At 34.5% G+C, this 144,179-nt stretch overlaps 2 protein-coding genes across 2 annotated transcripts; both read left to right on the forward strand.

The window, feature by feature from the left end:
- Positions 1-11,260: 11,260 nt before the first annotated feature.
- On the forward strand, positions 11,261-79,796 carry LOC124366879. Its single transcript, XM_046823478.1, has 13 exons — positions 11,261-12,597; positions 20,484-20,574; positions 20,971-22,095; positions 38,439-38,466; positions 38,919-39,807; positions 49,073-50,752; positions 60,167-60,314; positions 62,066-62,118; positions 65,016-65,123; positions 69,034-69,085; positions 73,167-73,286; positions 76,612-76,776; positions 79,675-79,796. The coding sequence occupies exons 1-13, from the start codon at positions 11,392-11,394 to the stop codon at positions 79,794-79,796; spliced, it is 5,787 nt and encodes a 1,928-aa protein (XP_046679434.1). The 5' UTR covers positions 11,261-11,391.
- A 25,867-nt stretch (positions 79,797-105,663) lies between these two features.
- Positions 105,664-125,922, forward strand: LOC124366269 (dynein axonemal assembly factor 3). Its single transcript, XM_046822675.1, has 5 exons — positions 105,664-106,781; positions 124,294-124,515; positions 124,715-124,877; positions 124,958-125,140; positions 125,299-125,922. Exons 1-5 carry the CDS (start codon positions 106,168-106,170, stop codon positions 125,494-125,496), a joined length of 1,380 nt encoding a protein of 459 aa, XP_046678631.1. The 5' UTR covers positions 105,664-106,167; the 3' UTR covers positions 125,497-125,922.
- Positions 125,923-144,179: the final 18,257 nt, after the last annotated feature.

Raw genomic sequence — 144,179 nt, forward strand, 5'->3', positions numbered from 1 at the left:
TACAAACAAACCCTTAAGAAATTCGAAATTATTTACAAAACAAACTTGTAGTGCAGGATTTGAGAACGCCGATAAACCTACAGTAGACGAGCCGCCAGAAAATGAAGAGAAGTACATAACTATTGATAGAGGACTACCTTCAGAAAACGAACACAGTACAAGAAAAGAAGTAGGAAGTGTAGGTGAAGATAATAACAGGAAATTTAGGGTGAGTATGAGCAAACAGTATCCTCACGTCTGTGCGATTCCAAATGGCCTATTTATGAATCCAGATTTTTATTTGTACGAGGAAAATGAATTAGAAACAGATACGTATGTAGTAGCCTTTTTTAAAAATTTAGTGCCTACAAAAAAACTGTATCTGTTCGGAGACGCATATTTCACATTGAATGGATCGAGAGAATTACACCAGAATGTGATCGACTGCGCTATTGTTGCTCTAATTAAAAAACTGTGCAAAACAGACAACGTTAAATTCGTCAATACAGAAACTTGCGGAACACTTTTTAAACATAATTCCGTTACTGCAGCATCGCCTGTTTGGTATTATTTCCGAAACTTAAATGAGTATGACAAAATTCTAATGCCGTATATTGTATCAAACAAAAATCACTATTGCGTGCTGGTTGGAGACATACAGAACCACACATGCTTTTTCTACAACCCACTGCCAAGATATCCGGACAACTGTGAAGTTGGATTTAAAAAATTTAGGACATTCTCAGTGGTCTTCAAAAAACTCAGTACAAGAATGATGGCATGAAAGTAGACAGATGGACATATGTAAAAGGCGAGGGGGCAGTCCAAAGTGATAGCTTTAATTGTGGAATATATGTTATAAATTATATAGAATGTTTTCTGAAAGACCAAAAAATGCCGACGAAAATAAATCCTACTGATTATAGAGAATACTTAAAAAGAGAAATTCTGCAATGGTCAGATAATATGGCAGACATATGCTTACAATGTGGAAAGGGAGAGACTCGATGCAAAATATGGATAATGTGCGACAGCTGCAAACGATGGGCTCACTTCAAACCATGTCTTAAGTATTCAAGTAAAACCCAACATGAGGTTGAGGTAAATGATTTCATATTTATTTGCAAACTTTGCCAACAATTTAAATCGAAATACAACAGGAACCCATGGGAATGAAACAATTAACAACAACACCTGTTTTTAAGGAAAAATATTAGGTCCCGCCCAACGCAAAGAAAATTGCTTAACGGTTTGGTGGTGGATTGAGTAGCTGCCAATATCGTTATGCACAGTATATTGATAGACAGAAGCCAAGGAAAGAAAGCAATTTTATTAACCTGTATATAGAATTAGCATCAACCACGGTATAGCAAAAATATTAGGTCCCGCCCAACGCAAAGAAAAGTGCTTAACGGTTTGGTGGTGGATTGAGTAGCTGCCAATATCGTTATGCACAGTATATTGATAGACAGAAGCCAAGGAAAGAAAGCAATTTTATTAACCTGCATGTAGAATTAGCATCAACCACGGTATAGCAAAAATATTAGGTCCCGCCCAACGCAAAGAAAAGTGCTTAACGGTTTGGTGGTGGATTGAGTAGCTGCCAATATCGTTATGCACAGTATATTGATAGACAGAAGCCAAGGAAAGAAAGCAATTTTATTAACCTGCATGTAGAATTAGCATCAACCACGGTATAGCAAAAATATTAGGTCCCGCCCAACGCAAAGAAAAGTGCTTAACGGTTTGGTGGTGGATTGAGTAGCTGCCAATATCGTTATGCACAGTATATTGATAGACAGAAGCCAAGGAAAGAAAGCAATTTTATTAACCTGCATGTAGAATTAGCATCTACCACGGTATAGCAAAAATATTAGGTCCCGCCCAACGCAAAGAAAAGTGCTTAACGGTTTGGTGGTGGATTGAGTAGCTGCCAATATCGTTATGCACAGTATATTGATAGACAGAAGCCAAGGAAAGAAAGCAATTTTATTAACCTGCATGTAGAATTAGCATCAACCACGGTATAGCAAAAATATTAGGTCCCGCCCAACGCAAAGAAAAGTGCTTAACGGTTTGGTGGTGGATTGAGTAGCTGCCAATATCGTTATGCACAGTATATTGATAGACAGAAGCCAAGGAAAGAAAGCAATTTTATTAACCTGCATGTAGAATTAGCATCAACCACGGTATAGCAAAAATATTAGGTCCCGCCCAACGCCCAGGACGTGTCGCTGTCGTGAGCAACATGTTCTCCTCTTCCTGACAACATGATTTACTGAAGTGGTAAAGGGATACAATTGTCCCTCAGATTGATATTTAGATTAAACGTATATTTAGATTGTTTATAAGAATACTCTTTACAGGTGAAGTAAAACATTAATAACAAAAAGTAATTTTTAGAAATTGTAAATGTTTTACAGTCGTATTTTTCTTCATTATTATTGTATGGGAATTGTGGCATAACTGACAGAGCGCAGTGAATACATACATACGGTCCTTCTTATCCCATACATGTGTTAGCGTAAATATTTCCATCCACGAATAATTTAATTGTTTTGCTTAAATCATGGCCTGTAAATTCATTCCCATAATATATCATACATGTATATAGACATTTCAGTAACAGTTTCTGCTATTGATGTCCGTAAAATAGGTCCATAGTTGCATGGCAGAGTAAATTTTGTTGGTGTTGGGTATTTGCAATATAAATTTATAATACTCGTACATAACATATGCTTTAAGAAATTGTAATAACATATTTGTTGGTATTATCTTTTAAGTTTGTACCCGTTGAGTTCCAGAGTCTAGAGGAGGAAGAAGAAAAAAGAAGAAAGTGGTGTTTTTTTAGTGGGTATGCCATCAAAATACTATCTGGTGGAGAGCCCCACACTTGTTCGCTTGGTTACGGTAAGACCAAGCGTTCGTGCAGCAATGCATTTTTTCACCACTTAAAAAAAAAAAAACATGGTTTGTGTCATATTAATTTTACTTTTTGTTATAGCTCTCATTATTTTAAAATTTCCTGACTACATGGAAAAGAAGAACGAGTATTGTCTAATAAAAAGGTAATGTATTACTTATATAACTAATAAGTACAAAACACAAACAACTTCAATTTCAATGGTATATTAAAGTTCAGCTTACAGAGCATCTGTGTACAAAGTTTCATTGCGGGCACTTGTTTGGTTAAGTCTCAGGAGTGACTTTTATACGAGAACGCCCCGTCTAACGGTGCATTTAATTTAGACGATAGGACCTCTGACGGTCGACACCACCTTTTTGACGTTGGTATATTAAAGTTCAGCTTACAGAGCATCTGTGTACAAAGTTTCATTGCGGGCACTTGTTTGGTTAAGTCTCAGGAGTGACGTTTATACGAGAACGCCCCGTCTAACGGTGCATTTAATTTAGACGATAGGACCTCTGACGGTCGACACCACCTTTTTGACGTTGGTATATTAAAGTTCAGCTTACAGAGCATCTGTGTACAAAGTTTCATTGCGGGCACTTGTTTGGTTAAGTCTCAGGAGTGACTTTTATACGAGAACGCCCGTCTAACCGTGCATTTAATTTAGACGATAGGACCTCTGACGGCCGACACCACCTTTTTGACGTTGGTATATTAAAGTTCAGCTTACAGAGCATCTGTGTACAAAGTTTCATTGCGGGCACTTGTTTGGTTTAGTCTCAGGAGTGACGTTTATACGAGAACGCCCCTCTAACGGTGCATTTAATTTAGACGATAGGACCTCTGACGGTCGACACCACCTTTTTGACGTTGGTATATTAAAGTTCAGCTTACAGAGCATCTGTGTACAAAGTTTCATTGCGGGCACTTGTTTGGTTAAGTCTCAGGAGTGACTTTTATACGAGAACGCCCGTCTAACCGTGCATTTAATTTAGACGATAGGACCTCTGACGGCCGACACCACCTTTTTGACGTTGGTATATTAAAGTTTAGCTTACAGAGCATCTGTGTACAAAGTTTCATTGCGGGCACTTGTTTGGTTTAATCTCAGGAGTGACTTTTATACGAGAACGCCCCGTCTAACGGTGCATTTAATTTAGACGATAGGACCTCTGACGGCCGACACCACCTTTTTGACGTTGGTATATTAAAGTTCAGCTTATAGAGCATCTGTGTACAAAGTTTCATTGCGGGCACTTGTTTGGTTAAGTCTCAGGAGTGACTTTTATACGAGAACGCCCGTCTAACGGTGCATTTAATTTAGACGATAGGACCTCTGACGGCCGACACCACCTTTTTGACGTTGGTATATTAAAGTATAATTAAAGTATATTAACGGGAATTCTTTGTGGTAAGTAATAAATACGAATAACTGTGTAGATTTTGTGAAAGATCGTTTTTTAATAATTAGTTTTATACTATTATTTCAGATTTTGAATGTTTGTTAGCGCCTTCAGATTGTTGACTGCAAAATTGTTGCACGGAATACAGACGGACGATAAAGTGACGCTAACTTCACGGTGGTCTGTGTGTGTTGTGATTTTGTTGTTGACCTCTTTCCTTCGTGCAGTGTGGATCGTTGTTTGTAAACAATCATTTTGTTGTGGTCGGAATTTTTTTTATTGCAATTGTGCAAAGTTTTATAATGTACTGTTGAATATTATACTTCAGAATGAATGATCCTCGTAAGTCAAATAACATTCCTATCATTGTAATTGTATCTGATGTGACTGACTGTAAAGTCTGAAATGGAAGTTTTATGTTAAATTGTTTTGTTTGAGTTTATTTAAAAATAATTTAAAATTAAAAACAGAGTATACAATGTTCTACACCAGTTAACTTTATAAAAAGGTAGGAAAACACAGTAATTTGTACGAGAGTTAATTTCATTAAGCTTATTTCATTGTGTTGCTTAGCAACTGACATTGGGTAATTATTAGCCACATGTGCTCTTCCCTATAAAGGAAAAATTATTACTAGTTTTCTTTCATAACCCAAAAAAACTTATATAGGCCTATTGTGTTTAGAACTAAATTTCATAAATGTGGCAATTTTGGAGTTTTGAAACTTTTATGTCCTATATTTAGGTATTATTAACTTAGGACAGTGGTGAAATACAAGTAGGGTAATGAACCTATTGTAATGGGCTCCCTAAACAAAACAGTATAAGGTTTCAAGGGGTGCACATAACAAATCATAAAGTTATAAAACTAAAAGTGGAACTACTTTTCTCGTGCAGAGTAATAGCCTATTTCATTGTTCTAAGGGCATCATGTAGCCTTGTTATGTTTGTAAGTAAACCTCGTATTGGTTGCTGCTGACGTCAGCTATTACACCATCTTTGGATATGTAAAATAAAAATAATGCTGAAATAAGAGATTTGACCCAAATAAAAGACGTTTTTGTTAATTTGCACCTAAGAATGTTCATATCATTCTGACAGGAGTGCCTCCGACCATCAGCATGGGGCAGCACTAAAGGTGCTCTACAGAGATGGCAACATACAAAAAACATTCCTCGAGGTAGTACCTATCACAGAAAAGTCAAATTCCAAATGGTTTGATCACGATTGTATTCGCCCATTACTGCTAGGCCTATATAGGAAATGCAACTTGAAAAAAAAATAAATATTGTAAATTCAGATGACCATAACTTACTACTATCTTGCAAGAAAAGTATTTCCTCTTTTAATGTGCTAAAATTCATTATTTATCATTTTAATACCCTAAAGGTTATATTGGTTTGTTTAGTAGACAATAACAATAGGTTAATAACGTGAATCTTGTTTACGGTGTGGATAAAATAATTCAACAAATAAATAGTGTAAAAAACACATAAGTTTAATAATAAATAAGCAAAACTAACACAAAAATAACTTAGTAGGTCTATGTATTTGCTATCTACTTACTCATACATACCACGTGGTTACTTGTGATCACAAAACTAGCTTTTTAAAAATAACTCACGATTACACAAAGAACTCACTCTGAAAAACACAATGGCCAATTAAAAAGAAATAAATTAATTTCCTATTATTTGAACTGCTCACATAATCTTCAATCGTACACGAAAATAACTTTCAAAACACCATTTTTATCCAAGAATCAGTGAATTAGTGAAGGGTACTGCACAGTACAGTTGTTGGTTCTTAACTAAGTGGTTTTGACCACTGAACACAAGCTAACGGGAGCAGAAAATGCTGAAAATCATAGATAATAAGTAGCACAGTACACAAATATAACCACAAATTGGAGTTTACATTTAAATTCTTAAAAAAAAAATTATTTGTGATTTGCATCTCCTAAAATGATGTATAATTGTATTGTTCAGGAGGATGAGCAGAATACGTTAATAACTTTGAAATTTTGATTTGTTACTTTGCTGTTAACCTCACTGATACACTACATTTATTTTTTCACTTGTCAAATACTAACAAATACAGTACTGTATATACTGTAAAAACTATAATTTTTTATTTCAAAATGGTAATTCTAAGCAATATATGGGTCAACCTCGATTTTTCTCATATTACAATATAATGTTCCAACAGTCAATTAGAAAAGGAAATGACTAGAATTTCTTGCCGGAAAGCAGTTATAGGGAGCAGGCAACCGCCAGACGGTCATATATTGCTTAGAGTTACCTATTAGTGATCAGGGGCTCTGACGTGATCTGGGCTTCAAATTTGGAACTACTCGAGTTAATTTTTTCTCTAAAAGAGCAAGCAGCGCGAAGCGCTGCGCAGCGGGCAGGCATCGTGCGTGATCCTTTTTTTTATTAAAAATTTCTGATAAATTGTTATTACATATTACAATATAATGTAGGTAATGTATGTAAAACAATTTCAAACACATAATTACATGCTGGAAAGCAAAGTAAACCAATATAATCCGCCCAATACAAAATCTCCGTAAAAATCTGGTAAAGGAATCTGTGTCATTCCTTTGGCCTGAATCAATTCAGTATATACGAAGATCACGCACGATGCTTGCCCGCTGCGCAGCGCTTCGCGCTGCTTGCTCTTTTAGAAAAAAATTAACTCGAATAGTTCCAAATTTTAAGCCCAGATCATGTCAGTGCCCCTGATCACTAATAGGTAATTCTCGCGGTTGCCTGCTCCCTATAACTGCTTTCCAGCAAGAAATTCGTCATTTCCTTTTCTAATTGACTATTGGAACATTATATTGTAATAGGCTATGAGTTGCCTGTTCCCTATAACTGCTTTCCGGCAAGAAGTTCTAGTCATTTCCTTTTCTATTTGACTATTGGAACATTATATTGTAATATGAGAAAAATCGAGGTTGACCCATGTATTGCTTAGAATTACCTTCAAAATAATATAGTTTTATTCTCTGATTCTCAACGAGAAAGCATACATTCTAAAGATTTATGAAGATGTTTCCAGGGTTAATTAAATAAAAACTTTATTTTTTTAAGGACTCATTTTTTTTAACTAAGGACCAGGCAGGTTATTTTGTTTTTTTTAGTATCCATACTCACAGTGCTTGCTGTTATCCAAACATCCATGAAGTAAATTATATTATTTGAGGGAAATCTATTTCCAAACCATTTCCAAGTTTTCCGATACATAAATTTAAAGTCTAGTGAGTTTGAGCTTGCAAAATATGAATAACAAAATGAGCTCAAGAGGTAACATAAAAATATTTTTGCTTGAGTATTTTGTGAGATCATAGTAGGTTATAAATCCAAAGATCAATGGGGCATAGAATCAGGAAGCATACATCTTAGATTTACAAACTACATCTTAATAAAAATCTTAAATTTAGTGGTACAACTATGTCTTTGGTTTGGGGGATGAATCTGATTGAAGAAAATACACAACAGGAAAGGTATAGAATAAATATGAATAAATCTAATTTTAATAAATTAGATATGCCTATTACAAGGTAAAACATTTAACTGCTCTATTTACAACAAGTTGGAATTATGTTTTACTTAAATTTTATTAAAATTTGTAGGACTTTTTTTGGAGGGTGGTGGTATCTACCCACCATTCTCCCCTTTGTTATGCCACCATAACATATGTACAAGACTAGAATGAATTTCAGTTTTGTTATAAACATTAAATTTTTAAATGACTAAACTTAAATGTGTGGTAAAATTGTAATAACATTACGCATGCATTTATAATTCTTAAATATCTTTATTTTAATTGGACTTTTGCATACTAACTTAGATAAATCTTAATCTATTCAAAAGAAGAAGAAGAACTTGTACTCTTGTAGGTGAGAAGAACCAAATATCTAAATAAAAATTGCGCTGTGGATTTACAGAATTTAAAATCTTTTCTGTAAATGTTCTGGTTATGTATTGTACATTAACACGTACTGTAGAATGATTTTAATTTATGTTATGTTAATTTAACATACATTTCATCTTGAAATAAGTCCCTGCCTCATTTGGATCGGAGGTTTGTTTTTAGTGGTTGTAGAGTTTCATTCCCATGCAGAAGGGTTTTTGTTCAGACAGCCTCATGCGATGTGCTGAACAGCTACTATCTATGTTTGTATTTGTAAATTGGCTGCTGCCGTTGGAAAATAAAATAAAATAAATAAATAAAATAACAGTTGAAGGGTAATCTATAATTTGTGTTGTTGCAGTGTACATCCCCATTCCTCTGCGAATTTTCTCTATAAGCGTTCATTATCATGTCATGAATATAAAGTGAAACAACAGTAAGGATCTTCAAGGATTTGAATAAAATTCTTCAGCGTTCCTTTAGAGACCTTTTATTACTCAAAATTTGAACACACTTTTTTGTATAATGAGGATTTGTTGAAGAGTCGTAACAGTTGTTCGAACCCATACAACAAGGCTATATCGTAACCGAGAATCAATTTCAATTATTATTTCTGTAGTAAAGCAGTGGTTGTGAGAATTGGAAAATGTTGAACAGAATACAATTAGGTAAATGGACCTACACTATTATTTTTCTGATTCCTCCGATTGTACAGATTAAAGGAGTATGTGAGATTATAGTCACTTTATTTGTAGTGAGTATTGCAACAGGAGTTGGTGCATTATCTCTGATTCGTCACCTAGTGTAATGTTGTTAGGTAAATGTTATACACTTTGGTATAAATGGTATAGTCAAGAACCTTGTAGTTTTAAAGAGAGTTGTCTTTGCTATCTATGTTATAGAAGCGACAATCTAAAAATTGAATAAAATAATCTCAAGCTTCTATAAGCAAAAAGTCAGAAAAGTTAAATGTGATTATTCTAATCTAGTAAAAATCCAGAAAAATCATTTTTATGTGTCTCTGCAGATAAAAAAAAATACAAATCTCAAGCAATGGCATTTTCTTTATTGGTTAATACAACTGGACATTTTAACATCAACTGACAATGCAATGCAATACTGTCTTCAAAACGATCTCGCAATAAATCCGTCTAAAACCACTCAGATCAACTTCAGCAGAAGACATGAGCAAATCCCAGAGTTGACAATACAACAAAGCTACTGGGTGTAACTATAGATAGTGCTCTTTCATGGAATGACCACATACACAACCTCACCAAAAAACTTTCATCAGGCATCTACGTGGTAAGAAGAATAAAGTGGATTGCAAGCACAGATGCAGCCAAAGCGGCTTATTATGCTCTTGTTGAATCCCATATCAGATATGGAATACTATCTTGGGGAGGAACATCTGAGTGCAACATGAATAAAGTTTTAGTCCTTCAGAAAAAAGCAGTCAGAGCACTTGCAAACCTGAATCATACAGACAGCTGCAGAGATGCCTTCAAGTCACTGAAGCTCCTAACCGTAACAGCACTTTATCTTCTTGCAGCAGTCATTTACACCGACCAGATGGACTTTCCCAGGAATGAAGACATTCATTCATACAATACACGAGGAGCATTAAACTACCCTCTTCCTACCCATCGGACAACACATTTTAGTAAAAAACCATCCTACCTGGTCCGTAAAGTTCTAAATTCACTTCCACAAAACCTCAAAAACCTCAGAGGAAATGAACTGAAGAGACGTCTCCAGGACTGGCTAGTGGAACGACCAGTCTACACTATCAACGAATTCTACAATATTGTAAAGCAAGAGACATAAAATATCATTTCATTTCTGTTGACGCCATTGTATTTCTTGAAGAAACTACAAATAAAGGTTCTTGTCTATTGTCTATTGAACTCTGGTAAACAACCAAACCCAAAACAGAAACTAATCAAGCACATGACGTGTCATTTGTTCATTGGTGGTCTTCAGAATGCTAGACGATAGTAACAAGCCAATATAGGCATTGATTTCAATGTCATCTGTGTAGCGATAGTTTCTCTTTTCCATTTTGGAGCCTAGATTTTCTCTTACTGACAACAACTTAACATTTGTATGTTCCACTATGATACCTATCATATTTGTGTCAAACAATAGATTCCCAATGGCTACCCTATCAGGTTGAAATCCCAAAGCCCTTGACACAGCAGTTAGACCAGGTAAACCTCTAATCACACTGTGTGCTGGTGTCTTAACAGGTCTAGGCGGTTGTTCAGTAGTCCAGGGGTAAGGTGGACCTAATCTTTTTCTGTAACCTGCTAAATACATACTTTGGCAACAAATATTCAGCAACCTCGATTTCTGGTTCAGGTTCATTTCCTTCAGTATCAGGCAAATTCTGGGGAATATCGTCTACTTTTTGGGGTCCAATCACTACAGCATTAGGTAAATTAGGTCCTATCACCTTCACTGTCACTATCAGATTTAGGCATTTTTCTTATACAGTCCATAAATTCAGGCTGTCTCACTAATCCGAACTGTTATTGCTGATGTTTTATGTCCTGGAGCCCCTGACGTACATATGGAGGTTGATGGTTGATCCATTGTTAAAAAAAGTTAATTAAACCACTTATAAATATTTAAAAAAATATAAAACAAGTTTTAACACATTATGAGCCCAAATAGCTTAAAGTGCAATTCTCAGTCTGTCAAGCACCAATTCAATAACGATAACCGAAAGCCTCGGTCAGTGAGACCGTGTGATCTTTGATGACTGATGTGTTGCAAACCCTTGCACACGGCAAAGTGCGCGGCAAATAGATTTTAGTGAGAGAAACAGGAAGGGAGGCAGGTACTGAAAAATCACTGGCGGCCTGGTGACTCAGGCTTGCCAACTCAAAAAAACCATTGGCAAATCACGGTGTGTTTGAGACCGGGTTTTTGGTTTAAATATTAACCTTAGTCTGTTTTTGCATAGATACCACACGCTTACTGTACACCCATACATATTTTCATTCAAAGAGACTATTTATTTAATTGTTAAAATTTTTTAATGTTTGTGTGTTATGGTTATAATTTTCAGAGCATATAATAATCTAGCAACTGTTCATATTTATCTCTGTGAATGGATTTAAATTGTAATTTATATTTGATTATACTTTGTTACAATTAGTTAACTTTATTTACAGATATGTCAATCAATAATTCATCACTTACTATTGAAACTGTGAAAAACTGCAACATAGAATGTCTACAGTCTCTATTGGACAACGGAAAAGAAAACATAGATGTGGTCGATAACTATATGCGCACCCCTCTACACTGGGCTGTGTGCAGAAATTTTGAACAAGGTGTGGCTCTGCTGTTGGAAAGAGGTGCCAAAGTTAATGTGCGTGATTGGAGACAGCACACACCCTTGCACTTGAGTTGCTGTGTTAGAAGTAAAAATATGATCAGTGCTCTTCTAGAAAAAGGAGCGGAGATAAATTGTGTGGATGAGTGTAGGAGATCTCCTCTTATTGTGGCAGCAATCATAACATTCAAGGAAGGTATTGCATTAATGCTTACTAGAGGAGCTGATGTGAATACCCAAGACATGGCAGGATGTTCACCTCTACACTATGCTACTATAAGTAGGCACCTGCATACAGTAAAGATGCTGTTAAATAATGGAGCCAAATTGAACCTTAAGAACAACAATGGTTACACCGCTTTGCACATAGCTGCCAAGTTGTCTCAGAGGTGTATTGTAAGACTGTTGTTACTGTACGGTGCTGAGGTGAATGCTCAGGATCACAGTGGCAGCACACCTTTACATCTGATTGTCCATGGACTGGACGACAGTCAGAACGATGTTGTGGAAGATTTACTTGACTGGGGGGCATCGCTGATTATTACAGATGAGGATGGAAATACACCTTTGTCCATAGTGGCTAAGAAGTGGGTTCCTGGGGATGGTTTGATTAAACACCTTATTAAATTGCAATGTGTTAATTTACAACTCGCTTACAAGGCAAGTTATACATGCTCTAACTATTCTCTAGAGGGATACAAAACATTGTGCTCCAAAGAATTGACAAAGTTGAAAATAACCAGATTTTGCAATCAATCCGTACTTGATGTGTTTTCCAAATATGAAGACCCTACATTTTTATCAAATGTTGAAATGCGTGAAGCTATATACTCGTCAGAGTTTGAAACAGAGTTCCCGTTATACACTGTGCTTTTGAGAGCAATGTTCAGACATGCTGAGAAACGTGTTTCTTTGATGAATGCTGCTCAGGGTGTTCTTATCCACGTGATCGATGCACACCTCCCCTATGAGATTTCCAGAAAAATTATCTCCTACTTGTCTAATGACGACATTGTGAACATAATAACTGCTGAGAATTGCGTTTAAGATTTAAAAAAGATCTGTAAAGATTTCAGAGGCTATGTATTGAGCTACAAAAGTCAGGTACATTGTCGTCATGTGCAAGATATCTATTTTGTGTCTGGTGTTTTGATTTTTACTATGTGTCTGATTTGCATGTTAATGTATGCAAGTAAACATTGTATATATTTAACCTTGGAAATGTCCACTGATCCATTTGGTGTTGATCATGTAACTTCCAAAGTGGGATCAACAATAAAAATGTCAATTCGTATTTTCCTACCAAAAAGCAGTATTACCGTTCAAAAACCTTTACATCAATCGAAAGTCATTAAGTTGTTTAGTTGCTAGTCTGCATGGTTTTCTAAGATGTGATTTTGTTGTTAACCTCTGTGCAGCGGAGATTGTTTATTGTAAACAAATCGTTTTGTTTCTTGTTATGAAGGTTTTTTATTCAAATTGTGCAAGGTTTTATCGTACAACGTTGGTTATATTACATCAGAATGGATTATCTTTGTACGTCAAGTGATTTTCATAACATTCTAATGGAATTTGATGTGAATGACTTTGTTGAGTTGGAAGTAAACATTTTATGTTTTTTCTTTTGTTTTAGGTTAATTTTGAAGAAAAAGTGACTTTGTCCTACATCAGCTCACTTTTTTAAAGGTAGAAAAACCACATTAATTTAAATAGGAATCAGTTTTATTATATTTATTTCATTGTGTTGTTTAGTAACTGGAATTGGGTAAAAATTTCTCTTTCCCCTTTTCTCCGTAAACAGGAAAGTGATTACCATTTTTCTTTACAAACACCATAAAACTATATATTTTTCTGTTCGTAAATACATTTCATACAAATATGACTATTTTGGACTTTTGAAACATCGTATATTTTATGCAGATAGTTTTATGTAATATATTTTTTTCAAATGGCAACCTAGTTGTAATTACACTATTTTTTGTATCCATGTGCATGAAATGTATATAAAGATATTTTGACTTTAAAATTAAAAACCATGATATGCCCTGAGTTTTCAGTAGTTTCTATAAATATTCGAGCTTCTAAGGATAATGGAGCGCAGAGGTCCTGAAGTTATCACAACCGTTTCTAAGCGAACACTATTGTTGCAAAATGTTGTAGTAGTCAATTAATTTATAGTTTCTTTACAGAGATTTCTTTTCGCCACTACAAACTTGGGGTTGGAGAACAAAACCATTTATTATAGGTATCTGGGAATCATAAATGCATGATTCAATGGCATTAATTTAAAATTCTGAGACTTTAGTAACTATTACTATTAAAATATCTAAAGACCAGCCTTTAAGTCAAAGATCATAGCCATTTGAAATGAAATGAAATATGCCTTTATTTAAGAGGCGGAGTTAGGGCTATTTAGCCCTCTCTACCACTCAACCTCACAACCATTACCTACCATTTCATAGTGAGCCTAAGAGGTAACATAAAAATATATATAAAATATATTTGCTTGAGTATTTTCTGAGAATTTAGTAGGCTATATATTCATAGATCACTGAGGCTTTGAAATCAGGAAGCATACCTATTAGATTTACAAAATGTATTCAATAAAAATCTTATTTAGCACATCAGCGGCGTAACTAAAGTGGGGGGAGGGGGGTGTGAATCTGATTGAAGAGAATACCTCTCAAAGTTGGTAAGGTGTAAATACGAATAAACTTAAGAATTACAAATTAACTTTAATGTTAGTTGGATCTAATTCTAAGTATAACATTTAAAACAGGCTGTTTACTTAAATATTTTAAAATTCTCTAGGATTTTGGGGGGGAGGGGAGTTCTATCACCATCATCCCCCCCCAGTTACTCTACTGTCAAAAATGTACAGGACTGAATTTAAATTTAGATAAATATTCCATTTAAACCTTGATTAAATAGCCAAATGTATGGTGCAATTTTTTAATAACACTTGGTGTAGTTCTAATTCTTAAATACTTTTATTCCAATTTTATTTTTATGGATTTTATATTAAATTTAAAAAGTTATGATTTATACCACTGAAATAAAAGGTTCTGTTGTAGATCAAATAAGTCTTAATCAATAAAAAAAATATATAGTATTTGTTTATTCTGGTGAGAAGAATAAAGTTTATTTCAAATCTTCAAATAAAAACTATAATGCGGATTTACAGAAATGAACATAGATTAATCAGTGATTAGATTAACATTTTCTGGGACTTTTGAAGGGAGAATCCTATCACCACCATGTACAAGACTGAATTTCAGTTTAGATTGTGACAAATGTATGGTACAATTTTAATTACAACTGGCATGTAGTACTAATTCTTAAATATTTTAATTCAAATTTGATTTTTTATAGATTTTATTTAAAAAAATTTATTTTATAATGATTTATACCAATGAAATAAAAGGTTCTATTTTAGAATCTATCCAAAATAATATAAAATATCTGTTCCCTGGTGAGAAAGAACGTTTATTTTAAAGCTTCAAATAAAAACTATATTGTGGATGTACGGAAATTTATGTAAATTAATCAGGAAAACATTTCAAAAACAAGAGATTTGTAAGATTTGGTAACATTTGTACTTAAATTTTGAGTATCTAATTGTAATGGAGAAGGAATTTTTCTGAGACAGATGTGCTAAAAGATCGAAAGGTAGCGTATTCCTTGTGTGGTAGTGGTATACATTCCTGTTCCTCTTCAAATTCTCTCGCATCACGTTCATTATCATGTCATGAATATAAAGTGAGGATATTCAAGGATATTTTGAAAGAATTTTTACAGCTTCCATGATTATTTTGTATAACAAGGATTCGTTGGAGACTAATCTGGAGGCAATATCCATAGTGTTGAAAAGTAGCCTGTGTGATCTTAGGCTTTTTATTTTTGCTGTGTATTTTATAGGTTAAATCTGTGCAGTATCTCTGATACCTCACTTAGTTTTAATTAGGTATGTCTTGTTGTTATTTTTATTAATTGTCAACAGATAAAATATTATTAATGAGCAAGGTTAGGTTAGATAAATGTAGTATATTTCTGTATAAATGGTATAATCAAGAACCTTGTAGTTTTTAAAGAGAGTTCTTTTTGCAGTTGATGTCATTGAAGTGACAATTTAAAAATTGAATACAATGATATCAAGTGTCTACAAGCAAAAACTCAAACTATTATTGCGATCTAGTAAATAAGTTACTTAATGAACCTAAGAAGACTTGAACTACTATTAATAACTTGTGCTAACAACAGGACAATTCCATCCATAATAATAGCAATCTAACATTTTAAGGTTTGATTTCTTCATCAATAAAATAAAATAAAATACTTTATTGCCATTGATCACATTTACATGCTGAAATAGGCATTGTCAATAAAGTAAGATCTTTAAACTTATTACATATCGGTTAGTTTGAAAACAAAATAAGTTAAGAATGTTTTATCTAATATACCGTCTGGTATTAAAACTTTATGTACTTTGTAATAAAGAAATCTCGCACTGAATTTAATTTTGTTCCTATAAGTGTTGAGCAGTTATTATCTATTATAATGAGCCTTAAGAATAGTCGCTGGAGATGTAAATGGTCTCAATGCAGTTATTTTCAAACAAGCAGATTTGTTTATATACGAGTCTCTGGCCTATGTCATAAAACTTTGTATAGGAACTTAATACAATATTTTTTCTTAATATGCACATTCGTTAAGAATTACAATGGTGTTATAAATACATAAAAGTACGTGTTACTGACTAACATGATGTGTTTTCAAAAAATTCCTTTAATGAGTAGACTGGTCTTTTAATCAACCACTTCTTGAGCTCCTGGTGCAGCTTATTGCCAGTCAGGTCTCTCAGGTAGTCCGGTAGGTGGTTCCTTAGTTTATAGTCTGCATAAGAAGGTTTTTTCTTCTAGAGAGTAGTTTGATTTATCGGAAAGACCGGCTTGGAGCCATGACGAGTGTTATAGTGGTGTAGATCATGGTTTCTTTGTAGAGAGGCATCACTGTAAGATTCCTAGTTTGGTTAAAGCTGGTCTGCAAGTCTGTAGAGGGTCAAGATTAGCAAGAATTCTTATGTGTTTTTTCTGTAAAATAAGGATTTGGTTCGTTCATGTTGTGTGCTGAAGTTCCTCCCCACGCTGTCAAGCCATATCTAAGGTGTGATTGCATTAGGGCGAAGTAAGCTGTCTTGGCTGCAGAGAGTCCACCAATGTAGTTAATTCTTTGGACAAGATAAATTCCAGCACTGATTTTCTTGCACAGGTGGTCTATGTGATCTGTCCATGTTAATTTGTTATTAAGTATAACACAGAATTTTTATATAGGTTTCTATTGTTACATCATCTATTTGAGGCATGTCTTTTTTTCTTAATGAAATTTAGAGATGTGGTTTTGGAAGGGTTATTGTTCGTTGAGTAAAGGGATGATTTGCTTAAGACTGATCTTGAGTTAAGGTAAACGCCTTGAGGTGTGTAGTCGTTGAGTAAAACTGTTGTGTCGTCTGCATACATGATTACAGTGGCATTATCACTCACAATTTGCTTGGGGAACTCGTTAGTAAACAAGATGAAAATAATCGGGCCTAATACTGAGCCTTGTGAGACTCCTCTTGTCAGCTCACTTTTTGAAGATCTGCAGTTTGTTGTAGCATCATTTGATAAGTTTTTCAGTCCCACAATTTGGGAGCGTCCTGTTAGGTAGCTTTTGAACGATTCTAGAACTGAGTTTCTTATTCCTAGTCGTTCAAGTTTACTGCATATTAAGTCATGTCCCAGGCAATCGAAAGCCTTGCTTTAGTCTAGGAAAATGTCAGAAGTGTATTGTTCGTTTTCTAACTGGTCTAAGACAAACTCAGTTAGTGCTATTAAAGCTGTAGACGTCGACTTATTCTCCCAACAGCTATGTTGGTCGACTTATTCTCCCAACAGCTATGTTGGTAGTCAGTTAAGAGGTGATGAGTAAGGTGTGCCATTCTAAGCCATTCATAAGAAGCTGCTACGTCTTAGGATATATTCCCAAAAAACTGGAGGATGGCACTGGTGGTGTTCGTGCAGAAAGAAAAAATAGGGATCAGACTCAACCCAACTCGTACAAACATATTAGGGATGAAACCTTACTAGTACTCCCACTCAGTCTATCTGTTACTATGTTATGCGAACGATCTTGTGCTTATGGTCAAAGGAAAAAAGGCATGCTGGAACGCCTAATTCAAGAAGAACTAAATTTCATAAGCAACTGGTGTCATGGTGTAAGGTCATGGGAAAAGAGGATAAGAAACTTTAATTGGAGTAGATCCTCAGGATTAAGACAATCTAAAATGTTGTATCTCTCCTTATGCTAAAGGATTGGCATCTCTCCTAGATTAGAGTAAAGAGGATATAAGAATGACATTAGGGGTGTTGACGGGACATGGCTGCCTAAGGAAACATCTTATGAGGGTGGACCTTAGCCAGATTGACAAATGCAGACTCTGCGGAGAAGAGGAGGAATCAGCACAGCATATTTGGCTCAATTGTCCTGCCATATCAAAAATTCAGAAAAGATTCCTGGGAGCATATCTCCTCAGCCCCAAAGACATAAGAGAACAGGAGCACTCAAATCTGATAGGCTTCTGTAAAAGTCTCAGATTCTGAGGACACAAATATAAGTAAGGGAGACGCAAAGGTCCATTTTAAGACTAAGCACGAGGACAGTTCGTCTTTTTACCTCAGGTAAAAAGAAATAATGAGAAAAAAATATGCCATTAATCTAGCTAGAACAATTTTTTCCAGGATTTTGGAGAAAGTGGAAATGACAGAGATGGGTCTGTAGTTTTTAACATTTTTAGTTGGCCCTTTTGTGTTTTGGGTATACCTTACTAATTTTTATGGCGGACGAGAATTTTCCTTCTTTAAATGATTTATTTATAATACTAACTAAAGGTGATATTACAATTCTAGTAAACAATTCTTTTGATTGACGATTCCATCTGTGGTAGCACTAGGCCTGATCATTAGATTGTTTGGTGGAGGGTAATGAGTATGTGGTGGCGAATGAATTCAATAATTATTTTGGTAGTTTGGTAGCTAAATTAAGAACTGAATCATTTGGAAGTGATTTGTTTTTCGAGGACAATCAAGAATATGAAGTGTTTTTGAATGAAATAAAGATAAATTATTATGAAAATCTTAAAGTGATTTGTAATTTGCAGGACAAGCGTAGTTGCGGAACTGATGGTATCAGTATAATTACAATAAAGAGAAATTTAAACATATTTGCTCCTATAATGAGTAATATCTTTAATAAAGTCGCTTGAGCAAGGAATATTTCCTAATAGATTTAAGATTGCGTGTGTTGTGCCTATTTTGAAGACTGGTGATGGGTATGAAATTTTTCGTATAGACCTGTCTCTCTTATAAATACAATGGGTAAGATTTTTGAAGCGGTTGTTAAAAATAAATTACAGTTGTATTTTCTTGATAGAGACTGGTTTTCAAAAAATCAGTATGGGTTTTTGCCTGGTAAAGGTACAGATCTGGCCATACAAAAACATGTGGAAAGCATAACTGCATCAATGGATGAGCATAAGTACACTGTTGCTGTGTATTTGGATTTTAAGAGGGCTTTTGATTCACTCGATATTGAAATTTTAATTGTCAAGTTCAAAAAATATGGGATCAGGGTATTTTTTTGGGATTGGTTTATAACTTTTTGCAGAGGTAGAAAACAAGTAGTTAAGATTAATGGTGTATTGAGTGATGTGTTGGAATTACAATATGGAACAGCACAAGGTGGTGTTCTTGGCCCCTTGATATTTTTAATTTCTATAAACGACTTGTTATTCCTTTCATTAAAATCTTCTATTTTTGCTTATGCGGATGACACAGCACTGGTATGCTCCGCTTTTAACAGAGACATTCTAAGGAGAAATTTAAGTTAGGATATGGAGACAATATCACAATGGCTAATTAAAAATGAGCTACTGATTAACACGTCTAAGTAAAAATGCATTTTGTTCTTTGATTATGAAAAATCAAAAACTGATCTCCAAAACAGATTTGATTTTAGGTGTCATGAGCATTTGTGTACATATTCATGTGAATGTAGTAGTATTGAAGTTGTAAACTACACTAAATATTTGGGCTTGATCATAGATCAGTACTTGAAGTGGGATTCACACGTAGGCTACTTGAACGGAAAGTTGAGGAAAATTAATTACTCCTTATATCACATGCAAGAGTTTGTTAGACAAGACCAATTAAAACAGGTATATATTGCATGGTTTGAATGCACTTTGAGGTATGGTATCATTCATTATGGTGGTACCTACCTAACCGTGCTACAGTCGGTGATAGTAAGTCAGAGACACGCAGTCCGCAATGTGTATCAAATTAGAAAGATTGATCGGGTGAGTCATTTATTTGCAAAAAAAAATATCTTAACGTTGTGTCAATTGTATTCATATAGTGTTTTATTGTATGTGTTCAAGTATTTAAACCAATTTAAAATCAAGCAGGCAACTAGATCTACATACTACATACAACTTTTCGTGCCAAATTTGAAGAAAGAGAAGTGTAGACATCAGTTTAGTTACTTGGCTCCAAAACTATTTAATAATGAATTGCTGCAAAGTCATGGTGATGAATTGTACTGGGAGAGGAAACCTAGATTTAAAATGAAAACACTCCAATTTGTAACTTATGAAAAGATCAACTTGTAGGCCTGCTTGTAAGATTCAAAATGTGTGTGTGTGTGTGTGTGTGTGTGTGTGTGTGTGTGTGTGTGTGTGTGTATGTATATGGTTGTGTGTGTTGGAGGTTTGTTATGGTTGTCTGCTCAGCGTATCTGTGTCTGGTATGCAGTTTTGTTAATTTTTATTGCTAAGAGCGCATATTGTGCTAGCTGGGCTTCACAGGGACTAAGTGTGTCACCATGTGCTTTGACAGTGCCTGATCAGGCAACCTCTGGGGAACCCGAGGGCCATGAGCCACCTGGTGGCCCAGTGCAATGAGCGGTTTGAAGATTCAAACCATAGATGTCAGAAGTGCATATTGCCTCGGTGCTTAATTTATTTGTGTACAGTATTTAATATATATTTATTTGTTTGTAGTTTTGTGGTGTCTGGTAAATTATACATATTTATTGTTGATTCTTGTTACATTTATATTTAATTGTTATTGCTTGAAATTTCATTTTCATTCTATTGCTTGTTTGTTTATATTGTTTATTGCACGTTACTCTCTTTATATTTTATTGCTTGTTTTGTTTAAATAGTTGTTGTGACCGTCAATGAGTTGGTAGTATTTGTAATCTATGGTTATAATTTTCACTCTACATACAAATTTGAAACTGTATTTGCCTGTATGAATGGATTTAAAAGTGTTTTTAATTTCACTTTGTTATTATAGGCTAATAAGTTAAATTCATTTACAGATATGGCAATCAAGAGTTCATCACTGATTGAAGCTGTGAAAAACTGCAGTATCCAAGAACTGCAGTGTCTGCTGGATAAAGAAAAAGAAGACATTAATGTGGGCGATGAGTTTAAGCGAACCCCCCTACACTTCGCTGTGTTGGGAAGTTTTGAACAAGGTGTGACCTTACTACTAGAAAGAGGTGCCCAAGTGAATGCGTGTGATGCGATACAGCAGACACCCTTCCACTGGAGCTGCTTGGTCAAAAGTCAAAATATGATCAATGCTCTTCTAGATAAAGGAGCAGAGATCAATCGGTCGGATATAGATGGGAACACTCCCATTAATATGGCAGTGAACATAAATTTCAAAGAAGGTGTTGAACTGCTGCTCGCTAAAGGAGCGGATGTGAACACCCAAGACATGGAAGGAGATACACCTCTTCACTGTGCCACTAAACAAGGGAACCTGCCGATGGTAGAGATGCTGTTAAATAATGGAGCCAATTTAAAGCTCAAGAACAACAACGGTGAAACGGCTTTGCACGTAGCTGCCTGGACATGTAAAAGGACTCTTATAAGGTTGTTGTTATTGTACGGTGCTGAGGTGAATGCCCAGGATCACAATGGCAGCACACTTTTACATCTGATCTTCGAGAGACTGCCCTTCAGTGAGAGTGGTGTTGTGGAGGATTTACTCGATTGGGGAGCCTCTCTGATTATCACAGATAAGGCTGGAAAGACACCTTTGACCTTAGCGTCCGATCCGTCGGATCGTTTTAATGGTTGCAGTAAATACGTTCTTTCATTTTTCAGAGCTTTGACCATAGACACCAAAGTATCATTTCATGCACATATTTTAATTAGACATTTTATTAAATTGCAGTGTGTTAATTTACGACTCGCTTATAAGTCAAGTTACATGACTATCTACTCTCTAGAGGGATACAAAACATTATGTGCCAAAGAATTGGCAAGATTGAAAACAACCAGATTTGGCAATCAATCCGTACTTAATGTGTTTTCCACATATGAAGACCCTACATTTTTATCAAATGTTGAAATGCGTGAAGGTATATACTCATCTGAGTTTGAAACAGAGTTCCCATTATACACTTTGCTTTTGAGAGCAATGTTTCAGACATGCTGAGAAACGCGTTCATTTGTTCAATGCTGCTCAGGGTGTTCTAATCCATGTGATGAATGCACCTTATGAAATTTTAAGGAAAATTTTTTGCTACTTGTCTAATGAAGACCTTGTGAACATAGTAACTGCTGGTAATTGCGTTTAAAATTGTAACAAAATGATTATTTGTGTAGATTACAGAGTTGTATTTACACATCATCGTTGAATGTCACATATATTTTCATCATGATCTAGTATTTTGTAGTCTAGTATTTCAATTTATATTATATCTCTGATTTGAATGTTGAATTGTGCAGGTAAACTTTGTTTATATCTAATGGCTTAGTACGTATTAACAGTTACCAAGGACTAGACAGTTTATTTTATCCATACACTTAGTGCTTGTTGTTACACATGATTTCCTATGCAGTATCCCCATTTAATGAAGGTAGCCTTTTTTTAAACTGTATCTCAAACAACCCTGAATTAAATTATAGTATTGGAGGAATCTCTGTCTCCGAGCCACATCATAATTGAATATATAAATTTAAAGGCCAGAGAGTTGGAGCTTGCTAAATACGTATAACACTTCATGAGATTCGAAAACCACGACATGTCCTGAGATGTCAGTAGCTTCTGCAGAACTTTTCATTTCTTAACGTCAATGGACATCAGAGGTCCTGAAGTTGGAAATCACAACTAAGTGAGCATAATTGTTGCAAAGTATCTCAGTAGTTGATTTAGTCATTTCTTTTTGACACTAAATTATTGGGAGTCGGAGAGTAAAACAATTTAAAATATTTAGTTATCTGGGAATCATACATGGATGATTCCATGGTATTGGTTTAAGGTTCCTAGATTAAGAACTATCCATGGTATTGGTTGAAGGTTCTTAGAACTATATAATTATTGCCATTAAAATATATAAATATCTCATAGTGAGCCATAAAAATATGCTAAAAATATATTTCAGGGATGCTACAGGTCAGGGAAATCAGGGAAGTCAGGGAAAAGTCAGGGAAAAAAAAACAGGACTGGAAATCAGGGAAAAGTCAGGGAATCCAGTCTCAAGTCAGGGAAAAGTCAGGGAATTTCGACGTTGGTAAGGGAAAAATATAAAATCCCTTTACACAAATAAACTTACTGCCGCCATTAAGTCAATCTTTTTGTACGTATTAAACTGTGTTCACTTTATTTTTTGCTTTTTTATATTTGCCACCCTGTTAGCCTCAACAGCCTTTTTTCCACCCATTAATTGCCAAAAACCCTGGGGATTGCGTCGAAAAAAGTCAGGGAAAACTGAAAAATTTGGTCTGGAAATCAGGGAAAAGTCAGGGAATTTCATTATTGGACTCCTGTAGCAACCCTGTATTTGCTTGAGTATTTTTTAATAATTTGATAGGCGTTATTGGGTGAACATAATAACGCCTTTTCTCCAACCTTAAAAGTTCAATATTTCGAATGTACTTTTGGTTACTTCTGAGGTAAAATTTTGAACATGCTGTTAAACAAATTGCGTTGTTGGACACACTTTATAACACCATAGATATCCCATTATCAAATAAAATGATTAGCAAGATTCTCTCTTATTTAGATAAGACAAGTTGAATATACAGTCAATTTAATAAAGAGAAATGAGAAATCTTAAGCAATTTAAAACCATTTGAGGTAAAACCAAATGCTTCCTAAAAAAAAATGAGACAGTTAAATAGTTAGTTCAGCTTAATGAATAAATGGTTAGCATCAACAACAAATTTTAATACTGCTTTAGGTACTGTTTGCTTTTTGACTTTTCACTACTATTATTATTATTACTTTGATTATGTCTGTGTGTATTTTCAAGATCTCAACGCGTCATGTCGAGATGGTGTCGATGGAGTCGTTATTAATATTTTATAGTACAATATCAGTCTCTACTTGTAATATCAAGTTGTTATAGATTTAAGTTGTTATTTATGTAATAGTACTGTACAGTTATGTATAGATAATTAAGATGCCAAAGGACTGATAAAGGTACTCCCCACTCACAGATCATAATATAGTCTTTGTGGGGACTTTTCACTGTATATATATATATATATATATGGAACTAGAATGGCCCCATCTTATGCAAGTCTATTTATGGGTTTATTCGAAAAAGAATTTTTAGATACACAACGCTTAATACCTTTGAAATGGCTACGTTATATAGATGATATTTTTTTCATCTGGGATCATGGAGTCGATTTATTAACACAATTTCTTAATGATCTTAAAGATTTCTCTTCTTTAAAATTTTCATGGATATATTCCAAATCTAAAGTCAAGTTTCTAGATTTAGATGTTTTTATTGAATCTGGATTTCTTCAACACATAAAAGAGACTAACACTATGAGTTACCTACATTTCTCCAGCTGTCATCCAATGTACGTCAAAAAATCCATTCCAAAAAGTGTGTCAGTAAGAGCAAAGAAACTATGCAGCAGCCAATCTGATTTCTTAAACTACATTGAAAAATTGGGTAAAACCTTCGAAGATTTGGATTACCCCGAAAAAAATTGTCAAAAATCAAATTAATAAACCAAAATGTCCAAAAACTTCATATGATTACTCAAAAGAACCTAAATTTATTACTCAATTCTTCCCTGGTCTACACAAAATTAATTCTATTATAAAAATTTGATTTAATTTACTTCAAAGTTCCCCTGACACTACAAATTTTATGTCAAAAGCACCTCGAGTAATTTTTAGAAGACCTCCAAATTTGAAAAACAAGCTTGTTAACACACTAGTTCCAAAATCTATCAACTATACAAGAAATGGATGTGATCCATGTAAAAAACCACGATGTGGAACATGTAAAATTATGTGTTCTTCAAGAGAATTCAATAGCAGTAGTACTGGAAGGACCTATCCTATAATTGGCAAAATTGAGTGTAATTCAAAAAATGTAATATACCAAATTAATTGTAAGTATTGCTCCAAACAATATATTGGCCAAACATCGAACCATTTCAGAATCCACATGGCAGGGCATAGGTTTGACATTTTCCATAAAGATGAAGATAAACCATTGGCAAGACATTGTCTAGAATATAAACAAGACAAAATTAAAGAGTGTTTTAAATTAAAAGGAATACACCAACTACCACAATGTCCTGATGAAAACTACAACAGACTAAAATTAAAGCACATGGAGCAAGCACATCAAATTATGTTAAAGACAAAGAATCCATTTGGTCTAAATTTAAGATAACTTTTTAAATAATTTTAATACATATTCAAAATTTGTCATAAATTACAAGTTGTTTTCCATCCTTTGTAAAAATCACTTGTTCCAACAAGATTGAATTAGAAAAATTTCACATCAGCTGGACTTTATCAAATGTTATGCACTGTGTTTACATTTATGTTTTCTTAGTTCTTGTTTACGTGTTATAATTTTATATTAATTTTTATTTAAAACTTCCTGAAGACCTGAAGACGGGGGTATTAAATCCCCCGAAATATAGAAGTGAAAAATAGTTTTCAACACAGTGATAGTGTATGTATATTGTTAACTGATTGTCACTTATACTGTAGATATGTAAATACATTTAATTCATTCATTAATTTAAAACATTTTAATGTACACAATAAATATTTAACTTTTGCAAGATTGTGTTATTTCTTCCTACTTTGGAAATCAATGAATTTATGCTGGGAAAGATCACCCAAACAGGATCATCCATGTGTCATCTTAAGCGTAGCAAAATTTTGGATGGTGTACAGATTATGCCATCCAACCCATGTTATGGTGTACAGATTATACCATCCAAACCATGTTATGGTGTACAGATTATACCATCCAAACCATATTATGGTGTACAGATTATACCATCCAACCCATATTCCATCAATTCCTGCTATGAACCATGTGCTATACCTCGGTAATGGCAGGAACAATAAAAAAAATGTCTCCCCTCTTGTATTTCTAACACCCTCTTACATGTTGCATATACATTCCTTTCTTTATTTGTAATAATTGACAGTATGTTATTTTTAATGTATTAATCTCAAATCTTTGTCGTGTTCAATCAGACCAAACGTTACTTGTTTCGTAATGTACCTGTTACCAATTAAACCTTTAATCACCAAAAGTAAACTATAAATTACTTGCATTATTAATTAGTCAGGTTAACATTGAACTACTGTTATTGTACTAACCTATGACATTGATACTGGTACTGAAATAATTTGCAAGTACAGTAGTATTTTGTAGTCTCTTTTCAGTATTAGCACCAGAATTAGTCAAGGAGCAGAGAGCCAATTTGTATTGTATTAGCATAAAATCTGATTTTTGTTGAAATGGACAGAGAACTTTTCCCTAAGAAAGGAGTCGATCATCCGACTCGTTAATATTGACGGAGGTCAGAATAGGAGGGTATCAAAAGCGTTCAAAATATGAAATGCTTAACACACGTAAAACGAACAGTTAAACAAGTAAAGGTACTTTGGGATTATACCGACCACACCAGTATGAAGAATACAAAAATAGAAATTTATAGAAACAAACATGATAGAACGAAAAAAACAACTGTTCAATTACAAAATTACAAACTTACAAGCATTTCCAGGTATTGTGATCGGTATTGTTGTCGCTGTTATCTTATCATTCTCGAGAATCCTGATTACGGCAGGCCGCGCGGCATCACGTGATTTGCACGGTACATCATTGCCTTTCCATTACAATTCAATTTATATTTCTGATTAGCCCCTCTAGAATTTGATATTTTACTGATAGGTACTATCTCGAGGGATGTTTTTCTTTCGTCGACATCAGCGCGGGGCAGCACCGAAGGTGCTGCCGAAGCCCGCGCTGATGGCCGGAGGCACTCGCATTTTGGGTGGCGGAATGTGATCAAGAATAAAAACAAGTTTTGAGTGTTTTTTTAATAAAAAGTTTAGTTTGGTAAATGTTTGTTTTTGTTGAATTTTTGTGTTTGGAGAAATGTAGAGGTAAAACACGGAAGTACAACAAAGCGATGCACCAGCTGAACGGGCGGCGAGACTCTGCAATCACGTTATCTACTAGACGCTCGACTTTGACCTCTGTCTGAGGATGGGGAGGTGTTTGCGATAAGACAATTCCTGTTTTATATTGACGAAATATTGTTCTACGCTAATCTAGTAATCAGTAGAAACGAAATGTGAAATAACGATTCATGTCTGGGTGTGGTCGGTATAATCCCAAAGTACCCAAGTAAATAAATGTGACATCATTGTTTTTACTTTTACAATGATATAAAAATCTTTTATGCGTCTCAGTTGCTTCTAAGTGTATCAAACCAAGAAAATCTAATATTTTTTACGCTTTTATTAACCTAACATTTCGACCTCCACCAAACTTAACACAGCTGACTTTAAATTTGTTTTATAGAATTCCTCTATCGATTTCAAGAATAGTTGGTGCTTATACACTGCTAATTGACTTTTAGCTATGCATTGTAAGTAACATATGTAAGAATAAATTAGTATATTACTCAACAAATTGGAACAATTAATTTACTTTTTAATCACATAATGTGAACCTCATAATTTAATTCATTGCTTTCCTCTAATTGCAAATACAATGAGAATACCCATGAACTTGAGTTTGTTTTTCCGCATAAAGTGTGATGTGAAAAGTTAGTTAGATTTGTGTTTGTGCAGAAAATATGCCTTTAATATGTTTCTATCAAGTTTTTAAATCCACCACAATGGATACATATAACATAGAGGGGTCACTCTGACAATTTTAAGATACCAGCAGAAAGTGCATACTGCAATAATCTTTTATCTGATTGCCAAGTGTCTGTAGTACCTGATAGCATCTTGGGTTCTGCAGTATCCTAATGTCGTCTGTTCCAAAAGATCAGTTTCGTAAAATTGTCAAGAGAGCATTATCAAGCTGTTTATCTACAATTTTTAACTCGGTTTGAGTCAAAAGGGGTACGGTACTTTGAACATCTCAAAATTGGTTTTGGCTACTGTTTTTAAATGATATTTGGAATATTGTAGACATCGTAATTTGTTTCAAGACAAAATACATTCAGAAAGGCTGCACTACTCTGTCATTCAAGATATTGTTGAACGTGTACATGCTATGATCCAAGAGGTCGGACATCATACTTATTTAATGATTGTGGGAATAATATTGTAGTATATAATTATCTTTCTAAATCAGGAAGGGGGAGAGAGAGATATATATATATCACAACAAGTTGGTACACTGAATAATATTGCTTCCCAGAAGTTCTCCTGAACATAAAGGGTTTACTGCACCACAGAAATGCCTCTTCTCACACTGATACAAATACTTTGGAGCTTTTTGGCTGAAAATTCATCAAAATGATGGTGCACTCTCTTTATTTACCCAACCTCACCAAGTGCGACTTCTGGTTATTCTTCAATACGAAGAAACATTTATATGCTTGACACTTGATGGTAAGATCTACAAATACTTTGACTCCATTCCAAATTGTGTACCTGGTTGCTTTTAACAAGTGGAAAATTTGAGTTCAAAAGTGCATTGACGCTTGAGGGGATTACTTTGAACATGCGTAATGTTTAGTAAGTAGCACAAAAACTGTTCATATATCTCAAAACTTTCTGAATGACCCTTATATTTTCATACATGATTACTGGTGCAAAATTATAAGTCTTAATTGTGAAAAACATACATTATCAAAGTTTTTTTTAATATTTTCAAACCGTTTTTAATAGATATATACCGCAACTTGGTTTTTGAAAAATGTCATCTTTCCAAACCACTAAGTTATCATAGCATTAAGGGAGATGTCTCGTTTTAATGATATAGTTAATACATACCCAAATTCTTTTTAGCTTCTTTATATAGTGGATATTTTTTGAATATTTAAACTATGAAGCTTAAATTTTATTCTAAATAACCCATAAAAATATTGAAAAACTAAAAAGCATTTATTTGTTATTTCTTTTAAATGCAACACGTTTCATAATTCTACGTCTAAAAATAATTGTCAGTAATTTTAAATTGTTAAAACAATAGTGTCCAGGATTCAACAACATTACAGAGTATTGGCAGTCTACCAACACAGATTGTTTAAGGTATGTACTTTGTAAGTAAAACAAAACCTCTTCGTCAAAATAGTATTATTATAAACAAACTTTAAAATACAATGTTTCAACAACATAACAAAAACGTACGTATACGTATTGTAAAAGTACATGTTTTGTACTTTTCAAAGCTTGGTCAAACATACAAGTTAAACTTAAGTTATTGATATGTCTGCACAGTCTATATATTCTTAATCCTAATTTAGGAACAATAGTATAGTTTTAAAAGTTCGTACTGGGGGCATACAGTCTAAATCTGTAATGCCAACTAAATTATCAACAATACTTAATAACAGCTAGCTGGCAAAAACATAGTAGAATAAAGTAGTTTGTTAGAAAAAAGTAAAATCTTTTATATGGTTGTAAGATAAAACAGACTCTATAACTAAATGGATAAGTGTTTTTTTTTCCAACTGTTTCATGGTGCAGTAATTCTATTTCCCATGAGGATAAGAAAATCTCTAATACAATCACAGATCAATTTGAAAGTTCTTTGTTAAGGTCTTATAAAAGTGAGAAATATATTTAAAATCCGCAACCACTTATATTTATGTTATCCAGGGATAACCATTTGGATGCTTATTATACTCAAACTACTACTCTAAAACGCTTCACAGGAGTTAAAATTAGTAATAGTAGGTATAAATTAATGTCACAAGTGGAGCTCCCCAAAAACTTTTAACAACTTTACAGTTTGCATTTATTTAATGGATCAATACTCAATTAATTAAGCTTCATTGAGTACTAATTGGTAACTGAATAAGGACACTACCTACAAAAACCAATTTTTCACTCTAATTTATTATTCTTTAGTTCATTAAAAATGTCCGTTAATGGAATCCGAGGTACAAATTCCTACAACTGGAACACTTATATCACTACTATTTTTATAACAGTATAAAATTGAATCATCTTGTTTCATCAGTACATTGTAAGCGATACACAGTTAAACCTTTGCTGCTTTAAGAATACACCAACCGTGGCATTTATTTGATTTAAGTTTTAAGTACAAAATTTTACTTTTATCACTGGAACCAAACACAACATATATTTTTTTAAACACCATACACTGTATAAGCTGGAGATATTCAACATTATATTACAATGGAATCTTCTTGAATATAATTAAAGAAATTTCTCCATTATGAATTGTCACTTTTCTTTTAGGAGTTTCTCTACAAAAAGAATCCATATGTCGACATCTGACTTTAACATTTGTAACAATATGTTCCTTACCTTAATCTGTTTCAAATAGACCTTACACCATACAAATAGTCAGTCATTTAAAGCGATTCTATTGATTTAACTATTTTAATATTTAACGAGTGGTAGTGTTTATAGTAATGTAGCAACTGTTCAGATTTATCTCGAAAGGAATGGATTTAAGGGGAGACGGAAGGGGGTTACCGTCCCATGTTAAATTTGCCAACTCAAGGAACATTTTTCTCAGAAAGTATCAGAGATAGGTAGTTGAGTTTTTTATGCAATATTATGCATATAATTATGGAGACATGGATGCTCTATCATAATTTTGCCAAAAATATTTCATGTATATTTGAATTTTTTTGTATACGCTTATATATTTCATGTTTTTACGATTATATATATTTTTTTATTGCTTCAATGAACAGTAATGGAACTGAAGTTGCATCCATTTGTAGGTATATATATAAGGTATATGTAAAAAAATATCAGCTCTGTATCTTGAATGGTTTCTGAGAAAAATGTACCTTTATGTAAAAAACTACATTTTCGGAAAATCGTGAGTAAACTTAAAAATACTCATTCTAAGGGGCTAAGTGCTTCAAAACATCCCAGCACCATATTGTGGATCATCAGCTGCCTCTTCCTCATCCTCAAAAGCTAGCTTCCTCCTTTTTTTGGCAATCCTGGCCTCTCGGGTCATTTTTTGGGCTGCCATGTTCGCCTTTCTCAACCGCGTCGCATCCAGGTTGCGAAGCACGCTTACTGCTTTACATTTCAATTTTATACCCAACTCATTGTAAATGGCTAGCTTGCTGCAAAAATCATCATTGAATGCTAAAACAGCATCATATACACCAAGTTGTAGAGTGTTGTATCTCACAAATACATTTTTGGAAATCTTGGACCACACGATGTAACAAAGCTTTTATTTTGATTTTGAGTTTTTGATGAACACACTTTCTCAAGAGATCAGGATCAGCCAAGTCTTGGAATATCTTTTTAACTGCCAGCATAATGTCATAGGGTAGGCTATCTTTATGTTTTTATGTAAGATTATTTACTGCTTTGTTATATCCGCACGAGGATTCAGGTCCAGCAGGGCACAAATTGTGTTGCGGCTCATTATCGGTTGATATCTTATGGAAGAATATTGCCCACACATTCCTTTTCATTTCATTTACATCATCTCCACCTCTTCTGATGGCTAGGCCGTAATATTCTTGTAGCTTATCTATTTGCACGTTAGTCAGCCTCTTTTTGCCACCCATAGTTTTACCATCCTCAAGTTTCGTCTTACCGTACGATTATTTCAATGCCCTCAGCCTCATAACCACGGATTTGTAAAACACTATTCAGCTGCTAATATTTCAACAGCAGACAGTAGAAGACAGCCTATTAGCAAACAGTACTGCCAACATAATACTCAGCACTATTGCCCTGATGTTATGTACGCATATACTGTATAAAAACCACGCATCCCCACTGGGAAAATCGGGTGCAGGGGGTTTATTATTTTTTTCTACATATTTACGAATGTTAATGGTATTATGTTATAATATATTTTCTTAAACAGGAAGCTTAGAGCTATCAAGTAACATAAAAAACTTATTTTAAAAAAAAAAAAAAGAATTCCCCTTCCGGCTCCCCTTAAAGCGCATTTGTTTTTATTTCCCTTTGTTATATTAAGCTTATAAGTTAACTTATTTACAGGTATGTCAATCAATAATTTACCACTTATTATTGAATCTTTGGTAAACTGTAAAATAAAAGACCTTCATTGTCTACTAAACACCGGAAAAGAAAACATTGATGCAGTTGATAACTATATGCGCCGCCCTCTACACTGGGGTGTGTGCGGAAATTTGGTACTTTGGGATTATACCGACCACACCCAGACATGAATCGTTATTTCACATTTCGTTTCTACTGATTACTAGATTAGCGTAGAACAATATTTCGTCAATATAAAACAGGAATTGTCTTATCGCAAACCCCTCCCCATCCTCAGACAGAGGTAAAAGTCGAGCGTCTAGTAGATAACGTGATTGCAGTCTCGCCGCCCGTTCAGCTGGTGCATCGCTTTGTTGTACTTCCGTGTTTTACCTCTACATTTCTCCAAACACAAAAAATTCAACAAAAACAATCATTTACCAAACTAAACTCTTTATTAAAAAAAACACTAAAAACTTGTTTTTATTCTTGATCACATTCCGCCACCCAAAATGCGAGTGCCTCCGGCCATCAGCGCGGGCTTTGGCAGCACCTTCGGTGCTGCCCCGCGCTGATGTCGACGAAAGAAAAACATCCCTCGAGATAGTACCTATCAGTAAAATATCAAATTCTAGAGGGGCTAATCAGAAATATAAATTGAATTGTAATGGAAAGGCAATTATGTACCGTGCAAATCACGTGATGCCGCGCGGCCTGCCGTAATCAGGATTCTCGAGAAAGATAAGATAACAGCGACAACAATACCGATCACAATACCTGGAAATGCTTGTAAGTTTGTAATTTTGTAATTGAAGAGTTGTTTTTTTCGTTCTATCATGTTTGTTTCTATAAATTTCTATTTTTGTGTTCTTCATACTAGTGTGGTCGGTATAATCCCAAAGTACCGGAAATTTTGTGCAAGGTGTGGCTTAGCTATTGGATAGAGGTCTCCAAATTAATGTGCGTGATTGGAGTCAGCACGTGAGCTGCTCTCTATTAAAAGTAAAATTATGATCAGTGCTCTTCTAGAAAAAAAGCGGCTATAAATTGTGTGGATAAGTGTAGGATAAGGTCTCTTCTTAAGAACAAGGGCTACACGGCCCTACTCATAGCTGCCAAGACATCTCAAAGGTCTGTTGTAAGATCGTAGTTATTGTACAGTGCCGAGGTGGATACCCAGGATCACAGTGGCAGCACAACGTTAACATCTGATTCTCCAAGGACTGGACGACAGTCAGAACGATCTTGTGGAGGATTTACTTGACTGGGGGCATCGCTGATTATCAGAAATGAGAATGGAGATACACATTAGACTATAGCGGCCAAGTCGGTTCCTATCGATGGTTTCATGTAACACCTTATTAAATGTCAGTGTGTTGGTGTAAACCTCACCTATGAGACAAGTTACATGTGCTCCACCTACTGTATAGAGGGATACAAAACATTCTGTTCTGTAGGATTGGCAAAGTTGAAAATAACCAGATTTGGCAATCAATCTGTACTTGATATGTTTTCCAAATATGAAGACCTTACAATTTGAAAACAGTAAAATGTGTGATGTTATACTCACTATATTTTTAAAAGCAATGTTTAGACATGCTGAGGGGTAGGATACGATAAGCGGACCCGGTTTTTATATCGGAATTGGCAAAAGATATTACTTAATCATAACCATCATACAATCTATGCAATCAATCGATACTGCATGAATTATTATTTTGAACTATTAACTTAAATAGGTAATCTATTTCAACAGCTTTATACACTCTAAAATAATACACGTAGGATAATATTTCAATTTTACATAAGTATTTCTGATTATTAAAAATGGCAGTCCATTTGAGAAAACTACACGACGTTGCTTTTTCGTGGCTTCAACATGTTGGACCCGTACCTTAAAACCCATTATGTGAAATTTGTGGGATAGAAACAACTGTAACTGTGAGAGGAGTAAATATGGTCGTCTTGGCAAACGATATTACTTAATCATAACCATCTATACAATCAATCGATACTGAATGAATTATTATTTCGAACTATTAACTTAAATAATCTATATCAACAGCTGTAAACACTCTAAAATAATATATGTAAGATAGTAGCCTATTTCAATTTTAAATAAGTAATTCTGATTATTAAAAATGGCAGTCAATTTTAGAAAACTACATGACGTTGCTTTTTCGTGGCTTCAACATTTTAGACTCGTACCTTATAACCCATTATGTGAAATTTGTGGGATAGAAACAACTGTAACTGTGAGAGGAGTAAATATGGTCGTCTTGGCAAACGATATTACTTAATCACTGTAACCATCTATTACAATCAATCGATACTGACATGAATTATTATTTCGAACTATTAACTTAAATAATCCCAGGATTTATATCAACAGCTGTAAACACTCTATAAATAAATATGTAGGATAGTATTTCAATTTTAAATAAGTAATTCTGATTATTAAAAAATGGCAGTCAATTTTAGAAAACTACATGACGTTGCTTTTTCGTGGCTTAAACATTTTAGACTCGTACCTTATAACCCATTATGTGAAATTTGTGGGAAAAAACAACTGTAACTGTGAGAGGAGTAAATAGGGTCGTCTTCAGTTTTCATAATTTTGGGTTATAATAATTTGTTTGATCACTGTAAATATTAAATTCATATTTTAATTTAAAACACATGATTGTTATTGAGTACTATAGGTACTTTTATATCGATTGATATCCCAGGATTTGATATGCGAATATTAGTTATCAATGACTATATTCTTCGATATAAAAAACCGGGTCCGCTTATCGTACCCTACCCATACGGAGAAACGCGTTCATTTGTTGAATACTGCTCTGGGTATTTTAATTCATCTGAGTGATGCTCACTTGCCCCATGAGGTTTCAAGAAAATTATCTCCTACATATTTAATGAAGACATTGTAATAATAATAACTGCTGGTAAAAGAATAATTTTAGATTTTAATTACCAAAGGAGTATTTGTGAATATTTCAGAGGTGTATCTAGCAACAAAAGTTACATAAATTTACGTAATTTGCAAAAAAATTTATTTTAATTTGTTTCGATTCGTATTGTAATGTTAAACTCACCATTACCGGCCAAAAACCTACGTATTATACATCAATCTAAAGTCAGAGTTGTTTTTAATGTTTAGTGGTCTTTGATTTTCCTAGCTCCTGTTTTCAGTTACCAATCTTTCTGTATATCCGGGACCGGGATGTCATATCCCATCCCAGTTGTGAATGTGATGTGATTTTGTTGTTTACCTCTTTCCTTCGTGCAGTGTGGATCGTTGTTTGTAAACAATAATTTTGTTGTGGTTGGAATTTTTTTATTATAAGTGTGCAAAGTTTTATTATGTACTGTTGAATATTATACTTCAGAATGAATGATCCTCGTAAGTAAAATAACATTCCTATCATTGTAATTGTATCTGATGTGACTGACTGTTAAGTCTGAAGTGGAAGTTTTATGTTGAATTCTTTTGTTTGAGTTAATTAAAAAAAAAACAATTACAGTAAAGTAAAAAAACATACAGTAGAGTATATAATGTTCTACACCAGTTAACTTTATAAAAAGGTAGGAAACACATTAATTTGTACGAGAGTCATTTCATTAAGCTTATTTCATTAAGCCCATAGTGTTGCTTAGCAACTGACATTGGGTAATTATTAGCCACATGTGCTGTTCCCTATAAAGTAAAAATTATTACCAGTTTTCTTTTCTAACAAAAAAAAACTTATATAGGCCTTATTGTGTTTAGAACTAAATATCTTAAATGTGGCCATTCTGGAGTTTTGAAACTTTTATGTCCTATATTTAAGTTAGGTAATTAGCCTACTTTGGACAGTGGCGAAATACGAGTTTAAGTTTATGAACCTATTGTAATGTAAAGGGCCCCATAAAGAAAACAATATGAGGTTTAAAGGGTTGCACAATCATAATCATAAAGTTATAAAACTAAAAGTGGAACTACTTTTCTTGTGCAGAGTAATAGCCTATTTCATTGTTCTATGGGCATCGTGTAGCCTTGTTATGATTGTAATAAACCTCGTATTAGTTGCTGCTGACGTTAGCCATTACACCATCTTTGAATATGTAAAATAAAAATAATGCTGAAATAAGAGATTTGACCCAAATTAAAAGACGTTTATTTGTTAATTTGTAAATTTATTAAAATCTAATTTTAATAAATTAGATATGCCTATTACAAGATAAAACATTTAACTGCTCTATTTACAATAAGTTGGAATTATGTTTTACTTAAATTTTATTAAAATTTGTAGGACTTTTTTTGGAGGGTGGTGGTATCTTTACCCACCATTCTCCCCTTTGTTATGCCACCATAACATATGTACAAGACTAGAATGAATTTCAGTTTTGTTATAAACATTAAATTTTTAAATGACTAAACTTAAATGTGTGGTAAAATTGTAATAACATTACACATGCATTTATAATTCTTAAATATCTTTATTTTAATTGGACTTTTGCATACTAACTTAAATAAATCTTAATCTATTCAAAAGAAGAAAAAGAACTTGTACCCTTGTAGGTGAGAAGAACCAAATATCTAAATAAAAATTGCGCTGTGGATTTACAGAATTTAAAATCTTTTCTGTAAATGTTCTGGTTATGTATTGTACATTAACACGTACTGTAGAATGATTTTAATTTATGTTAAATGTTAATTTAACATACATTTCATCTTGAAATGTAATGTTACTGATTTTTTTCCAATACTAAACAATGGAAAATGTCCATACAAGTTTTCTGTTTCCATAACATAGATTAATCAGGAAAACGTAGAAACATGAGATTTTTAAGATTAATATTTTCTACTGATATATCAGTTAAGTACTAACATTTTAAGTATCTATTTGAATTTATCTGCATTTAATGTGTTTTTGCGATTGAAAACTAAATTGGGGGGGGTTGTGTCATTCACTTTGTATGTATTTCTAAAACTATGAGCCTACATCAGGGAATAGGATTCAGTTAAGTGTAGCCTACATCAATATTCGAAATGTTGCACTAAGTGTTTTAAACGCCTTTTGTAAGGACTCTTCTATTGAGTAATCAGGTCGTTCCAGGTGCTGTCAGTTTAAAGTCGTCTTGGATGGAAGTCCCTGCCTCATTTGGATCGGAGGTTTGTTTTTAGTGGTTGTAGAGTTTCATTCCCATGCAGAAGGGTTTTTGTTCAGACAGCCTCATGCGATGTGCTGAACGGTTGAAGGGTAATCTATAATTTGTGTTGTTGCAGTGTACATTCCCTTTCCTCTGCGAATTTTCTCTATAAGCGTTCATTATCATGTCATGAATATAAAGTGAAACAACAGTAAGGATCTTCAAGGATTTGAATAAAATTCTTCAGCGTTCCTTTAGAGACCTTTTATTACTCAAAATTTGAACACACTTTTTTGTATAATGAGGATTTGTTGAAGAGTCGTAACAGTTGTTCGAACCCATACAAAAAGGCTATATCGTAACTGAGAATCAATTTCAATTATTATTTCTATAGTAAAGCAGTGGTTGTGAGAATTGGAAAATGTTTTGTTACTAAGTATTCCGCTGTTGAACAGAATACAATTAGGTAAATGCACCTACACTATTATTTTTCTGATTCCTCAGAATGTACAGATTAAAGGAGTATGTGAGATTTTAGTCACTTTATTTGTAGTGAGTATTGTAACAGGAGTTTGTGCATTATCTCTGATTCGTCACCTAGTGTAATGTCGTTAGGTAAATGTTATACACTTTGGTATAAATGGTATTAGTCAAGAACCTTGTAGTTTTAAAGAGAGTTGTCTTTGCTATCAACGTTATAGAAGTGACAATCTAAAAATTGAATACAATAATCTCAAGCTTCTATAAGAAAAGTCAGAAAATTTAAATGTGATTATTCAAATCTAGTAAAAATCCAAAAAAAAAAAATCATTTTTGTGAGTCTCTGCAGATGAAAAAATACAAACCTCAAGCAATGGCATTTTCTTTATTGGTTAATACAACTCTGGTAAACAACCAAACCCAAAACAGAAACTAATCAGGCACATGACGTGTCATTTGTTCATTGGTGGTCTTCAGAATGCTAGACGATAGTAACAAGCCAATATAGGCATTGATTTCGATGTCATCTGTGTAGCAATAGTTTCTCTTTTCCATTTTGGAGCCTAGATTTTCTCTTACTGACAACAACTTAACATTTGTATGTTCCACTTATCATATTTGTGTCAAACAATAGATTCCAAATGGCTACCCTATCAGGTTGAAATCCCAAAGCCCTTGACACAGCAGTTAGACCAGGTAAACCTCTAATCACACTATGTGCTGGTGTCTTAACAGGTCTAGGCGGTTCTTTAGTAGTCCAGGGGTAAGGTGGACCTAATTTTTTTCCGTAATCTGCCAAATACATACTTTGGCAACAAATATTCAGCAACCTCGATTTCTGGTTCAGGTTCGTTTTCTTCAGTATAAGGCAAATTCTGGGGAATCTCATCTACTTTTTGGGGTCCAATCACTACAGCATTAGGTAAATTAGGTCAACGCTCATCAAATATAGGTGCCAGATTATTCTCAATTTTTGAAAAAGACTTCACTCTCACTATTAGGTCTGTTATTTGGCAAAACAAAGTCAGGATTGGCATCAGAGTCATGTACCACTTCACCTTCACTGTCACTATCAGATTTAGGCATTTTTCTTATACGGTCCATAAATTCAGGCTGTCTCACTAATCCTAACTGTTATTGCTGATTTTTTATGTCATGGAGCCCCTGACGTACATATGGAGGTCAATGGTTGATCCATTGTTAAAAAAAGTGTAGGAGATCTCCTCTTATTGTGGCAGCAATCATAACATTCAAGGAAGGTATTGCATTAATGCTTACTAGAGGAGCTGATGTGAATACCCAAGACATGGCAGGATGTTCACCTCTACACTATGCTACTATAAGTAGGTACCTGCATATAGTAGAGATGCTGTTAAATAATGGAGCTAAATTGAACCTTAAGAACAACAATGGTTACACCGCTTTGCACATAGCTGCCAAGTCGTCTCATAGGTGTATTGTAAGACTGTTGTTACTGTACGGTGCTGAGGTGAATGCTCAGGATCACAGTGGCAGCACACCTTTACATCTGATTGTCCATGGACTGGACGACAGTCAGAACGATGTTGTGGAGGATTTACTCGACTGGGGGGCATCGCTGATTATTACAGATGAGGATGGAAATACACCTTTGTCCATAGCGGCTAAGAAGTGGGTTCCTGGGGATGGTTTGATTAAACACCTTATTAAATTGCAATGTGTTAATTTACAACTCGCTTACAAGGCAAGTTATACATGCTCTAACTATTCTCTAGAGGGATACAAAACATTGTGCTCCGAAGAATTGACAAAGTTGAAAATAACCAGATTTGGCATTCAATCCGTACTTGATGTGTTTTCCAAATATGAAGACCCTACATTTTTATCAAATGTTGAAATGTGTGAAGCTATATACTCGTCTGAGTTTGAAACAGAGTTCCCGTTATACACTGTCCTTTTGAGAGCAATGTTCAGACATGCTGAGAAACGCGTTGCTTTGTTGAATGCTGCTCAGGGTGTTCTTATCCACGTGATTGATGCACACGTACCCTATGAGATTTCCAGAAAAATTATCTCCTACTTGTCTAATGACGACATTGTGAACAAAATAACTGCTGAGAATTGCGTTTAAGATTTAAAGAAGATCTGTAAAGATTTCAGAGGTTACCCTATGTATTGAGCTACAAAAGTCAGGTACATTGTCGTCATGTGCAAGATATCTATTTTGTGTATGGTGTTTTGATTTTTAGTATGTGTCTGATTTGCATGTTAATGTATGCAAGTAAACATTATATATATTTAACCTTGGAAATGTCCACTGATCCATTTGGTGTTGATCATGTAACTTCCAAAGTGGGATCAACAATAAAAAGGTCAATTCGTATTTTCCTACCAAAAAGCAGTATTACCGTTCAAAAACCTTTACATCAATCGAAAGTCATTAAGTTGTTTTTAATGTTTAGTGGTCTTTGATTTTCTTAAATCTTGTGTTTAGTTGCTGGTCTGCATGGTTTTCTAAGATGTGATTTTGTTGTTAACCTCTGTGCAGCGGAGATTGTTTATTGTAAACAAATCGTTTTGTTTCTTGTTATGAAGGTTTTTTATTCAAATTGTGCAAGGTTTTATCGTACAATGTTGGTTATATTACATCAGAATGGATTATTTTTGTACGTCAAGTGATTTTTGTAACATTCTAATGGAATTTGATGTGAATGACTTTGTTGAGTTGGAAGTAAACGTTTTATGTTTTTTCTTTTGTTTTAGGTTAATTTTGAAGAAAAAGTGACTTTGTCCTACATCAGCTCACTTTTTTAAAGGTAGAAAAACCACATTAATTTGAATAGGAATCAGTTTTATTATATTTATTTCATTGTGTTGTTTAGTAACTGGAATTGGGTAAAAATTTCTCTTTCCCCTTTTCTCCGTAAACAGGAAAGTGATTACCATTTTTCTTTCCGAACCCCATAAAACTATATATTTTTCTGTTCGTAAATACATTTCATACAAATATGACTCTTTTGGACTTTTGAAACATTGTATATTTTATGCATATAGTTTTATGTAATATATTTGTTTCAAATGGCAACCTAGTTGTAATTACACTATTTATTGTATCCATGTGCATGAAATGTATATAAAGATATTTTGACTTTAAAATTAAAAACCATGATATGCCAGTAGTTTTCCAGTTTTCAGTAGTTTCTATAGAATATTCAAGCTTCTAAGGCTAATGGAGCTCAGAGGTCCTGAAGTTAACACAACCGTTTCTAAGCAAACACTATTGTTGCAAAACGTTGTAGTAGTCAATTTATAGTTTCTTTCTAGAGATCTCTTTTCGCCACTACAAACTTGGGGTTGGAGAACAAACCATTTATTATATGTATCTGGGTATCATAAATGCATGATTCCATGGCATTAGTTTAAAATTCTGAGATTTTAGTAACTATTATTATTAAAATATCTAAAGACCAGCCTTTAAATCCAAGATCATAGCCATTTGAAATGAAATGAAATATGCCTTTATTTAAGAGCCGGAGTTAGGGCTATTCCAATTTTATTTTTATTGGTTTCATATTAAATTTAAAAGTTATGATTTATACCAATGAAATAAAAGGTTCTGTTGTAGATTAAATAAGTCTTAATCAATCAAAAAAAGATATAGTATTTGTTCCCTGGTGAGAAAGAATAAAGTTTATTTCAAAGCTTCAAATAAAAACTATAATGTGGATTTACAGAAATGAACATAGATTAATCAGTGATTAGATTAACATTTTCTGGGACTATTTAAGGGAGAATCCCATCACCACCATGTACAAGACTGAATTTCAATTTAGATTGTGACAAATGTATGGTACAATTTTAATTACAACTGGCATGTAGTACTAATTCTTAAATATTTTAATTCAAATTTGATTTTTTATAGATTGTATTTAAAAAAAATTATTTTATAATGATTTATACCAATGAAATAAAAGGTTCTATTTTAGAATAAATAAATCTTAATCTAGCCAAAATAATATAAAATATCTGTTCCCTGGTGAGAAAGAATGTTTATTTTAAAGCTTCAAATAAAAACTATATTGTGGATGTACGGAAATTGATGTAAATTAATCAGGAAAACATTTCAAAAGCAAGAGATTTTTAAGATTTGGTGACATTTGTACTTAAATTTTGAGTATCTATTTGTTATCTAGATGTAAAGCTATCTTTAAAGTCCCTGCCTTCTTTGGATTGGAGGTTTGCTGGCAGGTTGTTGTAGAGTTTCATTCCCATGGAGAAGGAATTTTTCTGAGACAGATGTGCTAAAAGATCAAAGGGTAGCGTATTCCTTGTGTGGTAGTGGTATACAACCCACTACGTAAATAAGTTACTTAACGAACCTAAGAAGACTTGAACTACTATTAATAACTTGTGCTAACAACAGGACAATTCCATCCATAATAATGGCAATCTATTTTAAGGTTTGATTTCTTCATCAATAAATTAAAATAAAATACTTTATTGCCATTGATCACATTTACATGCTGAAATAGGCAGTCAATAAAGTAAGATCTTTAAACTTATTACATATCGGTTAGTTTGAAAACAAAATAAGTTAAGAATGTTTTATCTAATATACCGTCTGGTGTTAAAACTTTATGTACTTTGTAATAAAGAAACCTCGCACTGAAGTTAATTTTGTTCCTATAAGTGTTGGACAGTTATTATCTATTATAGTGAGCCTCAAGAATAGTCGCTGGAGACTTAAATGGTCTCAATGCAGTTATTTTCAAACAAGCAGATTTGTTTATATACGAGTCTCTGACCTATGTCATAAAACTTTGTATAGGAGAACTTAATAGAATATTTTTTTTCTTAATATGCACATTTTTTAAGAATTACAATGTTGTCATAAATACATAAAAGTACGTGTTACTGACTAACATGATTGTAACAGGTCAAATTACGACATTTGAATATTCGCGGGGAATTGGCAGACTGTGACGTCAGTGAATCGGCAGACTGTGACGTCAGTGAATCGGCAGACTGTGACGTCAGTGAATCACATGTTGTCGGAATTGAGATTCATTTAATTAATAACGAAGAAATATATTAAACTTTATACAGGAAAAGATTTGATTAATTAAAATGAAGTAAACATAACCAAAATTCGTTTTTTACAAAAGTAGTAAATAGAATTACGCAGAAAAGCCAATTGTGGGATAAATGACTTGTATATTGATGACGTCATAAAGCACATGTTGCTAAAAATTTTAATAAAAAACTTTGAAAAAATAAAAATAAAATAGAAAGACTTAAATTGATTAATTATAGTAAACGTGATAAATTTCGACAATTATAAGAAAAGAATCAAATTATATTTAATCGTAAAGACGCTGATTTGAACGGGAGAGGGGATGAGTATTGTTTTGAATCGGTATCCGTAGTTTTATACGGAGATTCCGTCTTCTCTTACCAGACTTGAAGCAAGGAGGTTGTGTGGATTCTCCTGGGATAGTAGTGATCTGTAATATAGTGTATTGAAATTTTAATGAAGGATGGGATATTATTTTAGACTTTTAAATTATCAAAGCAAGGTGAGTGGAATTATAATATGTATGGACAGTGTAACATGGAATAAATTAACGTCAAGGTCATTTGGTTTGACTTTTCTTTGAATATCCCATTTATAAAAAGTGTGATAGGAACTTTAATAGAGTGATATTAAATTTTTTAATCACTACTCAGCGTATTTAAAAACCTGAGATAGACATAGACTTGTTGTTGGTGACAACACCACAGACATTCAAATTTAATAGTAATTTGGTATTAAGTTGGAATAGTATCAGTTAGCTAACACGAAGTAATTTACATCACCAATGAGAGGGAGCACATTTTAAATAGTGATTGGGAGAGAATTGGGACAGCAATTTGTTTATCTGGAAGGTGGCAGAGTTTTAAGCAGTATCAAGGGGACGCAGCTAGCTTTGGGCAGATTTTGAGCAAGATGGCGACCAACACCATCCGGAGCAAAATGGTACAGCAACGTGGGACTGGTAACAAAAAGGCGCACAATTACATGGGGCGTCAACAACACTAAAAAACCGACACACAGCAAATTGACACAACTACGAGGGGCAGATCTCGTGACAAATTGACGCAGTCCACGTGGAGGGGATCCGCATCATGATGTGTTTAAAAAAAATTCCTTTAATGAGTAGACCGGTCTTTTGATTAACCACTTCTTGAGCTCCTGGTGCAGCTTATTGCCAGTAACGTCTCTCAGGCAGTCCAGTAGGTGGTTCCTCAGTTTATAGCCTGCATAAGAAGGTTTTTTTCTTCTAGAGAGTAGTTTGATTTACCGGAAGGACCGCTTGGAGCCATGACGAGTGTTATAGTGGTGTAGGTCATGGTTTCTTTGTAGAGAGCCATCACTGTAAGATTCCTAGTTTGGTTAAAGCTGGTCTGCAAGTCTGTAGAGAGTCAAGAGTAGCAAAAATTCTTAAGTGTGTTTTCTGTAAAATAAGGATTTGGTTCATATTGTGTGCTGAAGTTCCTCCCCATGCTGTCAAGCCATAACTAAGGTGCGATTGCATTAGGGCGAAGTAAGCTGTCTTGGCTGCAGAGAGTCCACCAATGTAGTTAATTCTTCGGACAAGATAAATTCCAGCACTGATTTTTTTTTGCACAGGTGGTCTATATGATCTGTCCATGTTAATTTGTTATTAGGTATAACACAGAATTTTTATATAGGTTTCTATTGTTACATCATCTATTTGAGGCATGTTTTTTTCTTACTGAAATTTAGAGATGTGGTTTTGGAAGGGTTATTGTTCGTTGAGTAAAGGAATGATTTGCTTAAGACTGATCTTAAGTTAAGGTAAACGCCTTGAGGTGTATAGTCGTTGAGTAAAACTGTTGTGTCGTCTGCATACATGATTGCAGTGGCATTATCACTCGCAATTTGCTTGGGGAACTCGTTAGTAAACAAGATGAAAATAATCGGGCCTAATACTGAGCCTTGTGAGACTCCTCTTGTCAGCTCACTTTTTGAAGATCTGCAGTTTGTTGTAGCATCATTTGATAAGTTTTTCAGTCCCACAATTTGGGAGCGTCCTGTTAGGTAGCTTTTGAACGATTCTAGAGGTGAGTTTCTTATTCCTAGTCGTTCAAGTTTACTGCATATCAAGTCATGTCCCAGGCAGTCGAAAGCCTTGCTTTAGTCTAGCAAATTTTGTCAGAAGTGTATTGTTCATTTTCTAACTGGTCTAAGACAAACTCAGTTAGTGCTATTAAAGCTGTAGACGTCGACTTATTCTCCCAACAGCCAAGTTGGTAGTCAGTTGAGAGGTGATGAGTAAGGTGTGCCTTTCTAAGACATTCATAAGAAGCTGCTACGTCTTAGGATATATTCCAAAAAAATGGAGGACGGCACTGGTGGTGTTCGTGCAGAAAGAAAAAATAGGGATCAGACTCAACCCAACTCGTACAAACATATTAGGGATGAAACCTTACTAGTACTCCCACTCAGTCTATCTGTGACTATGTTATGCGAACGATCTTGTGCTTATGGTCAAGGGAAAAAAGGCATGCTGGAACACCTAATTCAAGAAGAACTAAATTTCATAAGCAACTGGTGTCATAGTGGAAGGTCATGGGAAAAGAGGATAAGAAACTTTAATTGGAGTAGAGCCTCAGGATTAAGAAAATCTAAAATGTTGTATCTCTCCTTATGCTAAAGGATGGGCATCTCTCCTAGATTAGAGTAAAGAGGATATAAGAATGACATGAGGGATGTTGACGGGACATGGCATGTTCCCTAAGGAAACATCTTATGAGGGTGGACCTTAGCCAGACTGACAAATGCAGATTCTGCGGAGAAGAGGAGGAATCAGCAGAGCATATTTGGCTAAATTGTCCTGCCATATCAAAAATTCAGAAAAGATTCCTGGGAGTATATCTCCTCAGCCCCAAAGACATAAGAGAACAGGAGCACTCAAATCTGATTGGATTCTATAAAAGTCTCAGATTCTGAGGACACAAATATAAGTAAGGGAGGCGCAAAGGTCCATTTTAGGTTTAAGCGCGGGGACAATTCTTCTTTTTACCTCAGGTAAAAAGAAATAATGAGAAAAAGGTATGCCATTAATCTAGCTAGAACAATTTTTTCCAGGATTCTGGAGAAAGTGGAAATGAGAGAGATGGGTCTGTAGTTTTTTAACATTTTTAGTTGGCCCTTTTGTGTTTTGGGTATACCTTACTAATTTTTTATGGCGGACGAGAATTTTCCTTCTTGAAATGATTTATTTATAATACTAACTAAAGGTGATATTACAATTCTAGTAAACAATTCTTTTGATTGACGATTCCATCTGTGGTAGCACTAGGCCTGATCATTAGATCAGGTTGTTTGGTGGAGGATAATGAGTATGTGGTGGCGAATGAATTCAATAATTATTTTGGTAGTTTGGTAGCTAAATTAAGAATTGAATCATTTGGAAGTGATTTTTGTTTTTTGAGGACAATCAAGAATATGAAGTGTTTTTTAATAAAATGAAGATAAATTATTATGAAATTCTTAAAGTGATTTGTAATTTGCACGACAAGCGTAGTTGCGGAACTGATGGTATCAGTATAATTACAATAAAGAGAAATTTAAACATATGTGCTCCTATAATGTGTAATATCTTTAATAAGTTGCTTGAGAAAGGAATATTTCCTGATAAATTTAAGATTGCGTGTGCTGTGCCTATTTTTAAGGCTGGTGATGGTTATGAAGTATTTTCGTATAGACCTGTCTCTCTTATAAATACGATGGGTAAGATTTTTGAAGCGGTTGTTAAAAATAAATTACAGTTGTATTTTCTTGATAGAGACTGGTTTTCAAAAAATCAGTATGGGTTTTTGCATGGTAAAGGTACAGATCTGGCCATACAAAAAACATGTGGAAAGCATAACTGCATCAATGGATGAGCATAAGTACACTGCTGCTGTGTATTTGGATTTTAACAGGGCTTTTGATTCACTCTATATTGAAATTTTAATTGTCAAGTTAAAAAAATATGGGATCGAAGGTATTTTGAAATCAAGTAGTTAAGATTAATGGTGTATTGAGTGATGTGTTGGAATTACAATATAGAACAGCACAAGGTGGTGTTCTTGGCCCCTTGATATTTTTAATTTATATAAACGACTTGTTATTCCTTTCATTAGAATCTTCTATTTTTGCTTATGCGGATGACACAGCACTGGTATGCTCCGATTTTAATAGAGACATTCTAAGGAAAAATTTAAGTAAGGATATGGAGACAATATCACAATGGCTAATTAAAAATAAGCTGCTGATTTAACACGTCTAAGTCAAAATGCATTTTGTTTTTTCATTATGAAAAATCAAAAACTGATCTCGAAAACAGATTTGATTTTAGGTGTCATGAGCGTTTGTGTACATATTCATGTGAATGTAGTAGTAGTATTGAAGTTGTAAACTACACTAAATATTTGGGCTTGATCATAGATCACCACTTGAAGTGGGATTCACACGTAGTCTACTTGAATGGAAAGTTGAGGAAAATTAATTACTCCTTATATTACATGCGAGAGTTTGTTAGACGAGATCAATTAAAACAGGTATATATTGCATGGTTTGAAAGCACTTTGAGGTATGGTATCATCCATTATGGTAGTACCTACCCAAGCGTGCTACAGGCGGTGATAGTAAGTCAGAGACACACAGTCCGCAATGTGTATCAAATTAGAAAGATTGATCGGGTGAGTAATTTATTTTCAGAAAAAAATATCTTAACGTTTTGTCAATTGTATTCATAGCGAGGGCCATGAGCCGCTTGGTGGCCCAGTGCAATGCGCGGTTTCAAGATTCAAACCATAGATGTCAGAAGTGCATATTACCTCAATGCTTAATTTATTTGTGTATAGTTTTTAAGATATATTTATTTGTTTGTAGTTTTGTGGTGTCTGGTAAATTATACATTTATTGTTGATTCTTGTTACATTTATAATAAGTGTGATGCGATACAGCAGATACCCTTCCACTGGGCCTGCTTGGTCAATAGTTAAAATATGAACAATGCTCATCTAGAAAAAGGAGCAGAGATCAATCGGTCGGATATAGATGGCAATTCTCACATTAATATGGCAGTGTACATAAATTTCAAAGAAGTTGTTGAGCTGCTGCTCACCAAAGGAGCGGATGTGAACACCCAAGACATGGAAGGAGATACACCTCTTCACTGTGCCACTAAACAAGGGAACCTGTCAATGGTAGAATAATTCACTTCAACTCAAAAAGAGTGCTGAATTATCTCCTACTTTAACAGACAAAATTTACAGAAGTACTGAAACACAGACAGACTTTACTGAATCTTCAGCTCATGGTTCTAACTCCTCTCTGCTCCTCGAAATGACTAAAATTAAAATAAGGCAGGATAGAATTGAAAATGCATTTGAAGCCCTCCAAAACAATACACAGAACACTAAATCAGTCATAGAAAATAAGCAGTTATCCTATGATTTGTTTGATACAAATACTACTACTTCACCTAATTATACACCAACAAAACGTAAAAAAGTTAGCTCAAGAAACAGAAAGAATGTTTTCAGCATTTCCTTACAAGCAGCTAAATATATGAAAAAAATGCAATACTTGAACAAGAAAACTTGAAACACAAGAAATCTAACATAACAAGCTCAGTTGTAAATAGTAGTTCTCTCCCAGATGTTGAAACAAGATTGGGCGTTGTCTCTGAGCTTAAAGCTTTACAATCAGCTTTGAAACTGGGAAATAAACCCCCAATGTTTGCAGTCCCCTTGGATAAAAAAGAGTGTCTTGAAGCCTTTTATGAAAGTAATTTTGAACAATTCTTGAAAAGAAACCAAATAAAAGACAGACCAGCTACGGGGCACTTGTCTGACACCAAGCACGTAGGTGTTTGCTCAGTAACAGGTGACATTGTATTTGAGTCTACTGCGTCAGGTGAATTAGATACACCAGTTCAAGAACCATGCCACCAAGAGACTTCTTTTTTATGGAAGAGCCCATTAAAGAAAAGCAGAGAGAAGTTTACTCAGAGAAGACGTCTTTTCATAAATTCAAGATGGACACGTCAAAAAATCTAACTGTGCTACACCAAAATGTTGATAGGATTGGCAATAAGATTGATAGATTCAATCATCTTCTGCATTCTTTATCACCAGACATTGTTGTGATTACTGAACATGGACAAAGCGACAACCTAATCACTAACACCAGATTACTTGGCTATAGTTTGATTTCTGCCTTCGGGAGAAGAAATCGGCCAAAGGGGGATGTCGCAATATATAAAAAATGTACCCTAGAAAACGAAACTGCTAATTTAAACGTGGAATGTAAAAGTCTACCATTGATATGTGAGGTAGCAGGAGTATCCATCAAGTTGAGTGGCAAAGAAATTCTATACATTCTAGGAGTATATCACCCTCCTATAAAACGCCAAGAAACTATCGTTCGAGCACTTGAGCTCCTGTCAGATATACTGGGCTCATTTCCATCTTCAGACAAGGGCAAGGTACTTCTAATAGGTGACATCAATATCGACAACTTGCAGCCATTGCCTGAAAGAACCCTTTTCAACGACCTTATGGCTTCACACAGCCTGACGAGGCTTCAACTCCCAGCAACTAGGATTACTGCATCTTCACAAACATCTATTGATGCCATATGTACAAACGTCAGTACAAATCTTATTAATGTTGATATAATGCATACGGCGATCTCAGACCACACTTGTCAGCTTTGTCACCTCACTTTCCCAGCAAGACAACGAATAACAGAATCTTCTCTTCGTCGTCACCTCAATGCAGGAAATTTGCACAACCTAAAACAAAATCTTGCAGCTGAGAACTGGATTGGAGTTTTTGGTTCAGACAATGTAGATGGCGCATATGAGTCTCTCATTCACACTCTAACTTTTAATCTAGATATATACTGCCCCCTGAAGAAGTCTAGACAAAACCGCAACTACAAAATATCTGCATGCTACGACGAAGAAGCAAAGCTATTGAAAGAGGAATTTTTGGAGGCTCAAAGGAAGTACATCCTGAATAACTCAGACAATGATAAACAGACTGCTGTTCGACTAAAAAAAGCCTACGACTTAAAACTTAGGTCTCTAAGAAAAGAAAATAGCGCATCTGTCATTAGCCGATCTATGAATAAAAGCAAAGCTGTTTGGAAAATAATCAATGGTGAGAGGAAATCGTCCAAAGAGTCTTCTGTAAATGCCATAAACCTTGAAGTAAATGGAAGAGTGGTAAATAATGCTACAGACATAGCTAATCACTTCAACAGATACTTTACAACAATAGCAGATGAAACAATTAGAGTAAATAATAGCAGCCCTTCTTATAACCAAGCTGAAACTACTCACACAATCCCTGTGGAACAAACTATACATATCCTGAAACCCGTATCAATTGAAGAGCTTGCAATTACAATAGATTCATTGAAGCCTAAATCTTCAACGGGAGTGGATGGAATCTCAGTTAAAATACTGAAAGCAGCCAAACATGAACTTCTACCACCCTTGCTTCATGTCATCCAGCTGTCGTTGGCCCAGGGTGTGTTTCCACAAAAACTAAAAACCGCCAAAGTTTTTCCTCTTCTCAAAGAAGGCAGTAAAGATGAAATAGGGAATTACAGGCCCATCTCATTAATCCCCACTATCTCTAAGATCCTCGAGAGGATTGTTCTATCTAGAATCCTTGAACACCTAAATATCAACAATCTTCTCACTGATAGACAACATGGTTTTGTAAAGGTTAGGTCCACTCTCACAGCCTTGGTGGATTTGTTTGAATTTATTGTGGATGGCATAGAAAATGGAGATAGTGTTGTGGGCATTTTTGTTGACATGAGCAAGGCCTTTGATTGTTTAAGCCATGACATGATTGTGACAAAATTACACCATCTTGGTATCCGAGATACGGCACTGTGTTGGTCTCGATCTTATCTTTCTAACAGAAACCAAGTGGTTGAAATAGCTCAATCCATCAAAGGCATCAGATCCACATCCAGATCAGACTCTCGGCCCATGGTGAGGGGGGGTTCCTCAGGGCTCGGTCTTGGGCCCACTCTTGTTTGTGCTGTCCACCAATGACCTGCCTGCAGTGACGGAGCCTTATTGTAGGGCCATCATGTACGCGGACGACACCGTCCTACACTCACTTCTCAGAAGTCTGTTGAAAGCCTCGAAATAAACGCGTACATTGGCCTGAATTTGGGGTGGACCCCCCCCCACCCCCCCCCCCCCCCACCCCCCCCCCCCCCCACCCCCCCCCCCCCCCACCCCCCCCCCCCCCCACCCCCCCCCCCCCCCACCCCCCCCCCATAAAAACAACTTCAATTGATGGATGAAGAAAACGAAACCCAAACAAACCAACCATTTAACCAATAAGAAAGGAAGTGGACACCTTTGTGGTCGTGATTTATCAAGATGAATATTATCCTGGTATTATTGACAGTTTTAATGAAGAAGGTTGCAGGTAGTGAGTGCTATGTTTAAGACGCCAAAAGGGGATTGGAAATGGCCAGAAAAAAAGGACCTCAATCACTTACTCTTGGGAAGAGATTGTTGGTAGTAATAAATCCTCCAAACAAAATAAACAACAGGGGCATGTTCAGCGTCCCCGAGCTTATATCTGATGTCAACTAACTTTTGAAGTTGATAGACTTAACTAATACCATTTTTTTTTATTTAATAACACGTTTTTATACTCTTTTCATGAGGTTTAATATAGACATCTGTAACCTATAACGATGTTTTTATTTTTCACAAATATTCCTAAAATGTATTTATTAAAACTCTTGTTAGTGTCAGCCACTTCATACTCAAATCAAGGGTGTTTTCTTTGCCCTAGTTTATTTTTTACTATGAGAAACCATTAACTTTTCTAAGTAGGGCTAAGTTACCCGAACCCCTGGGTAACTTTACCCCACTTCTCAAAAAACTAAAAAAAAAAAAAAGAAAAACATGGTAAACTGGTCATTTTAAGTACTCAAACATATAATAAACATATAATAATAACATATAAAACATATAATAACACGTTTTATATATATATATATATACACTGAGTTCAATGATGGTGCATGTCACTCCATTGAATTTGGCTAGCATTGAGGACAAGGGGACAGAAATGACATTTGTCCAGTCTCACGAGTGGTAGGCTTCGCTAAAGCTCAGCCAATAGCCAATTACTTAAACACTAATATAAATTTAATTAATTGAAATACAATCTGAATGTACCATGTGCAAGGTGTCGAGACATATTTAATTAAGTAGACTTTAAATATTGCACGAAACTTGATTTCTACAAGAATGAGTTCCATGATGCATCATTTTCATGTCAACTTCTTTTTTATGTATTTCTGTCTATCTATCGGTCCACAGGAGTTACATAAGCTATAAATTTTGAAACTTTGCATGCAGCTAAGCCTTTTACGACATGTAGTGTAGCGGACTTCTACCTTTTTTAAGATATGATCGATAGTAAAGATTTTAGAAAAAACTTTGCATTATAAAAATAGAGGTAAGGTTTAGTAGTGTCGAAATTAATGAAATATAGTCATGAATAAATGCGATAGCGAGTACCCTTTAGACTAGTTTGACATTTCAATTCATTTTTGGAATATAAAAATTAAAACATATTACTATGTATTAAGATCTACCCAAAATATGTCTCCATCCAAGGTTTACTGGTTGGTGCTATAATGACCATCAAAGCAGGTTTTGATGCTTTGATAAAAACAAAACAATTCTATTTAGTCCTTGAATCCACATTTGGTTTGGATATACTTTTCAGCGTACTAACCTCGGGTTGATCCTGGAGCCCTCCGGGATCTCCTTGAGCCTCATGAAATAGTCCCAATCGAAGACACCCTCCTTGGAGTCGTACCTGGTGCCTAGACTTTGCCGGATCCGACCGTCCCAGAGCTTCACCACGTTTTCGAACCTGTTCTTCGCCCAGAACTGGAAGATCGTCTCCATATTATCTCTCTCTTTGTATTTCATCATACCGATGCTGACCAGAGGAAGGCGGAAAGACAGATAGGCCTCGTCCGTCACCATGTGTACCAACTGGTGAGCCTTCTTCACCAAATACTTGCTGGTGTTCGGGTCGTGTCAGGGTGTTGCCGTAGATTTCCATCCAGAGCCGAGTTTTCTCGAAAAGTCCCAACTTGTCAGGAGGCTCTAGGGCCGTCAGGATAAGCAGCATAGTCCGCGCGATCATGTCCAACATGACTTCCGCCACGTAAAAGTTTACCTTCTTCTTTGGATGAGTATAATACTTGGCTATTGTTTGTAGTATATGCCGCCCGTCTGAAGAGCCGATTATTAAAACATTCAATTCATCTCTGTCCATCAAATACTTGACGTCACTGACCTCATGTATGATGTCCACCGCGGGACCGTAGCCCCACAACATCGCTGAGCACAAGCGGTTGGAACGGCTGAATCAGGGGCAAGCGACTGGTGGACTGAAGTACGACAACGGAACGAGGAAACAATCGGTTGCTAGGATACGGAACTAACCTATCGCTTGGCGACCGCAGCTGTTGTAAAGGCTGTGTTCTTGTTTACAGCTGAATTGATTAGTTGTCTGTCAAATGCCGCGAGAACTTGATGAGTCTTTCAACAGTGGAAAGGTTAAGATAAAACACGCATAAGTATCTTCAAAATTAGAGTGTCTAAAATGACGTTGATTGTTTCACTTAGTTGTAATGTTTTAACTGTTACTACCCCTTGGCAGTTTCTACAATTATTCTCTTGCAATTACTGTACATAAAAAGAAAAATTATTTGAACTGGACGAAATAAATACGAATAAAATATGACATGATTCTTAATATAAGATTAAATAACTCCACAAACTATTAATATAAGGGCATTCCTTTAACAATTAATTCCTTGCACATAAGTAGACAAAACACGATTGTACTTGCCTCTGCAAAATCATGCAAGTAAATAAACACTGTAATATCGTGTGACAAACATCCGATTTTCAGGTGACATTAGGTAATCCCTGTATTAAAGATCGTAGGACTGAATCCACAAACATAAGTATATAAAAATATGTGCGTAGCACTGTTATGCTGTTACGAGCTATGATCCAAATTTCCAAAACATTAGTGCTTGGCAAAGTTAGTTTAAAAATCGAGTTTAAAAATTTAGTTTATTTATTAGCAACATACATTAGATGTAAATCAAAATTCCGTAAAATAACCTTTAATTCGAGTATATTCTTTTCAATTCAATCTGTTTATCTTACATTACATTTTTCAACATAAGTTTCAAACTCGACCCGTCTAGGAATAAAGAAACGTAATAATATAAACTATTAAAGTGAAGTAATTCATCCCTCAAGGAAAATTATATATTGAGGTTAACTTTATAACAACTCTCCACCCCACAGACAATAAGATGAGTACAAATCTCAGCCTCTAAATCACGTTGTAGGTGCTTTTCAATAATATACAAACACGCTCATGCTTGTGTGTACATTTCTAAAAGCTATCCTTAAAATTTGAGAGAAGAATCTCGATAATTCTTAGATTCAGATGGTTTAAGAGTTTTGTCATTGGATTTTGCAACGAATTCGTCTGGCACAATAATATTCATTTACTTTTCGAATGCAGACGATTGTCTGTTGAAAAGAAGCAACCATTGCCATTTATGGCCCATGACTGATAGAGTTTTCCTTATACTATAAAAAATATATGTGGATATCTAAAGTTTATTGGTATGTGTCTGGTACGCTTTATAACTATTAAATCTAATCGGAACACATGAAGCACATCTGCGGTCATATTGTATAATTGACTCAGTGATAATTGATCGAGCATAGCGAGAATTCACTTGGCCTTCAATATCAGTATAGAAAAGGAAAGTTGACAATTTAAAAATCTTACAAATGTATACAACAATTAATTTTACAAAAATTTTTTTCTGTAATTTTATTTAATCAAGTCTTGATTTTAAACGTTAAGTTTGAAAATATTTGATCAAACTATAGTCGATTTTCAGATTAAACTTAATATACTAATTAATTGCATCATCAGATCTTGAAGACCAAAGATTTTTATGTGGGAATTTTATTCATGTACCGGCTGCCTGTCCATAAACGCTTTCGATTGTTTCCAGTATCGACTAATATTAATATTACCAAGTAAGTCGATTTAAATGTATTTTTATGGGTTCTTTGGAAATTTGAGAAATGTGTTTTGTTTCACACTGTTAAATTGGTTTAATTAAGGCAAGTACCATCGCTCAAATACGGGAAGAATGGCTCTTTCTATGTTAGTATTTTTAAAATTCCAATACCAAATACGTTAATCATCAGATAATTCTGTCTGATAATTACATTTAGTAATTATGTCCGTATTTCAATAAAAAATTAGTTTAAGTTTAAAATTATACTTTCAAATCTAAACATGTATAGTCTACGAGTTTTAACCTCATACTAACTGAAAATACTTTAGAGCGTACCGTACAGGCTACTGCAGTACTGTAGGTACTGATGGTCGGAAAACATTAATCAGACTCTCTGAATTTTCGATATTTTACCTGATAGTTTGATTTCGAAGGATACTTCTCGTCTGTTACCGGAGTGTGGTGCAGCTCTGTAAGATGCTGACGCATTCCGAACTGAAGGCCATTTCACACGAACAAAGCGTAAACTAACCAACATCTTCTAAACCAACGTAGCTCGTATCCCGAGTGATAATACGCTAGTCACGGACAGTCCAGATCTAAAATGGCATATTATCGTTTTCCATTGGTTTAATTTTATGTTTCACCAGTTGAGCTTAGGCCCTTTTAATCAGCGCATGCGCCATCGCCAGCATTATAGGGATATTTGTGAGGCCAAACATAATCGAATGGGCAATGCAGTGGTAATCGTAATTTAAAGGGCATAACACCGAAAGAGCTACTCTTCTAGTATGTTGACGATTATTCTTCCCACATTTAAATGGATATACAGCGAAACGTACGTTTCCGCTAAATTTAAAAACGTATGTCTCTAAAACTGTGCATAGAATCCATTAAAACAGGAATGGATGATAGATTCATTCGAATGATTGTCGCAAAGTTCAATATTTACTGTACTTCTTCCGTTTCATTTTAAATTTTTTGATTAATTATAAGGTCTTTGTCAGATAATCGGATATTATTATGACTTCTTGCTCAATTTTCAGTTTTACGCTTTATAAAACAATAGTTGTCTTGTAATAACATTATATTATAATACATTTATGATTAATTTTTTGTATAAACAACGTGAAGAAACAAAGCTTTGATTTGAAATTTGTTTATCAGTTTGTGATGAGAGTTATTTTTTCTTTTATACTCTATGTTCTACATTCCAGGTTTTATACGGATTAGTAAATGTGTCACTACCATTTGGTCGTCTTTGGAAACCCTTTGCAGCAAATGCTTCCTGTTTCTAACAGGGCATCCGTCTGTTGTTACGGTTTAGATGTAGCTGAGGAAAAACATTAACAAATATTTATCTTCATTTTAATTGTAAGTTTTGACTATTGTGTGGTAATTATCAATATTCAATCGTATATAAAACACTTTGAGCTTTAATTTATTGCTTGAAGAATCCTTTCCAAGATATTACAATAAGCTGGTACTGTATGTATATTTTTCTATGCCAAGTATGTAAAGAAATAGCTCAAGATGATAAGTTTTAGATAGGGCCTAGACCTAATTCATTAACCCCCTTACTGGCCAGCCACTAATTTTGAGTTGCCTAGGTTCACTCTGTAATGGCCAGCATTTTGATTTGTTGTGTCATCTTTGCTTGTATTTAACCATCAAACTGGGGTTGGGGCTTTAGCCCCGAAAAATATGATATCTAAGTATTTCCAATGAACTAAGACAATATCCCAAATAGGCATTGAAATTTCTGATTAACTTTATCACTTGATTTTAACAACTTGTAAATTAGTTGTATACTTAGCACCAGCAGCAAAGTTGCAAGAATGGTAAAGATCTACCCAAATGTCTAAGTATCATACCAAAGAAAATTTTTGTTTCATATTAGGTCTATATATGTGTATAAAGCTTAGATTCTATACTATATGAAAACATTATTGAATATGCATAAAATTTTAGCAACAGGAATACTACAAATCATTTACTAAACTTGTTTATATTTTAAATTAAACTTTATTTGCTTTTTTAGGTAAGACATTACATTTATTTAGTAGAACATAGATTTTTTTGGTACATTGCTTGCAGCTTTTTATTTGCTTTTTTAGTTAAGACATTTAAATTTATTTAGTAGAACATAGATTTTTTGGTACATTGCTGACAACTCATTATTCTTTGTTTTGTGCTAAATTTTCTCAGCAACCACTAGTTTTTAATTGAAATTTGTTTGTACAAATGCTATTTGTTTTCCTGTTTGATATTAAAATTCTACATACTTTGGCAAAGATTGTGTTACTTATATAATAAATATACTATTACACAAATCACGTACATTTTATAACAGTTTAGAAAAACCCTTGCAAAATGTCACTGGTATAGAAGTTACTATATCTATAAGTTAATGGGGTTAATACCATTTCAAATATGTGATTTTGAAATATTAAAAACTTCTAACCTTTAAGTCACAGTATCTGATAAGTTATAATTTAAAACTAATATACATACACATTTACAATACATTAATATATATATCTGCTAGCCTATACCTAGAAAGCTTTGATCATATGAGTAGATTATGCATGGAGATTAGTTGTTTAGCAAGAGCAAGTAAAAAATCCTATATATTAATGTTGGTGCAGATTAGATTATCTCTCATGAGTGCAATGATTTCAACTGTCCAGAACATCGCAGTGATAAAGCTTATACTTTTATTTGTTAACGGTAAATGATATGTTAACTAGGTTTAGATTAGTTATATATATATGAGTTATTTTAAGTTTTTGTATTATCAGTGTCTTGTCTCCAATTTCTGATAGTAACATAGGGTAGAGTATGATAAGCAGACCCGGTTTTTATATCGAAACTATCAAACAATATTTAATTATTATTCCCATCAATATAATCAACCAATAGTAATTAATTTGAACAATAACTAAATCATCTCCACCAACTGTACAGACATTTTTATATTCTTAAAAAAATTGTTCTACAAATAACTTCTTTTAAATAAAAACGATAGTTAACTTTAAAAGATATACGAAATAACACTAAAAGATTATTTACTGTGTGTTTCTCAGTTTCAAGATGTTGTTTTGTTGTTACGTTTTCTTTTCTACTATTTAAATGTAATTTTTCCTATCTCCGGACTTAATTTTATCGTTTTATTAATGGTTATGGTTCTCTTAGTATTTACAACATTAAGTAATTGTTTAAACTATTTCTATTAACTTGAAACACAACACATATATAAAGTATCAATGATTAATAAGATATAATACCGGGTCCGCTTATCGTACTCTGCCTGTAACATAAAAGCAGGTAGTGCTTAAAATTCTTATTTCTAAGCCAAACGACTACAAACAACATTTGTAGGTAATTCTAAGCAATATATGGGTCAACCTCGATTTTTCTCATATTACAATATAATGTTCCAATAGTCAATTAGAAAAGGAAATGACTAGAACTTCTTGCCGGAAAGCAGTTATAGGGAGCAGGCAACCGCCAGACGGTCATATATTGCTTAGAGTTACCTATTAGTGATCAGGGGCACTGACGTGATCTGGGCTTCAAATTTGGAACTACTCGAGTTAATTTTTTTTCTAAAAGAGCAAGCAGCGCAAAGCGCTGCGCAGCGGGCAGGCTTCGTGCGTGATCCTTTTTTTTATTAAAAATTTCTGATAAATTGTTATTACATATTACAGTATAATGTAGGTAATGTATGTAAAACAATTTTAAACACATAATTACATGCTGGAAAGCAAAGTAAACCAATATAATCCGCCCAATACAAAATCTCCGTAAAAATCTTGTAAAGGAATCTGTGTCATTCCTTTGGCCTGAATCAATTCAGTATAGACGAAGATCACGCACGATGCTTGCCCGCTGCGCAGCGCTTTCGCGCTGCTTGCTCTTTTAGAAAAAAAAAATTAACTCGAGTAGTTCCAAATTTGAAGCCCAGATCACGTCAGTGCCCCTGATCACTAATAGGTAATTCTCGCGGTTGCCTGCTCCCTATAACTGCTTTCCAGCAAGAAATTCTAGTCATTTCCTTTTCTAATTGACTATTGGAACATTATATTGTAATATGAGTTGCCTGCTCCCTATAACTGCTTTCCGGCAAGAAATTCTAGTCATTTCCTTTTCTAATAGACTATTGGAACATTATATTGTAATATGAGAAAAATCGAGGTTGACCCATATATTACTTAGAATTACCCATTTGTATTTTTATTCTACATTTGTTATTTATGAAGGCAGTAGATACTTAAATTAGGCTTTTTTGTGGTATAATATACAAGAAAAATCTAAAGTATTTTACTTCAGTTATATACTTCCAGGAAAAGTGTATAAATCTGATTGTATCATGAAAAATTAAAATTCTACTGCAATGATCTTTCTCAAAATATGATAACTCCATGACAAATCAAATTTTTGTTCATTGAGTTCGGCCTTATAGCAGTTTTCAAATAATAAACGTTACGGTGAGATAAGGAGGATAAATGGAAGAGTGCGCTGAAATCCAATCTTGTAACAGACTTTTAACATAGACTTACGCATTAATATGTCACATGTTAAAATTTCATATGATTGTACTCAGCTTTTTTCAAATTTATTTATTCTGCTATTTTCTCGCTGCCAATATGCTTACGCATAAGACCAGTGTAAAAATATTCACTGGCGCTCAGCCAAATCCCTTTGAGTAACAAATACCATCATCGAACTCAGTGTTCCTCATATAGAAATGAAGCTTCATACACAATTTCAAGTTTATAGGTCATTTTGTTTCAGAGATATCGTGCGGACAGAAAGCAGAAATTAAATTGTTCAGCTCCACGAGCTTTGCTAAAGCTCAGCCAGTTAACTTGGGAAATTAATATAATGATTGGGGCTTGCAGCTTTTAAACCACCCATTAAGTACTTACATGAATGTTCAATTTTATTAGGATTAATAATGCAGGCTAATTAATAAAATTTTTAATATCTTGCATAGTTTCATACATTTATTATGTAGCCTATTTTAAAGATTACGGTACTTTTGTAACCTTTGTATTGTGTTTAAAATATAATAATTTAGTGAATAATATTTTAAACAAAATATTGTACAAGATAATACTTAAAAGCTATAAATAATTAATTAGACAAATTGTGTAGTGTAACATGCGTCAACATCAAAATCAGTGTTGTTTATGCAGAAACGAAGCTTCATTCGAAATTCCCGGAATATAATTGATAAGCTGAAAATGTTGTTGGTAACTAAAATGGTAGTATAGTGTCTCTGTGTTGTTTACAGAGTGAGATGGAAGCTGCAAGTCTGGTGATAAACATCACATCAAGGGTAGGAGATGAAGCTCTCTTCTTTCTACTGTGGATTTTCTTACCATTCTCAGTCCTGCTGCTGACTGCCATGGTGGTCTACAAGCTCAAGCAACCCCACAACAGTACGTTACACAGTAGTAAAAAACTTTTAACCATCATGGAAAGGTTGTATCTGGTTAGAAACAATTTTGATTCAGACTTAGACAAGGCTTGGATCAAATTGTTTTTCCACCCTTGTAATTGCTACTAGGGTTTAACTGATGACAGTTTTAGATCTCAACTGACAACCTTATCCAATTTTTAATTCAATTCTGACAATTCAGAAATTTTACAGAGTGTTTTTATAGTTCAGTTAAATTTAACCATAAGCATATCTCTTTTGCATAAACTGGACCTTTTCTCTTTTAGGGTCAACGGGCAATCTATCATTCGCACTTATTAATCTAAGAAGGGCTGAGCAGAGATTATTCAGTCACTTTTCTAGTACTTCTTAGGTTTCCACAATTTGGCTGATATACGTTTTGTAATGTACTTAGTATTTTTATAATTATATAAATACAATACTTGTCATTTAGCATATAATTTCCAATGCAGTATAGTTATGTTCACACTGTGCCAAGATATTCAACAGCTGTTTGTCTTCATTGTTGTTTTTGTTCACTTGTCTTCCTAATTGCCAATGGCACAGTGTAGAGGGTACGATACACTCTTGTAGTAACCTAGTCAAGCAATGTCGAGTGTGGCTGCTGGGTGACCCCTGAGTGCTCCTGTTCTTGCAAACCCGGTCATTGGCGGTAGTTTGGAAGTCACCTTTATGCCGTTGGTCCCCAGGTTAAGTGAATGTTAGAGAGGGCATCTCAGCCCTAACTTCATCTGGTAAAATAAGACATTCTTTACGTGTCCAATACTCTTACATGATAGACCATTATCCTTGTAGTACCGTATTTGCTGTTGAGTTTGTTTTATAATGTTATGCTACTTTCCAGGATAATTAGTGTAATTAGTAAGTTTTATTACTTTACAGATTGTGAACTATTACAAATTTTCCCTACACTTTGATAAAAATTCACTCAATTCTTGTGATTGTGTTTTATTTTGTAGCAGAGCACATTGTAATTACAAATATTTGGTCTCTGACGAGTAAATTGATTTTGCCGTATCTCGTTTGGCGAGTAAGAGATACGGGTTCGAGTACCAACGGAGCAAGTACGTTTTGTAATTCAATCTTCGTTGAAAATTAAATCAGTCTATTGCCACTTGTACAAATTTAATGTATGATTTTATATACAAAAAAATAAATTTTGATAGATTACGGTATTGTAATCATACCGTTTATAATCGTTGGTCATTTTATAATCATATATATATATATATATATATATATATATGTATATAAGATTATATGCATATACTTACTTACTCTTACTCCCAGGGCCATGTATATCGGAGGTGATATTTAGCCGCACCAACAAAGCTCCTCCATCTTGAACGGTCCTCTGCATCTTCCTCTGAAGCGCCCATCTTCTCCATATCAGCCTTCACCTGGTTCCACCATCTTATATGCATATAAGATTATATATAATATAATCCATAATAAAATGCAGTAAACATCTTTTATGTATCTTAATATGTACTAGAATAAATTGGTTTTTTTAATACTACAAAATACGTATAATACATAATAACGTAAAAAAAATTGGTGAATGATATTAAAATAAATCAAGCCACCTTTAGATTTCAGGCTTGATATGTGATTCTCAAATATTATATTTATCATTTGCATCAATAACTAGTACAACTATTATTAAACCTTTTAATAGTTATGAACACAAAGAATAATTTTTTTGTCCTTTAAACAGTCGTTTTTTCACAGATTCTGATGTGTCGTTACGAACACATGTGTACGAAGTTCATCGAATTGCTGGGGTAAGTTAACAACTACAAAGAGTCTGTAAAATGTTAAACCTCAAAAACATTTGCACCCTTTTCTTTTGATTCGAGAGTTATGAGAAACGTACAATTTTGAAGCATGCACTTTAAAAGAAAACAGGCATATTAACTATATGTGTAAAATGAGGACATATACTATGATTCTATGATAAAATAAAATAATAAATAAGCTGAAAAGTATTTGAGGTTTGACTTTTTTGCTTTACAGTAATGTATATATTTTTTATTGGTTATAAAGAAAAAATCTTGAGCATTTTTTTACTTGGAACAAAAACAAAATGCTGAATTGTGTAACAGTATAGAATAAATTAGTTCAAAATATTTTTAAAACTGATACCATTTTTGTTTGAATTGATTTGTTTGTAGGTAGTAATTAATAAGTCTGCCTGTCACATTTTATGGTACTGTAAGCTGCTAACGTAAGATGATTTTGAATTGTTTTTAAGTTTAAATAACAATTGTTTTAATTGTGGACTGAAGGAAATTTACTTGCAGGATTTTAAAATTTTTAACTGACTTAATAAACATGCAATCTATAATAGGGTATACAGGTCCATCTTGTTTTATTTGAGTGAGGTTGAAACGAAGAACTTGTAATAGAAGTATTAAAAACACAAGAAATATTTTTGAGACTTCTCAAGATGTAGATTACAATTCAGTTAAATTATTGGGCACACATTTTGGTTTTAAATTAAATTGAAAAGTGCACATCAGTGACATTTCGGAAAGAATTTCTGTGTTTTTTTTCTTATTTGGAAACTGAAAAATATTGTGTCCAATGAATATTTTAGGACGACTTATGTTGGATTTTCCAGCAAACTCAACATTTGCAACTAAATCAATCCTTTCCACCATATCTACGTTATGTGTAGAAAACTCGGATGCTCCACTGTGCTTTTAGATCATGTCTAAAACTTGTAGTGCACACAATTGTGCACCTGATGAGAAAATGTACTACGATGTGATAGACAAGATTTTTAAGTACGGTGGAGCAACAGAGATATCTACACATAACATAGCTTTGGTGGGAAGGGTTGATTCAATGTGAATGTTGAGTTAAGTTCCAGTTCACCTTCCACTAAGTGCAGCATATGGGGTCTGACACTGTTACAGACTTGACTCCTGGAATCTGGAGTCATGTTCATCTGAAGAGATCAATAAAAAGTTGGCAAAGAAGAAGCTCAAAATGAACTCGTTACATCAGAGACAACTAAAACAAATTATAGAGAAATCTAGATGAAGAGGTCATTGTCTCATCAGGTGCACGAGATGGGACAATAAAACCCCAGAAGCTGAACTAAGAGGAAGGTGAACTGGAGCTTAACTCAACGTACACATTGAACCAACCCTTCTCTACCTAGCTATGTTATGTGTAGTAAGTCTATCGTGTGCGAGGCACATTTAAGCTGAACTACTCAAATTTAGTATTGCATTACGTACCTGTGTAGTTACCGGAGAAAGACTGCTGAAGTCTTTCATTGTCACATAAGGATGGTTCGTAGGGAAGAAAATATTTAAAGGTTTTGGTAAAACGAAACATTGACATGAAACAACTTTTTCCAGTACATTGTTAACTTTGCAAGAAACCTTATCGTTATGGTAAGAGACATTTCAGTGCAAGCCTGGGATTTGGCAAATACACTGTTGTTTAATTCATTTAGGCCTAAGATATGTTGTTTAAATTTCACATGAATAGGCTATAGAAGATTAGTTTCTTTTGATAACACTACTATTAAATTGATTAACTAAGGTCTCTACATTAATAAATCCAAATTGCCAGGCTTGCAAAGATAGGTCTTGGATATTGTACAATATACATCTAACTGAGAAGTACTCAAACTGTGGATGCGTAGCATAAACATGACTTAAATTTGATGGTTTTGAAAGTTGAGAAGTCAAAGGACATAAGCACAGTAAACAGGGCCAAATTTTATAAATATTCTGCTTATATTGGTATAACAAACTCAGTGAACCACACCCATTTTAATTTTAACACTGTCATGAATTAAAATGTCAATTATGTAATGGACTAGAATAATGTTGAAATGGAAGGATGATGTAATGTAAATGTAGACACTAAACAAATGGCGACTATTTGACATTTTTAATGGAATCCTGACCTCTCAATCGCTTTTGTACAGTTACAGCAAGCTAGAAATTTGAATTTGTTCAGTATACTTTTACTTGCATTTGCCAGTAGGTATACCAGTATAGGAAAACATGTAATTAATACATGACCTAAATTCTTAGTTAATGGTATGTAGATCTTATAAACTCTACCACACAGTTATGGCACTAAAACATAACATCTAGACAAGACGCTCTGCCTTATTTAGGAAAGATTATCATATTTCTAGTTATGATTTACAAAATCATGTGTGTATGCATTTTTAATTACTCGTATTAACCAAACTAGCACGTTTCCTGCAACTATATCACCCCCTCCCCACCTTGGTTATCCATTGAATACTTACCTACTCCTCACTACTTTCCTTTTGAGTACACTGAACCTGTAGTGTCGTAATTGTTATGTTACAGGAAGTGGCTGCTTCGATGGACAGTGTCAAGCAATGTATCCTGTAGTGCCGTAATTGTTATGTTACAGGAAGTGGCTGCTTCGATGGACAATGTCAAGCAATGTATCCTGTAGTGCCGTAATTGTTATGTTACAGGAAGTGGCTGCTTCGATGGACAGTGTCAAGCAATGTATCCTGTAGTGCCGTAATTGTTATGTTACAGGAAGTGGCTGCTTCGATGGACAGTGTCAAGCAATGTATCCTGTAGTGCCGTAATTGTTATGTTACAGGAAGTGGCTGCTTCGATGGAGAGTGTCAAGCAATTTGTAATGTAGTGCCGTAATTGTTATGTTACAGGAAGTGTCTGCTTCAATGGACAGTGTCAAGCAATGTATCCTGTTGCTAAATCAGTTCCCCTCCTTGGTCAACCATCCCATGCCTCCTTACTGCTTCACTCCTTTCCTGGTGAGTGCATGGATTGGCATAGGAACTGGTATTTTTAATAATATTGGTTTGCTACTAATAAATGTTGAAAACGGAACATATAGATCTCCTGACTGACTGATTCATCAACGCTCAGCAAAAACCACGAAAGATGGCCACATGAAATTTGGTACATTTGTTTATATTGTGCCTAAGAGGCGCACTAAAGAAGGATTTTTTTTCTCCAATATCAGGGCTCCACCTCCTGGCCTCTGAAGTTGCGAAAATTCCCGTGATAAATGCATTGTAGCGAACACATATTATTGGTTGAAAGAGCCTGTTTAATATAACCAACTGTTCGGTGTAAACATTGTAAAATGACACCACAATCATATGATTAAATAATTAAACTACCTTTTTAACTCATTGGCCTTGTATCACGGAACGGTTCCATGACAGCTAGTCTGGGCTCAAAATTTATATCACGGAACCGTTTCGTGACAAGTACAGCACCATCTAAATAATTTTTTTTTCACTCCTTTTTCAACCAAATGTTAATATAAATTAGATTAATATTGTTGTAACACATAAGAAAAACTGCAATACTACAATTAATTGAAATTTAAATGAATAATAAGTTACTATAAGAATATTAGTGTACTACAAGAGAAAAAAAATCAATATTCTTGGAATTTTAAAAAAAAAAACATTATTTGAGTAAACAAATTGTTTTTATTTAAAAAATTCCAAAACTTTTTTAGTTTGTACAGCATTATTATTTTTAAATTATGACCAAATATATCACTATCTATTTATTATTAAAGCCCATTTCATGTTAATCCACAAAGATATAAAATGTAAACAAATAACTTGAAAAATAAATTTTTTATAAACATATAACAAAACTCTTTTTTAGCATTTTTAATAGGATAACTCCAGTTGAGCTGATAGTAAAAATATGTATAAGCCAATGGGTTAAACTGTTTACATTTATATGCTTGAAAGCATAGAATTAACTTACTAGTAAAAGCACTACTTATTTCTACCTATTCTGCTAGCGTTGATGACACAGAGTGTATTTAGTTAAGAAAATTAAAAGTTTATTAAAAAGGTGAATGTATTTTATGACGTATGAATGTATATTTAGTTTCTTGATTATAAACTATGGTACCAATATACACTCTTTGACATATCTTCTTAATTGGGACAACAAAGCAAACTCAACCTTAACGTTGGAAATATAATTCTTTCAAACCAGAAGTGCTCATACATGTGCAAATACTAAAATAAGATACATGAGCAATTCTCTTAACACCTGAAGAGTTAACCATGATATATAGGTACCTAAATTACGCCTGCTTCCATTTCGAAATTCATAGACCCCCAGCATGAGAAATGATGTTAAATGGAAGAGAGGATTTTTATATCCTAACTTCACCTCTATAATTAGAGACATTTTTCATTTCATCATGTATTACTGAAATGCTAAGGACTTTGACACACCTGGAACTTCTCAACTGGAATACCTCTCGGGAACATTGTAACGTGAGTTTGGATGTTCCCCACCGACTTCCAGTGCTTTCCTTCAGCTCTCTCTTCAGTCGTGTGAACAAAAAAGTCACTCAGAGCCAAGTCAGGGCTGTAAGGAGCCTGGGGCACCGCGGAGGTCATGTTTTGGGTCAGGTAGTTGGTGACAAGGGCTGTGTGGCTGGGGGCATTGTCATGGTAGAGCTAGAAGACGACTTTGATTTCAGGCCTGTTTCAGTCTCTTAAGCAACTCCAGGTAAAAAGCTGCATTGACAGATTGTCCTTGCAGTATAAACTCAAAATGAATGATTCCTCAGATGTCAAAGAAGACAACCAGTATTGTTTTGATCCGAGATTTTCTCGTGCACTGTTTTTTGGGTTTGAGAAAAGATGAGTGCCACTCGGAGCTCTGCCTCTTAGATTTAGGATCATACTCAAACGTTCAAGATTTATCTCTGGTTAGAGAATACACTATAAAGCGGGGTGTTGTCATTTATAATCAATTCAAACAATTCTTCGCTGCGCAAAACTAACTTTTTCTGTGCCTCCGTCAACACCTTCAGCATAAGCTTCGCACAGACCTTTTGCATTTGCAAATCCTCCATCACTATCCCATGTACCGCAAATGTTAACAAGTTAAGGGTGGGTGTCAGTGATTGCGTGGATACTTAAACCAACGGTTAGAACTCTAAACATGCTGGACATTTTCATCAATCTGGGCAGTTGTTGAGTGTACAGAACAGGACTCATCAGTGACCTACTCCTGTCCCTCCTTGAAGGCCTTGTGCCACCTTCTGTATTATCTTGAAATTCCTCCTTAAAGGCCTCTTGAAGGATTTGATAACTTTCTATTACATTCTTCCAAAGCCGCACAAAAAACTTGATTGTGCACCGCTTTTCCAGCGAGCGCCCTATCGCGGCATGAGACAATTTTAAAATGACTACGCAAAGAGACATCCTACCAATCTTCCTCCTTGGAGCAAACTGAGATCGGTTGCTTTTGAAAGGGCAGAACACCCACCATATTATCCGACCAGTCCGAGCGTGCTGCGATATATAGTCGCGTCACAATAAAATCATACGCATTACTTTCACAATGCACTCTGTATTTAGTAAATTGTATGACAAAAGGACACATCTCAATTTAGTAAACTTTGCAAGAGGATCAAAAGTAGATAGTGTCTGAAAATACAAATTGTGAAATTCTCGTTAAAGATATTATGACTACATTAATTCCGCCAGTAGCAAACTTCATGAAGTTGAGTAATCCACATCCGGTGGTTATTACAGGTGTTGCAATATGTTTTGGACTTCCAGTCTCAATCAATTATTTCTAGCTACTGTTATCTACCAGTTTAAGGAGAAGAGTGAAAAAATCCTAACTTCCTGCTGTCTTATTATTTGATATACCAATTTTGATGATAAATCTCTCAATTGTACATCAATCCGGGTGGACAAAGCTTTGTAGACATACCTTACTTTCAGTCTAAAAGGTGGAGTGAAAGTCCTAACTTCCGGCTGTGTCACTTAAATCTTGGCAACCCTATGAATGTCTAGGAGCAGCACATCACTAATAATAAATGTCGAGATTTTGGGGTACACAAGGGTGGATCAATAGGTCTAGTCTACTGCGGGAGATGGCTGTTGGAGTTGGAGGGGCTCCCTAAGTGTTAAGGGCTGTTGCTAGCCTAGACAAAACGGCTTGCCACCCCCTGCCTGCTTAAACTGAAGAGGCTCAGAGCTGGTCTCCCCTTTTTCCAAGGAGACATGGCTGAGATTAATACCCAAAAACCCTTCCTCATTGCTCTCGACAGGGGCGGCCTTTATCCCGTATCTTACCCATCCAGAATATCCTGTCACTCCGGAAGCAGCGCAAAGGTCCTTTTAGCACTAAGTGCAGTTTCTAAGCTTCTTGTCCTAAGAGAACAAAACAAAAACTTCTGGTAGTTGTATTACTATTAAAAATAGTGACATTGGTGGGTTGGTATGTCAAACTGGTCTCAAAATAATGTGCGGTGAAACCTACACGAACATACAGACAAGAACTTTTCCAACCGGCCTAATTTAGTGGTTGAGTGAAGCAAACCCAATAATTCTGATATATCTGTAGTACAGAATGAAATCAAATTACACTATATGAGAAGACCAAATACAACAGATCATGATGAGATATAACTGAAAACTTACTTTTTGAGATATGCCTTTATATATTATTCACAAAATTTATAGCAGAAAATGGTGTTTGAATGATTTACAATTCTGTTTTAGTGAACTTAAAGGAAACCTTGTACATTACCATTGAAAATACAAATTATTTCCTTATGTAACCATCATATTATGACAATAAGTTTAGTTTTTAAGTTATGGAGTGTAAATGAAGTAAGTCATGTTCTTATTTTTGTGTTTTTATGTCCTAATATTACAGAGGGCGTGCTGGAGTGGCAACACACCATTAGTTAGATACATGCTGAAAAATGGTGAGTTTTCGTCTTTTAGTTTTTCTGGCTTTTTTAATACAAAAAATTACTGTCAGATTAATTAAAAATTAATTTAAGTAACCAATACCTTGTGATTGGTTGTTATTCACCATATTATTATTATATGGTGGGAGGCCTAGGATAATCCAATATTAGTTCCTATGTCATTACTGGTAACTGATCTTCCTGAGAATAATACTTACGTGCAGAAGTGGTTCTCTTTTATCCTGGCTGTAAATATTATGAGGGGAAGATTTGGTTTTTGAGAGAAAAGGCCAAAAAACCTGTTTTATGAGTGGAAGCACTGCTCAATCAATTTCAATCTGGTTTCTTTATTACATTTCCAAGCACCAATAAACAATACAAATGTTGTTCAATACCCAGCCAATCTAGACATACAGTGTGGCACATATGTCAGTTTCCCCAGAAGATAAATTTAAAGGTGTTATAGGTTAATCATTTCATTCAGAAACACATTTAGGCAAGAAAACAAATTCATTATATGAAATTACTTATATATTACTATACAATGTTATAGCAGTTGTTCAAAATGTCTACCTTGATTTTGTATACACTTAATACAACGATTGAGAACAGAATCACAAATTTTTAGCAATAAAGGTTTATTGTTATTAACAAGTTCAAACGCATTTCTAATTAGGTTTCTGAGTTTGTCAAGATTTTGCGGTTTTTAAGCATACACAGTCTCCTTTATAATACCCCACAATGAAAAATAACATGGGGTCAGGTCTGGCGAGCGTGCAGGCCAATAGATTGTATCACAGCGACCAATGCATTCATTAAATGTGTCATTTAAAAAATCTCAAACTTGGATACCAAAATATGCTGGGGCACCATCTTGTTGCCAGATGAGCGAATGAATATCAATTAGGCATCGTTAATCGGGTCCATTTAGTTTCGAGTTTTAATTCCACATCACATCACAAAATTGATCACAAGAAATTTGGATCCAGCATCTGAGCAGATAATTATTGTTTCACAGAATTCCAATCGCCTATCGGAATCATCCTCGTGAAGTGCTTGGAGTTAAGATGGATGGTATGGGTAAAATTTTAATTGCTTTAACATTCTTAGCACGCTTCTTCTTGATATTTCTTCTTCTAGTTCAGCAGATGCCTTACGAGTCAATTTACTGGGACTAGCTACAAAAGCTTGAGGAACTGTCTTCAGGTGTTCATTGCAAATTGATCATGGACGACCACACTTCTGGGTATTTAAAACGCTTCCTGTGTTTTCAAATTTCTTATTTAACTTCCGCATATACTGTTGAGAGGGTATCGCGACACCTGGATATTTACCACTAAATTCTTCAATTTTATTATTATAGCAGTATTTTTATTATACTTCCACCACAACTGAAAGATGTAAACTCGTTGTTGGGTTGTAAACATTTAAAAAACACACACAAACAAATAGCAGATGCAGATAGCGTCACTCTACACTAGCCACTGGAACAAACAATGAACTTAATCTGTGTTGCTGCCAAGTTAACGTTCTTACCAACCTATCAAAACAAAATATCTCAATTTATGGGGAAACTGACATATGCGCTACCCTGTATTTGAAGAAGAGGAAATTATTAATGATCAGCTGTGCTAAATATTCAAACTCAGGACATAAACAAATTACTAAATATGACAGAGTTTGCAAAGCAGTACTATGCAAGTGTAAAGGATTAATCCAACAAATAGCATTGTTTCTATCCTGGTTAGCAAAGCTAGAACAATTACACCACCTACGTTCTGCCTTGTAGAAGATGTGATTCGATTCCAAATGTCTAATTCTGCGAAACCTTTTTCATGACTTTGGTTTAATGTTGGGGTGGACTTTAATAAGCCGCCTACACTAGTTATTCGGTTGTTTCATCGAATGTTTCGATCTGTTTTATCAAATGAAGAAATTGATATTACAATATTAATTTAACGTATGGTTTTAACTTATTATTAATTATAAGTGATGTTTAATGTAAACAATTAAAAAGAAGTAACTAATTTGTAGAGAAATTGTAAATGACCATGAATATGACCAAATTGTGTGAATAAAACAATTGAAAGTTTTTGGCAAATGGTCAAGAGAAGATTGGGAAGTGGAATATCGACAGACTATCTAGCAGACTACCTTTGTGATTTTTTTGTACTGCGGGGGAGTGCACCTATCTGGAGAGAACTCTTTTCTCCATTTCACAAAAGCGGTCATTATTGTCCGGGCTAGCTACAAATAATGACTTTTAATTATTAAGAGACCGGAGCACATTAAACAAAATGCATGTTAATGAAACGAAATGGATTCATTTTGACCCAATTGTTAAACTACTTACCCTTTCAAATAAAATTACATTCCGCTGACTATAATTTATTTGTATGCAATTGTGTAACAATTCAAAATGTATAAGCATTACATATCTTGGACTAATATTTAATAGCAACCTCAAATGGGAAGAACACATATTATCTCTACACGAAAAAATAAATTCATCCATTCATTCAAACGTTCCATTTTTCAAGAAATTTCTGTGAAACATCATTATGAAGATTTATTTTGGATTTATTCACTCAAGATTGCAGTATGGCATTATCTGCTTTGGGAACACCTTGAAAACATGAAAATTATAAACCTGTAAAAATTATTTTTACGTATTATTGTTTAAAAAAAGGCTAGGGGAAGCTTTTTCCACTGTGAAAAAAAAAACTTTGAAATACTACCTTTCTAACAGATTTCTGTTTTTAAAGTTCTAAGTCTATTTAACAAATGAATTGGTAATGCAGAAAATAATTTTTTATACTATCATAATACAAGGAGCTGTTCTGCAGGCAATGTTAGAGAACTTAAAGTGAAGAAATCCATACTTAGGCACTCCTATAATTATTTTAATAATCATAAATATTTTAATAATATACCTTATAATAGACGGCAAAGTAATAGATTTAGTAAGTTTTAAAATATTGGCTGCTGACTTAACATGATTTAGAATATTTTAATCAAGTAATCAGTTAGTATAATTTAATTATTTGCTACGTTTACAACATTTAGGTCCATAATCAATTGTATTATGTTTATTTGAAACAAACTTAAATGTTCAATGTTTACAAATGGATTATACCCAATTTATTTATATGAAGCTTTTAAAAACAAACATTGCAGAGAGCATCTTTATGTTTTTGTTTGGTTAACTGTGTGTGCTAGACGCAACATGAATGTGTATTTTCAGTTTTATTTTATAAATATTGGCTAAAGTACTGATTTTTTCCCTCTTAGGACAAGAAGCTTATAAATTGTACTTAGTCCTATAAGAACCTTAGCGCTGCTTCTGGAGTGACAGTATATTCAGGATGGGTAAGGTTGGGGGTAGGGGCCGCCTCCTGCCGAGATCCATGAGGAAGAATTAGGGCACTAATCTCAAAGTCATCTCCCCCGGAAGAAGGAGACGCCAGCTCTGAACCATCCTCTCCAGTCAAAACAGGCAGTGAGTGGCACATCCTTGTTGAGGCTAACAAGAACCTCTGATACTTAAGGAACGAACCCCACCAACTCCAACATTCATCTCCCGCAGTAGACTAGACCTATAGAACTACCCTTGCATCCCAGAGTCTTGACATTTGCGTTTAGTGATGTCCTGCTCCTGGACATCCATAAGATTCCCCAGATTTAAGTGACACATCGGTTTTTGCTGTACCCAGTGTGGTAAGTTCAACTGGAAGGTAATAAACCAGCCAGAAGTGATCCCTGCTGGGTAAACAGTACTGGTGACATGGTCATTCAATTTCCAAGTTTGTAAACTGTTATTATATAGTGCTGTTGGAAATAACTTATTCATTATTCATTTATACTGTAATGTTTGTCTGATATGTAGGTCCAAACAAAAGTTGGTTTTGTTATTTTATTGTATTAAAAAATGTAATGTATTATTTATTAGTCTCCCCTGAGATTTTTGTGGCTGTCTGCGAATACTCATTGGACCTCCTACGTGTTGCTCTGCCCAGCAGTATATTAGGCTTTCTCCAGAACCAGCATAATTGTATATAAATTACTTACTTTATCGAAATGTAATATTTTTCTACAGGAGCGGACTTGCATTCGTGTACTATTATTAGTAGAGAAACTCCTATTTTACTGGCAGCGTACCGAGTTATCAAGAACAAAGTATGGGACCCAAGTGTTCTGAATCTCCTCCATGAAGCAGGTAATCGAAATAATCACTACATTCAGCTAATACAGCAGTAGTAGAAAGTCATATTGCACTGACAGAATAGTCATTTATATCCTCCATAGATTGTGCCTAAGTGCATAGAATATATGTTTTACATAATAAATTAAATCTCATATAAAGTTTAACATTCATGCTGTAACAACAATTCATATTTTGCTTAAAGATTCTGTTTTATACTTAAAAGTAAAATAAATTCAGTGTTCTAACTCTAGTTTCCGAACAAAATAACATATTTGTTACATGTAAAAATGTATGTATTCTGAATACTCCATTACTCTCCAGTTATAATAAGCTGAATTACAAAGTGTAGTGAATGAAAATTGTTAGAGACAGCTTCCCTCCCATATGGAATATTTAGCACATGTTTTCTTATTTTTTGAACACATCAATATAAATTTAGTAAATCTCACTGCAACTTATCTTTCTTGTACAAAAACAATCATAGTTCCATTCTATCTATTTTAACAACCTTCAAAATGTCCCTTGTACTAAAAACTTTACTTATCACTTCAAAATGAAGCAATTCACCAGACCCTGGTATCAGATGTTTCCTAAGAGGGCCATGTCCTGTCAACATCCCTAATACCAGTAGTATATCCTCCTTTCTCACCTTGCTTTGTTCAAGTACATCAGACCACCCTTATTCATAAGGAGAGATAAACATTTTAGATTGCCCATGCCTAGAGGCCTTTCTCCAGGTTAAGGATCTAATCTTCTCTTTCCAATCTCTTACTAGAGCTTCACTGTAGGAGAAAGCTAGTCCACAGCCTGTCTCTGGCCCTACCAGAAGGATTTCTGTACATATTTTGGCGAGGGTATCTGCTTTTTCATTCCTCTGAATGCCCTCATGGCTTGGCACCCAACTGTATGTAATGTCGTTCCTCTTTGCTACTTCCGCTTGTACATTCTTACATTCCCCTACTGCTTTTGAGTCAAAGGAGCAGGCGTCAAGTGCCTTTAATGCTGCCTGACTATCTGAAAGTATCAAGTATTCTGCTCCTTTTGGTCTCATTTGTATGAGCCTTCTGGTGCATGATTTTATTACCATGACTTCCCCTTCGAACACTGTGGCGTGTTTTCCCAGAGGCAATACTAAATTTACTCCTGGTCCATATACCAAACCCTATCCTTGAATATAGGTGTGGTCGATCTGTTTAATACTTCAGGATATCTTTGTAAAGTATCCTTATTACTCAATTTATGTCTATCTTCAGTAAAGCCTAGATATGGTTTATCAAAGGAGTATATCTTAACCATACTCTCTAATGCGTAGGTTATTATTTCAGCCTCAAGAAATTCCTGCATTATTACCATGTTTCCTTCTGAGGAAGTAGGCCTAATCAACTGTTTACTCAGAAGCTTTAATGCACTTAATGCGGCTTTCATCTTCACCTCCTGTCCCAGAGGAGTATCCCAGAACCGCTTCAAGTGCCAAAGTTTGACAGGAGTTCATTGCCCCGGTGATGCTAACGCAAACTAACCTTTGAAGACTCTTTAGCCTCTTGGCAGCTGTTTTTTGTTCTACTTTCGGCCACCACACTAGAGCAGCATATGTGGCCATTGGTTTTATTATGGCCTTTGTCACTTTGGATAAAATGTTTTCTATATATGGATTCCATGTTAGCCATATGTTTAGAACCACTCCTAGATACTCGACTACATTGGAATATTTTATTGTAGTACTTTCCAGAAAAGGTTGTGCAACCAATTTCCTTTTTCTGGTGAAGGTTATTATACTTGGTTTTGATGGGTTAATCCTTAGACCTTCCCCATGACACCAGATGTTTATAAAGTTTAAGGCATCTTGAGTGAGACTTCCAACGTGCGTTTATTTCTTCCCCTAACCATAAGCACTAGGTTGTCAGCACAGCATTGTAGATTTATCCCCTTTCTTCTGCTTTTACTAAGAGGTTGTCAACCACCATCACCCACAAGAGGAGAGCATCTTTTCCTGACTGTGATTGTGGCCAATACATCTCCAAACTTTGCACTTACTTGTCGACTTTTTAGTAGAACTACTATCCACAGCATCTGATGGAACATTGAACCTTTCCAGTGATGCCTCCATGGAATCATATGCTACTCAGTCGAAAGCTCCATCGATGTCCATAAAGATACTGACTAGGGATTCCTTATCTTTGAAGGTGTCCTCCACCACCTCCACTAAAATATGACGAGTGGTGGTAGTTAATTTTCCTTCAATATATGCGTGTTTATATAGACTGAATGTGTGTGCCAGTAATCTTTCATCCTGTATGTCTATTTATTATTTTTTCCATAGTTTTCACCATAAAGGAGGTTACGCTAATCTGCATAAAAATATGAGTTAGATTGAGACGAGTCCTCTACCTTTTTTCCACCCAAAACACCAAAAGTGCCATCCTCCAGTTCTTTTGAAGAAATCCAAAGGCACTGCTGCTTCTAAACAGAGTTCTAAGGTTATTTAAGAGAATATCCAAGCCCTCTTGTAGAAGGGCCGGAAAGACTACATCCGCCCCTGGTAGTTTGAAGGATGTTATCGCCCATTTAAACCTTTCTCGTGTGAAGGTTCTTTTTGATTCTTCTGGATTTTGCAACCTCACGACCGGATCTCTCCTCCACCAGAGAAGAGAAATCCTCATTTCGTGCCGAGAGCCCCAACTGGAAAGTTCATCTCCAGCAACAATTCTAATGTCTTCTTCTTGCTCACCGTTAGGATGCCATTAGCCTTTAATAAAGACCCCAGAGGGTTAGAATGGTCAGTTAGGAGGGTGTTTTGAAGTCTGGCACCCTTTGGTAGACTGTTAATGTTTTTACAAAAGTTTCTCAAAGTTCTTCTTTTATTTTACCTAATTTTTTCTTGTATTTATGTAGGGTATTATGATAAAGGAACCATTCATCTGTTCTTTTTGCCGATTTGAAGAGTTTTATAGCTGATTTTAAGTGTTTCTAGCCTCCTTGTCCACCAAGGCACATATTTCTGTAGCCTATTTTTTCTAAGGGGGCAGTTTTTCTCATAGGCCTTTATATGGCCTTTTCTACCAGTTGGGCCTACCTTTCCAGTTCAAACTGGTTATTTTATAGGGTTCTATTTTCACCAACACTTCTGCTATGGTCTCTGTGTATCCCCTCCAGTTAGTAGATTTTGGAACCCTATGTGTCACGTTTATGTCTACTCCCGCCTCTAGGTCGAACCTAATGAAACAATGGTCTGAAAGTGAGGCTTCTGGTGAGAAATACCACATAGCTATGTTGTCACCTTTTAGGCCTTTAAATAAGGTGATGTCCAAAAGGTGATCTGTAATCTCTGACACTGCAGGTTGTGATCTGAGTGAGCCAAACAAGAAAGGTAGCACCGCACTACACCTGGCCGCACGTGAAGGTCACACCTCACTCACCTACTGGCTGCTGGTACGCGGTGCACACCTCACCTTACGCTGTTCCTCCAAGCAGAAGACTCCTTACCAAGTTGCTATGACCCATGGTGAGTAAGCCTCAAACCTTTTTTCTCAACTCTGCGACAAAAAAATTTTTGATTTGAATGCATACTCTGGTTTTTTAATGTATTTAACATCGATATAAACAATATGGGTTTCTCGCACCTGTGCTAAGGCGATGCCTCAGTGAGGTACAGCTCCCACGTCTTACCCACATCACTCAATGGGCACAAGCCCTGTCTGATGTACTTTTACATGTTCGTACCTGATGTAATAAATATATTTAACATATGTTTTCTCAAGACCATTTCCAACTGTTGTCATGCAGAAGATCTCAGGAAGGACATAATGATAACCATAATGTAAAACAGTTTCAAGTAACCTTGATAAATCTTATGTTCAGAAACAAAGTGCAGTCTTCTGAAAAGATTAATTGTTTAAGTTTTCACACCATAATACAAAATGTAATAATGGGTGACTGAAATAGAAGAATGTACTCGTATTGCAACATTATTATTATAGTTTATTACATTTATGTGGTTTTATTGTAAATAAGATAACTCCCACTTTTAATTGTGTAGAAGGCCTAAAAATGTTTATCACTGATGACAGTAACGTACATATATGCATTTTACCAACTATATTTCTAAAATAAAACCAGTTAGGGCCCCATGTGATGTATTAAAAATAGTATAGTAATCAAAAAGTTATCCACAAGCTCAAACAAAAAATTGAGTTTTATCAGTATGTGCAGAATTAGTAGACGACAAAGTTTTCAAAAACAATTTACTAAATATTGAATTTGGAGAGGATACTCACGAGTTAAGATTAGTAAAATTAAAATTTATAGCAAAGTTTACCAAAACGAAAACTTTGTCACTAGGTAAATGTAGACTTGGCAATCATCAAAAGTTAAACAAAATAATTTTGAAATGTTTAGTTTGGATTGTTGAATCAACAAGTGACAACGAATGCAATTGAAAATTTTCATGAGTTTTGGATAATTTTATTTCTTACCTGTGTAGTCAAAATGAAAATCACTGAGCTCATAAAACAAACCTAACCTTAACAGGATACTGATAAAGTGAACCATGAGTACAGCTGGAACTTTTATTGTACTTCAGGAATACAAGTAACAAAGTAATATAAAAAAACTTGACAAATCAAATCAAAATCATTTATTTCTCATTGACATTAACATGTATCGAGAATGGTCAATATGTATAAAATAACTAAATACTAAAAATATTCTTACTGAAGTTATTGTTATATGTGGTAAAACTACAAATTAAAAATATATTGAAAAACAGTACTAATGATATTTTTACTTGTAAGGTTGGATGGGGCACAAAAATTCAGAGAGTGAGTAAAAAACAGTTTTTTACAAGAAAGTCTTTCTGGCAATCTATTATAAATTGTAGGTCCTAAATATTCTATTGATTTGCAGAACATATTATTACTATGGTGGGGTACTGTTTAAACTATTCTTATTTCTGGTGGAATATATATGATTGTGGGTAGGAAAATCGGTAATGTGTTTAAAAGTGTAAATTGAAAAGGAATAAATAAAAATAGAGGGGAGGGTTAGTATACATTCTTGGTGAAACACTTTCCTACAGCTCTCCAGGCCCCTCAACCCAAACACTAAACAAATAGCCCTCTTTTGCAATTTGAATACTCTTTGTAACAGAGAAGATGAAGCAGTTCCCCATGACATTATGCCATATGACATTACAGAGGAAAAGTAACCATTATATACCATTTTCAGTACACTACTTTTCAGAAAATTGGAAAGACATCTTAAGGAAAACAATATAGAGTTGAGCTTAGAGCAAAGGGCCTCTACATGCTGATGCCAAGAAAAACCAGCATCCATATGGACGCCCAAAAAACAATCTGAATCAACCTCAATGATGTCAACCTTGTCTAAAGCAACAAAACCCTTAGAAACTGTCTGAGATCGAAAGTGAAGAATGGATGTTTTGTCAACATTGAGGAATAAATTGTTGCGAATGAACCAAGAGTTCATTTTTTTCGATTGTAGCGTTTTTTAATTGAAGATTTAAATTATTGCTATTGAAGAGTCTGCCCGAACAATGACCGTGGTGTCATCAGCATATTGAGTGACGCGAGTCTCAGGGACACAAGAGCTTAAGTCGTTCACATACAAGGCAAAGAGAAGAGGTCCCAAGATAGAACCTTGAGGAATACACATGAAGACCTCAACGAAATCTGACTGTGCCGTACCAAAGTAGTTGGTAACCTGAACACTCTGGTAACGATTTGAAAGGTAGGACCTGAACCACAGCAGGGGACAACCTCTGATGCCGTAGAGTTCAAGCTTATTAAGGAGTTTCAGATGGTTAACTGTATCGAACGCTCTCGTGAGGTCGCAAAAAACACCAGCTACGTGATTCTGATTGTTAAGATGAGAGTAAATACATATTTGGAAAATTGGGCAATAGCATCGGGGTGGATTTAGAAGGAACAAATCCAAATTGGGTGTCACTCAGAATGGAATTTCTGATTAGAAAGTCTGTTAGTCTAACATGATTGAGACGTTCGAAGACTTTGCTGATGGTTGGTAATATTGATATGGGACGATACTGTTGAGGCGAAGACCTACTGCCTTTCTTGAAAACCGGAATGACCTTAGATAGCTTCATATCCAACGGAGACTTCCCCTGAAGAACTGAGTTGACAATGGGACTCTCCATACCTGCAAAACTAATTTGAACACACCTTGAATATTTACAAATTTAAAATATGTGTATTAAATTTTAACTTCTCAGTACAGTAACCGTAATTTTTGATGTTTTATGAATTGTTACAAGTTAACTCAGATGCCAAATCAGTATGCTCTCCTTCACCCCGTAATCCTATTAAGATGCTTGTATTAGAAAATTGTCAGATATTGATATAATGGAAATTGGTATTATTTGCAGAGGACTTGAAACATAGAAGTGTAGCAGCCATTCTCCACACATTCTCTCCCGAGATGGTTTGCCAGCATCCAGACCCACCCAAACAGCACCACGGTGACCGGGCCGAAAAGAAAAGACAGTGAATGTTCACACAACCAGAATGTATTCAGTTGAGTCGGTTTTTCTTTCAACTACTCACCGGTCTGTGTCGAAGATAAGCAACTAGAGGCTACCTCTTCTCTATCACCAACAGATGTCTTCCAGATGGAGTGTTATCACAAGGAACTTGGCAGCCTGAAGTGCTAGTGCAATTCGTAGAGGTGTGAAAAACATTTTTTTTATAATTCCTAAGTGCCACTATATTAAAAAACAAGTTTATACCATATTTATTTCCAAAGTTGTGTATTTAGGTTATTTACCCTTAAGCCATGTTAGATAAATAATGCCAACATAACAACAAATGGTCGTTATAACCACATATTTAATAAACATAACTGTGATAACTTTCACCAATTATGTAGTACAATGTTGTAAGTGACCAGTTTTCAGCTTTTATTTAATTTTAAGTCAATTATTAGTAAAATACTTAATTTTTTAGTTAATAGTGTTTTGTTGTAGTGGTTATCTAGTTTGTATGTGTACAAAGCTTGTTGTTTTTTTTTATTTTTACACTGAAATACAAAAATAATAATTTTAATTTTGTTACTTAATGGAAGCAAACATTTTGGTGTAGTTTCGCTTTTAAGAAGTTTCCATTGCAATATAATTTTGAATATCTTCAGCTTATACAGTGTATGGTGCTTAAAAAAATATATGTTGTGTTTAATTCCAGTGGTAAAAGTAAAATTTTGTACTTAAAACTTAAATCAAATAAATGCCACGGTTGGTCTATTCTTAAAGGCAGCAAAGGTTTAACTGTGTATCGCTTACAATAATTGTAATGATGAAACAAGATGATTCAATTTTATACTGTTATAAAAATAGTAGTGATATAAGTGTTCCAGTTGTTAGGAATTTGTACCTCGGATTCCATTAACGGACATTTTTAATGAACTAAAGAATAATAAATTAGAGTGAAAAATTGGTTTTTGTAGGTAGTGTCCTTATTCAGTTACCAATTAGTACTCAATGAAGCTTAATTAATTGAGTATTGATCCATTAAATAAATGCAAACTGTAAAGTTGTTAAAAGTTTTTGGGGAGCTCCACTTGTGACATTAATTTATACCTACTATTACTAATTTTAACTCCTGCGAAGCGTTTTAGAGTAATAGTTTGAGTATAATAAGCATCCAAATGGTTATCCCTGGATAACATATAAGTATAAGTGGATGCGGATTTTAAATCTTTTGATTTATTTTATATATTTCTCACTTTTATAAGACCTTAACAAAGAACTTTCAAATTGATCTGTGATTGTATTAGAGATTTTCTTATCATCATGGAAATAAAATTACTGCACCATGAAACAGTTGGAAAAAAAACACATCCATTTAGTTAAAAAGAGTCTGTTTTATCGTACAACCATATAAAAGATTTTACTTTTTTCTAACACACTACTTAATTCTACTATGTTTTTCCCAGCTAGCTGTTTATAAGTATTATTTGTAGTTGATAATTTAGTTGGCATTACAGATTTAGACCATATGCCCAGTAAGAGCTTTTAATATTATACTATTGTTCCTAAATTAGGATTAAGAATGTATAGAACTGTTCAGACATATCAATAACTTAAGTTTAACTTGTATGTTTGACCAAGCTTTGAAAAGTACAAAACATGTACTTTTACATTATATATAAGTACGTTTTTGTTATGTTGTTGAAACATTGTATTTTAAAGTTTGTTTATAATAATACTATTTTGATGAAGAGGTTTTGTTTTACTTACAAAGTACATACCTTAAACAATCTGTGTTGGTAGACTGCCAATACTCTGTAATGTTGTTGAATCCTGGACACTATTGTTTTAACACTATAAAATAACTTTCAGTCTTTCCCCATAAGAACATTATTAAACCTCAGGCACTTTAACACAATTATTTTTAGACATAGAATTATGAAACGTGTTGCATTTAAAAGAAATAACTAATAAATACTTTTTAGTTTTTTCACTATTTTTATGGGTTATTTAGAAAAAATTTAAGCTTCATAGTTTAAATATTCAAAAAATATCCACTGTATAAAAAAGCTAAAAAGCATTTGGGTATGTATTAACTACTAGCCCAAATGCCCGGGTGAACTTTGTCCCGCCTTAAAGGCAATATCATACATGAACACATTTTTTACTTTTTAAATTAGGATTAATTGTAAATAAAAAAAATAGAATTATTCAATGATTCTTTTATTTGCCATTTATTGTAGCACCTTTGTGATACACTACATTTTTTGTTTTTTTATTAGGCGCGAAAACAAATTAACTACGCGGATGGTCTTCCGACCCCGGGGGACATGCCACATTTAATTGTCCATGGGGGGAAAACATGGATGTTTGAGATTAAGACCACAAACTTTCAACGATTGGCCTTGTGACTTATTTACAGTCATGACGGATGGAAATTGAAAACCGTTTAAACTCAAAATGGCATGTCAGGTGGGATCATCGGGATCCTCGGAATGAGAATTTCCTCACCTTTGAGTATTGTAGTGTAAATCAAATTGTTCATCAATTTACTTACCACCAAACTTGTTCCGTTGCACAGTTTTGGTTGGTATAAGTTTCGAAGCATGATTACTACAGAACCAATATTTAGTTATAAATTGTGCCAGGTACATCCAAGGAGTTTAAACATTCAATTGGATAGTTGGTGGCATCATCTTCATTTGTTACACAGTCAACAGATTTGAAAAGAATGCAGTGTACCAGTGATCTCTCATTCTGAATTATGTAGTTTAAGTCATCTACATCTTTATTCTTAGCTGCCAAAATTGCTCGCTCACTCAACCATTCATTATTTTTGAGGTTTGTAATGATGTTTGGGAATACTTTGTTGATGAGTTCGTCTTTCGATGAGACAAAGTTACAGATATTCCGAGGAAATAAAAATCAATCCGCTCGATTCGTCGACAGGTACTCGGACCCATTACCGATAGTCAACAATTTACTCAGAGAAATCTTCAGCAGATGTATCGTTCAGCAATGCAACTCTCATGTTTGTTGTCATCTGAAGTTTCCTAACATAGCGCCATAGATTCGATGATTTGAGGCAAGCGTTTATTCTGTCGGCAGCAGTCGATCTGGGAATTACTGGCAATGTTTGGCGGAAATCGCCAACAGACAGTAAAAAATAGTTGCGCCCTCAAAAACATTTTTGAGTCATTACGTAGATCTTGCAATGTTCGGTTAACTGCTTCCAATGCACATTTATGCGCTATTGTGCATTCGTCCCAGATGATGATCTTTGATTCTGATAAAACTTTCGCCATAGCGGAGCGCTTTGTAATGTTGCACGTTGGTTCTTCAATATATTGAAGATTTAACGGCAATTTTAATGCAGGGAATGTGCCGTACGACATCCTTCTAGCAATGTGGCTGCTATTCCAGAAGAAGCAACTGAAAACTGCAATGTTGGATCTTGCACGAACAGTGGCTAAAACTACTGACATGAGGAATGTCTTTACCAGTTCCACTCCATGTAGAATATAAAAACCACCGTTTCCATCATCAATTGCCTTTTACATTAATGTATCATGAACTTCCTTTTGTTGGGGGTTCATCAGGGGCCACATTTGTTTGAACTTAACTTAAAATCTAATTCCTGGTGATCATATTCACTTCCCCATTCCAATTCTCGATTAAATGCGTCATTCATTTTACGATTTGGCGCTGGCATTCCTAACCTGACTAATAAACTACCACACATGAGATAATCATGTCTTCGTCAAGTCAAGAGCAAGGCCCCGATTTATGTTATCAATCCTCATTCATTTTCAAGATCGTAATTTATTGAACTGACACAAATTTTGATGTAAAATATCTTTCTGCCATATTATCCTTGTAATTTGTGCCACAGGTTAGATTGGGTTCGATGGAAAGCATGTCGAAATGATGATAGCAACTAATGTACGTATCTGATGCAGAGATAACTGCTTTGAATTGTAAAAAATTAAAATTTGATTTGTATTATCTGGATAGTAAAGTCTATGTTAACAGTGATTGCAGAAAAACAGTTGAAAAATAATTTGCTGTTTCTCTTAAGCTTACTCTATGCTTTCAAACTATAAGTGTAAAGATTTTTTTTTTTTTCTTTAAATTTGTTTTTTTTAAATTAGTAAAATTAAATGATATAGAAACATATATTTGCTTTTGTCGCATCTATTACAGGGTGTATCATATAAAGTCCTGCACGGGTATAAAACAATATTTCTTTTTCTAATCGATAACGAAGATAAATAAACAAGATTTGGTACATCAATACTACACCTAAAAATCTACTTTTTGAAGGAACTATCAGTTTTCTGTTAATATCATGGGGACGTCCGCAAGGAGTCAGAAGGAAATCTTAAATAGGAGCATAGGTCAATATGGACCCTTCATTTTAAAGGGCTTATCTAGCAGAGTTTAATGCCGCAAAACCGCACTCAAAAAGATTGATCCAGTAAAAAATGGCGGCTGTTCAAAGATTTTACTTGGTTACATTTTATTAGTAGCCATAACCCCAGTAAAGCAAAACTGCAACCCAAACGAATACTGCAGCTAACTACTACATTATGCTTGTCAGTTGTACAGAAGTGAATTATGACATTAGTTATCCTCAAGGGTTACAAATTTGGTCCAATATAATTGATAACGGGGAAAAAACCTGATAACAGTAAAACAATTAGAAATCTCAGCGACCTCTATGACGACCGGAAACACTTCCTGTTTTCATAAAAGTTGTTGAACAGTTCTCCCTACAGTTTTTCTAGAAAATTGGCTGCCTCTCGTGAAAGTAGTCATTAAATAAATGGCATGCTTCCTCGTGTGATCGTCTATACGTTCACGTTCGTCAAGCGACATAGTGTAGTTGAAGAACTACAAGCAATACGACAAGAACTCTTTTGTACTAAAGCGCACTGATAAAATGGATGGACAGCACTACTCAAAAACAAGAAAAACTAGAATAGCTACTATGAATAGACTGGCTAATAGGAAAGTCCTAACTGCGACCCCAAAGATAAGAGGATTTCTAATTGTTACTGTTATCAGGTTTTCCCCGTTATCCAATATATTAGGACCAAATTTGTAACCCCTTGAGGATAACTAATGTCATAATTCACTTCTGTACAACTGACAAGCATAATGTAGTAGTTAGCTGCAGTATTCGTTTGGTTGCAGTTTTGCTTTTACTGGGGTTATGGCTACTAATAAAATGTAACCAAGTAAATCTTTGAAACAGCCGGCATTTTTTACTGGATCAATCTTTTTGAGTGCGGTTTGCGGCATTACACTCTGCTAGATAAGCCCTGTTTAAATGATGTCCATATTGACCTATGCTCCTATTTAAGATTTCCTTCTGACTCCTTGCGGGACGTTCCCCATGATATTACAGAAAACTGATAGTTCCTTCAAAAAGTAGATTTTTAGGTGTAGTATTGATGTACCAAATCTTGTTTATTTATCTGTTATCGTTCAGAAAATATTTTACCCGTGCAGGACTTTATGTACACCCATATGTTTACAAAGAACAGCTGATTAAATTTTGAAAAAGGCTCTTTTCACTTAATAACATGTTTGCTGCAATGCATTTTCTTACGGGTATTTCTGTAACCTTTAGGAGACCAGTGGGGCGGGAATCCTGAATCGGAAACGGGATAAAAAAGTATCCTATGTCCTTCTCCCAGTTCTTAGCTACCTCCCTACCAATTTTCAGCCAAATCGGATCAGCCGTTCTTGACTTATAAATTGTGTAACTAACACGACTTTCTTTTATATATATAGATATCATTAAAACGAGACATCTCCCTTAATGCTATGATAACTTTGTGGTTTGGAAAGATCACATTTTTCAAAAACCAAGTTGCTGTATACAATCTATTAAAAACGGTTTGAAAATATTTAAAAAACTTTGATAATTAATGTCCTTCACAATTAAGAATAATAATTTTTCACCAGTAATCAAAAATTCAGAAAGTTTTGAGATATATGAATAGTTTTTGTGCTACTTACTAAACATTAGGATGTTCAAAGTAATCCCCCCTAGCGTCAATGCACTTTTGAACTCAAATTTTCCACTTGTTAAAAGCAACCAGGTACACAATTTGAAATGGAGTCAAAGTATTTGTAGATCTTACCATCAAGTGTCAAGCATATAAATGTTTTTCTTCGTATTGAAGAATAACCAGAAGTCGCACTTGGTGAGGTTGGGTAAATAAAGAGAGTGGACCATCATTTTGATTTTTCAGCCAAAAAGCTCCAAAGTATTTGTATCAGAAGAGGCATTTCTGTGGTGCCTTTATGTTCAGGAGAACTTCTGGGAAGCAATATTATTCAGTGTACCAACTCGTGATATATCTCTCCCTCCCTCCCCCTTCCTGATTTAGAAAGGTAATTATATACTACAATATTATTCCCTCTATCATTAAATAAGTACGATGTCTGACCTCTTGGATCATAGCATGCACACGCTCAACAATATCTTGAATGACAGTGTAGTGCAGCCTTACTGAACGTATTGAAGCAAATTACGATGACTACAATATTTCGAATATAATTTAGAAAGATAATCATATACTACAATATTATTCCCGCAATCATTAAATAAGTACGATGTCTGACCTCTTGGATCATAGCATGCACGCACACGTTCAACAATATCTTGAATGACAGTGTAGTGCAGCCTTACTGAACGTATTGAAGCAAATTACGATGACTACAATATTTCGAATATAATTTAGAAAGATAATCATATACTACAATATTATTCCCGCAATCATTAAATAAGTACGATGTCTGACCTCTTGGATCATAGCATGCACACGTTCAACAATATCTTGAATGACAGTGTAGTGCAGCCTTTCAGAACGTATTAAAGCAAATTACGATGACTACAATATTTCGAATATAATTTAGAAAGATAATCATATACTACAATATTATTCCCGCAATCATTAAATAAGTACGATGTCTGACCTCTTGGATCATAGCATGCACACGTTCAACAATATCTTGAATGACAGTGTAGTGCAGCCTTTCAGAACGTATTGAAGCAAATTACGATGACTACAATATTTCGAATATAATTTAGAAAGATAATCATATACTACAATATTATTCCCGCAATCATTAAATAAGTACGATGTCTGACCTCTTGGATCATAGCATGCACACGTTCAACAATATCTTGAATGACAGTGTAGTGCAGCCTTTCAGAACGTATTAAAGCAAATTACGATGACTACAATATTTCAAATATAATTTAGAAAGATAATCATATACTACAATATTATTCCCGCAATCATTAAATAAGTACGATGTCTGACCTCTTGGATCATAGCATGCACACGTTCAACAATATCTTGAATGACAGTGTAGTGCAGCCTTTCAGAACGTATTAAAGCAAATTACGATGACTACAATATTTCGAATATAATTTAGATCTAATTTAGAAAGATAATCATATACTACAATATTATTCCCGCAATCATTAAATAAGTACGATGTCTGACCTCTTGGATCATAGCATGCACACGCTCAACAATATCTTGAATGACAGTGTTAGTGCAGCCTTACTGAACGTATTGAAGCAAATTACGATGACTACAATATTTCGAATATAATTTAGATCTAATTTAGAAAGATAATCATATACTACAATATTATTCCCGCAATCATTAAATAAGTACGATGTCTGACCTCTTGGATCATAGCATGCACACGTTCAACAATATCTTGAATGACAGTGTAGTGCAGCCTTTCAGAACGTATTGAAGCAAAATTACGATGACTACAATATTTCGAATATAATTTAGAAAGATAATCATATACTACAATATTATTCCCGCAATCATTAAATAAGTACGATGTCTGACCTCTTGGATCATAGCATGCACACGTTCAACAATATCTTGAATGACAGTGTAGTGCAGCCTTTCAGAACGTATTAAAGCAAATTACGATGACTACAATATTTCAAATATAATTTAGAAAGATAATCATATACTACAATATTATTCCCGCAATCATTAAATAAGTACGATGTCTGACCTCTTGGATCATAGCATGCACACGTTCAACAATATCTTGAATGACAGTGTAGTGCAGCCTTTCAGAACGTATTAAAGCAAATTACGATGACTACAATATTTCAAATATAATTTAGATCTAATTTAGAAAGATAATCATATACTACAATATTATTCCCGCAATCATTAAATAAGTTACGATGTCTGACCTCTTGGATCATAGCATGCACACGTTCAACAATATCTTGAATGACAGTGTAGTGCAGCCTTTCTGAACGTATTGAAGCAAATTACGATGACTACAATATTTCGAATATAATTTAGATCTAATTTAGAAAGATAATCATATACTACAATATTATTCCCTCTATCATTAAATAAGTACGATGTCTGACCTCTTGGATCATAGCATGCACACGTTCAACAATATCTTGAATGACAGTGTAGTGCAGCCTTTCTGAACGTATTGAAGCAAATTACGATGACTACAATATTTCAAATATAATTTAGAAAGATAATCATATACTACAATATTATTCCCGCAATCATTAAATAAGTACGATGTCTGACCTCTTGGATCATAGCATGCACACGTTCAACAATATCTTGAATGACAGTGTAGTGCAGCCTTACTGAACGTATTGAAGCAAATTACGATGACTACAATATTTCGAATATAATTTAGATCTAATTTAGAAAGATAATCATATACTACAATATTATTCCCGCAATCATTAAATAAGTACGATGTCTGACCTCTTGGATCATAGCATGCACACGTTCAACAATATCTTGAATGACAGTGTAGTGCAGCCTTACTGAACGTATTGAAGCAAATTACGATGACTACAATATTTCAAATATAATTTAGAAAGATAATCATATACTACAATATTATTCCCGCAATCATTAAATAAGTACGATGTCTGACCTCTTGGATCATAGCATGCACACGTTCAACAATATCTTGAATGACAGTGTAGTGCAGCCTTTCTGAACGTATTGAAGCAAATTACGATGACTACAATATTTCAATATAATATAATTTAGAAAGATAATCATATACTACAATATTATTCCCGCAATCATTAAATAAGTACGATGTCTGACCTCTTGGATCATAGCATGCACACGTTCAACAATATCTTGAATGACAGTGTAGTGCAGCCTTTCTGAACGTATTGAAGCAAATTACGATGACTACAATATTTCAAATATAATTTAGAAAGATAATCATATACTACAATATTATTCCCGCAATCATTAAATAAGTACGATGTCTGACCTCTTGGATCATAGCTATCATGCACACGTTCAACAATATCTTGAATGACAGTGTAGTGCAGCCTTTTCTGAACGTATTGAAGCAAATTACGATGACTACAATATTTCAAATATAATTTAGAAAGATAATCATATACTACAATATTATTCCCGCAATCATTAAATAAGTACGATGTCTGACCTCTTGGATCATAGCATGCACAACGTTCAACAATATCTTGAATGACAGTGTAGTGCAGCCTTTCTGAACGTATTGAAGCAAATTACGATGACTACAATATTTCAAATATAATTTAGAAAGATAATCATATACTACAATATTATTCCCGCAATCATTAAATAAGTACGATGTCTGACCTCTTGGATCATAGCATGCACACGTTCAACAATATCTTGAATGACAGTGTAGTGCAGCCTTTCAGAACGTATTGAAGCAAATTACGATGACTACAATATTTCGAATATATAATTTAGAAAGATAATCATATACTACAATATTATTCCCGCAATCATTAAATAAGTACGATGTCTGACCTCTTGGATCATAGCATGCACACGTTCAACAATATCTTGAATGACAGTGTAGTGCAGCCTTTCTGAACGTATTGAAGCAAATTACGATGACTACAATATTTCGAATATAATTTAGATAATTTAGAAAGATAATCATATACTACAATATTATTCCCGCAATCATTAAATAAGTACGATGTCTGACCTCTTGGATCCATAGCATGCACACGTTCAACAATATCTTGAATGACAGTGTAGGCAGCCTTTCTGAAACGTATTGAAGCAAATTACGATGACTACAATATTTCGAATATAATTTAGAAAGATAATCAAATACTACAATATTATTCCCGCAATCATTAAATAAGTACGATGTCTGACCTCTTGGATCATAGCATGCACACGTTCAACAATATCTTGAATGACAGTGTAGTGCAGCCTTTCTGAAACGTATTGAAGCAAATTACGATGACTACAATATTTCAAATATAATTTAGAAAGATAATCATATACTACAATATTATTCCCGCAATCATTAAATAAGTACGATGTCTGACCTCTTGGATCATAGCATGCACACGTTCAACAATATCTTGAATGACAGTGTAGTGCAGCCTTTCAGAAACGTATTAAAGCAAATTACGATGACTACAATATTTCGAATATAATTATAATTTAGAAAGATAATCATATACTACAATATTATTCCCGCAATCATTAAATAAGTACGATGTCTGACCTCTTGGATCATAGCATGCACACGTTTCAACAATATCTTGAATGACAGTGTAGTGCAGCCTTTCAGAACGTATTGAAAGCAAATTACGATGACTACAATATTTCGAAATATAATTTAGAAAGATAATCATATACTACAATATTATTCCCGCAATCATTAAATAAGTACGATGTCTGACCTCTTGGATCATAGCATGCACACGTTCAACAATATCTTGAAATGACAGTGTAGTGCAGCCTTTCAGAACGTATTAAAGCAAATTACGATGACTACAATATTTCGAATATAATTTAGATCTAATTTAGAAAGATAATCATATACTACAAATATTATTCCCGCAATCATTAAATAAGTACGATGTCTGACCTCTTGGATCATAGCATGCACACGTTCAACAATATCTTGAATGACAGTGTAGTGCAGCCTTTCAGAACGTATTAAAAGCAAATTCCCCCCCCCCCCACCCCCCCCCCCCCCCACCCCCCCCCCCCCCCACCCCCCCCCCCCCCCACCCCCCCCCCCCCCCACCCCCCCCCCCCCCCACCCCCCCAAACTTAACTCAACATTCACATTGAATCAACCCTTCCCACCAAAGCTATGTTATGTGTAGATATCTCTGTTGCTCCACCGTACTTAAAAATCTTGTCTATCACATCGTAGTACATTTTCTCATCAGGTGCACAATTGTGTGCACTACAAGTTTTAGACATGATCTAAAAGCACAGTGGAGCATCCGAGTTTTCTACACATAACGTAGATATGGTGGAAAGGATTGATTTAGTTGCAAATGTTGAGTTTGCTGGAAAATCCAACATAAGTCGTCCTAAAATATTCATTGGACACAATATTTTTCAGTTTCCAAATAAGAAAAAAAACACAGAAATTCTTTCCGAAATGTCACTGATGTGCACTTTTCAATTTAATTTAAAACCAAAATGTGTGCCCAATAATTTAACTGAATTGTAATCTACATCTTGAGAAGTCTCAAAAATATTTCTTGTGTTTTTAATACTTCTATTACAAGTTCTTCGTTTCAACCTCACTCAAATAAAACAAGATGGACCTGTATACCCTATTATAGATTGCATGTTTATTAAGTCAGTTAAAAATTTTAAAATCCTGCAAGTAAATTTCCTTCAGTCCACAATTAAAACAGTTGTTATTTAAACTTAAAAACAATTGAAAATCATCTTACGTTAGCAACTTACAGTACCATAAAATGTGACAGACAGACTTATTAATTACTACCTACAAACAAATCAATTCAAACAAAAATGGTATCAGTTTTAAAAATATTTTGAACTAATTTATTCTATACTGTTACACAATTCAGCATTTTGTTTTTGTTCCAAGTAAAAAATGCTCAAGATTTTTTCTTTATAACCAATAAAAAATATATACATTACTGTAAAGCAAAAAAGTCAAACCTCAAATACTTTTCAGCTTATTTATTATTTTATTTTATCATAGAATCATAGTATATGTCCTCATTTTACACATATAGTTAATATGCCTGTTTTCTTTTAAAGTGCATGCTTCAAAATTGTACGTTTCTCATAACTCTCGAATCAAAAGAAAAGGGTGCAAATGTTTTTGAGGTTTAACATTTTACAGACTCTTTGTAGTTGTTAACTTACCCCAGCAATTCGATGAACTTCGTACACATGTGTTCGTAACGACACATCAGAATCTGTGAAAAAACGACTGTTTAAAGGACAAAAAAATTATTCTTTGTGTTCATAACTATTAAAAGGTTTAATAATAGTTGTACTAGTTATTGATGCAAATGATAAATATAATATTTGAGAATCACATATCAAGCCTGAAATCTAAAGGTGGCTTGATTTATTTTAATATCATTCACCAATTTTTTTTACGTTATTATGTATTATACGTATTTTGTAGTATTAAAAAAACCAATTTATTCTAGTACATATTAAGATACATAAAAGATGTTTACTGCATTTTATTATGGATTATGTTATATATAATCTTATATGCATATAATCTTATATATATATATATATATAAAAAATCATACATTAAATTTGTACAAGTGGCAATAGACTGATTTAATTTTCAATGAAGATTGAATTACAAAACGTACTTGCTCCGGCGGTACTCGAACCCGTATCTCTTACTCGCCAAACGAGATACGGCAAAATCAATTTACTCGTCAGAGACCAAATATTTGTAATTACAATGTGCTCTGCTACAAAATAAAACACAATCACAAGAATTGAGTGAATTTTTATCAAAGTGTAGGGAAAATTTGTAATAGTTCACAATCTGTAAAGTAATAAAACTTACTAATTACACTAATTATCCTGGAAAGTAGCATAACATTATAAAACAAACTCAACAGCAAATACGGTACTACAAGGATAATGGTCTATCATGTAAGAGTATTGGACACGTAAAGAATGTCTTATTTTACCAGATGAAGTTAGGGCTGAGATGCCCTCTCTAACATTCACTTAACCTGGGGACCAACGGCATAAAGGTGACTTCCAAACTACCGCCAATGACCGGGTTTGCAAGAACAGGAGCACTCAGGGGTCACCCAGCAGCCACACTCGACATTGCTTGACTAGGTTACTACAAGAGTGTATCGTACCCTCTACACTGTGCCATTGGCAATTAGGAAGACAAGTGAACAAAAACAACAATGAAGACAAACAGCTGTTGAATATCTTGGCACAGTGTGAACATAACTATACTGCATTGGAAATTATATGCTAAATGACAAGTATTGTATTTATATAATTATAAAAATACTAAGTACATTACAAAACGTATATCAGCCAAATTGTGGAAACCTAAGAAGTACTAGAAAAGTGACTGAATAATCTCTGCTCAGCCCTTCTTAGATTAATAAGTGCGAATGATAGATTGCCCGTTGACCCTAAAAGAGAAAAGGTCCAGTTTATGCAAAAGAGATATGCTTATGGTTAAATTTAACTGAACTATAAAAACACTCTGTAAAATTTCTGAATTGTCAGAATTGAATTAAAAATTGGATAAGGTTGTCAGTTGAGATCTAAAACTGTCATCAGTTAAACCATAGTAGCAATTACAAGGGTGGAAAAACAATTTGATCCAAGCCTTGTCTAAGTCTGAATCAAAATTGTTTCTAACCAGATACAACCTTTCCATGATGGTTAAAAGTTTTTTACTACTGTGTAACGTACTGTTGTGGGGTTGCTTGAGCTTGTAGACCACCATGGCAGTCAGCAGCAGGACTGAGAATGGTAAGAAAATCCACAGTAGAAAGAAGAGAGCTTCATCTCCTACCCTTGATGTGATGTTTATCACCAGACTTGCAGCTTCCATCTCACTCTGTAAACAACACAGAGACACTATACTACCATTTTAGTTACCAACAACATTTTCAGCTTATCAATTATATTCCGGGAATTTCGAATGAAGCTTCGTTTCTGCATAAACAACACTGATTTTGATGTTGACGCATGTTACACTACACAATTTGTCTAATTAATTATTTATAGCTTTTAAGTATTATCTTGTACAATATTTTGTTTAAAATATTATTCACTAAATTATTATATTTTAAACACAATACAAAGGTTACAAAAGTACCGTAATCTTTAAAATAGGCTACATAATAAATGTATGAAACTATGCAAGATATTAAAAATTTTATTAATTAGCCTGCATTATTAATCCTAATAAAATTGAACATTCATGTAAGTACTTAATGGGTGGTTTAAAAGCTGCAAGCCCCAATCATTATATTAATTTCCCAAGTTAACTGGCTGAGCTTTAGCAAAGCTCGTGGAGCTGAACAATTTAATTTCTGCTTTCTGTCCGCACGATATCTCTGAAACAAAATGACCTATAAACTTGAAATTGTGTATGAAGCTTCATTTCTATATGAGGAACACTGAGTTCGATGATGGTATTTGTTATTCAAAGGGATTTGGCTGAGCGCCAGTGAATATTTTTACACTGGTCTTATGCGTAAGCATATTGGCAGCGAGAAAATAGCAGAATAAATAAATTTGATAAAAGCTGAGTACAATCATATGAAATTTTAACATGTGACATATTAATGCGTAAGTCTATGTTAAAAGTCTGTTACAAGATTTGATTTCAGCGCACTCTTCCATTTATCCTCCTTATCTCACCGTAACGTTTATTATTTGAAAACTGCTATAAGGCCGAACTCAATGAACAAAAATTTGATTTGTCATGGAGTTATCATATTTTGAGAAAGATCATTGCAGTAGAATTTTAATTTTTCATGATACAATCAAATTTATACACTTTTCCTGGAAGTATATAACTGAAGTAAAATACTTTAGATTTTTCTTGTATATTATACCACAAAAAAGCCTAATTTAAGTATCTACTGCCTTCATAAATAAAAAATGTAGAATAAAAATACAAATGTTGTTTGTAGTCGTTTGGCTTAGAAATAAGAATTTTAAGCACTACCTGCTTTTATGTTACAGGCAGAGTACGATAAGCGGACCCGGTATTATATTGCTTATTACAATCATTGATACTTTATATATGTGTTGTGTTTCAAGTTAATAGAAATAGTTTAAACAATTACTTAATGTTGTAAATACTAAGAGAACCATAACCATTAATAAAACGATAAAATTAAGTCCGGAGATAGGAAAAATTACATTTAAATAGTAGAAAAGAAAACGTAACAACAAAACAACATCTTGAAACTGAGAAACACACAGTAAATAATCTTTTAGTGTTATTTCATATATGTTTTAAAGTTAACTATCGTTTTTATTTAAAAGAAGTTACTTGTAAAACAATTTTTTTAAGAATATAAATATGTGTGTACAGTTGGTGCAGATGATTTAGTTATTGTTCAAATTAATTACTATTGGTTGATTATATTGATGGGAATAATAATTAAATATTGTTTGATAGTTTCGATATAAAAACCGGGTCTGCTTATCATACTCTACCCTATGTTACTATCAGAAATTGGAGACAAGACACTGATAATACAAAAACTTAAAATAACTCATATATCTATATAACTAATCTAAACCTAGTTAACATATCATTTACCGTTAACAAATAAAAGTATAAGCTTTATCACTGCGATGTTCTGGACAGTTGAAATCATTGCACTCATGAGAGATAATCTAATCTGCACCAACATTAATATATAGGATTTTTTACTTGCTCTTGCTAAACAACTAATCTCCATGCATAATCTACTCATATGATCAAAGCTTTCTAGGTATAGGCTAGCAGATATATATATTAATGTATTGTAAATGTGTATGTATATTAGTTTTAAATTATAACTTATCAGATACTGTGACTTAAAGGTTAGAAGTTTTTAATATTTCAAAATCACATATTTGAAATGGTATTAACCCCATTAACTTATAGATATAGTAACTTCTATACCAGTGACATTTTGCAAGGGTTTTTCTAAACTGTTATAAAATGTACGTGATTTGTGTAATAGTATATTTATTATATAAGTAACACAATCTTTGCCAAAGTATGTAGAATTTTAATATCAAACAGGAAAACAAATAGCATTTGTACAAACAAATTTCAATTAAAAACTAGTGGTTGCTGAGAAAATTTAGCACAAAACAAAGAATAATGAGTTGTCAGCAATGTACCAAAAAATCTATGTTCTACTAAATAAATTTAAATGTCTTAACTAAAAAAGCAAATAAAAAGCTGCAAGCAATGTACCAAAAAATCTATGTTCTACTAAATAAATGTAATGTCTTACCTAAAAAAGCAAATAAAGTTTAATTTAAAATATAAACAAGTTTAGTAAATGATTTGTAGTATTCCTGTTGCTAAAATTTTATGCATATTCAATAATGTGGGTACGGTCCAATAAGCGGACCCGGTTTTTTTTTATCGAAGAATATAATCATCGATACCTAATATTCGCATATCGAATCATAGACTATCAATCGATATAAAAGTAATAACAATCATATGTTTAAATTAAAGTGTGAATTTAATGATAACAAATAATAAATGAACATAACCAAAATCAGGGAAACTCATAACTTTAACTTAATGAAACAGAACGAAAACGTTTTTACTAAAGTTGTGTCCACCATTACCTTCTTTTTTTGCATCTGAAGACGACCATGTTAGCTCCTCTGACAGTTACATTTGTTACCTTTCCACAAATATCACATAATGGATTCTTAGGTACTAACCCAACATCCTGAAGCCATAAAAAACATATTTTATCGTCTTTTAAAGCAATTTCGTGAAGCTTCCTAAGATTGACGGCCATTTTAATACACAATGTTACGTGAAATTTAAAATATTACCTTAATTGTATTATTTGAAAGTGTTTACAGCTGTTCATATAGATTATTTAAGTTGTTAAAAATAATTCATCAGTATCGATTGATTATATCGATGGTTATGATTAAGTAATATCGTTTGGCAATTTCGATATAAAAAACCGGGTCCCGCTTATTGGACCGTACCCAATAAATGTTTTCATATAGTATAGAATCTAAGCTTTATACACATATATAGACCTAATATGAAACTAAAATTTTCTTTGGTATGATACTTAGACATTTGGGTAGATCTTTACCATTCTTGCAACTTTGCTGCTGGTGCTAAGTATACAACTAATTTACAAGTTGTTAAAATCAAGTGATAAAGTTAATCAGAAATTTCAATGCCTATTTGGGATATTGTCTTAGTTCATTGGAAATACTTAGATATCATATTTTTCGGGGCTAAAGCCCCAACCCCAGTTTGATGGTTAAATACAAGCAAAGATGACACAACAAATCAAAATGCTGGCCATTACAGAGTGAACCTAGGCAACTCAAAATTAGTGGCTGGCCAGTAAGGGGGTTAATGAATTAGGTCTAGGCCCTATCTAAAACTTATCATCTTGAGCTATTTCTTTACATACTTGGCATAGAAAAATATACATACAGTACCAGCTTATTGTAATATCTTGGAAAGGATTCTTCAAGCAATAAATTAAAGCTCAAAGTGTTTTATATACGATTGAATATTGATAATTACCACACAATAGTCAAAACTTACAATTAAAATGAAGATAAATATTTGTTAATGTTTTTCCTCAGCTACATCTAAACCGTAACAACAGACGGATGCCCTGTTAGAAACAGGAAGCATTTGCTGCAAAGGGTTTCCAAAGACGACCAAATGGTAGTGACACATTTACTAATCCGTATAAAACCTGGAATGTAGAACATAGAGTATAAAAGAAAAAATAACTCTCATCACAAACTGATAAAAAAATTTCAAATCAAAGCTTTGTTTCTTCACGTTGTTTATACAAAAAATTAATCATAAATGTATTATAATATAATGTTATTACAAGACAACTATTGTTTTATAAAGCGTAAAACTGCAAATTGAGCAAAAAGTCATAATAATATCCGATTATCTGACAAAGACCTTATAATTAATCAAACAATTTAAAATGAAACGGAAGAAGTACAGTAAATATTGAACTTTGCGACAATCATTCGAATGAATCTATCATCCATTCCTGTTTTAATGGATTCTATGCACAGTTTTAGAGACATACGTTTTTAAATTTAGCGGAAACGTACGTTTCGCTGTATATCCATTTAAATGTGGGAAGAATAATCGTCAACATACTAGAAGAGTAGCTCTTTCGGTGTTATGCCCTTTAAATTACGATTACCACTGCATTGCCCATTCGATTATGTTTGGCCTCACAAATATCCCTATAATGCTGGCGATGGCGCATGCGCTGATTAAAAGGGCCTAAGCTCAACTGGTGAAACATAAAATTAAACCAATGGAAACGCACATATGCCATTTTAGATCTGGACTGTCCGTGACTAGCGTATTATCACTCGGGATACGAGCTACGTTGGTTTAGAAGATGTTGGTTAGTTTACGCTTTGTTCGTGTGAAATGGCCTTCAGTTCGGAATGCGTCAGCATCTTACAGAGCTGCACCACACTCCGGTAACAGACGAGAAGTATCCTTCGAAATCAAACTATCAGGTAAAATATCGAAAATTCAGAGAGTCTGATTAATGTTTTCCGACCATCAGTACCTACAGTACTGCAGTAGCCTGTACGGTACGCTCTAAAGTATTTTCAGTTAGTATGAGGTTAAAACTCGTAGACTATACATGTTTAGATTTGAAAGTATAATTTTAAACTTAAACTAATTTTTTATTGAAATACGGACATAATTACTAAATGTAATTATCAGACAGAATTATCTGATGATTAACGTATTTGGTATTGGAATTTTAAAAATACTAACATAGAAAGAGCCATTCTTTCCGTATTTGAGCGATGGTACTTGCCTTAATTAAACCAATTTAACAGTGTGAAACAAAACACATCTCTCAAATTTCCAAAGAACCCATAAAAAAGACATTTAAATCGACTTACTTGGTAATATTAATATTAGTCGATACTGGAAACAATCGAAAGCGTTTATGGACAGGCAGCCGGTACATGAATAAAATTCCCACATGAAAATCTTTGGTCTTCAAGATCTGATGATGCAATTAATTAGTATATTAAGTTTAATCTGAAAATCGACTATAGTTTGATCAAATATTTTCAAACTTAACGTTTAAAATCAAGACTTGATTGAATTTCCTGTTCCTGTGAAGTTCTTATCTGGATGCCGGTCAGTGCGGTCGATTCTTATCTCTGCTAATTAACCTGTTCTGCCGTGTCGCCGCTTGTACTTATAAGTGTATCCGCGTGATATTATTAGTTTAGCCATTTCAAATTTGTTATTTATATTTAGTTATTTCAAACATTTGCATACTAATTTCATTTAATTTCTTATAATTTTGTAATCTAAACATGGCAGTCTGTACTAAGTGTGCTGTTCAAGTTGACAGCGCTCATATGCTTGTGTGTGCAGAATGCAAAGGGGTTTTTTCATCCCAGTTGTACACGCTTGGAGTGTATAGATAATTTCAAAAAAACTTTCGACACGAAAACGTGCAGGATGGAAGTGCGATGCATGTGCAACGGAGACTGATTCGGTGGTTAGCCAAGACGGTCGGATGGAGTCGGAGCTTTCTCTGGCTTCACTGATGGAAGCGTTCCAGAGTATGGGAAAGGAACTAGGGGCGAAGATAACCGGTGTCAAGACTAGTGTGGATAGTGTGCAAGAACAGTTGGTAGGCCGTAAACAATACCATTGGAGTCATTCAAACCACCCTGAACAACATGGTTACGGAAAATGAGCACAGGAAGTCTGAATTAGCTGCACTGAAACAAGAAAAACCATGAAATGCGGGAAGAGATGGCAGACCTACATCAGCGAGTGCGTGAAATTGAACAATATTCGCGTAAAGACAATGTGGAGATAGTGGGAGTGCCCCCTTGACACGTGGTGAGGACATCTATAGTGTTTTGGAAAGACTCGCTAAGGTGTTAAACATACAGTTCGACAGCCGACATGTGTCCGTGGTGCATAGGCTTCCACTGAGAAGTAACCAGGAACACCCCAACATCGTAGTTAAATTTGTTCGGCGTGAGGAAAAGTCAGCCTGGATCCGTGCCGCAAGGGAACATCGCAGAAGACTCACTGCTTCAGTACTGTATGAATCTTGGTCCTCAACTCCAGTATTCATCAATGAGCATCTCACACCTCACTACAAGGCCGTCCTTGGCAGGGCTAGGCGGCTGGTCAAGGAGAAGAGGCTCGCATTGCCTGGACCAGGGATTGCCGAGTGTATGTGAAGAAGACGTCTCAGCCCGACAGCCCAGTTACTCTACTCCGCTCCCCTGGGACGACCTGGAAACACTGGTGAAGTGTTGAAACCATTCAAGGTCACTTCATAAAATTCAAATCGTTAAGATTGATATATGTCCTATTTTATGTATAAACCTTCTATTTTTTTAAATTTGTTTATGGTCTAAGACAACCATAAAACGAAAATTATAAATTATTTCCGTTATAAAATCCAATGAATTTGCTTTCCTATCTTTTATTTATTTTGTTTCTCTATATAGGTTTTAGAAATTTATTATATATTATAAAGATTCACTTTAACTAAAAGTACAACAATTGTTTTAAAGTTATTTGCTATTATTAAAACGTAATTGAATTGGTATATATTTTATATTTCAAATTAAACAAATTATTTTATTTCAATATTTTATATTAAATTGCGTGCAATATATTTTACCAGTAGCTTATGTATAAATAACCCAAATATTTGTATATACAGTCTATGTTTGGATATCAATTATAACTTTAATCTTAACTCCCAACATGAATTACTTCATTTTAATACTCGTATATTTCTTATTGTAAGTATTTTTAACTACTGTAATTATGGCTATATTTCCGTAGAATGGTTTTTGTTTGTTAATTCCACTTACTACCATTTTAAGGATTGTGTTATTCTCAAACGTTATTCTATTAAAGATACATTTTTGTACATTACTATTACAAATACATGCTCTATTTCAATGCGCTACGGTCATATATTATCATTCAAGGAATAATGTTTGATCTTTTGTACATTTAAGGTAATTTATTAGTTTGATTTGTCATTTATTTTGTTTGTATACTCTTAAAAATTAAGTATCAACTTTCTATTTACTACTATATGAAGCAAAATGATTTTTGGTTTTTATTCCTTTTGTAGTAAATATTATATTTTGTTGTTAGTAAATATTACTTACAGAAACTGACAGAATTTTGTTTTCTCATGTGCAATACATCTCATTTTATTTATTTACAAACTATTTAATAATGCTGTAGTCTATACTGTTTGTTTTAAGCACATTTCACTTTATTTTATTCTAAAATGGTGGCATTTTTATACCATACCTATGTATTATTAATATGTAAATGCGCGCGCTTGAACATGATATAGTTTTAAATCTATAAAAAATGTTAAATAACAATATATCCAAGCAATGACACGGCCAGACGGTTGTAGCGGCTGATGGACAGCGACGCGCGACTGCTTGACAGATTAGATCACTACAGACAAGTATACTGCGAACAGTTCGACTCACACATACAGGTTACACAACACTTTAACAATTCATACAAAGAATGGCTTAGCATAATTCATTTCAACATTAGAAGTTACCACAAAAAATATTGACAGTTTAATAATTTTAATTTACAGTTTGAACGTTAAATTTGACATTATTGTGCTTACGGAGGCCTGGGTTGACAGAGATAGGACCTTGTAGCACTGGACGGTTATGACGTACACAGCACGGATAACAACTGGAATAGGAATGACGGTGTGATTGTTTATATAAGGAGTGAATTGAGTGGAGTGACTAAACAGATTACTTTGGGAGAGGCGACTGGACTGCAGGTGGACTTTGACTGTGACGGTAGACAATGGAGGGTACTGGGGGTGTACCGCAGTCCGACTATGAACTGTGACTTGTTTTTTGGAGGAACTTCATAACTACAACTCGCTTACTTCTAACGATATGGCTCATATGTTCGTAGGAGATACCAATATTGATATTTTAAACAATAATAATGACAGAAAAGACTTATATTTAAACATACTATACGAAGCTGGCCTTACAGAATGTATTAAACAAACCGACTAGAGTGACTGACCAATCTAGTACTTGCATTGACCATATATTTATCAAACACTCTGACTATAGTGTCGTAAATGCGGGTGTACTGACCACTGACCTGACCGACCCACTACGCCGTGTTGGCCGGGGTGGAGCGTGGGGCCCCCCGTGCCGGCACTCACACTGATACTAAGAGTACATACCTAGACCAACAGGAACTGCACCGTTCTACTGGAGACTCAGTCGTGGGAGCATGTTCTTGTTCAGCAAGATGTTAATAAGTGCTGTGACGCATTTTTTGAGGTTTTCGAGGAGGATTTAAAACAGCATTCTCAAAAATTTAAAAGACAGAGTAACCGCAATCAGAGACTTAAACCATGGATTACAGCAGACCTAATTAGTGCGATTCGAAAGCGAGATAAATTAAGTAAGACATTAAAAAAAGCAACCATTTAATACTACATTAAAAAATTATTATAACTATTTTCAGAAACAATCTTTCAAGGGAAATTAAATTAACGAAAAATAATTACTACAAAGAACAAGTTTTAAAATCATCGAACAATCCAAAAATGTTCTGGAAGATAATTAGGGAGATAAGTGGTGCATTCGCAAGCAAAATCTGGCTTTTCCTGTTCAAAATTTTCGCCACTGTGGCAGACACCGGGGGTGGGAGAAACCGTAGCCGTGGCTAACTCTTTCAATGATTTTTTTTCACAAGTAGGGCAGAGTTTGGCGAGTAAGTTGCCGCGGCCTGTCGGTCCCGCCCCTTTGTAGATGACGCAGTGTATCGAACTGAGCATGTGTTTCAGTTGGAGCCGGTCACCGACAGCCAGGTGGAGAAGTGCGTGGCTGAGATGCGCGGTGGATCTGCTCCTGGATGTGACGATTTTCTTTCTAATACCTTAAAAAATAATATTGCACATTTTCTTCCTCCTCTCAAACATTTAATTAATCTTAGTCTAACTTCTGGCATTTTCCCCGAAAGATTTAAACTGGCTAAAGTTATTCCGTTACACAAGGGAAACAGCAAATCGGACACGAACAACTATAGACTATCTCCTTGCTTAGTGTAATCGGTAAAGTGCTTGAGAAATGTGTAAAAAAACAATTTCAAAATTATTTAGAATCCAACAACTTAATATCGGAATTACAATTTGGTTTTTTAGACAGAGAACAAATACTTCAGACGCCTTTTTCAAGATTAATAAACAAATAATGCATTTACTAAATGAACATTTTAAAATTCTCTTAGTTTTCGTGGACTTAGCTAAAGCCTTCGATTCAATTGACAGAAATTTTGTTGATTAATAAATTAAAATATGTTGGTGTAAGAGGAATTGCATTACAATGGTTCGAAAGTTAATTTAACTGATCGGAAGCAATTTGTAACAATAAATAATCGAAATAGTAGTCCATTGGAAGTAAATTATGGCGTTGTTTCAAGGAAGTACACTTGGCCCATTACTCTTTCTCGTTTATATAAACAACATAGTAAAGCTAAATATTACTGGAATGTTACAACTGTTCGCTGATGACACAGTAATTGTTTTCAAAGGAAGAACCTGGCAAGAAGTTTACCAGGTTGCTTCGAACGAGCTAACGCAAATACAACATTGGTTTCTTTCTAACATTCTAACCGTGAACGTCAGTAAAACAAAATTTTTACCAATCGCATTAAGGAATGTGAGTGAGCCACCCGCGGAGGCTGCAATTAGTACTGCACTCATGCGGCGATTCAGTTAACACCGCCTGTCACTGCCAGCCTATCGAGAGGGTAGACCAGTTCAAGTACCTAGGTATAATTATTGATAAAAAACTTAGATGGGAACCTCACATTAATTATTTAAAAACCTAAACTTAGAAAAATGATATACGTATTTTACCAATTAGGGCAAATTTTAAATTATAATGAATTAAAAAACTGTCTATTTTGCATATGTTCAGTCTATTTTACAGTATGGAATAATAGCGTGGGGAGGGGCGTTCAAAACTATCATTGATCCATTAAATGTTATTCAGAAATCTATACTCAAGGCAGCTCTAAATAAACCTAAACGTTTTTCATCAAATCAGTTGTTCATAGAAATCAGATATTCTCACGATCCGTCAGTTGTATATTAGGAATGTGATGGTCTACACCTATAGGCACAGGGAGGAGGTACTCGGTCGACCTACTCACAGCTACTCTACCAGGGCCGCTGTGGGGGGTGGGGTGGTGTGCGGGCTCCTGTCATCGAGATGACTGTGAATCTGACGAACGCATACTACGTGGCGAGTACATTGTACAGGCGCCTGCCTCCAGTGATAAGGGACCTGCGGGCCGAACCAACTGGTCTGTTCAAACGACTGATTACTACCTGGGCTGCGGATGATCGGCTCTGATAACGCTGAGTCTCTCCTCACTCCCACTTACCGTTATTAACTACATTTACTATAACTACTTTCAGTTGCTGTGCCGTCGTGTCAGCATGTACAACATGTTTCAACCGCTTGCTTAGATATTTTTGTTTTCGTAACTTTTATTTATTTTATTTTGTGGGACTGATTGGTGTGAGCTGAATTTTATTTATTGTATGGATTTAAAAAAAGTCTGTTCTACTAAAATTGTTGTAAATAAGAGCTCGCCGTCACGCACAGGCCTCGGCCCATGTGGACGGTATTTTCATAATAATAATCATGTGATTGTAATCATTGCATATTTGAAAATAAAGAGTAATTTGATTTGATTTGATTTGAATAAAATTACAGAAAAAATATTTGTAAAATTAATTGTTGTATACATTTGTAAGATTTTTAAATTGTCAACTTTCCTTTTCTATACTGATATTGAAGGCCAAGTGAATTCTCGCTATGCTCGATCAATTATCACTGAGTCAATTATACAATATGACCGCAGATGTGCTTCATGTGTTCCGATTAGATTTAATAGTTATAAAGCGTACCAGACACATACCAATAAACTTTAGATATCCACATATATTTTTTATAGTATAAGGAAAACTCTATCAGTCATGGGCCATAAATGGCAATGGTTGCTTCTTTTCAACAGACAATCGTCTGCATTCGAAAAGTAAATGAATATTATTGTGCCAGACGAATTCGTTGCAAAATCCAATGACAAAACTCTTAAACCATCTGAATCTAAGAATTATCGAGATTCTTCTCTCAAATTTTAAGGATAGCTTTTAGAAATGTACACACAAGCATGAGCGTGTTTGTATATTATTGAAAAGCACCTACAACGTGATTTAGAGGCTGAGATTTGTACTCATCTTATTGTCTGTGGGGTGGAGAGTTGTTATAAAGTTAACCTCAATATATAATTTTCCTTGAGGGATGAATTACTTCACTTTAATAGTTTATATTATTACGTTTCTTTATTCCTAGACGGGTCGAGTTTGAAACTTATGTTGAAAAATGTAATGTAAGATAAACAGATTGAATTGAAAAGAATATACTCGAATTAAAGGTTATTTTTTATCGGAATTTGATTTACATCTAATGTATGTTGCTAATAAATAAACTAAATTTTAAACTCGATTTTTAAACTAACTTTGCCAAGCACTAATGTTTTGGAAATTTGGATCATAGCTCGTAACAGCATAACAGTGCTACGCACATATTTTTATATACTTATGTTTGTGGATTCAGTCCTACGATCTTTAATACAGGGATTACCTAATGTCACCTGAAAATCGGATGTTTGTCACACGATATTACAGTGTTTATTTACTTGCATGATTTTGCAGAGGCAAGTACAATCGTGTTTTGTCTACTTATGTGCAAGGAATTAATTGTTAAAGGAATGCCCTTATATTAATAGTTTGTGGAGTTATTTAATCTTATATTAAGAATCATGTCATATTTTATTCGTATTTATTTCGTCCAGTTCAAATAATTTTTCTTTTTATGTACAGTAATTGCAAGAGAATAATTGTAGAAACTGCCAAGGGGTAGTAACAGTTAAAACATTACAACTAAGTGAAACAATCAACGTCATTTTAGACACTCTAATTTTGAAGATACTTATGCGTGTTTTATCTTAACCTTTCCACTGTTGAAAGACTCATCAAGTTCTCGCGGCATTTGACAGACAACTAATCAATTCAGCTGTAAACAAGAACACAGCCTTTACAACAGCTGCGGTCGCCAAGCGATAGGTTAGTTCCGTATCCTAGCAACCGATTGTTTCCTCGTTCCGTTGTCGTACTTCAGTCCACCAGTCGCTTGCCCCTGATTCAGCCGTTCCAACCGCTTGTGCTCAGCGATGTTGTGGGGCTACGGTCCCGCGGTGGACATCATACATGAGGTCAGTGACGTCAAGTATTTGATGGACAGAGATGAATTGAATGTTTTAATAATCGGCTCTTCAGACGGGCGGCATATACTACAAACAATAGCCAAGTATTATACTCATCCAAAGAAGAAGGTAAACTTTTACGTGGCGGAAGTCATGTTGGACATGATCGCGCGGACTATGCTGCTTATCCTGACGGCCCTAGAGCCTCCTGACAAGTTGGGACTTTTCGAGAAAACTCGCCTCTGGATGGAAATCTACGGCAACACCCTGACACGACCGAACACCAGCAAGTATTTGGTGAAGAAGGCTCACCAGTTGGTACACATGGTGACGGACGAGGCCTATCTGTCTTTCCGCCTTCCTCTGGTCAGCATCGGTATGATGAAATACAAAGAGAGAGATAATATGGAGACGATCTTCCAGTTCTGGGCGAAGAACAGGTTCGAAAACGTGGTGAAGCTCTGGGACGGTCGGATCCGGCAAAGTCTAGGCACCAGGTACGACTCCAAGGAGGGTGTCTTCGATTGGGACTATTTCATGAGGCTCAAGGAGATCCCGGAGGGCTCCAGGATCAACCCGAGGTTAGTACGCTGAAAAGTATATCCAAACCAAATGTGGATTCAAGGACTAAATAGAATTGTTTTGTTTTTATCAAAGCATCAAAACCTGCTTTGATGGTCATTATAGCACCAACCAGTAAACCTTGGATGGAGACTTATTTTGGGTAGATCTTAATACATAGTAATATGTTTTAATTTTTATATTCCAAAAATGAATTGAAATGTCAAACTAGTCTCAAGGGTACTCGCTATCGCATTTATTCATGACTATATTTCATTAATTTCGACACTACTAAACCTTACCTCTATTTTTATAATGCAAAGTTTTTTCTAAAATCTTTACTATCGATCATATCTTAAAAAAGGTAGAAGTCCGCTACACTACATGTCGTAAAAGGCTTAGCTGCATGCAAAGTTTCAAATTTATAGCTTATGTAACTCCTGTGGACCGATAGATAGACAGAAATACATAAAAAAGAAGTTGACATGAAAATGATGCATCATGGAACTCATTCTTGTAGAAATCAAGTTTCGTGCAATATTTAAAGTCTACTTAATAAATATGTCTCGACACCTTGCACATGGTACATTCAGATTGTATTTCAATTAATTAAATTTATATTAGTGTTTAAGTAATTGGCTATTGGCTGAGCTTTAGCGAAGCCTACCACTCGTGAGACTGGACAAATGTCATTTCTGTCCCCTTGTCCTCAATGCTAGCCAAATTCAATGGAGTGACATGCACCATCATTGAACTCAGTGTATATATATATATATATATATATATATATATATATATATATATATATATAGGTATAAAAGAAAACAAAACATGTTTCTTCAACTTGAAAAGCTTAATATTTTATAATATATATCATAATATATATAATATATATATATATATATTAATATAATATATATTATAATATATATAATATATATATATATATATATAATATATATATATATATATATATATATATATAAAAATCTTGAGTCACGATGTATGTTGCCAATAAACTCCAAAACGACTGAACCAATTTCAATCAAATTTCACATGTATCCGTAATTTAGTCTAACTTAGAAGATAGGATAGTTATTATCTGAATTATTCGCTTATGTCGTGAATATAAACGAATAAAATGAAGAAAAGTTTTCAAAGCGCCTGCACATTATAACCTGCAATTACGAGATAGATACGTATATTAAACAGTGAAACACTATTTGAAGGCGCTAAGTTATGATGTATAATTGTCTAAACTAAATTTTTGGTTGAACTTAAAGGTTGAGTGGTAGACCACTTTGTAATAAAATACATTATGCATGTACAATACATTTTTGACATATTTTCTTGATCGTGACATCAAGGTAAAATATACATCGGGGTTGGAAATATAATTTACTTCAACCAGAAATGCTCATACGCGGGCAAAACTTACGAAAAGCGTGCGAAGCCGCGGGAAACAGCTAGTATATATATATATATATATATATATATATATATATATATATATATAAAACGTGTTATTATATGTTTTATATGTTATTATATGTTTGAGTACTTAAATGACCAGTTTACCATGCTTTTCTATTTTTTTTTTTTTAGTTTTTTGAGAAGTGGGGTAAAGTTACCCAGGGGTTCGGGTAACTTAGCCCTACTTAGAAAAGTTAATGGTTTCTCATAGTAAAAAATAAACTAGGGCAAAGAAACACCCTTGATTTGAGTATGAAGTGGCTGACACTAACAAGAGTTTTAATAAATACATTTTAGGAATATTTGTGAAAATAAAACATCGTATAGGTACAGATGTCTATATTAAACCTCATGAAAAGAGTATAAAAACGTGTTATTAAATAAAAAAAAATGGTATTAGTTAAGTCTATCAACTTCAAAAGTTAGTTGACATCAGATATAAGCTCGGGGACGCTGAACATGCCCCTGTTGTTTATTTTGTTTGGAGGATTTATACTACCAACAATCTCTTCCCAAGAGTAAGTGATTGAGTCCTTTTTTCTGGCCATTTCCAATCCCCTTTTGGCGTCTTAAACATAGCACTCACTACTGCACCTTCTTCATTAAAACTGTCAATAATACCAGGATAATATTCATCTTGATAAATCACGACCACAAAGGTGTCCACTTCCTTTCTTATTGGTTAAATGGTTGGTTTGTTTGGTTTCGTTTTCTTCATCCATCAATTGAAGTTGTTTTTACGGAATGATTCCCAGTCTTCATCTGAACTGTTACTGAAATTTAATTCCATTTTACTTGAAATATCATCATCCGTATCGGTACCACTGTCCTCATATTGTCTGCGACTTCTCTTTTCAAGTGGCTTCTTAGTTTTGGTTTTGAGTCTTTTATTAGAGGCTTTGCTGTTGCTGCCGGTATCAGGGGAAATCAGAGTGTTATTTAGCATTTCTTCGTTAGAGAGGCTTTTGCGTGTTATTATATATATATATATATATATATATATATATATATATATATATATATATATATATATATATATATATATAAAACATTTCAAGTCTGTAGGTCAATTCGACGTATCGTGCGGACAGACAGTTAAATACAATTTTCCAGCCACCGGAATGGTATGCTTCGCTAAAGTTCAGGCAATTAACTCGGTAACTTCATACAATGAATATTGTGTGCAATTTGTAAAGCACCCATTAATTACTTACATAAATGTTCAATTTTATTTAGATTAATACCGTAGGCCAATTAACAAAGTGTATATTATCTTGCATAGTTTCGTAAATTTACCATGCAGCCTATGTTGAGGATTACTTTCGAACATTGATTTGTGTTTTTAAAATGTATAATTTAATGGACAGTATTTAATCAAAATACCGTATAAGCCAACACAAAAGCTAGAAATGATCTTAAATGCTAGAAACGACTTCTTGCTTATTTTTTTTATCTATTACACTATAAGTTGGTTTTGAAAGTTAAATACTTTTCAGACAGGCAGTTACCCATTTATCGTGAATAAATTAATTCTACGACAAATATGCTTAGAATATTTTTGTACGAAATTGTATTCACTTTCAATTAATACTAAATAGTTTTTGCACTAAACCTTATAGTTTTTTTAGATAACTGCGAAAAACCGTAAATCTAAACTAAAGGTATCCCCCTTACCCCTTAGCTGACCCCCTCCTTCGGGACTTTTTATGTTTATTAGGACCCTTTAAGGTATAAATTTACAAATTTTCAACACCGTTTAATCGCTAATTTGCCTAGGCTTTACACGATAACTTAATCGACTAATATAATTTAAATTTGTAGTTGTAATCTTCGTAAAATCATTTATTTAATACTTTAATCCATAGTGTGGACCAAGAACGAAGTGAGGAAAAAATTTGGGGGAGGGGGTCTAGACAACTGATATTTTCCTGTAGAGGACAGAGTAAGGCTCCATTTTGTTCTTTAATAAGTTCTTGACACGTTTCTTTGTTGAGAACGATCTTTCAGCAGTACATGTCAGTAACAGTAATACTGATTATTTAAATAACAATAATAGTTTACTAAAAAATGTAATTAAAAAAATAGAAAATTTTGGGAGGGTCCTGACCCCTTAGATCCCCTCGCTGGCTACGTCCATGGTGTGTATAACGATCACTGTACATGGAGAGTGGTTGTATTATTGTTAAAATCAACCCCTCTTTGGATTATTTGGACAAAAATATTAAGAGTTGAACATTTTGGCTGAGCGTTAGCGACTCTTATAACTCCAGGGGTTGAAAAATGTAATTTCGGTCTGTCTCTATATCCGCAAGAAATCTCGAGAACAAACTGATTTATAGGCTTGAAATTTTCATGAAGAAATTTGCCCGAAATGAGTTCACTTTTTTTTATTTTTCAACAGATTTTAAATTTGAAAACCGATTTGAAAATTAGGTAATCGTAAAATTGTATGTTTTGAAGCCGAAATGATTTTTGTTAATAATAGCGAAATGATTGTACATACAGTAAGTTCTATTTAAATTTTGAAAAGGACAATTTGCGGATAATCAATTTATGGACACCAAATTTGTAGTTAGATAATCAGTACATTTTCTATTTTTTTATTTTCGGTATATTTAATTAAGAAAATTCTCAAAGTAAAGATGGAGCTCAAAGGGTCAATTTTTGAAAGCTTAAGAATCAAACGTTTCTTACTAATTAGCAGTTTATACTAACCTATAGTTTTCATCTTCAAAATACATTAAATAGTTGAAATTTTGTGCAGTTGGAGTATTACGATTAAAACAGTGCCATTTCTAGTCATATACTGGAAATGGAATGTTTAAAAGTTATATTATCACATTTCGTATGTCATTTTGGGAAGTCACTTATTACATGTTATTAATTACTGTTCTTCAGACGTCAAAATTGCGGGACGGAAGATGATTTTGGACCAAGAATTGTTGAAAAGATAACAGGATTTCGGACATTTGTCATCTTTACAGGTTATAAAAGGTATAACACAACGTTTCGAGGATTGGAATCCATCCTCTTCGTCAGGTGGGGCAGGTAATAATACATACAAAAATAAAGAACAGAGAGAAGTAAAGAGGGAAGTAAAGAAATGTTACTATTTAAAAAGTTTACAAAAAATTATTTATTACAAAATCTCTGCATTAATGAATAAAAATTTTTCTTTTAAAAGATTGACATTTTACCGCATTTAACCTATTGTGCAGCACACTCCTGCCATGTTCGTTTTAATGCGATGTTTGTTTTGTTTAGTTTAGTTAAATAGTTGCCTGAATGTAAAAAGCTACTAAATCTACGGCGATATGTACAGGGTGTGTCTAATCCAAGTGAAATGTCTCGATGTGTGCTTTTTATTTCAGTTTATATAAATCCTGTACAAAACTACAGGGGCTCCAATATTGGCCTAAAATAGTTACTAAAATGAAACCAAATCTCTTCTTTGGTTACTATTTGCTCTACTTGAGCAATAACTGTATTCATTCTTATACTTATTGTTTTACAATCCGAAAATACGATTGTCCCAGCAGCAAGGTACAGTCCAAAACCCCCTAATTCACCCCCTTCCACTTAACCAGGCCATTACTCCACCAAGAGAGAGAGCTTTCAGCTTCAAACTCAATTTCTTCAATAACCGTGTGTTGCAGCAAGAAAACGGTTCAGAGCCACGTGGTTATTTTCCCTCATGTAGTGAATAATACAATATAAAAAGCATATTTTCCATTACAACATAAATCTTCTGATCTCAACGTAAATTATAATCACCAAAAATAATCCAAAAATTCTAGTTCATAAAACTCATAAAGTTTTACTCAGATATCACATTTCGTAACGCCTAAATAATCGGGTGGCGCATAAGTCAGTTTCTCCAGAAGAGAAATTTAAAGGCGTTATAGGTTAATTAAAACAAAAACACTTTCAGGCCAGAAAACACATTCATTACCGGTATATGAAATTTCTTACATGTTATCATACAATGTTATAGCAGTTGTTAGAAATGCCCACATTGATATTGTATACAGTTCATACAACGGCTGAGAACAGAGTCACACATTTTTAGCAATAAAGGTTTATCGCAGTTTAAATGCATTTCTAATTAGGTTTCTGAGTTCGTCAAGAATTTGCGATTTTGAAGCATACACAGTCTTATTTATAATACCCCACAGTGAAAAATCACATGGGGTCAGGTCTGGCGAGCGCGCAGGCCAATCGATTGTACCACGGCGACTAATCCAATCATTAAATGTGTTATTAAAAAAATCTCGAACTCGGAGACCGAAATGTGTTGGGGCACCATCTTGTTGCCAGATGAGCGAATGAATATTGAAAAGAGGGTTGTTTCTGAGCTCGGGAACTACTACTTCTTGCAGCAACCGTAAGTAACTTTCTGAGTTAACATTTCCTTGAAGAAAATAAGGACCAATCAGTGCAGTACTCGAAATACCTCCCCATACCATAACACCAGATACATTAAGTTCTGCTTGGGTTATGAGGATTTACGTCCGACCAGTACACGCAGTTATGCCGATTAACGCGTCCATTTAGTTTGAAACATGCCTCATCACACCACAAAATTGATCGCAAGAAATTTGGATCAGCCTCTGAGCGGATAATTACTGTCTCACATAAATCCAATCGCCTATCAGAATCATCCTCGTGAAGCGCTTGGAGTAATATGGACGGTATGGTTTAAATTTTAATTGCTATAACATTCTTTGCACGCTTCTTCTTGATATTTCCACTTCAGCAGATCCTCTCGAGTCGATTTACCGGGGCTGGCTATAAAAGCTTGATCGACTGTCTGCAGGCCTTTTTTGTTGCAAATTGATCGTGACGACTATACTTCGGGGCATTTAAAACACTTCCTTTGTTTTCAAATTTCTTATATAACTTCCGCATATACTGTCGCGTGGGTATCGTGACACCTGGATATTTTACAATAAATTCTTCAATTACTATTTTTATTATGCTTCCACCACAACTGAAGGATGTAAACTCGTTGTTGGGTTGTAAACATTTTAAAACACATACAAACAAATAACAGATGCAGAGAGCGTCACTCTACACTAGTTACTGGAACAGACAACAATGAACGTAATCCGTGTTGCTGCCAACTTAACATTGTTACCGTCCTATCGAAACAAAATATCCCAATTTATGGGGAAACTGACATATGCGCTACCCTGTAATTTCTTTGGAAATAGTAAAAAAAACTATTTTTAACTTTGTGACTGCAGTTTCGAAAGTAAACATTTGCGGATATTTGTTCGCTGGAAGGAAAAGTCTAATTTTAACCCCCAATAAACATTCCCTTTGGTATAGATTCAAAAACACCCTTTAGAGGAAATTTGATGCCATTGTCACTTATGTAGTCTGTTAGATTAATTAATTCGCTCTAAACAACATACCATGTTTAATCAACATAACTTGAACGGGTATATAACATTGAGTATAACAAAAATAAACAGCTACCTGTTTCCCGCGGCTCGCACGCTTTTCGTAAGCTTTGCTCGTGTGTGTGCAGTTCTGGTTCAAGTGAATTAATTATATTTCCAACGCCGATGTAGAGTTTGCCTTGTTGCCACGATCAATAAAATCTGTGTATGTTTATAGTCATTGCACACGTACATGTAATTCATATTAAGTGGTCTAACACTACGCTTTAAGTTCAACTAGAAATTTATCTTAAAGACAAATACACATAATAACTGAGCGCCTTCAAATAGTGTTTAGCTATTTGTATACGTAACTGTCTCGTAATTGCAGTTTATAGTGTGCAGGCGCTTGTAAAATTTTATCTTTTACAGCGCCGCCTAGTGGCAAGGAGCTACATCAATGGGCATAGCATACCTTTTCACCATTTTTACAAAACATTCTTTTAAGTGTTCAGAAAAAATATGTTTTAATAATAAGCCAATATTGTTTTATTTTTCTAAAACCATCATAACACATTTACTGCCCCATTTCTCATAAAGCGATGATTAATACAGTCATAATATTTATAATACAAGGTAGGGGTACGCCACATCCCGGATAACGTAACAGACTTCGCTAAGGCTGCATGCAAAATTTGAAGCATAAAGCTTATTTCATTCTGTATGCGTTTAACAGAGAGACATAAATCATACAGAAAAGAAATTTTTACATCCTCCTGGCAGACAAAAGACGATTGTGACAAACCACTGAGTGATACGCTTCAATGTCGCTCAGCCAAGTGCCATGGTTGGACATGCGCTATCATAGAACTTATACCTGTGTATGTTGAAATACAGTTTTAGGTGAAAATTAAAATTAGAAGATCTTGCCACATGGTAAATTCACATTTTCGTCCATTACGTTAAGTTTCATTTAAATAATAACAGTTCCTGGTAAGGTATGGGATGTGAGAATGCTTTTTCTGCTTTGTATTCTTGATGGAATTGAGTAGGTTTTAATAGAAAAGAAATTTTTTAAATAAATTAAATGAAAAAATGTGAGAATGCGTTGACATAAAATCTTGTCACCAACTTTTAAAGTTGACTTTCGCTCCAAGACATTTAATTTTTACTGTATGAATAATTTACATGTGGTGATATGTCATATGTTAAAATCTCGCATGCTTGTTTGTAAATTTATTTATTATACTACTCATAAGGCCAATTTAAATTTATTTAATAACGTTTAGTCAAATTCTGTGCACCTACATCGAACTCAGAGTTGCTAACACAAATAATGCTTCATGCAACATTTCAAGCATACATATATATATATATATATATATATATATATATATATATATATATATATATATATATATATATATATATCACTTCGTTTTTTAGATACTACGCTGTCAGACAGACAGACATTATCTTTTTCAACCCCACGAGTGATAGACTTCGCTAACGCTCAGCCAATAAATAAAAATTTAAATTTTACTGAGGACGGTTTAAAGTTTTACACTTTTAACGGATTGATCTAAGAAAAATTTATTCGGTTTTTTTTTGCGCAAATTATTTTTAGTGTATTTATAATAAATCTTTTAGGTACGAGTAAGAATTGTATCGTTGGAGGGTTATAAAAGTTCCGCCAAACGAAACATCGGGATAGCTCAAAAGCGAGTCGGCCAAAGTTGTTGAAACTGTAACTCAAAGTTAAAGTTGAGCAGCAGTATTACCATACACCCTGGCGATACAAACTTTAGTTTAAGGGCAATATTGAGGCGACAAATTTAGATGTTTTTAAATAGACCAAGGTGCTGCTCAAGAACGTAGCCAGGAAACCATTTTGGGGGTCCAGACAACTGATATTAGAATAGAATATACTTTATTCCAGATAATATAATTAACAAAAATTGACATCAGTACTGGTAGGAATTACTAGCCACAGTATCCAGTAAGCGTGGCTAGCTCAACTGAAAGTTGTACTTAATTGTATAATGCCAGTCAAATCTTACAAGTACATCGTGCGGTTAATCTGCAGTCTGCACACCCCACAGTTAACATTTATTTTAAACATAACATCTTTTAGTTATAAATTTACAAATTAAAATCTTTTAATATAAAACTGTACAAATTCCTAAACTAAAATTTGAAAAAAGTTATCAATATTAATAAAATTTAAAAGCCAACTTTTCAATTTATTCTCAAATTTGTTTCTATTTTTATAAATTTTTATTTGAAAAGGCCAAAGATTTAAAAAAATTTGACCCAAAAAAGAAAAACGATTTTTGGAAATTGACTTATTTACCTTCGGTCTCATGAACAGCCGCAGTTGTTACCTCTTGTTTTTTGGTAAACTCTGTAGTTCCTGTTTCCCCTTTTCTCATAGAAAATGTTTAATACTTTGAATAAAAATAAATATTTTAGTGGTAATATTCTTAGATATTTATAAATAGGTAATGCAGATTCATATCTTTTCCTTTTTGTAATTATTCTTACGAAGTGGTTTTGTGTTACATTCAACGGTTGCATGGTTATATTGTCAGCAGCTCCCCAATTTTCTATACCATAATTCAATTTAGAATGAATTAGTGCAAAATAAAATGTTCTCATTAATTTATCATCAATAAATTTTCTTAAAAAATAAAAACTTCTGATATTTCTTCTTAAACCTACTTGAATGCTGTTTATATGCGGTTTCCAGCTCAGTTTTTCATCAATATTTATTCCTAAATATTTAATTTGTTCAACTTGATCGATAATTTCACAATTGCAGTTTGAAATAGCTTGACAATCTAATGTATGAAATTTTAGCACATTATTGAATTGGTATCCTTTTAAGTCAAAATTTATAAACTTAGTCTTAGAGGCTTTCAAGACCATTCTGTTGTTTTCACACCATTTCCTGACTTTTATCAAATCTTCTCTAATATGATTCCAGATGTTTTCCCATTGTTTTTCAGAATATCTAATCGCAATATCATCAGCAAACCCTATGATTTTTCCATTCAATGGTAATCTCAGCAAGTCATTTATGAAAATTAGAAATAACGTTGGACCAAGAACCGAGCCTTGGGGGACTCCTATATGAACAACCTTCGCGTCACTGAATGCATTTGATATTTTAACTATCTGTTCTCGATTTTCAAGGTAGCCTGCAAACCAGCTTAAATTGTTACCTCTTACTCCTAAGAGTTCCAATTTTTTAAATAAAATCTTATGGTTGACCAGGTCAAATGCCTTACAAAAATCAATAAAAACTTCAGCTGCTTTATAGTTGATATTAAAACTAATGTAAATTTGTTCTACAAATGTTAATATAGCTCCTTCTGTGTTTTTCCCTTTGATAAAACCATACTGATTAGGACTAAAGAACTGTTTATTGTTTAAAAAAAATCAATCAACCTGTCTCATGCATTTCTCTATAATCTTGGATATAACAGATAGAAGAGCAATCGGTCTGTAATGTTGAATTAAGTCTTTCGAGCCTTTCTTATGAATGGGCACAACAATTGACTCTTTCAGTTTACTTGGGAAAACACCACTGCTAAAACTCAAATTTATTAATGCTTCTATAACCTCTGCTATAACGAATCCAACACTTTATAAGTTGTACAGAAAGAAAATCGCATCCAGTTGACTTTTTATTTTTTAAATTATTAATTATTTTTAACACCTCTTCGCTAAAAACTGGCTTTAAGAATAAAGAATTGTGGCAATTGTAAAAACCAGAAGTATCAAGACCATTGCCCCCAGGTAGGCCTGACTCGACTTTGCCCGGTGCATATACGAAGTATTCATTGAACATCTGCGCCATTGTTATCGGATCAGATACTGTGTTACCCTGTTCATTTCTTATCTGGGCTATCCTTGTTGATCCTTCTTATCTGTAAAACTATTTATTAACTTCCACTGGCCAACAATATTTCCCTCTTGCAATTCGAATAAGCGCCTATAATAATTATTCTTTATTTCCACAATTTCATTGTCTAGTTTTTTTTTAAAGCGCGTGTAATACTTTTTTTTAATGTGTGTCATACGGCCTACTTTTGTTCTTGATTGCCAGTTTATTTCTTATTTTAATTTTCTTTATTATTCGTTCATTTATCCATGGACTTCTCATTTTTGCCCTCACCACTCCAGGTCTACAAAATTTAATCTGACTTTTAATTTCTAAAACTAACATAGGCTATCAGCTGATTCAATGGTTAACCCCCTCTCTCGAACTAAAATATCTTCTTTAATGTATACAATAAATTACGCCTCCTGCTCTATACTGCTCGTTTGTTTTGTAAAATGATTTAAAACCAGTAATTTTATAATGTGATACTTCCTCTTTATAAATCCATATTTCAGTCATAACAATAATATCTATCGAATTATTTAACGTATGTACATTGGCCATGAAAGTGTCAAAAGTTTTCCTTATATGTGAAATATATTTAAACTGTTGGAGTTGGAAGAGAAAAAAAACTATCATTTATACTATTTAGAATTACACATTTGTCTACCATAATTCAGTGTAAGAAAAAAACAAAACAACAAAAATAAATTAGCGCATGCTTGAATAAAGTAAACTAGCATTCTAGGCTAATAAATAATAATAATAATAAGTAAAACAAACAAACATATTCTAAGTAGTTATCTAACTATTATTTTCGTAATATTTATTCAGTATTATTTGACTCACATATTACTTCACTTGCTTCACTGCTTTCGCTTGGTTTACAGCTTCCCCAAGTCGTCCGAAAAATCGATCCTGATGCACTTCCATTTTCCCTCCTCACGAAAATCTTTCCCTCGCTGCTCCACACATACTTGTAACCCTTGGACCGTGCTGCCTCCTTGACTCTGCCTATTATTTATTTTCAGGTGACAGGTGCTCGTTTATGAAGATCTTGTCCTTCTAGAAGTGCCGATTGATTTTGTCCGCCGTTATTATTGGTCGTACCTCCTTGAAGGCTTGGAGCCAGTCATCCTGGTCCTGCCTCGTCGTGAACTTCACGATGATCGGCGGTGTTCTGTTTCGGCTGAATGTTGGCACCCTGTGAGCTGCGATCACCCTCTCCTTCTTCAGTTCCAGACCGATTGAGCTCGCAACATCCTTTAGCAACTCCTCCATATGCTCTCCGTTTGTTTCTGGGACACCGTTAATCTCAATGTTGGTCTGTCTAGAATACTGCTCCATATTTCTTAATCTTTGTTCCAAAGTGGCAATGGATTTCTTTAGGACTCTGTTTTCTTCTTTTATTTCTTCCATTTCCTTTTTCTGTTTATTACAGGCTAGCTTTAACTCCTCCATCTACTCATTTTCTCAATTTTCAATTTTCTCAGAGAAAAAATCTAGAGAGGTACGAAACTCGGTGAACTCCTTAGCATTACGCCTCAACTCTACAGACATTTCAGATTTAAATGCCTCCAAAGTTTGTAATAGAAATTCTTTGGTGACAGGGGTTGCTGGAGTAGACCTACTACTTGCTATTGATGTAGACTTGACAGGTCTGCAAACAGCGCACTGCCAATCCCTTTTCGCACTTCGAATTTTAATAGAGTCCTGATTTTCTTCAGAAATACAGGTTAGGTGGAAAACACTTTGGCACAATCCAACACATTTAATCGATTCATTTTCACTGCTTCATTCGGAACCGCACACACCGCAGATAACCGGCATTTTAGTGTAAAAAATGAACTTTTTCAATAAATATAGATTGTCTGAACAAGCCGATCACCACACGTGCCGCAGTTGACCTTTGACAGACAGAGATAGCGACCGCACAGCTCGAGCGACTGATAACGACTGTCATATTTTCCCGTAGTGGAAAGAGAGTAAGGCCCCATTTTGTTTCTTTAAAAGGTTCTTGACCCTTTTATTTTTTGAGAACGATCATTCAGCAGTACATGTCAGTAATACTGAATTATTTAAATAATAATAATCGTTTACTAAAAAAGTGATTGAACAAAATTGAAAATTTGGGGGGTCAGGAGCCCTTGGACCCCCTTACTGGCTACGTCCTTGGTGCTGCTTTTACAACTGGTAGGAAGTAAACTTCTGGTAGTAAACTTTCTTGGAGTAAACCACTGCTTGGTAAAGAGCTGCGACCAGCCTGGATCATAATGGATTGGATCGAAGTAGATACAAAAGAAGAATAGAGGCAGAGATGATGAATCGAAGGAAGAATACGAACAGATTCATAAGGAATAGAATACACTTTTCTCTTCGAAAATGTAAGACGGAATAGCCTCATCTGAGGCTGAAGACAAATTTCGAATTGCCGGATTGTCAATACATTATTTTATATCACTAAATTAATATTTATAAATATCACTGTTTCGGTGTCACTTATTAATTCTTCCTCGAAATCAGATAAGGGATAAGAAAATATTAAATTAAAGGACCAGAGCTATTTTACTAATTTAATATCACACAAAGATTTAATCATTAAATAACTTAATATTTATCGTAAAAATATTTGTATTTTGTCCCAACGTTTGAAACACAAACATATGGGGTCTATACTTAATTAAATTACTTGTCGTCTTTGCAAATTTATGATACCAGCTCAAGTGAAGTTACATTGATTTGGGTGTCATTTTTTGATATATCTGAAAAAGTGCCTACACAGTTCATTTATGCTATTATTTTTGCAGTCATTTTTAAAAATAAATCAACAATTTTCTAAAAAAAGGAATTATGTAGGTTACTTTTTCCATCTAACAAAATAAAACGTTTGGAACTTCAGTATGCTAGCGATTGGTTGTGAATTTAGAACAAGTGATTGATTGAGTGTGTCGCTAAGTGTGGTCATTATTAAATCGCATAAATAAAAAGGCACATCATTGTAGTGTAAAACTGTTTAAACTGCCTTCTCATGTCTTTACTTTTGTTTTTGCAGTAAAAGTTAAAAAAATCACTTTTACATTCTACACAAAATTCTATATTATGGATTTGTTCAAATTTCCCGTTCTGTGCAAATTGTCATATATCTGTAATTGCTAAGCACTTAGATCGCATCGTTATAATTTATTGAACTCTGTTATGTTGAGCATTGTTACGTTTATAGCCATTTTACACGTGCATGTACTTTATTATAATGTCGTCTAACACTCAAACTTTAAGTTCAAACAGAAATTTCTCTTTAAGACAAAATTAATATACATCATAACTTAGCGCCTTCAAATAGTGTTTGGTTATTTAATATACGTAATAGATTCGTAATTGCAGTTTATAGTGTGCAGGCGCATTGATAACTTTGATCTTTTGCAGCGCCGCCTGGTAGCGAGTTACATCAATGAGCATAGCATACCTTCTCCGTGGAAAAATACATATACATACTTATACAGACAAACATTACTTTTTATATATAGATGAGCGCTTGTACTGCACTCTGTGGAGTTAAAGTCTAAAGTGCTAGCGAATATTAGAACGATACTGTGGCGCGCTCTGACTGGCATACAGTGAACTACAGTTATCATCCTCTCACGCATTCATTGGTGAGATAGCAACTGGTGCGTTGTCTTTGTTCGAGCTGCATCTCTAGAATCACAACCCTAGTCCACTTCATAGTGCAGAGTTGGTGACAACGTCCTATCATCCCTGTGTCGTTGGTAATTCCTTCATGTCTTCTTAGTAAGCTGAAACGTCATTGTGTATCCCGTCCAACACTGGTGGATACACCCAATAAACAACCAATTGTGATAGCTAGGGTCCTATCATCCCTGTGTCGTTGGTAATTCCTTCATGTCTTCTTAGTAAGCTGAAACGTCATTGTGAATCCCCATCCAACACTGGTGGATACACCCAATAAACAACCAATTGTGATAGCTAGGGTCCTATCATCCCTGTGTCGTTGGTAATTCCTTCATGTCTTCTTAGTAAGCTGAAACGTCATTGTGTACCCCATCCAACACTGTGGATACACCCAATAAACAACCAAATTGTGATAGCTAGGGTCCTATCATCCCTGTGTCGTTGGTAATTCCTTCATGTCTTCTTAGTAAGCTGAAACGTCATTGTGAATCCCATCCAACACTGGTGGATACACCCAATAAACAACCAATTGTGATAGCTAGGGTCCTATCATCCCTGTGTCGTTGGTAATTCCTTCATGTCTTCTTAGTAAAGCTGAAACGTCATTGTGTACCCCATCCAACACTGGTGGATACACCCAATAAACAACCAATTGTGATAGCTAGGGTCCTATCATCCCTGTGTCGTTGGTAATTCCTTCATGTCTTCTTAGTAAGCTGAAACGTCATTGTGAAATCCCATCCAACACTGGTGGATACACCCAATAAACAACCAATTGTGATAGCTAGGGTCCTATCATCCCTGTGTCGTTGGTAATTCCTTCATGTCTTCTTTAGTAAGCTGAAACGTCATTGTGTACCCCATCCAACACTGGTGGATACACCCAATAAACAACCAATTGTGATAGCTAGGATCCTATCATCCCTGTGTCGTTGGTAATTCCTTCATGTCTTCTTAGTAAGCTGAAACGTCATTGTGTACCCCATCCAACACTGGTGGATACACCCAATAAACAACCAATTGTGATAGCTAGGGTCCTATCATCCCTGTGTCGTTGGTAATTCCTTCATGTCTTCTTAGTAAGCTGAAACGTCATTGTGAATTACCCATCCAACACTGGTGGATACACCCCAATAAACAACCAATTGTGATAGCTAGGGTCCTATCATCCCTGTGTCGTTGGTAATTCCTTCATGTCTTCTTAGTAAGCTGAAACGTCATTGTGTACCCCATCCAACACTGGTGGATACACCCAATAAACAACCAATTGTGATAGCTAGGGTCCTATCATCCCTGTGTCGTTGGTAAATTCCTTCATGTCTTCTTAGTAAGCTGAAACGTCATTGTGAATCCCATCCAACACTGGTGGATACACACCCAATAAACAACCAATTGTGATAGCTAGGGTCCTATCATCCCTGTGTCGTTGGTAATTCCTTTCATGTCTTCTTAGTAAGCTGAAACGTCATTGTGAATCCCATCCAACACTGGTGGATACACCCAATAAACAACCAATTGTGATAGCTAGGGTCCTATCATCCCTGTGTCGTTGGTAATTCCTTCATGTCTTCTTAGTAAGCTGAAACGTCATTGTGAATCCCATCCAACACCTGGTGGATACACCCAATAAACAACCAATTGTGATAGCTAGGGTCCTAATCATCCCTGTGTCGTTGGTAATTCCTTCATGTCTTCTTAGTAAGCTGAAACGTCATTGTGAATCCCATCCAACACTGGTGGATACACCCAATAAACAACCAATTGTGATAGCTAGGGTCCTATCATCCCTGTGTCGTTGGTAATTCCTTCATGTCTTCTTAGTAAGCTGAAACGTCATTGTGAATCCCATCCAACACTGGTGGATACACCCAATAAACAACCAATTGTGATAGCTAGGGTCCTATCATCCCTGTGTCGTTTGGTAATTCCTTCATGTCTTCTTAGTAAGCTGAAACGTCATTGTGAATCCCATCCAACACTGGTGGATACACCCAATAAACAACCAATTGTGAGATAGCTAGGGTCCTATCATCCCTGTGTCGTTGGTAATTCCTTCATGTCTTCTTAGTAAGCTGAAACGTCATTGTGAATCCCATCCAACACTGGTGGATACACCCAATAAACAACCAATTGTGATAGCTAGGGTCCTATCATCCCTGTGTCGTTGGTAATTCCTTCATGTCTTCTTAGTAAGCTGAAACGTCATTGTGTACCCCATCCAACACTGGTGGATACACCCAATAAACAACCAATTGTGATAGCTAGGGTCCTATCATCCCTGTGTCGTTGGTAATTCCTTCATGTCTTCTTAGTAAGCTGAAAACGTCATTGTGAATCCCATCCAACACTGGTGGATACACCCAATAAACAACCAATTGTGATAGCTAGGGTCCTATCATCCCTGTGTCGTTGGTAATTCCTTCATGTCTTCTTAGTAAGCTGAAACGACATTGTGTACCCCATCCAACACTGGTGGATACACCCAATAAACAACCAATTGTGATAGCTAGGGTCCTATCATCCCTGTGTCGTTGGTAATTCCTTCATGTCTTCTTAGTAAGCTGAAACGTCATTGTGAATCCCATCCAACACTGGTGGATACACCCAATAAACAACCAATTGTGATAGCTAGGGTCCTATCATCCCTGTGTCGTTGGTAATTCCTTCATGTCTTCTTAGTAAGCTGAAACGTCATTGTGTACCCCATCCAACACTGGTGGATACACCCAATAAACAGCCAATTGTGATAGCTAGGGTCCTAAAATTAACAATGGACTCTTTAGCGAAGGCCTTATCCGATGTTGGCTGAACTGTATTTAGACACTGTTGGGGAAAGCCGTACACTGGATGTGGTCTGCAAAAGAGGCGATGGATTATGGATTATTGACAATCAGGTCGTGAAGGAGTCCTGTCTGATTGATTTTGCACGCCATGGACATGTCTAAGTATCTGGATAATCAATCACAAAAGTTGACAGTGACAGCCAAAGTTTTTCTGACATCCAGATTTTCGACAGTAGGGTAAAGGTATTACAATATGTTGAGTGATGATCTAACGTTAATTTGATATTTGAACGATACTGATGTCGTTGATTGTTTACAGGGAGTACAAACACTGGCGGGCGACAGGGGTGGCTTTCACGTGGCTGGAGACTGAGGTCAGTGAGCCCAACCCGACACTCGCATCTGGCATAGTGAAGTTGGGACATCGTCTGCTGAACCACGGGTACCTGGGGGACATCGTGTCACCGCCCTACTTGGGCTTCGGCACGGACAGTGAGGACAAGGACATGCTGGTGGCAAGAAACGGCGTCAACGTCCACAGGTACTAATATTCTTGACACAATGTGCCAATATTATTGAAATTATGCACACAACCCCAGCGGAGTCTGTTACCCGACAAATGGTGTGGCGTACCCCTGATTTGTAGATTATAGACAATTGACTACAGACAACAATTGTAATGCGTTGTAGAATTCTACGGATATAAGATTGCGAGATTGATGTTCTCCTTTTACCCCTAGATCAACAGATATAGTGGAGGCAAATTTGAGGCGAATGTTCCACGAGCTCGCTACGCAGACGGAGTTCAAGCAGACGACGTCTTCGGACAAGGAGCTAGGGACAGTCATCACTGAGTTGTCCGCGGTACAGGAGATCCCCGAACGTGAGGAGGACGTCGAAGAGGTTAGTAACTCTGATTAGCTCTGTGCAGAAGCTCTACAGCAACGCTGTGCAGAAAAAGTATAACCCAAGTATTCCTCCAGGATGCAGAGAAACAAGAAGACTTCAGGAGGAGAGACGACTACACTTGTCTTCCGGTGGAGGGGACGAAGGTCGTGTTTCTTCCGACCTCAGCGCTGCTGGACCTCCCCCGCAAACCGAACTTGAAGAACTTCTTCGACCTGGTGATGGTCTCCCAGAACTTGACCCAAAGGTTAAGTCCGGAGGTAAGCTCTATCCAGTTTTTTCTGGAAGAAAATCCGATGACACCTAATTTCACAGTCAAAGATCGTCAAATCATCGTATTTCCTCTTCTTCGTGAATGTCATCTTAGTCTGAAACGAGAGTGCATGTGCTAATAACTTCCAGAACTGGGATGTTTCAGGTGATGACGATGGCTAAGGACGGTGCGATTCTCCTGGCAGAAACTCGGAAATTTCTTACCACCTCCACCAACAAGGAGAAACAAGACTTTGCCGATCATCTGAAGCAGCTGGCAGAAGAAAGACAGTGCAAACTTCTCCATCCTGTTGACGGCGTTAAAGATTACTTGGCTAAATTTAAAGTTGTCAGGAAAGGTTGAAAAGTTTTAATGTGTTTTTTACTTTTCTATTTCCAAAAGTGACCGGGGGTTTAAAACGTCGAGAAGACCATTCCTAATTAAAAATTATCATTTCTTTTTTGTAACTTTTTATGTCTTTGTCAATTAATGACACAGAAGTACTAAAGCAATGTTAATTGAGGATTTCACAACGTTCAATTAACTTACCAGAAAATGATTTGATACATTTTGGTTCATCTAGTTGTTATGATTGTAAATCTGTCTTTATAACTATTGTGACTTGTAATGTTAAAAAAATTATGAATGTTTGTCTAATTTAGTTCTATTTATGTGATTTCCAACAAACAATTAATTGTTGGCTTATCATTGTGTACTGTGTCCTGAATTATACTATAACTACAGTATTTGATCGATGTCAAATTAAATGTGTAGTTTATATTATGTGTACAATGTAGTGCATGTTTATTTTAAACAGCTTTTATACGTCATTAATTCTTTGGTTGTGTACTGTAAAAACATTTCACTTATGGTTTGTCAAAATTATTGTACGGCTAACAGACGCCACCCAGCTTGTTACCACTTAATGAAAGATTCAGCCAGTTGAACTTCATTTGGTAGGAATGCGTAGCACAGTCAAAAGTAATACTATTCTTTCTTAGTGTTTACAAACAAACTATACCCTGGTTTAAAATTTATCTGTGCTCTTTATACAAATAAAGTGTTACACTGGAAATTTTGAGTGAATTGCTCATCCAGATTGTATATTAGAAGAAAATCTTTAAAATTTTAGAAAGCTTGATTATATAATTGATGTGAATGGTGGCAGAGCTAGTTATAATAATATCGTGTGCACCACTACCACTGCCAAGTATATCTTGTTTCCTGTTTGGTTCTCACTACCTGTCGTGTGTAGAGTGCAACAATCGAGTCACGTGACTAAAGTAATGGCGAGGAAAGTGGTTTTCCAGGACACCACTTCTAGGAAATTTTCGCTTCATGTTAAACGCACAACTTTGATTAGGAAAAGCTCCTAAATTACACTACCAGGTAGGCATTACAAACATTTGACATTTAGAATGACCTTAGTAATGATAAAATGTTCAGGAAATGCTTGCATTATCTTTGCTTATCATGATCTCCTCCCTCAGACTCCAAAATCTTCTTCATTCCTCCTGAGGATGTGTTTGGAAGTCTACGTAAAGGACTTTCAACTCAAGCAACTATTTACTGGATGTCCATAACGTACTTTTGCAAACCACAAATCAAGATTAGCCACCATAAAGCACCGGAAATAATGTGGTATTTTTATGGGTTATCGAATTTTAAACATCCCTTCCAGCTCAGTTGGAAGACGGGTAGATTTCACATGTGTCCATCATCTCTATATGTCAGGCTGATGACGTGATATTAGTTTAGATGTTTAGTTTTCACAACACTAAATTGGCGTTTTACTATATTTGTAACAAATTCAACATTCCAACTCCATAATCTTGAAACCAAACAAGAAAAGAATGTTTTTGTGTAAATTTCTTTGGGAAAAGAAGGAAGTGATTAAGTTGCAATTAATTCGAAATTGTGTTTGCAAACATATCAATTTAATATGGTTAAATTGTAATACTTCTATAATTATGGGTGGACCTTTAGGGTTATAGAAAATACAAAAAAATGTGGCAGAAATTTTTTGGTAATTACAAAAACTCTCAATTTTGATATATGTGACCGACAACTTTAAAATTTGTGAATACAAAATTTCTCGTGTCTCCATTATAAAAAATAAATATTTCAAGCGAAACGTAAACAATAACTTTTAAATATGCAAACGTTTTCCTTCGGCATTATCATACTGGGTGTTCCATACGGAAAATCAAATTGACCTTCACATTGAAAAAGGTGGTAATTTCTAAAACTGTATTGCAGATTTTTAAGTGCCTCAAAAATAAGGGAAGGTTTCTGGTTTAAAACTTGTGTGTACCTTACAGGATCACGATTATGGTAATCTTGATTAAAGATCCTTTACGATATCAATATATGTACATACAGTACAATTCAGACTTAATGTGATCTCCGGTAATTATTGTAGTTTTTAATACATTTTAATAAATGATTTGGGGTAGTACTTTAATATTTATGAGTTTAAGGCCGGTCGTCTTTAAGTAGTTGGCTACACATCGTCTAAATGTGCAAAACATATATGAGGAATATAAATGAACAAATCACCGAAATTCCAAAATGGTCCTAAATAAACCTGATGCAGAGAAATCCCTAAACATATGTTGAAAATTATGTTGTCCAGTCTCATCTTTCAAATAAAAAAAACCATTACGGCGTAAGTTGAAATTTTGAAAATTGTTCTCTTGGTTTAGATTATTCAAGTAAAAGTTAAAAAATGGAGGGAATTTCAAATGTATACTTTTTAACGCAAACTAATCTCTTGGACGCACGTGTGTCCAAAAATTTTAATTTTGTGGAATTTTGTTCTGTACTTGTAGTTATATGGATACGTAGGGGTTTGGCTTCCATAACAAAATATAGTTAAAATGTCAGCGGCTTGATAGTTATCATAATTACTAATTTTAAATATGAATTAACAAAAACACTATTAATGTACCTTCAATATGATAATATTTGAAGATGATATCCGCAAATGAATTCTAACCGAGTGTGCCGGAAAAGATGTTCTTGGATATGAACCAAGAGCAATCTGTAACATATAAAGTAAAGTGAAGATGTCTTATTTTATCAGGCGAAGTTAGGACTAAGAAGCCCTCTCTAACACTTAACCTGGGGACCAACGGCTTAAAGGTGACTTCCGAACCCCCACCAATGGCCGGGCAGGCGGACTGCTTGCAAGGACAGGATCGCTCAGCGGTCACCCATCCAAGCAGCAGCCACGCTCGACGTTGCTTGATCTGGCTATCTTGCGGTAACCGTTGTACCCGCTACACTACGCCATTGGCACACAACCACTTTTTTTGGAAAATTGATAACGGAACTGACCTAAAAAGGACCTCAATCGTCAGCTGCGATAGGTATGCTGGTTCGAAATGAGAGGATATCAAAATTGTCCAATTACCAAACGCTATTTCTCGGATCATATTTTTTAGCTAACACAGGTGATTAACCATTTTGCCTGATTGACGGTGAGATTGAGCTGTGCAAAGCTCGAAAATGTGATGTGGGGAAAAATTTTGTTTGATATTTTTAACCCTTTCGTTGGCGTTCCATATCGAATCCCCGCAAAATCTAGCGTGACTGATGATCGATCTATTTATTTCTTACAGGAAATTCTTATATTGATTTCCTACGAAATGCAAGTTGTGTGTTTGTTTATACAATTCTAATTAATTCTCTACTCCTAGACTATACCTACTCACTTTTATACTTACTACTACCTACTAAGACTACACCTACTTATTTTTATTATTATTAGTTTAGTAGCCTATGCGCTACAGAAGCAGAAAAAAATTATGGTTGCCTGTAAAGTCGGTTTTACGGGCGAAGAAATACGTGACAACGTCTTTTTCTCGGTAGAATATTTATTGATATGAATATTATTAAATTGCACAATAGGAACAAGGAATTGAATAAAAATAAGAATTGCACAAATTTTAACTATAGAAATATATTTTGTTTACTAAAACATTGTACATAATTTGAAATTAATTAAAATTTGTTATTGTAAATGGTAAAGTTGAATAAAACATTTACTAAAATTGGGATTTGAAATTCTTGCTAAACACAGTTAAATTCTAACTCCGCGCGTGGTGATTGGTCGGTTTAGTTCGTTTGTTTGGTCGCACTGTTATGACAGGTTAGAGGTTATAATTTGTTATTTTAAATGTTTGACTAGCAATACGCGCTGTTTCTTCTCAATCGACTGAATTACGATTGATTGCAGAGTGATTTAAACTAATAATTTACTTAACACTATCAACATTTGTCAATAGTATGACATAACCTATAAACTCAGTTTCTCAACTTTTGTGTCAATCTAACAATTAATCAATCAATCATAGTTTACGATAATGAAATATCAGTGTACAATTATTTACCTTTATTGTTGTAGTTGTTGTAAATGACGAATCTAAGCACTCCACATTTTCACGAATAAACATAGTTATCTGCTTTATCCCGTGCGGCGGACCCACAGTTATCTGCTTTATCCCGTGCGGATCCCGTGCGGCGGACCCACTGGACGGGCATCGTAACGTTACCGAGCGTTACACTTTTTCATGAGTGACTCCGAGCCGCAACCTAATTTAAGACGTTGTCACGTCAAAATGAAAATGTTAATTTATTGCGGAAGACAACTCTAAGATGTAATTATATTATAATTAAATTACTAAAATAACCACCGAATACTGGTAAATGGTGGTTATTATTTTTTTCCAAAGTTGTCATCTTGTTATGTAATGTAAATGCAAAAGGTGGAAATAAATATACTCTATTCCAGTCTATTCCATTTCAAATTAAACGTAATCGGTTTTATTGTTATATAAATATGCGTAATGTTATGAGATTCATTAACAAACCATATTTATTCCTATCTCAATTTGGTTTAAATTTGTAAATGTTTGCATACTTTTTGAAAGGGAAGGATATGCAGGATTTGATCCTGCGGTATGTACAGTACACGTGTCGTAAACCTGTAATGAATTCTTTTAGTTGAATTTGTTTTGAATTTATGTTGCATTATTTTTCATGTTATTAAACAATGTTGGGTCATGAATATAATATATTGTGTTTTACTCAACTGCATAAATGTGGAGTCCAAGATAAGCTTTGTTTGTATTTTAAATCTGGCTCGAATAAATTTGTAATCGTTTAAGCTTTTGAAATTATATTTTACAAAAGTGTGCTTAGAAATTATATAGAAGGAATTAAAGTTTGTAAAAGAATGGAATAGAATAATAATTCGACATAGCATTGGAACAATGTAACAGTCTATGAGTGTTTTCGTAAATGGAAACTGTTTTTTTAAGTAGTGTGATGAGGTACAATTTATTATTGTAAATAAATTTAAGATTTTGAATTACTTAAGGCAAAAAATTAAAACATTCAATTTTGAAAACCTTTATTAGATTATTAAGAATTTAAGCCAGATTGATATTTTTTAACAGTAGTGGAAACAAGTAACGAACTGCTACAATCGATTGATTGTTTATTGTAGGTTTTTAAATACAATTAAAGTAATATTTATAAGTAATGAAGCCGTGTTAAGTAATCCACACATAGTAAGTTTAACTTTCCTATAGAGTGTATGTAGTGAGTTATTAACGCAAAACACTTTCCTTCCGCTTTCCCTTGCCTGACTTTGTATCTATCGCAGACAAGTTATTAGTTGGAGATTAATTTCACGCCCCAACCCCCACAACACCCCCTTCCCCCTCCCCTCACCACCGTAGCAGATATCGTGTTGTCCGTCCGTCTCTCAGTTGGCAAACACGAACTGTCAGAACACCTTATTTTACTGACACTTGGCCCTTGAACTACAAGGATCCCCGCCGCTCCTGACTGCCATAGAGGAATTGAGATTATAATCTGTGACTTCCGGACAAAGAGCAATAAAGTAAACCGTTAGTACAATCGCTACAACATACTCTGCGCACGTTTGTCACGCGAGTTGGCATTACTGCGGATTTAAAATACGGCGTTACTGCAAATTACAGCGCAAGGAACAACGCCACACAGTTTACGACCAGAGTTACGTCATGTTTTGTTCTTTGACAAGCTGAAATTCTTCTAGACTCTAGATTATGCAAAGTGGAAATGAAAATGATGCAATATACCCCACGACAGACTACAGTTTTGGATTGTATAAAGAAGAAAAAACATTTTGTGTTTTTGTTTTTAGCTTGTTGTTTATAAGCTTCATATTGCTATTATATCATATTCTCTCGATTTATACATTAATCTTTTTACTTTTTATTCTGTATTTATATTATCTTATGGCTTGTATCAGCTATTGCGTAATTTGTTGTAAAATGGTTTGTCCGTTAATAAATAAATACAGACAAATTTCGCATTTGCCAGAAATTTGTAGTACACATATTTCACGTTTTATTGAATGTTATTGGTTGAGAGTTAGCGAAGCCTATCACTAGAGGAGCTGGGAAAGGTCTATCTCTGCGTCTCAGTCTATCTAACCTATACACTTCAAATTTGCATGAAATGCATTTATCTCAATGGTATTTGGCTAAGCGTTAGCGAATACGTTTTTACACTGGTCCTATGGCAACGAGAAACTCGAATAATGAATACATGTTTATACTAAATCCATGTTTTATAGCAACACATATAGCCTACTGAAATGAGCTAGGCTCGAAATGTAGGCTACTTCTAACATGTACATTAAATAATCAGGATGTTTTCAAAAAGTGGACCAAAACCTCGAAAACAGTTTAAAAGGATTTTATCATACAAAGAAGTCTTTTTACAGCTATCCAACTCGTCATTTAGTTTACGTAGTAACTAAGTAAGATGTGTTACTACGTGGTTATGCGTTACTACAGTAGATGCCACATCTACGTACTGTATCGTAATAACAAGAATAAATGTATAGTATATTTACTTGATTACGTGGATAGATCTACACTACGATATCTTACACTATCTTAGTCAATATCGTCACAGGAAATACCTTCGAATTGAGGACACAGTTGTAATAAACATTCTTGCAGTTAAACATATGCGAGATGTCATAGTTCTTAAAAGTCGTAAAATAAAATAATTAAGTAAGAAAAAAATGTTTTATATAAATAAATTTTTAAATACAAGTTTTTTTTATATATTACAAATTTGATTTTTATGATCAGAAATTAAAAGTCCTAATGTGTTGTGTTGGTACAGTGCAGATGAGTGCTGAGTAAAAATTTGAAAGGTCTATCTCATATAGTTTAGGAGATAATTATACCTATGTGAGAAAAAAACAAGTTTTCAGAACACGCTATTAAATAAAAACTTATGTTTAACTGGTTAAAATTTACATTTAAAATCCTCCTGGTACGTATTCTTCATTTTCTTTGTCTTCTTTTTCTTCTTCAGAATTCTCCTTCTCACTCTCTTCTTTTTAGTTTCATCTTCGGTCTCCTTGTCTGCCTTAAAGAAACTAACACTGTAATCAATTTTCCTGAAGGTAAACAAATGCAGCATGCGTTAATACAAAACGGTGTTGACGAATTAGACATTAAAGTACGCCCTATCTATATTTTATTTCTACAGACCAATAGACCTTTATTATAAACATACTTACGACAATAAGCAAGAAGCTTGTAACTGAATGATTGAAATGTTCTATTCTGACATTAGGTATTACAAAAATATTACAAACCACCACGCAGTTGTCTGCGACATCCAGGGCCGTACCCAGATCGATTTTTGAGACAATTAAACCGGCCTCCCTCAGGGGGCCCGGGCCGAACCCCATCAAACGTCTATTTGAAGAGACCGTAGCGACGGTGGCGGAACATCTCTTCCGGCCCCCCAAAGCTAAGTACGGCCCTGGCTACCACCTCTGAAATTCTACCAATCATTTTCTATTTCATGTTTACGTTCTGGTAAGGTTTGATGAAGAAATCAATAGGAATGTATCACTCTCAGATAAATATCATGCTTTTTACTCGGAGAGGGGGGTTGTAAAATGTTGTGATTTTGTACTACACTGTAATTATTAATATAAGTACGTCCTTCTCAGAGATTTTGTAATTTTTCCTGGACGGTGCCATTGGCTGAACCTCAGAGACATGATTTTACTCCATTGCTGGCAAGAAATAACACCACACATTTTACGAATAAGGCTACTTCGCCTTTACTGCTTGTTTATTCCGCATTTTTCTTGATACTCATAAGTCCAAGTTAATAATTTTTATTATTAAAATATGTTAGTTAGTTGCGGTAACCACCACAGTGTTTTTTGGTAAGTGGAAATAGTATCAGACACCCTAATCTTTTCTGCCATAAACTAGCAGAAGCGCAAGAAGTACCCGCACTGGATCGTCTATGCTGCGGATTCTAAGCATTAGAACGACAACATTTAATAAATCTTTCACTGTCACCGCACGCAGAACTTTAAATTCCCTTCCAGATAGCATCGAAGAACTGAAACGCCGGGCACGGTTCAGTTTAGATTTGAAAAACTCTTCTTGGATCAGATGACCGCGGCTGGTGAGGCCAATGGCGGGGGCGTAAACGGGCGGAATGAATGGCAATGAATAGGTTTCAAAATATGTTTTTTTGTAATGTAATATATGTTATTATGTTGTTGCAGAATAATATTAGTTTTTATTTTTAAATAATTTAAAAATATTATCAACAGATTTAAGTTGACGTGGGCCTAATTTCGCCCCTGTACTCATTTACTAGAAAAGAATGTTTGACTCACAATTTTTCAACCCCATGAGTGATAGACTTCGCTAACGCTCAGCCAATAAATAAAAATGTAAATTTTACTGAGGTCTGTTTGAAGTTTTACTACGAAATTTTAGACTTTTAACGGATTGATAAAAAAATTAAATTCAGCATTATGAACACAAGTTATTTTTAGTGTATTTATAATAAATTTTTTAGGTATGAGTAAGAATTGTATCGTTGGAGGTTTATAACAGTTCTGCCAAACGGGACATCGGGATAAACCAAAAGCGAGTTGGCCAAAGTTGTTGAAACAGTAACTCAAAGTTAAGGTTGAGCTGCGGTAGTACCATACACCCTGGCGATACAAACTTTAGTTTAAGGGTAATAGTGAGGGTGACAAATTTTAATTTTCTTAAAAAGACCAAGGTGCTGCTCAAGAACTAAGCCAGGAAAATATTTTTCGGGGGATGGGTCCAGACAACTGATATTTTCCCGTAGCGGATAGATAGTAAGGCCCTAAGAAATTTTGTATCTTAAAAAGTTCTTGGCCCGTTTCTTTGTTGAGAACGACCTTTCAGCAGTACATATCACTACTACTGAATTATTTAACTAATAATAGTTTGCTAAAAAAATCATTGAAAACTTAGGGGGGGATTCCAGACCCCTTGGACCCCCTCGCTAGCTACGTCCCTGACTACGACTATGGACTAGAGTCAGAAGAGGGACAGGTCTCGATTCCTGCCGCGAAATGACGTGCGGGTCTGGATAATATGGAACCAGGTATCCAGTGCATAGTGATTGAGGCCTCCACATTGTCTGGATACGTAGCCTACCAGAAACACACAGAACATTTTATTTTGTTTGTTGGTTAGTAATTGATTGCTTAGTAAATGGTTAGTAAATGATGACCTATTAATTTATGGATCATTAATTTATATTAAGTAAGGGATGTTAGGGGCAGGGTGACTAGACGACCGGCTTTAGGAGTGTTCGTCCTCCTGTCCTCTCGGCTTTTGAATATTATTCCAAATGTCCGGCTTTTGCCGAACGCTTAAATGTTAAAAAATGGTAGCATCACCTTAAAAAATTCTGATTGCTGAAGTCCCGAAGATAATCCACTGTAAAGTTAATGCAGCGCACACGTAATGCCATGGCATGTGAACTGCTGTTAGATTCAGTTGTATGTTGAGTGTTGTCTATAGTGTCACTGACTCACTGTTGTTTCTATCCGCTCAGCTGCACTGGCGCTACTACCCCTTGGTTTTCTATTTGTGTATAATGAATGATAGATTAATTTTGTTATAATGCGTTATATATTTTTGTGTTATAGTGATAATTTCTGACATATGCCTGTTAGTATGTTAGATTCCTATTTCTTTCTCGGTTTGACAATAACCTATTTGAGTATCCGTTAAACTTTTTGAACCGTACATTATCGGTTTACTATTTTGCACAAGAGCGAAACCCATTCTGTCTTTTGAGCTATCGCATTGTAACACAGTTGGTTTGTTTTCATCAAAATGAGCTAGTACCGGTGCACTACTGATCAGTACTTTTAAGTTATTCAAAGCTTTTTGATGCTTCGACATCCACAAGAACGCAACATCTTTCCTTAGTAACTCTCTTAGAGGACTCGTTACTTCTGCCATGTTTGGAATAAAATCACGAACAAAATTGAAAAGCCCCAATAATTTTTGGAATTCTTTTTTGCTTTTGGGGTTTTGAAGCCCACTGATAGCTCTAACACGGTCCGGGTCAGGAGTGTGTCCTCCTTGTGAATAAATTTCACCAAACTATTTTACACTTTTAACTTTGTATTGGAACTTAGATTTATTAAACTTGACATTACTTTCCCTAGCCTTCTCAATGACTTGCTTGATTATTTCATCATGTTATTTTTCACCACTACCAGCAATTAAGATATCATCAAAGTATACCATAACACCTTTAATATTTCCAAAAATCTGCTCAGTACATTTCTGATTTCGGGTGCCAGATTCAATCCGAATGGTAAACGTAAGAATTTATATGTACCAAAAGCGTTCTAAAAGCACAGTGTTGAGAAGATTCTTCATCCAACTCAATGTTATAAAAACCATCTTTAAGATCAAGTACTGAAAAGACAGACTTATTACTCAGTTTGTGAGAAATGTCTACCATAGACGGAATTAAGTGTGGCAATCTTTTAGTTGCTTGATTTAGATCAGTCGGGTCAATACATAGCCTAATATTTCCATTAGGTTTCTCAACTACCACAAGATTACTTACAAAGCTTTTAGGGTTATCTAACTTACAAATAATATTTTGTCTTTCTAGTTCATTTAGAGCATATTGTACTTTGGGCTGAATTCGTCTAGGTGGCTTAACTGTTACCTTAACACTAGGATCGATATCAAAATGACATTTAACCTTGAACTTTCCAATGCCATCAAACACATCAATATTAGAATTAAAAATATCTTGTTTGGTCAGATCAGTCTGAATTTTATTTACTGAAACATCATCTACTTTTTTAATCAAATCAAACCTTTCGCAGCTATCTAGGCCTAAAATACCTATGTCACTTTTGGTGTTAGTTAACAAACTCTACAATTTCATTATTTTTTTCTGGTTATAGGCCTACGTTTTAGTTTTACTACCCTTTCACAGTCTATTTTAGAGCCACCATAAGCTTCAAGAACTACAGTGGTTCTTTCAAGCTTAACTGAAATATCATTACGCTGTAACTTTTCAAATAATTCAAGAGGGCATGTATTTACCTCTGCTCCAGAGTCTAATTTAAACAAAACTTTTTCCTTATCATTGAGAACAAGTGTCTCGTACCATTGATTGGCTTTTGGAATATGCTTAGAATTTTGAATTGTATCTAAAAATAAAGCTTATAACATTTTTCATTACATTTAGTATCTTGGCCTACTTGATTTTCTACAGGGACTGAACCTACACTGGCCACTTGATTAGCTTTAGACCTATGTTTACATCTTATAGCAAAATGATTCATCTTATTACAGACATTACACTTTTTCCATAGGCTGGACATTCTTTTTTGCCATGTGTTTTCCACATTTTTTACATGAGTACTTATTATTATCTTTATTTACATTATTAAACTTGTCCTTTTCATACTTAAAATTAGGCTGTTACTTACTATGAAAGCTAGCACTAGGCCTACTTGTTTTCCAGTTTGACGATTGTCCTTGGTGACGATACACTTGATCCACTGTGTCAATCTGACCTTGATGACAATCCACTGCAACTGTTTTTCCACCTCCTTGTAGTTCCTTAGCTTGCTCCCGGCCCATCTCCGTAGCTCTGCACAGCTTGATCATCTTTTCTAGGCTTAAGTCTCTTTCTCGAAGCATCCTTTCTTGGAGTGATTTATCTGATATACCAAGTATTATTCTGTCTCTTAATAAGCTATCTTGTTGGTCCCCAAACTCACAAGATTTAATGAACATTTTTAGGTCGGTTAAGAAGTTGGTAAAGGTTTCTTCTGGAAGCTGGTTTCTCATATTAAACTTGAATCTCTCCATTACGACATTAGTCTTAGGGCTGCCATAGTCCTCGTAAGCTTTAAGGACCTTCTCGTAGTCTTTCTTATCCTCTTCCGAAAGATCAAAAGTGTAGAATAGGTCGACCGCTTCTTCCCCAATGAGATTTAACAGCATAGCACATTTTATTTCAGAGCCTTTGGTTTCATGTCCAGACGCTTTCATAAATTAATATTAAGAAGCTCTGTTTGAACCGCTTAAAATTTTCATTTAGGTTCCCATTAAGGGACAATGGGTTCGGTGGTTTGAACTCCATCCTAGCCTATGCTTATTATTAAGGTTTAATCCTTTGTGATCTTAGATGTCACTTGTAAAGTTTCACTTACATGATTCACTTTAACTCTTAAGAGCTTCTAGCTTAAATGTAGAATTCACAACATACAGTCACATTGATGACAACCTCTAAACTAGGTTAAGTCGTTAAATGTAGAATTCACTACAGTCGCATTTCCGATAACCTCTAAAATAGGTTAAGTTGTTTTCACTCTTCTTAATCCGTTCAGCATTGTTCTTCTGAGTTTTCCCGCAGCGCCATGTTAGATTCCTTCTTCTATTATGGGATTAACGATTTATTAAATAACACACACATTTAAGAATAACTGATTTATTAGGATAGTTTAGCACACTACATATTGTATATCTCACACTGGTGCATCGACAACCGGATCTCTGCTAACAGTCCTTTTCATATCCGTTAGTATCTCAGTGATACCAACGTGATACCTTAATTAACTAGGGTTTACAAATATTTTATTATATTAAATATGCAACAAGTACACATTACTAATAATGTAATGAGTCAACGCAATGAATTCATTTCAATTATTTAACAGATTTTATTTTTAACAGCTTGGTTCAAATCAGTTATATTTTTAAGAAAAAATTCTAATAATAATTCATTCAATCTTATACCAAATACAAAATAATACTTTAAACCATCAGTATTCACTTTAATAACATGAATTCCTTTTATTTTTCGATTTATATATCAAAACAAATGTAATTGGAATGTTTTAAATTTCCATTACAAGCAATACAGTACTAATTTATAATTTGCGTTTTTCTAATAACGCGTATAAATAAATGTTTTTTGCAAAGTTTATAAGAATATTTAATACTGTCCTCAATTTTGCTTTAATGTCCTCCTTTTTCACCCCCAAAGTCCTCCTTTTATGATTTTGCGTCTAGTCACCCTGGTTAGGGGTTGCGATTGTAACGACCGGCGACCGTTTTACACGAACCCAATTTATCTAAATTACTATATTTATATTTCTATCAAATCTCGGTAAGTGATGTCGAAAACACTTCCGATGTACCTTATAAAAAGGGCAGATAATTGAGTTTGGGTTAGTTTACATCATTAAATCATTAGTTAACAATTGCAACAGTGTATCATAATAATATATTGTAAAGCAGATTTAGGCTCCAGTTCACCTTCCTGTTATTGCAACGTCTGGTATCTGACGCTGTCTCAGACTTGACTCCTGCAATCTGGAGTCATGTTCGTCTGAAGAGATCCAAAGATATCAGACGTTGCAATACAAGGAAGTTTAACTGGAGCCAAATTCAACTTTCAAATTGAATCAACCCTACCTACGTTATGTGTATAATAATATAGTAGTAAAAATCAAAGCTGGACGTGTTAGTGGGATGTGGCTGGGCAGCCGATACTTGGATGAGACCACTGCAATCTAGGCATCAGTTTAGCTCGATCCCTAACAAAACCGCATACGCCACCATTCTAAAGCCAATCTCAGGCAGTCATCTATTTCTAAAGCCGAAATTCCGTCCTGACCCTAAAACTACGAAACTGTTTAGTACTTCTGGTAAAAGTCAGATGAAGTTCTTCTTCAGACGTGTGTCCGTTTGAAATTAGATAACAAGTTAGCCAGTACGAGTCACGCTATAGTTTTTTATCAGCGAGTACTTGAATCCATAGAGAGAAAGAAAATTCAATAAATATTTATTTAATTGTAAGGTTTTAAGGTGTGTAGGTAAACTCAAAATCATGTTCTCCTGAAACCTATTAGGTCACATTCGATATTCGTACAATCTCATTTCGTAAAAATTTTTCTATAAGCAAATATATTTTTTTTAAATAAACCAATTGTGCAAGTCCGTATTTTAGTTTATTGACTGATTACCGAGATTAGATTATGTACAATACCCCCCCCCCACAAGAAATAAGGGGAAGAAAGTAAACCCAAAATTAGCAAAAAAAGATTTGTGCAGCATGTACATGCCTCGAATACATTTAAGTTCGTGGTAATTCGTATGGTAAAGCGTTTGATAAACCAGAAAACCTGTATATGGCAATTTTAGGCAACTCCCTTTTTTCCGGATTTCGTGAAAATTTTGCAGGATTAGCTCGTATTAGAGTATTGGATGTCAGGTCGATCGATCTATGACGGCAAAATTGCCCAGAGTTTACCTGGGATGGATTACGCTATTCAATTTCCGAGACCCAAAACACTTCATTGTACAGGTTAATAGAATAACCAACGAGCGTGCCATAGTCAAAATGTGTTTATTCCCCTTTACCCAGTGATGACTAAAACTTTTTAAGCTTTTTACTACATAAACTATTCTGAAAAGAATTACTGAAAAAATTAATATACTATCATACACTCACCAGTATGTTTGTTCACGTCTTGATTATTTCGCAATTGTCTCGTTACTCATAAACCAAATGTTAAACTTTTTCAACTTTCTAATTTGTCATTATTCAAATATCAGATGTCTATTTGTGTCAAACCAATTTAAAGCCAATCTCAGGTAGTTGTTATTAAGCCAAGATTCTGTCCTTACCCTATACATTTAAGAAATATAATTCTGTATTACAAGATACCTTTCATAATTAATTAGCACATAATAGTATTGGATAATGTGAAATGTAAGTATACAAGTAAGTAGGCCTAATTAAATTTACGTGAATTTACGTGATTAGTCTAATCAGAACTGTACAAGGGAAATTAAGTTAAGTAACAGGAACGTATGGGAATTTAAAATCGTTATGTGAGCATATATTCACTGAAAATAAATAGTTACTGATAAAAACATATAGTCACTGATAACAGCATATATTCACTGATAACAGCATACATTCACTGATAAGAGAATATAGTCACTGATAAGAGCATATAGTCACAGATAAGAGCATATATTCACTGATAACAGCTGGAGAATTTATTCAGAATTATTCACTGATAATAGCATATATTCTATCTTACATATATTCTATCTCATTTTGAAACAAATACATTTTTGGCTGAGCGTTAGCTAAGGAAATTTAGTATTGTCTGTCTGTCCGCATGATATCTTGAAAACTGTTTTATCTATAGCTTTGGAATTTTGATTGTAGCTTCATTTCAATGTATGGAACATAGAATTCGATAATAGCACACGTCACTCCATGGGATTTGGCTGAGCGGTAGCGAATGTCTAACACTGGTCTTGTAGGTAACCATGATGGCGAAGGGAACATTTCAAGAATAATTACATATGTAAACAAACTGAACTCAATAATACCACAATTTGACATGTGAAATATTAACACAAGTAAATAACAATCCGTAAGTTATCTCAAGGAATATTTCATCTGGAAACTTTATTTCTACATTGTTTATCTATGGGATATTCCAGAGCGTCATTGAGTAGGCTGGCACATTTTCCCTTGATTTGCCAGAATTTAAAAGTTTTTTCTGTATAAATGCCTGTGTGCCCCCTGTCTATCCGCAGGACATTTCAAGAATGAAATGAGCCTTAGACTTGAAGTTCTAGACAACCTCGGCGAAGGCTATTACACAGCACCTAGTATGACGTACTTTTGTAATTAAAATGTCCCCATACCCAGTTATTCTGTAAAACAATCAATCGTCAATAATAACAGTAAACAACGAATGTAAGTAGGCATAGTGATGTAGAAACAGAACCATGACGTTTTGATAAGTGGTATCAGCTATCTTCTTCACGAGTAAATACCTAAAAGGATTTTAAGCCTGCGCTAAAGAAAAAAATAACAAGAACCTCAATACCATGACCCTTCACCTTTGAACGTTTATACAGTCTTAAATTTTACTCATAGGCCTCTATGACTTTGCATCTGAAGAAGAAAGTAAATATCAGTTGTCAAATCGTAGCATTAATCTTTTGTAACACCCGACAATGGTATATGTTTGTAAAAAATCAGTAATACCAATCAAAATGAGGTAGGGAATTGTGGGTAAAGTTATGTGCAGATATTGCCTCCAGTAGACCTTTCAGACATTGCATTTCGACGACATATCTGAAGAAGAAAGTAAATACCAGTTGTCGAAACGTATGTTGTATGTTGTTGGGTTAAGTTTTGGTTACACCCGACGACGGTATATGCCTGTAAAAACGCAGTTATACCAACCAAAATGATGTAGGGAAATGTGGGATCAGTTATGTGCAGATATTGCCTCCAGCAGACCTTTCAGACATTGCAATTCGACGACACATCTGAAGAAGAAAGTAAATATAACTTTTCGAAACGTATGGTTACGTTTAGGTAACATCCGACGATGGTATATGCCTGTAAAAACGCAGTACTTCCAACCAAAATGAGGTAGGAAGATGTGGGATCAGTTATGGGCAGTTCTTGCCTACAGCAGACCTTTCACCTTGATTATGGATCCTTCTCAAAAAGATTCATAATCAAGGTCTTTCAGCAATTTCCATTCGACGGAGACGTTCCAATTCCTTTTTCTTTTTCCAAAGAACATCAAATTTTTCCGGCGTAGCAGTTACTCTTCAGCATTATCCAACTTTTTTAATTCAAATTGTTTTATTTCGAGTCTTATATGCATTTTTCACTGACACAGCTAACTTGATTTTAAATAAAAGCTTATTAAAGAGAAATTTCAGAATTTGACCTATGACCTTGACAGGGCGTTTTAAGTCAACTGCTGACTTTTCAACAGAAGTAATCATCCACAGTCAAATAACGAATCATGAATGTCAATAATTAATTTTAGCGTACTAATAACTTGTAATCATCGCAACATGCAATTCAAAGGTCAAGTAATTGTAATATGAGTAACACATAAGATGGGCAAGTAATTTAATAACATGTATAGGCTCCCAGAACGTGGGTTGTGAGTAGCGTGTCAATATTGACCCTCATCTCACGACACTCGCTAAGCTTCTTCGAAACTGACGACTTTTCGGTACACAGTAATACCGCATGAATGTAAACCTTATTATACTGCTGCATCATGTGAGTTTCACGTTTAGAAAAGCTTTTAAAGGACATCTTTTAACCCTTTGAGTGCCACAGCGTCGCTAATTTTGACGTTTCGTATTTCGATAATATTTTATATAGTACAAGATTGTTTTCCAGAAAGCTGTACTCAATAGGTTCCAAACTATCAATAAATACGAGTTTTATGTTGTTCCTCTACTATTTAATCTGTGAAACTTATGTTGTTTGGGTACTTATCAAGAAGCCACTATTTTTGGACGAGTTTTCCTTATCGGGGACAAAATAAATTACAGTATTAAAAACAACTGACTTTATTTAACCCATTTTGGAATTTACAAGTTATTACGACAATCAATTAAATAAAAAAACTATAAAAACAACGTTTCATTATTCGAAAATGTCAGGTCATTCGTGTGTCTATTTGGAGACGACTTGGAGATAGGAAGTATGACTCATCGAGTATTTTTCGATTCATTATGGAAGAAGGAAGGTATAATGAAGTTTATTTTGATCTCTGATAAGGAAAACTCGTCCAAAAATAGTGGGCTGTGATAATACCGAAGTACATGTACGATGATTCTGTCTTCCAATCACGCGACGTAGCGGACGAGTACCGTGTTGCGTAACAGCCTTTCTTGTTGTTTATGTGCCGATAACCAAGCATTTGAGTAAATACAAAGTAAAATAGTAACTTATAGAGTATTTTACTGTATTCTTTACAAAATGAATGTAGTGATTTCAGTTGTGTCCAAGCAAAAAACGTGAATTTTCAGTGTAAATATTATTAGGGTTATTATTTACTCGTAGTAAATGTAAACTTTTATGTAAATATGTTAGCAAGTATTTGTTTCCACACTTACTAATCATATTTACGATTTGTGTTATATTGATGTTTTATTATAATTATTGGGAAAACTACATCATTAATAAGTAATTTCTAAACTCTGACAAATGAAGTACAGTTTATAAAATGCCAGTACCGGGCAGCATTTTGTTAATACATATAATGCCATGTTTTTAAAATTCTAGAATAAAATATTACACATGAGTTTTATTTAGAATTATATGGCCTTTATTATGGTATAAAGAAAAAATCTTAAAAATACCGTGTACACTCAAATTAGGTCGAAACTTAACTTTTTATACAAAATTTAAAAAAATTATAAATACTGATTTTTTTTATTTTTATAAATCAAATTTTATTTGTAACGATATATATCATATTCTGCATTTAATAAAAAAAAAACAACAACAAAAATGATGGAAATCTGTTTGGTAGTTATTTTATAACTGCTTTTTTTCCAAAAGCTTACAAATATGCGAAAACAGCGTGGCACTTTATGCACATGCCTTCGGAAACTACCCGTGGTACTCAGATGGTTAATATACATTTTAGGATACTTCATAACTACCTGTAATTTATATAAATTTGTAATAAGGAATTTATTTCAAATTACGAGTGTAATTGAAAAGTATGTATGTGCCGAGCAGTGGTGGGGATACTGGGAGAGGGGGGCGAAGGGGTTCACCCCACCCTGCGTGAACTAAAATCACTCATTGTATTTTTACAAACGGTTTAC

The sequence above is a fragment of the Homalodisca vitripennis genome, chromosome 7 (genome assembly GCF_021130785.1).
Source record: "Homalodisca vitripennis isolate AUS2020 chromosome 7, UT_GWSS_2.1, whole genome shotgun sequence".
NCBI lineage: Eukaryota > Metazoa > Arthropoda > Insecta > Hemiptera > Cicadellidae > Homalodisca > Homalodisca vitripennis.

Bases quoted from the DNA above. Each gene is read 5' to 3' on its own strand.
- LOC124366879 (XM_046823478.1), top strand. From the start codon at position 11,392: ATGTCAATCAATAATTCATCACTTACTATTGAAACTGTGAAAAACTGC. The intron at 22,096-38,438 runs GCTGAGAAACGC...GTGTCTTAACAG, and splicing joins GAGAGCAATGTTTCAGACAT to GTCTAGGCGGTTCTTTAGTA. The intron at 73,287-76,611 runs GTAATCGAAATA...CTGACACTGCAG, and splicing joins GAATCTCCTCCATGAAGCAG to GTTGTGATCTGAGTGAGCCA.
- LOC124366269 (XM_046822675.1), top strand. From the start codon at position 106,168: ATGTTGTGGGGCTACGGTCCCGCGGTGGACATCATACATGAGGTCAGT. The intron at 106,782-124,293 runs GTTAGTACGCTG...GATTGTTTACAG, and splicing joins GGCTCCAGGATCAACCCGAG to GGAGTACAAACACTGGCGGG. The intron at 124,878-124,957 runs GTTAGTAACTCT...GTATTCCTCCAG, and splicing joins GTGAGGAGGACGTCGAAGAG to GATGCAGAGAAACAAGAAGA.